The sequence below is a fragment of the Chlamydotis macqueenii genome, chromosome 17 (assembly GCF_036417535.1).
Source record: "Chlamydotis macqueenii isolate bChlMac1 chromosome 17, bChlMac1.mat, whole genome shotgun sequence".
NCBI classification, from domain to species: domain Eukaryota; kingdom Metazoa; phylum Chordata; class Aves; order Otidiformes; family Otididae; genus Chlamydotis; species Chlamydotis macqueenii.
Genome location: NC_141572.1, coordinates 9,754,248 through 9,881,997, shown reverse-complemented (window position 1 = coordinate 9,881,997; position 127,750 = coordinate 9,754,248). Strand labels below are relative to the sequence as shown.

General features: G+C 44.2%; 1 protein-coding gene across 13 annotated transcripts; it reads right to left on the bottom strand.

Moving 5' to 3' along the window:
* Window positions 1-8,459: 8,459 nt before the first annotated feature.
* HIC2 (HIC ZBTB transcriptional repressor 2) lies at window positions 8,460-82,828 on the bottom strand. 13 transcript variants are annotated; one of them, XM_086761617.1, is made up of 7 exons: window positions 82,422-82,828; window positions 57,400-57,509; window positions 52,995-53,208; window positions 41,519-41,588; window positions 32,698-32,798; window positions 17,233-17,397; window positions 8,460-11,164 (listed from the first exon to the last, which is right to left on the bottom strand). In XM_086761617.1, exon 7 carries the CDS (start codon window positions 11,126-11,128, stop codon window positions 9,416-9,418), a length of 1,713 nt encoding a protein of 570 aa, XP_086617743.1. In that variant the 5' UTR covers window positions 11,129-11,164; window positions 17,233-17,397; window positions 32,698-32,798; window positions 41,519-41,588; window positions 52,995-53,208; window positions 57,400-57,509; window positions 82,422-82,828; the 3' UTR covers window positions 8,460-9,415. The 13 variants fall into 13 exon arrangements, with proteins under 13 accessions (XP_086617743.1, XP_086617746.1, XP_086617745.1 ...); XM_086761620.1 differs by lacking the exon at window positions 52,995-53,208; XM_086761619.1 differs by lacking the exon at window positions 57,400-57,509.
* Window positions 82,829-127,750: the final 44,922 nt, after the last annotated feature.

The following is a 127,750-nucleotide window of genomic DNA, read 5'->3' as shown; positions in this document are numbered from 1 at the left end:
ACGGCTTCAGTATTCTTCGAGCTGATGAAATATTGGCATTACTGGCAGATGAAACATCCAGTGCTTCACAGTTTATTTTCAACACAAAAAAGGATGAAAGCATATTTTAGAAATAATTCGCAAAGTGAGGTGCTAGTCTTTTGGCTTTTACTGACCTGAAATTATTCTTTTTAAAAAAACCTGACCTTCCCTTTTAACTTCTTAATGGCTATCAGTCATCAGAGTTCTCAGGAAACAAACAAACACTCTGCATCTGTATCTACTCAGCAGGGCCCACATGGGACCTCAACAGCGGCCGAAACAAAATTTCATTTAAAAGAAAATTGTAAGTTTTGTTCCAATTTTGACGAAATTATGTTTCCTGCAGAAAAGCAAAAACCAAACCCATCATTCAAAGGCTTGACCCGGTATCTGTTTGCTCTTCGAGAGGGAGAAGGGTAGTGAAGAGAAAGGAAGTGTGGGTTTGGGAGAAAAGAAGTCCTACCAATAAATGGGTTCAATGAAAGCAGAGGGAAGAAAGTACAAATTCCCAGGCATTCCAGACATATCTGGTATCCTTTACATCCTGCGCTCTGCACTTCGGTTGTACATATTTCAGTGTTCCAGCGCAGAGGCAGCTGCATTTCAGTTGTGAGTTATTATACGAAGAGTTGGGTATAGTTGTCACAGGATCTTATGAGATGAAAAGGAGTTGACCGCGGCAAAGAAAGCAAAATAGAACATGCAATCTATTAACTATGATGGAAACCACTTATGCCACAGAGAAATGGGTGCCAGGAAGCAAAAACTTCCATAAGAAATTAGAAATAAAGGCAAAAAAAAAAAAGAAAAGCCAAGTCACTGGTAGCTGCGAGAAGAGTACAGGCTCATTACCACATCTGAGCTGTTGAAAAACAGCCTCTGGTTTTCTGTAGCTCTTCATCTGTTTTTCTTTTCACTTTTGTCCTTCTCTTTAACCTTGCTGGGTAAAACACATCTCCAAGGACAAATAAAAATGATTTTCTTACCAGTGCTGCTGACTTTGCAACCTGTCAGAAAACTGACTAAACTTGAAGCTCCTTTAGTCAGTCACTTTAAAATATAGTCAGCATTGTGTTAAAAAAAAAAAACAAAGGAGGAAGAAGAAAAAAAAGAAATGTATGAATTCAGCACCAGCACTATTCAGCTGCAATCCAACAGGCTCTGGGAGAAACAGCAAAATTGTGGTAATGAGTAGTGTGGCAAAGCAAAATGTTGCAGAATACTTGGTTCTTGCACTGTGATGAAGATGCTTAATTTGTCTCCATTAAACAGCTATTTTATTGAAGGCTCCTTAGATCCAAAAAGCTGTCCTGGGAACCAGAAAACACTGTTAAGAACCCAGGCCAAGGAAACGTTAATTAATTTTGCTAGGGTCACACTTAACCTGCCCAGGGAAAAATGTCTGGATCTTAACATGAGAGGCTGAAACCTGCAGTGGGTACTTTTGTCTGTAACGCCATCGTCCCTGGAAGCAGTTCCCCTTTTTACCTGCACCGCAGGTAGATGGATAATTTCCTTCAGGAAACTTTTCTGCCTCAGCTACTTCTCAGCTCCTCAGAGATGTGCCCAGGGAGTTAGCCTTACAGCCCAAAGAGACTGAAGGGATTTATGGACTGGCAGGTCCACCTACCATCTGCTGTCTGTGACAAACACTGCTTTCAAACTGCGAATAGGACAAAGCAGGGGTGGCTTTTCAAAAACAGCCTCAACTTGCTCAGGGTCACAACAAAAAAGGTGAAATTATGATTCCTCCGTTATCCATTGCCTGCACATTTACCATACACCAGCCTAGCCCAGGCAATTCATCCTTTCTTATGTTTTAAAGAGCATGGGATTTTGGCGTATAAGCAAAGTGCACAGATGGATAGAACGAGAAGTTGTGTGTCTATGTATGTGGAGGGCGGTTCTGCTTTGTGCAGTAGCTGGTTCGGATCCCTGGGCAAGAATAAATAAGAGAAAACATGGAAAGAGTCAACTATAGGAACAAGGTGAACTCTAGAGCAAAAGAGGTAATTTTTCAATCAAGCTTTTAATGAAAAGATCATAAAATAACAGTTTCTCATCACTGTACATTAAGACTGCAATTTCTGAATGCTGAGATCATATTATAATTTCTGTATCTTTTTATATGACACTTGAGTTGAAGCCACAACTATGTGTGGCTCTGACCTGAATTCAAGCTCTTGAAGGAAATGAACAGAACATTGCAGCAGGAATGTCGGCCTTTCCCTTGCCCTCCCCTACTCTCCCCTCCCCAGGAAACATCCAGGGCTCTTAGACTGACTGATAGTTAAGGCTTAAAATTAAAAAAAAAGAGAGAGAGATGCAACATCCCGTGTTCTGTTGTATTTAAAATAAAATAGGGAAAAATATTCAGCCAGCCAGAGCAAGATCCTCTCCTCATAGCAAAGTTATCCCCAGACAGTCAAAACTCCTCCAGAAGTCAGGACAACAGTTGTGCTAGGTGCTTCGATTGATAACCTGTGAATGGGAGGGAAAGCCCACTCCTCAGGGAAAGCAAGCACTATGAAGTATGTCCCCTAACTGCCAATAAATGTAGCATGGTCTGCTCTGCTCAAAAACACTGATCCATTGATCCCCGTGTTCCACGCTGGGCTGCAAAATGCTTAGGAAATTTGGGGAAGGAGTGGAAGAAGAGGATGGTGATAGGGGATAACTGAACAAAAAATGCATTTCTAGCTCTAAACTTATGGTTTAGTATTTTTGAGTCAAGTTGTTTGGTTTTTTTAAATAAAAAAAAAAAGAAAAACAGAATAGCAATTCTGTTGTGGCCCAGAGTTGAACTAGGGCTAAACCAAGGCTCCAGCCAGGAGCCTTACAGCAGAGCTGGAACTGCCCCACAGGAGATCCCAAATCTTTTCCTTTTACAAGGAAAGCAGCAAATTTAGTGAGTCTAATGGGAAATCATCAAAGGTGAAATTTCTTACCCTGCTCTGAAAAAATGCAAAATACGAGGAGCGGAAAGGGGCTGAGAATCAGCTACCGCTTGCCTGCTTGTCTCCTGCTCTAAAATCAGGACAAGAGAGTACCACGGACTTAAAACATTGCAACTTTCAGCTACTGAAAGCAACTCCCAAACTTTGTTTTTCAAGAATATGGCCAGTTCTGGAGTGCTAGAATAAGCTCATGAAAAGAAGGGGTTTTTACAATAAATGGAGAGACTTTATTGATGTTGATCAAATCATAAAGTTAGAAAAAAAATGTTATAAGTCTACTTAATTATTCCAGAATTACAGCTCAGAGCTCATTTAGATTTTAAACTCTTGCTTAAACAAATGTTTATTCAAACATGCCATCTCAATGATGCACGTTTCTGCTGTCTGGGAGAGCTAGATGTTTACCATCTAGAGCCTCTCAAACCCATTTAAAGTGTAGGGAGCTTTTGTCTCTGTTTTTTATTTCCTTTTCCCTGAACTCCCGCACAGCTGATTGGAAAAGTTTCAGAATTTGGCAAATATCCAGAAATCAGCAAACATTCTTTCTTCATGCTAATTTTTAAGGCTGTAGCATGTCCATAACTGCTAGCTCTACCGATATTGGAGCAAGAAACGGTAAAGTACAGCTTTCCCAAGAGACACTAGCCCCCTTATGCAACAGGGAATCCGATGCTTCAGTCTAGTTGGCGAGGCCCATCAGAAGAGGGCACAGAGGCTGTGGGTTTGGCATGAAGCTCCTCTAGCTATCTTAGGCATTGGCTCCCCGCTCCCGAGATCCTTATTGCTGCCACAGTGAACAGTAAGCGGGGGATGAGGGGGACTTCAGTAAAGGAGCTCTGTCCTGTCCTCCAGGCAGGACCATAGGCTTGTCCCAGTCACAGGCTGCAATCAGAAGCACACAACTGTTCCTCTGACGACTTTTACCTTCTCTGGATTTTGCCAGCAGTCAGCTCAGAATTTGTTTTGTTTCACTGAGTGCGCTGGATGTTTCCCTGGTCAAGACCCGTACTCCTGCTTTTCAGAACTGAAGCGACACGGTAAAATACTGCTAACCCAGACTTTGAACCTGCACTGCTTTAAAACAGTGCTTTCCACACACACGAGAGAGAGGAAAAAAAAAACAAAAACCAAAACAGGAATCTTAAAAGAGTGACACTGTAAATGGAAACATTTAAATACAGCAAAACATAAATTCCTCTTCTATGCAAAGCTACAAAAGTCCAGTCTTTGTATTGTCTTCACAGGTTATGGTTTATGGCTATGCTGAGAGTCTCTGAGATTCTTTTTTTTTTTTTTTTAATATAGTTTTTTCATTTTTTTGAAATCCTGTAGAGAAGACCCTGCGGACACATCTTTGTGTTTGCAACTTTCTGAATTACATTGCAAAACTGTGCATACAGAATCTGAGAAATAAATACATTCATTACTGCACATACATATTGATACAAAAACAACACTGTCAAATAGTGTTTGCACCATCTTTGTTAGATATTAAGACCAGGCAAAATTAATATTTCATTTTCCATCAGCCCCCCCTCAAATGTTTGAGGTGGCTTTGGTGTAGAAGGTAAAAGCTACAGCGGGTCAAGACTAATGATGTGGAGCTTTTTTTAAAAAAAAAAATTTTTTTTTTTTTTTTTTTTTTGGCTTCAGTGGTATTTTAGCAAACCATCTTCATTGGTCATCTTTAGACTGTTCTAACATGCAAATCAAGCTTAGGTTTCCACCAAGAAAGACTTAGGAGTTTTGGTTGGGCTCTTTGCGTGTAACTGTAAGTCTGGAGTGACTCAGTCCAGCTGTTTAATTAAAAGCTGGCTCAGATGGCCTGAACAGGAGGAGGCAGCTGGGCGCCCGTGCTCTCGCCCTCACGCCAGACCAGTAAAGCTACCCATGGCACCACAGGGAGACAGCCACCTCTGCCACAGCCCCTGCCCGGCGCAGAGGGGCGGTTTGGAGTTGTGCGTACTCTTCCACATCAGCAGCCACAAAGCCTCACAGAAGCTGCGTGTCAATAGCTCTTTGGTGTCTTCTGTGATCTTTGTGGCTCCTGCTGACTCCCCCAAATGCACAGAGCTGGGCTTTTGGTTTTTTTTCCCAGGAATTTGATTTTGGAGGTTTTGCAGTAGAACAGCTCAGCCCAGCTCCCCATAGCTGAGGTGAAGGAGATGTGCTGGGTACAGCAGCTCCCACCATCTTCTGACAGCATCCTTCTCTGTCTCTAGAGCTCCTCACGCCTCTCTCTACGGTCTTGGTACCGTCAGACTCCTCTGAAGGAGAGGGAGGCTGGAATGCCTCCACGGTAGTGCCCAGGTCTCACTCCCAGCAACATCCCTCATGGGTTGAAGACAAAAAAAATAATATCTACGTGCCGTATTTCTAATTGCCCTCCCTCTCCCCACCCTCCCCAAGCAGTGCTGGAATGCAGGCTGGGACACAGACCTCCCCTCCCAAGCTGGGGAACGCTGCGTAGCCTTCAGAGACAAACCAATGGAAAAAGTAAAGATTAATTTTGACTGGCCCCTAGATCTGTTGAGGTCTGAAACTGTAAAAGTTTATGTAAACAATGAGATAAATATATTAGTACTTTTCTGAGCCAAGTGAGGTTCCATACTCATTCAAATGTGCTTTGGTTTAAAAAATAGTTTTGTGAATTTGGGTATGAGCTTCTTTATTATTTTATACAACTTCTTTTGCTATTTTATCTTTTTTTTTTCCTGTTATTCCGAAAACATTCTGGAACTAAGTGACTAAAGCATATACTTAAGCTGCCTGGCCTCTTTTTTTTTTCTTTTTGTATTTTTTTTTGTTTGTTTTAAATTGTTTTATTCCTCTTGAGGCTCTTTGTGTATTTAAAAAAAAATTCAAATAAAATTAAAAAAAAAAAACAAACCAAAAATGCAACTCCCTCCCCCCCACCCTAAAACTCTTAAAATCTTAAATATGAAACTAGTGTTTTGCTTTCTCATTAAAATACAGAAAAATGTTTGATACAATACTATGTCGTACAAATGCAGTTGAGTGTTTAGGCCCCAAGCGGGCCTGAAACAGTCCCTGAAGTTTTGAGTATTATTAGTTATTCATTATTACTGTCACAATTTGGAAAATGTTGGTTATACTCAATCTATGGAACACAACTTTACACAGCTACTTGAAAAAAGAACAAAATTTCCTTTTGTACAATACTCTTGCTGTACACAGACTTTATGTCGTATTGTTTAAGTGCTGGGGAGGGGATAAAGTAAAAAAAAAAGAGGCTCTGAAAAAGATTTTTTAAAAAATAGCATTGGGTCCTGAAACTTCAATGTGATTCTGGAGGCTTAAGGAGCAAATAAAGAGGGGGCCGGGCGGGGGCGGGGGGGCACATGCCTGTAAAAATGGAATTGAGTCGGGGGGAGCAGGTTAGTTGCCCGCTGAGGAGCTCACTGGTTCCTCGCTGCCAGGGCTGCTCGGGGGCTTGGCTCGGTAGCCCACAGCCTGAGCTGCTGGCCCAAGGGTGGCTCCTGCATGGCCCCTCGCCTGCTGTCCCCGTCCCTGGCCACCCATCTCCACAAACGGCAGGGCCACAAGTGAACGGGGCAGGGGAACGCGCATCCAAAACCCGCAGTGAGGGACAGGGCTCGTCCCTGGCCGTGCCCTTCTTACTGAGGGAGCTAAAAATTGTTTTGAAAATCTGGACTTGGTGGGTCCTTAGCCAGCTGGCAGCAAGGGGAGCCTGCTCGGGCCGCAGCCCAAGCCTGCACGGGATTCGGCTCGGGTTTGGGGTGGCTGGAGGGAAGGGAAAGGCAGGGTGAAAGTGCCTAGGAACTGATCTTGCACCGCTGTCCCTGGGCCCTGCTGAGACTCGCTCTGAGAAAAGGTAGATGGCAAGGCCTTGGGGACATTCTCGGGGGGATTTGGCAAGGAATCAAGGAGAAAAGAATTCAATATATATTCAAAATGTGGAAGTGCTAAAGACACTAAAAACCCACCTAACGCCCCGAAAAGAAAACAGCGCATCTCAGCACAATTAGAAAAAAGCAAAAGTCCGTGCTCCCCTCTCGCGCTCCGCAGCTCCGGGCGTCCGAGAGCAAGCAGACAATGGCACTGGGAGAGGCACCCTGGGGCGCAGCGGAGAGGGGCAAGCGTGTTCCCTGTAAGGTGACACCAGGCCAAGGCTCAGCGCCTTTGGGTTCTCTATTGCTTGGAGCCTGGATTCCAGTTTCCTCAGTTCATTCTATTGACCCAAAAACTTCTTATGGACTAGTCTACCTTAACAAAAAACAAAACAAAACAAAACAAAAAAACCAAACAAAACAAAAAAATCCCAATAGAAAAATGAAGCTTATAATTCTTTGTTTTACTCAAACATGCTCGCTTTTTTCTTTTTTTTTCTTTTTTGGTCAAAACTGTAAAAAAATGCTTTTGTTTTTTTAAAAAAGACAAAACGTGAGGTTTGGTAAACCTTACGCGTAGAGACTATACTGGTTTGAGTGGAAAAAAAAAAAAACAAAAACCAAAAACAAATGAAAAAACACAAGTGTAAACCTTACTCAATGCAGAAGGGATGATTCTACTGGCTGTGAATTTTTACCACCACAGTCACGGGAGGCTTGAAATAAGCCATAGCTTTCCACAAGGTCACGCCAACAAAGTCAAGGGGGCCAAGAATTGGTGGGCTAAGTTCTCTGTCTTCTCTCCTAAACCAATAGCAGCTGTTGGCTGTGATGTCTTATGCAGATGTTGCAAGAACATTTTGTTTCTTTTTCTTTTCATTTTTCTTTTTTTTTTTTTTTGTGTGCGTGTGTTAAATTGTCTAAAAGGGAGGATATGAAACACTTTGGTTTGCTTTTTCCTCCTCTCCCCCACCTTATTGCACTCTGGATTCTAGTAAATTATAGGCTGCTATGCCCTCACCCTCTGTCCTGCCAGGTGTTTACAGACTGACTCAGATGTGCTGGGGGAGTGGAAGATGAGGGGGACATTTTCCCCTCCCCATAGTATCCAGATTCACTAAACAAAGCTGGAAAGGGCCCAGAAAGCTCAGAGAAGTTTTCTTCTTTTATCTAAAAGTGACTACAAACAGCCAAGAGACTGCAAATGAGCCAGTCCAAGCAGCCAGCACAGCTCCTGGCTCAGCGTATTTTTTGCTTTGTCTTTGGCCAAGCTTTGCTTTAACATTTCTCTAGCTGACTTTCGATGGAAGGACGGGGTGGTAAAAATCCCTTAACTTTAATTTAGCTTCTACTTTTATACATTTAATTACTTACAATAAGAGAAAAAAAAAAAGCCTAATCTTTCACTAACCATCTTATTGTTCTCATGAATTCAAGAGGTAGCAAAGGTAACAAGTCTGTCCACGCAGACTTGCTCTTTAGTGAGGGAGGAAAGCTAAAAACATACACACACACAAAAAATAAAATAAAAAATAATAAAAAAGTACCTAAGGAACTTGTAGCAAGTCCAGCCTACATCAAACCCCCTCCCCGCCCACCCACCCTAGAATTAACCTTAGATCTTCCAGTTCAAACATTCACATAAATGTTACAATGGTTTTTCCTTTAATAAAACAAGTACCTCTAAGCAAAGAATATTCATACGAAACTACTAGAAAAGTAAAGACGACCCCCTGCTCACTGAAAGAAATTCCCAGGGCATCCAGTCCCTGTTCAGTCATGGGTAAGGCAGAAGAGGTTTGTCTGTTTTGTGGGAAGAGGTGGCACGTGGTTGCAGGTGCCAAGGATAAAGATCGAAACCAGAAGAGGGACGGATGGTGAGGCAGGCATCGCCATTTCTTTAAGTGAAGTTCTCAGGCTGGTGCACACCTAGGTAGACCGCTCTGCCCACCATCGCCAGCCCAGGGGAAGGGTGGTGGGTCCCACCACTGCTATGTCTTTCCCACAGTATATGAAGGGGCTGCCAACCCTGTGAGATGGTCCACAGACACAGCTTCCGCGCTTGTGAATGCAATGCTATGTTATTTCACAGCTACGTAGGCCACTGAAAAGGTGTACTTTATTTTCTTTTGAATGGCAAGAAATGCCAGGATTGAGTTTGGTTTTAAGAGAGGAGGAAACACGAAGGAAAGAGGCAGGGAGTGGGGGGCCAGCAGAGGCTGAAAGTTCCCGTGGTCCCCCTACCTGTTCCAGCTAATCAATATGGCAATGAAGTCGATGTGCGTAAAACAAAGTGGCATTTCTTGCCAGATTTCGAGGGAGAGTTGGACTAAATGCATCAGCTTGGCTGTGGACCTTTCTTTTTTTAAAAAAAGGGAAAAAAGGAACTTTTTTTTTTAAATGTTAAAGCTACATTTGTTTAGGCCTCCCATGACTGAACAGAGTATGGGGAGTTGCCCCCTTTTTTGTTTGTTTTTTTTTCTTTTTTCTTTTTTTTTAAGCAGCAAGTCTACAGAAAGGTAAATCACTGCGGATGGGCTCGAAGCTCATTCTGGAGTCTTTGGCTTATGTGGGAGAGGTATGCATTCGCAGGTGGCTGATCAGATTGCGCTGCTGGGTGAATTTCCCACCACACAGTTGACATTCGTAAGGTTTTTCTCCTGAGTGGACACGCATATGCTCTGTCAGTCGGTACTGCCGGGTAAAGCGCATCCCGCATTCCTCGCAAGCAAAGGGCTTGAGCCCTAAGTGGCTGCGCATGTGCCGTGTCATGGTGCCCCGCTGCGTGAACATCTTTCCGCAGATGTTGCAAGGGAAGGGCCGCGTCAGCCAGTGAGTCTTCTCATGCTGCCGCAGCGTGGCCGGATCCTTGTAGCTCTTCTCACACACTGAACACTTGAAGGGTCGGGACTCCGCGGCGTAGGACTGGTTGGGGTTGGACAGATCCTCAGCTTCATCCTTGCCGCCGTATGTGCCTTCCTCCTTGATGTAAAGGTCTTCCTCGGTGTGCGTCTCCACATGGGCATTGAGCTGCTCGGAGCTGGGGAAGCCTTTGCCACAGGGGATACAGACGTACAGGTTGTCGCCATAGGCCACTGGCTCAAACCCCTCCTGCCGGTAGACGTAGTTGGCACTCGTATGCCCGCCGCTCTCGCTCTCGCTCTGGCCGCTGTCGTCACTGTTCTCCTTACCGTTTTCCACCTCCTCCTTACACGGGTAGGGTAGGTCTGCGCCGTAGGCCCCAGCCAGACTCCGCTCCACGGACTTGGACAAGGACCCCAGCAGGATACCGTTGGGCAGCCCTTCGCCCTCGTCCCTGTCTTTGCACCCCTCCTTCCGGTCAAAGGCGTTGTCTTTCTTGATCCACTCCTTCTTGCGGGACGAGTGCCGGAGGCCCTTGCGGTGGCTGCTCTCCGTCAGTGAGTGGTGGCACTCTTCGCTCAGATCCATCTCCATGGGGTCGCTGCTGTCCGCCATGCTGTGAGGGGCTCCAACTCCAGACTCGTCGAATGATGAGGCACTGTTGGCTGCAGGGGCTGAGGCAGATTGGGGAGAGCCGTGCTGGCTTTCACTGTGCTGCGTGTCATCGTGGGAGGCTGCAACAGGGAGCGACGGGCTTTTTTTGGACAAGTCGAGGCCTAGCTCCTGGTCGCCAGTGCTCCCATTCGCGCTGCTGCCCCCACCGCCGTTGTTACTGGCTCCCCTGCTTAAGGAGTGACAGTTCTCTTGGTTGGAGCTGCTGATGAAGACCTCGTCATCAGAGAGCTTTCCCTTTGACAGCTCCTTTGAGTGTGAGCCCTTCAACCCCTCGTTTGACCCTGAATAGCGAGCTTGGATGACTGAAGCAGTGGAAAGTCTCTGACTCCTGGCAGATCTCCCGACACCAAGGCCACCGGCCTTGCCAGCAAAGGACTTGCCGTTCCGCTTCAGCTTCTTTCTGCAGAGAGCTGCCAGGTCGTGCAGTTGGAGGTAGCTTGCTGCGGTGAGGAGAGCATTAAAGTTCTGTTCACCGGGCTGGTCAGTCGTTAAGAGCTTACCAGTATAAATAAAGTCCAAGATCTGCCGGAACACGGTGGGGTTCACCATGTCCGTATCTAAGTTAATCAGGTTGTCATGCAGGACAAGGGATTTGAAATACATGCTACTGGCGGCCAGGATGTTCTTATGGGCACGAAACAGGGCATTTTCTACCACAATGATCACATCACAGAGGAAACCTTTGGCTCGTTGCTGGTTCAGCTGCAGTAGCAGTTGTTTGGCATGATTTGGCAGTTCCATCTCCACCTTCTCTTCCTTTCGCCTTCACCTTACCACCTGCAAAACAGGAGGATAAGAGGTGTGAACCTGCTGCTTCCACTCGAAAAAGTCTACGTTTTAAACACGGGCTTAACACTGACCAAGGAGCCCTGGGTGCACTCGGCCCTGCATGCTGTGATCCTGCTTGGAATACAGAGAGAGCTATTTCTCATGCCAAGATTTGATTCGAGTCTTTCAAAAATCAGATTTGTAAATATCTTTTTTTACAAAAGCAATTGTCGTTGGCTGGGATTATTGTTCAAAAGGTACCAGCAGGAAAACAATTGTTAGGTACAGGGGAAAGCTGTTTCCCTTTCCTGACAAAAATCTGATGGGAGGATGAGGAGCAAGGAAAAAAAAGGAAGAAAAAAACAGCATCTACTTCACTGCCATTTACATATCTGAGCATGTAAAATAATTAGCATAAGCTGCAGCTTCCCTGCTTTAACATGTAGTTTGTTTCTTGGCTCTTACATGTTGAAACCTTACAACACCCAGCTGCTCTGGGGCTGAGAAAATGACATGTAGCAACTAAATCCATTGAAGATGGAATTAATCACACCGAGGTGTGAATGGGAAATCGCCTCACCGGTATGAAAGGTTGCTTTAAAAACCACCCCCTGGCAATGTCCATAGCCCAGTCCATTGACATGAAGGGCTGGAATCAACCCCTGGGCTAGCTAAATGCCACCAAATGTCTTCAGCAATCTGAAACTGTTTTCTTAAGTGAATTCTGCCCTGCCTTTAGTTTTGAAGGAATTTTATTTAAACTGATAAGAGTCAAGTAACCTATCTCAAGTCCCAGTCTCTCTGCCCTGAAGTACTGGGAAGAGAGGAAAGCTCTGAGCAGTCCGTGAGTAGTCCATGTATCTCACAAACAGGATTCACCGTGTATTTTAGTTTGGATTTAGTTTATACTGGCTTTCCCAGTAGTGTGGACGGTATGGAATCTCTAGTCTGCGGCGTATCAGAACTAACTGCAGTTGCACGTTTGGTAGATACTGCAAAAAGAAAATTTTTTAAACTTTTTTCTTGTGTTTTAGTTTGAAAGTGCCAACTACAGCTTGTAATGGGCATGTATGTGTTAAAGTTGATTTAAAATAGTTTGAGGTTCAAATGTAGGAATTAAATCCCAAACGTGCAGCAGTCATCTTTGGCCTTCCACTTCCTTCCTTTCACAGTTCGCCTTATGATTGAAACAGATTGCTCTTACTGAAGGAGGAGCAGGCTGTAAGTCTGTAGAAATGAAGAGCTTAAATTTCCTCTTAAAATCATTATCAGTTAATGTTTTTATTGCCTGTGAGTCCCATTACCACATTCTGTCCCATCAGATTTCAAATGATGAAGGATTAGACTGTGTTGTCTCCCCTTTGTGTCAAGTATGTGTACACAAGAAAAAGGAGTGATCCTGTCAATATTAAAAATAACCTCCCTTAAACCTGATTCTCACTAACTGGTGTTAAATAGAAAGATTTAATGTGGCAGAAAGGTGGTAAATTTCCCTCATCCATTTCTGCATAACAAAAATATTTTGCTTTAAGAAAAAAGCTACAAAACAGTAAACAAATGCAATTTTTTCCTCTAATTTTGCTGCCTGACTACTCTGGTACTTGTACTTTTACCAACAGATCTGCAAGCAGGTGCCTCCCTTCTTCCCCAGGACACAATTCTTCACTGGGTCAACTGGTCAGCCTGGTACTTGGTTACACGTTTGGGAGAATTGTGTGCCCCCGCTCTGTGCTCCAGCACCTAATGCAGCATCCACACCCATCTCTGGCTCCTCACCTTCACCCACAGCTCAAATGGCTGCTCTGCTTTTTTGTTCTATTTTGTTTCAGCAATGGATGGGAACCCAAGAAGATGGTGGATTCCCTGCTCTGCCTTTGTGCACATTAGTGTTGTTCCCAGAGGTGGCTTGTTTTGGAGAGGGTGGCAGCCAAACGGAGGAAATACAGGCTTGCCATGACGCTAGCCAGTTGCCTCGCCATCTATAGTGTTTCTGTCACAGGAACTCGCCCTGCAGCATCACAAAAACGTGACAGAGACAGGGATTACCACCACTGACCAGTGTTGAGCACTTTAAAAACAAGTTTTGCTGTAATTAGTGACATCAGAGTTGCAGCACGCAGGCAATGTGTCTGGGTCTAGTGGCTTGCTTCCAGAATTGCTGATTAAGAGGAAGAAGCAGCAGCAGAGAGGCACCAAACACCCACTTTTATCTAGCCAGGCCAGCAAAAGCACTTACAGCTGGGTCACCGCTGCGTATTGATAGGGAAGGACAAAAACATGGCTCGCAGTGTAACACAGCCTCTCTCTGTGTAAAGGCATCCTGCTCAAGAATAGCAAGAGAAAGCCTGCTGCCACGCTGGTTTCCCTACAAACATAATGTTGCTTTTCCATGCAAGTAACAAATAAAATCCCTGGATACAATTTTTAAGCATTCCATAAAGGACAAATACAGGAAAGGAAAGGAAAGAAAACAGCATAGCCAATATTTTTTGGCTAAACAGTCTAATATATAAAAAAAAGAATATGTTACTGAAGTAAAAGGGAGCTTGTTTCCCATTCATGTGGCACTTGAGGCAGAGGTCTAGTATTTTCCATATAAGTGTTTGTCTACAACTTTGCAAAGAGCCAAGGCTTGCTGCAGCTACTAATGGGAAATATTTGTAGATTTTTACTTGTTTGTTTTTTTTTTTTCTCTCTGCCTTAAATGATATTGAAACCAGGTAATGAGCCGGCAGGGAAATCCCTGGAAACAAGGGTAGAATTATAGTTCTGCTATTTACTGACGTTCATGAAGAAGATAATGTTATTATTAAACCTCAGTATGTTCTGCAGCATAAAAATTAGCATAGTACAGGTTGTTTAAATAACCTCGATTTATCTGACGTGTCATATTTTACAGAAGTATTCATGTTCAGTAGGACATAAGTATGAGGTAGGTTATTACCTTGTGTAGATTTTAAAAGCAGTGGTCACGTTTAAGCACTATCAAATTTGAATTTGTTAGCTGAAGTCTAACATGGATTTAGCAACTCCAACAAAATGAATGTAATGGAACAAAGCAGCAAAACCTTCGGCCAAGTTTAAAGCCCCATGTTTAAAATTTTGCCAGAATTACCCACCGAAGGGCTCTTACCAGGGCAGCAGCAGGGGTCAGAGAACACACCTTTGTTGTCAAAAGCTTTATAGCATCAACCTCGATTGTGTATCTTGTGCAGTCCTGAACAAAAATAAATCCATTCCAGATATTTCCCAGAGCTGACCAGTTACAAACCTTTCTCTAGCAATGATGCATTTCAGAGGTGAGGGAAGAGGGGTTTGTTGGAAAACTTGTTAGCCAAAGAGAAGGAGGCATTATTCCTTAATCTGTGGCATTCCTAAAATCTCACTTCTAGCATGGGACCAAAGAAAACTACGAGGCTAAGTCCAGTATAAAAGTTAGGAGATCTTCCCAAACAAATGGCAGGTGCAGCCTTGCTGTCCATTAGTTGGCAGGAACTGGCTCTTAACAAATCCTGAACTCTTGGGTAACATCACCACCACCAACAACAACAATAAAAGCCCCCCAAAGCCCTGAAAAATCACAGTGGTTTATATTTCTTGTATCTCAGTATCATTTTTAAGAACCCTTCCTTTTCTGTTTTCTGCACAAAGACAGAAAAAACATACTCGCAGTTCAGAGGAGCCTTGGCTCAGAAAAGGCTCCGATACGTTTCCAGTAAGAACACCAAACCCCAGACCTCAGGAATATGTAGATGTCTCACTGGGGCCACAGTCTTTTATCATTTAATTTGGTGTGCAAAATTTCACTCCTTTGCATTTAAAACAGGATCACAGAAGGCTCTGGACAAATAGCATTAGAGAGGGTCTTTTTTTTTCAGATTCAGGTTGCTTCCTAGTCATTAAAGAAAGACACATAATTTTCAGAGCAATGAACCTGCTCAAATATTCTTGTGCAAGTAGGGAATGAAGGGAGACTAAGCCTCTCCACTACCTCCACCATATCCATGACACTGAGACACAGCACATGCAAAGACATGAAAAATACAGGGCACAAATCACAGAATACAGTAATGCTGCAAAGCAGATGCCACACATCAAACAAAGCTTCACAAGCCAAGAGCCGATAGCATCTTTATAAGCAATATTGCCCAAGGAGCTGGGTGACTGCAAGCTGCTGTGATCCCGTGGGCACGAAGATCGCGCAGAACTCACAGACTGCTCCAGGAGCTGTGCTGCTCTCACTACAAAGCAGGAAAAACTTAATTTTCTCTCAATTTCCACAAAGACTGTGGACATCGGAGAACATTAGACTGCCAAAGTACAGGAGAAGAGGAATCCCTTCACCCCTTTAGATAGTATAAAATCTACATGTTCACTACAGATTTGATTCTCCTTAATATCACTAAATCTCTTCCTAAAAGTAACTGCTGAATGAATGCTAAATGTGTTATCTTAGCAACCTCTGGCAGGAGATGCTATTTGATTTCATCTCTGAGTTATAGATTGCAGCATAGGAATATTGTTTACCTTTTAAGAAGCAACACCAGTGAAGCAAAGAATCAATCAAAAACAGATCTAAGGAATCCCTCATTTCACGTGGAGGATTTGTGGATGGATGACAAGGCTAGACACCGAGCACCTGAACAGTGAGCTAACAGTACTGCAGATAAAAACCAACAAACAGATTAGATGTGATGTATCAAATTAGATGCTGTTAAAGCGTTAACCTACTATGCACGTTATAATATACCTAGGAAAATACACTGGCCTGCTTACTTATTTCTCCACCTTCCCAAGCAGCTGTGCTGCACTGAGCAGACACTGCAGCAGCGAGCATGGGGAAGAACAAGACAAAATTAAATGACTTGTTTCCTACATTGCTCTTTCCCACCAATTTATTTCTGACATCAAAAATGATCTGGGAGAAACTGAAATAGATGACTTCTGCACCCTTCAGTTTCAGATGAACTAACTTTTTTAGAGCACTTGAAGACCTTACTGGGAAGAGAGCTTTCCTGTTGCTCACTGGCTCATCTGATCTTCCTCTCCCCACATCCCAACAGAATCTATTTCCAGGACTGTCCCGAGGAATGGGTGAAGTGGGCTTTCATGGCCGCTAGCCATCACCCAGGAGCTGCAGTTGGCAGGTCATTAGCCCGTGCCTTGTAAAGGTGTTCACATTCCAGAGCAGCAGAGGCACAGGGAGGAATGCAGGAACTGGGTTAGCCCAAATGGTTCCCTATCCCCAGCCCCTGTGAGCAGGCAGACAGCAGAACTCAGAAGCAGAGGCAGGAACATGCATTTCCATCATTGGCAGTGGAGCAGCAAAAGCTCTGTGAGGTGTGCTCAAGCAGAAAACTGGATGTAACATGTTGTTTTTCTCACAGGAGTATCTCTCACTTCAATATAGGTCAGACCAACATGTCAGGTTACTCGGGGAGAGCTCTGCAAAGCTGGGCAAGGGAGAGAAAGCAACATGCAGGACAGAGCGGGATGTGCAGCTGATGTTGCAGGTGTGGACATGGAAAGAAGGAGAATGGAGTATCATTTTGCAGAGGATGCCACATCAGCAAACTTAAAGTGGCTCTTGTTTAGTTTGTTACATTCCAATCAGTGCCAGGCAGAACTGCCCTCCCGGCTCCTGAAGCAGCTCTTGCAGGACTCCCGCAGAAACCGTACAGCTTTGCTTATGGACACAAGCACCTGCTCAGTACCTCTGTGCAGCAACGTTTGAACATTAGGTATGTGGGCTATACATGCTCAACTGCTACCAGCTCCTGGCCCAAAAAGGAGAGAAGAAAGAGTCAGATTATTTCCTAGTTCCTTCTCTTTCCTGTTGTAGAAACAAGGAGAGCCCGACATGGTTAAGCCCTTCTCTACTGCATGGCAGACTGCCCAGGGACGGGGATTCTCCGTGGCTGAAAATGGTAGGGGCCCTGTGTGCGTGAAAGCACTAACATCAGGAGAGCAAAGTGATTTCCAGTCAGTGCAAGGCTGCAGCAAAGCAGGAACACCTTGCTACACAAGCTGAGACTATGAGCAGTAGAATGCAGATTAACCACTTGGTTGCCGCTTACCATGCCAGGTACATTGGGCTAAAGGCACCTCCATCCAGTGCTGCCCGGCGTGCCAGGTACATCCCATGATGTTCCATTGAAATCACAACAGGCCATCAATAGAACGTGGCTGCACGGATGCAGAATGGAGAACCAGCAGGGACGCTGTTAAATGCAATTAAAAAACTGCAATCAAAATTGAAACGTACATTTTAAAACGGCCACCTGCCTTAAATATGTAACTACTAGAACAACCTCCCCTCCACCCAGCTCCCCAGAACTGCTGAACTGCGGCGGAAACGGAGCGGAAGGCTTCTGCAAGTTTCTTGATGACTCTCTCTGGCCACCTCCATTCAGACTCCCAAGAGCACTGAGCTTCAGGGGGACCAGTCCATATATATCCAAGAACAGCGGATCCCAGGATGTCTGCACCAGCTGCCTTCTGCCCAGAAGTTCAGGCAACTAAATATCACCATTTAGAAACGCCTCTACGAGGAGAAAAGCTTGGCGCCAGAGCTTCATGGCCTCATTCCCCACCCAGTACAGGCAATGGAAGAAACACTTCAATGCTTATCCTCTGTGTTGTCCCCATTTCCCTGTCCCCCGTCCCAAGCCTTTGACATCCTGCTCTTTTAGAGATGTTATGGCATTGAGCCAGGCCGGGTCCTTTGGCTTTTGGCTTTACATCTGTGGATCAAGGCTGGAAAATAAAATACTGTGTACCCTCTCCTGTTTATCTTGATGCCGCACTGATAATTCAATCTACGTTCTGAGACACTGGAGATCAAGCTGATTCATGGTGAACTGCAGCTGGTACAAGAGTCGCAAAACTTCAGATCTGTAATTCCACCCTTCCCTGCCCAAAGGAAAAAGCAACACCGCCTCTTCCATGGGCAAATCCCACAGATGATACTCTCAGCCTGTCAAGCCCAGGGTATCCTCTGCAGTGCGCATCCTCCTTCCCCCAGAACTCCTGTAATCTTCTCTGGTAGGATTATCAAGGAGAATAGTCTTGGGGTAGATGCTAAGCACAGGTCTCCCTCTACAAGTGCGATGCTCCCTCAGTGAAAAAAAAAACAACAACAACAAAAAAAACCCTCCCAAACCAAACCAGAAATAAGCCTGCAGCCTCGTAGGGATTTAAAACAGGTTTTTAGATCTCATGGTGACGTGAAACTTCTGCATAGCTCTTGTCATATTGATGGCTGCATGTCTCCAGCTGTGCTGGTGGAGATAGAAATCTTACATTTTAAAAAGTTAGATTATTGATTATCATGTCAACCTGAAAAAAATAAAAGGCCAAATGAAAAAGACTGACAATAATTAATGTAGCTGGATGAGAGAGAACGTAAAGGAGGACCCTGGCCTGGGAAACTGGAAGTATCTCCGTGGAGAGGACACCGAATGTAAGGCGATAGGTCTTCATTCGTCCTGGGCATCCACTGCGCCCAGGCCGGTGTTCCCATCGTTCCCACCTGCATTCTGATCCCCACAGTTCTGCAAGTAAATCCCTTTCACAGTGAACTAACAGGTCTTTTGTATTCAGATTGCCCTGTTTTGACTGCTGTAGACTGAAGATTTTTAAATCTTGTCAATACAATGAAGAAGTGAAATGTAAGCAGGTGTTTGCTGACTGACCCGGCTATGCTGAGCCAGGAGTGTTTGCTGAACTGGTCTGAATGGCCCACTGCCAGCGTGAACAGGCCAACCCACACTCACATCGTGTGCGGCTTGCAAGCATAACGGGCTGGAGCCCCAGGGATTTGGAGCTCGCCCCTCTCCAAGGGATCGTGCGCTCTGGACTGCATACGAGCAATATGCTGCTGGCTGCATCTGCCCGCATCGGGCCTCTGCACAGCACTGGGCAGTACCAGCCATGCCCAGCTGAGAAAGGCTGAATGCTGCATAAAGGTAGTTCTTGGACAGCAGCTCAAATGTAGAATAACACCCAGGTTACAGCTATTTGCTTCTTGCTACTGTGAAGCAAGAAGCTCTTTCCCAGAGTTGTATTTCCCCTCTAGGGCAGAGATTAGCCTAGAACTGCTTAAAACAAAGGTGTTTCCTCCCGCTGGAACATCACGCTGCAGTCAGAAACGAAGCTTCCTGCCAATTCCTAAACAGAGCCTGCGTATATTATAAATGTATTTTCACTGCTGACATGAAGGAGCCCAAGACTACCCAAACCCTCTAGTGGGAGGAGGAGAACAGAGGCATGGACATTGCAGATCTTGTCAAGCAGAGCCAGGCACTAAAAATTCCTGCATATCTGCAGAGCACAGCTGATCTCAGGAACACAGCGGTGGCACAAAACAAACAGAGCCTCAGAAGCTACTGAGCAGCAACAGATCTTGGGCTTTTCTGCAGCCCCGCCACAACTGGGCAAGCCCAGTTCCAACTGTACCTGTACTGGAAGTAGTAAAGGGAGCTCTGATGTCCCATGCCAATCTAACGACTCCTTATTGCACTGAAATACCCACATATTCAGGGGAGCAGCTCAGCCGCACAAGAGGAAGGATACCCTCTACCCATCCACCAGTTAAGGCCTCTTTGGTATGTAAAATTCCTCTGTTACCCAGCTACCTTTGAGCCTTGATGTACAGCATTCTCCCTTTGCAATGCAAGAATTTAGGACATGACTAAAGGATTGTGGCTACCTCCCAGCTAATCCTAGAGAGTGTTAGGCGGAATCAACCGCCCTGTGAATTACATGGAGTGAGAAGATGCTTCTGCTCCTGAAAGCCTGGGCCCTGTCCTTCAGTGTGGCGGGCCGCAGCTGGCAGGGGGTGCACAGGGTGGCAGCTTCATGCCGAGCATTGCTCCGGGGGCAGGAGCACAGAGCATGGTGGAGAAGGAATGTGGTGATCCTTCTCCAACCAGGGCTCTTCCAGCACGCTCCCAGTTGCAGCACTGCTTTAGGGCTCTGAGTCACCACAGATACAAGCTGATGGCCGGGTTGTGAAACGCAGCAATACTGGAGCAAATGCTTGGCCCTTCCAACTGTCCCTGCAGCTGGGGAAGGATCTCCAGGACAGGGATGCGGCAGGGAGCTGGGAGCGTTAAATCCACTAGTGACTGACTCAGACCCCTTAGTTACAGGGTTTGTTAGAGCAAACAAGGCCTCAGAGTACTGGGGGAAATGGGAGAGGGTTTTATAAAGATCCTTCCGATTTGCCTGCTTATTTTTATTTCTTGTATGGACCCAGCAAACTTTTCTGCAGAGAGGAGCAATCTGCACAGGAGCATCTGCATACGGAATACTGCTGATAGCATGAACTTGTTGCAATAGTTAAAACCGAGCTCCGTGCTGAGGGGTGCAGGAAGGACACGGGTAGTAACAGCTTTGGACCGAAATGTCATCTTTCTCACCACATGCCAGACACCAGTGAGCACAGAAACAAACTTTGCTGTCTCATTTTCTTCAAGACCAAATCTCATTATTCCCTTATCTCATCCGTACTTACAGATGCAGCAGCAACAGTTCTCATTGACATAAATAAACAATGCCTTAAATACAGCATCTTTTGCACTTTATCCACCATTTTTTTCTTTTTTTTTTTTCCCAAGAACTGACCATGTACTCAGCCCTGTACTTTCCAGAAAAACCTTTGTGTCTAAGCTTCACTTCGGTGAAGTCTTTCAAGCAAATCACTGTTTAAGAGTTAGTCCTGGCAGTACCAAGGCTGTACTGCCTGCCAAACATCTCTCCAAATTGGATGCTTAACTGATCACCCTGAAGCCTCATATATTTGGCTCTCTGCAACCACCAAAAAGTGTTTCTGCAACTCAGAGCCTGGCAAATCAGAGGATGCCAGAGAAGCCACTACGACTTGTAAAAGCAGAAGGCCTAACAGACTCAAAAGTTTTGCAGACTGCCTGCATTGCATCCAAATCTATCCAAGCTGAAGATAACCTAAAGGGAAAGCAGGGTTTACTCATTTTCAAAATTCTTAATTTCCTTGGCTGCATCTCCTCAACTACTACTTCTTATTTTGACTTTTATTCCCCTGTCTTCTTCACTTCAGATCTTCTTTAAACTCAGCTCACAGGCTGCAAGGAGGTCACTCTACACATGCTTCCAAAATCCACCTCTTCCCAGCAAGGCTCCCGTCCTGCCATCCTTGTCCTGCAGCACTGCACAGCAGTGGCCCAGGGCTGCAGGTATCTCATGCTTATTTGGCCAGTGTTTTCTGTCAGCTTTGGGGATTACAGCCCCAGGCGTGTTACGAAAGGCAGCCCAATAAGGTCATGGGGTGTTGAAAACTTTGCTACAATCCAAAGCACAGGATCTTCCTCCTCTCCTTCCCTATACAATATTCTTGTCAAGGTCAAGGATTTTCTGGCAGTCCTCAGAACACACAAATTATAGGCTCTTGTCATGAATCAAGACTTGACTTAAAACATCTCTCCATTTAAAAACGTGGAAGGGGAAGAGCAAGGAAAGGGGGAGGTGCTTTTGCCCAAGATTTGGTTTTGAAAAGGGGATTGGCAGCCTATGCATGTGCTTTACCCTGTGATCTGAAAGCTCCTCAGGACAGGACCCCTAGAAGCATTTTATCCTGAATGATATACGCGCCCCAGAGCCAAAGAACCAGAGGCTCACACATCCGTCCCAGCCTGCTCCGCTCCTCCTAAACCAACACTGCCAGAAGGCAAGGCAGCACTGTAACAAATTAGCACCACTCACAATTTGTTGAAGTTGCTGTTCCATTGTTTGTTTATTTAAAACACACACGCGTGCGCATGCACACACACACCCCTCCCAAGCTTGCTCTCTGCTGCCATCACCCAAACTCCAGATTTGTAGCCTCAGAGAGGCAAGCAAAGGCGGTGGATTAAACTCGTGCGGAGCAACAGTCACTGCGCTGGGACTCTGCTTGGGTTTTGCTCTTTCGCTACAAGCAGAACAAAAGAATGCCCACACTGTTCCAGCCCTGAAGATCAAGGTGTCGAAATCCTTATTTTGGCACTTGACTAGGAAAGTGGTGTTAAGAAAAAGGAAGAGCCACAGGCTTGAAAGGACCCAGCCCTAATAAAACCCTTAGTGTTAATGCTATTTATGAACATCCAAGGGATAATCTGCACCCCTTATCAGCCCACAGGATTACAAGATCTTTAAAACAGGAAACATGTCTTACAGCATAAAGCACTGTATGAATTTACAAAGCGTAATATTAGTGCTAATAAATAATCGTCGAAGTAGAGCAAAGAAGTGGCTGTAAAACCCGCAAAAGTACCGCCGTTCCCATTTCGTTCTGCCCTCTGGGTAGTAATACTGTAGGTTAACTAGTTGTTCCGACTTCGTTTACTCTTACACACCAATTTGGTTTTACTTTTAAGGGATTATTTGGGAAATGTGCTATGGTTTATTTACGCTGGAGAAATTAATGTTTTATCATGACAAATGTGATTTTCAAGAGCCTTAGTAGATTCTTATCCTTCCACCAAGCACAGTCTGACTTGCCAGCAGGTATCAGCCTGCCAGCAGTGCCTCCTTTCCGTAGCATTTCTATCCGTAGGCGCTTACTGCACACAGAGCACCCTGCTATCTGAGCAGCTGCTCACCGGTTGCAGCATGGAGCCCATAGAGATAGCTTCTCTTCCATTTCCACTGGTTTATACAGCATTAAGCTCTGGGCTGCAGCAGGCATAGTTTAAAGGACAGTAAAGTCAGCTTCATCACCTCAAACCCTTACATGCTTTCATTTACTTACTTTTTTCATTTTAGAGAATTTTTCCTGGTTTATACATGCTCTAAATGTTTGCGTCCCTGGCTGCTGTATCATGTGCTGACAGATAGCTGCATCATCCAAAGCATCGCTGCTAGCCTGGGTTGAGCAGGGTTTTGGTAGCTGGACAGGAGAACACCAGTACCATCGTTACCTCCACCAGTCTGACAACAATGACGGAAATTACTGGACTTTATACTCAGATTGAGACTTTTGTGTGGAATTCTGTTGGTGCCAAAACAATTACAATTTTATTCTTCAGATAATCCATGTTTAATCAAATGTTTAAATACTCAAGCTTAAGTATTTCAAAAGCTACTCACTTTACATTTGTCACCTAAGGAAACTGCTAAGCAATTTGTGCATTTATTTCCTGTCAGAAAAAAAAAGCCTCAAAGAGCACAGCAGAATGGATCGCCCTCCTTTTTCAGCACAATTAAAACCATCTCATTGGTAATTATTCTCCTCAAGATGGGTGTGGGGGAGTGAAAAGCTGGAGCAGATTCTATTTATAGAAGATAACCTTGGGAAAAGCAAGAGGTACCAGAGAAACAGGCATGAGGGGTGAAGTTGTGACAGCGCTGAAACTAGCAGGAGACACAGGTGTACCAGGTGTCTGTGCCAGAGAGCTCCGAGAACAGAAATGTGGCCGCACCTCCTGCAAGATTTAGGCTTGGCTGGCAGGTTTCATAGGCACTCAGATGAGAATTCACAGAGATAATTCACATATTTAAAAGCTTGAGCAAGAGTTAGAAAAAAACACACTAAAAGGCTATTTTAAAAGTTTGCTGGATCACTTCCCATAGAGCTCTCCCCTCTCAGCAAGGAAAGCAGTTAAAGAAAAAAACAAAAAGCCAAACAGAACCAAAACAGAAAAACCAAAATAGCCAGAAAGACTGAAACCTCTGTTACACAGATGAAACAACTCAGCAGTTTTATAGCTACATAAATAGGATCAGGATCTGGCCAAAGGAGTAATATAAGTACAAACGACTGCTAACAGCCACAGCAAACACTGACAGTACACCTTGGACTGGAAGGAAAAAAAAATAATTCTTACATCCTTACCACTTCCAGCTGAGTCCGCTAATATAATAGCATCAAGAGACTCCCAGAGGATGCACAAAGTATGTTTAGTTGAGGATCTGTTTGGACTAAAACCTCTCTCTTGGCATTGTGCATTCCCAAACACCTGTATCTCGTATCTAGCTGCTTTCCATCCCTGGCCCTTGGCTGCACATCATTCAACCACATGCAGTTCTGTCACAGAGAAGAGTGAATAAATTGTAGCATCGTTGTGCCACAGTGCAGGTGCTCCAAAGCACGCACATCCTGAGGCTTGTGAGCTTGCGAAGAGATAAGCCTCATCAGCCATAGGATGTTCTGATGCCACTCAGCTTTCTCTGACCCATCAAGTCAGTCCGTCTAGGGTTAATCTATTCCCTTCTCCAGGCATTTTCTTGGCAGGCACTTCACTCAAAGAATATATTTTAACAGCAGGAAAACCACCCCAAAATCCAAAACCAAACAACAGTCAACTCCTGTAAAGCACTTCAGTAAGTGGCATAGGTAGCATCCTTATCATACAGTGTCCTCCCTCATGGATGCTAACACGGCTTTCACACACTTTCTGTCTCTGCTGCCTCAGTGTAACAAGCCCAGCAGTAATCCCAAATCCTCACACCCTTCCAGGACCAGTCACTGCACACACAGACCCATTCCAGACAATTAAAGTCTTGTAACAGGGTATGTAATGTAAAAGCCCGTCGAATCTTGTGCAGGCAAGAAATAGCAAGGACCTGCCTGTCGAAAAATTAAAAAGTATATAAGTAATTCATCAAATTGATTTAATACAGCCAGCTGCATGTGAGAATGCTGGCCCAGGCAGAAATAGCCCCACTAGTGTGCATTTGCTTACAGATAGGCAAGGTGCTCTGGCACAGCTACTGCATCCTTTGAAAAAGTTGGTTTTGACATGTTGGGAAAGGACTCGGATTTTCCAGCTGCTCTCTGAAGAGGAGGCAGTTCAGCAAACACACCCAAGACCTGCAGCAGACACCACTCTAAAATTTGTCTTCATTATGTTCTAATTTTCACACAACCTTCCATTATTTGCAACAGCCAGAAAAACGTGCTGATAAAATTCTTCATCTTTTTAAAAACAGAGGGAAGGTCAGGAAAGCACTGTTACACGTAATTTTTCCTTTCTCTTGCAGTAGCCAACAAGAGTGCTGGGCCGGAGCGTGCGGCTCACATTTTCGCTGTTATTCTTGAGCCAGCAAATCAAATCTGGGTGTCAGGTTTGGTAGGTTTCAAAACAAAAGGTGTATTGCACAGGAGGTTGGTGTAGGGGTTTTTAAAGACAATTATTCAAAACAAATAGTGAAACTGATGAGAAAATAAATTCTGCTTTGCCATCTTGTAAACATTACTTCTTCACCCCAGAGGAGAGTGCGTCACTGAGGGATACGCAGTGCTTCAGACAAGACTCACAGCTGTGCTGAAATTTACTGAGGTGCCCAAAAAAGACCGATGAGTTTGGGTCTTTCAATGGGATGAATGGCACAGTAGAAATTCTTAGCCATGCTACCTTTCTTCATATGTATTTTTTATTATTATTTGTGTATAAAAGACAGAAGTATGGTTATTAGAAGATATGTAAAGCACACCAGAACTTCAGAAAGGAGCCCTAACTCTGACCATCTCTCATGTGAAATAATAGATTTTCTTTAACTTAATTGTTATTTCCTAGGAAGTGTGAAAAGGGTTTTTTCTTAATTTGGTTTTTAAATGGATCATATTATTTACAGGATTTAGTGAGGAATCTAAAAATCTGCAGAAAGGTTTGTCAGGAGGGGATTAGAAAGATAATAGCCACATGAAAACAACCCCACCCCTCCATACCCAGGGTTTATTGCTCTGCTGCACATGCACACTGACGCCCTTTTGCCTCCCCACGAGAGAAACAAATCCAGAAGATCTGGTGTAAAAGGCCTGGAGGACACTGCACTCACTTGGACACACAGTGGGGTGGTGTTGGGAAGCAAAGAAGCACCTGAAATTCTATGGGAATAACAACAGCAATCGCAGAAGTTCCCCCTGGATACATGTCAGCTTGTGGGAATGACGGATTAAGATTGAGTATTTGCGTTTCCCGGTCAGATGCCAAGATATCAGAGCTGGCACACGATGGTGTTCTGGCGTTCCTTGAAAGGAGCCTCCAGCCGCCAACACCGCATGTGTACAGAGCTCTTCTGCTTGCACGTATCTCTCTCTCTCATAGCGCATGCATTTTTAATTTTAAATGTGTGATCTAGGTTAGTGCTCAGAAGAGTGAGGGATTAACAGCTACAGCGTAGCACAGGCAGCTGGGCAAGCTCTGCTGACAGATCTCTGCCAACACAATCAACGCCAAATTAATCCTGCACGGTGCTCCCACCCACACACAGCAAGCAGGTAGTGCCACGGTGCCAGCTTCTTCAGTCAACATGGAGGAGCAAAGAAGTGCCATGTTACACCTCTCCTTCCACGGGCCACGGTAGAGCCTTTGGATGTTTGCATACAATAGGCCCACAGACACCCGCGTACAGGACTGAATCCTCTGCCAGACACGGTTCTTAAAATAAGATGTAGCACTTCTGCATCATTGCCCTCTAAAATGGATTTGAGTGCTTCTATGTTTTTCTTTTTCTCTTTTTTTTTTTTAAGCTAGCATTAGCATTGCCAGTGGTACATTATTTCCCATTATTTTCCCATCTGGAAAAACAAAACCAAAAAAAACCCCAAACAAACCACAGAGAAATAGATCCATCATTACAGATGATGAGGCATCATGATCCGAGTTAGCCCATCCAAATCATGGCCACCACTGAAAAGCCCAGGTCTTGCCCTCTTCCTGCATCCACCCTGGCCTGGTGCAGCCTTACGGCCTCGTGGTCTTCAGGGGCCGTGCAACAGAGCAGGCAGGAAAGCACAGCCAAGGACCAGGAATGCTCACCAGCAAAGCTGGCTGTACAGCCAAACACGGTGTGTCAGAGGTCACAGGAGTAATTGAGGATTGTGCTTCAAACGCCAAAACATCCTCCGGTACCCAGGAAGGCTGCTGGCAGTGGGTGAAAGATGGCGGTGAGACAGAGGAACACTGAAGAAAAGAAAGTTCTTGTGAATTATTGCTGGCACTGCGTGGTGCTTGTGCAGTGAGAAGATGGAGCAGAGCAGCACTCAAAGCAGGAGGAGCTTCTCTGCCATTGAGGAAGGGACAGCAGGGAATATTCTTGCCTGCCTTTGGGCCTGAAACCCTCCTCTTGGACATCCCAGTTTGCAGTCAGAAGTCAGAGCAATGCCTAACTACACGAGATGCTTCCACTTCGTAATGATCCTTCGTTTCTAGATCCTTAATAGTTGCTGACTTCCTCCCTTGGAATTTTATAACAGCCCAGCAAGAATGAAAGTTTAGAGGTTCTCCCAAAAGTCCCCAAAATGCATTAGGAACTGGAATCTGTTGCAGGGCTGCAGTACGTTGCCTCAGCCGATGCAGAGGGTAGGGAGGTCTTCTGAAACACAGTGTAATAAGTGTTTCTGCCTGGGCTTGCCAAAAGACCTTAATGCAAATGCAGCTCCAGGAAAATTAGGGTGGACTCCAGTGACTGCCTCCCCCTCAGGGTTTTTCTTTTTTTTCCTTCAATCCTGATGAAATTCATTACAGTTGCATTTCAGCCGAGGTTGTGATTTAAATTTTCCAAAGCAGGCAGGGCAGGTTTGAAAGCCTGATAGATCAGGGTTTGTGTGCTTCCTGAAGAACCGGGGTAGCTGCAGAGCCTTCCCCAAGGGGTCCTGCTTGGTCCTCTCCCCCCTTGCCAGGTTTGCTGTCACACAGGCCACTGGATTCCTGGCAGGTCAGCAGGCTTGCTCCTTACGGCCAAGCAGCCCCACATTCAAGCATGCCAGTACTCTCCTTGAAGGTATTTACAGTTTACTTTTTAGTGCTACTTTAAGTTCAAAGGGGCTAGTAAAGCCCCATTAAGCCATTTACATCAAACTGGTTAGTTAATTATCCTGTTGCAGGCTTTAAATTAGCAATTTATAACCCCTTCCCTAGAGATGCCAGTATGGGGAAACGACTCAGCTGGGACATTCTGCAGGGTGCAGTTAAGGAACAAAAAACCCCATTAAAAGCAACCACCGCCCCCCCCCCAAAAAACCCAGAATAAATCTCTTAGATTTTTGGTTGGAAATCAGTTAACTCCGGGAGAATGCCGTAGGGACAGGGATGGGAGAAAGCCCACTATTACCAGCCAGCAAGGACAGTGAGGCCGTGTCTACCTCGGGCTGCGTCTGTGCAGGAAAATACGGTGATGTGCAGGGATACAAAGGTAGCCCGGGAGGCACCACAGCCAGATGAGGGGGATGCTTCCTTACCATGAGATATTCTGCTTCTTAATATCTTAACAAAGAGATTTTCACATTCAGATGTACAAAAATGTGCCTGCCCCCAAGGAAGGAAAATGAGTTGAGGCTTTGGGGCTGGTCAAACCGTGAGTGTCAGCACACAGGTACTAAAGGGGACCCCCGGGTTCTGTCAGCACCTCTGCTCACCCACCCAGGTGAGGAGGCTCTTGCCACACTGCAGCCATCTCTCAGGTTAGGATGAACAAGATTCAGATTTCTATCCCTTTGCCATAAGGTCAGTGACCAGCTCACAGTGAGCCCACCCCATGGGCCAGGTGAGGCCAGAGCAGAGCAGTCTCCATGCCCAGAATCTTCTCCCCTGCCGACATTTTATTTCTGAGAAGGAGAATCTGCTTTCCCCTCAGGGTCTGGTTATTCCAGTCCATCCCACTCGGAATTCAGAGCTGTTACAGAAGGGAATAATAACCACCTTCCCCCTAAATACCCAACTGCTCAAACTAACCAGGTCCTAGAGTAAACCATGCCTCTCGCCCCCTCTTCCTTATTTCCACCAGCCATTAATTAGTTCTACAAACAATTAGCATACTGGATGTTTATTGGCAAATTCTATTTAAAATAAAGATGGGAGGGAATGACTGTCCAGTTGCTGCTATTTTCACACAACAATCCATCAGGTACAGGAGAGGTCTTGGCCCCAGTCCTGGTAGCGTTCTCAAACTGACACGCACTTAAAACCTCACCAAGAGCAGGAATCCATGGAAAGAAGGGGCATGTGGAGTGACACCAGGGCAAACTAGGAGATTAACATTAAAAAAAAAAGGCACATAAAGAAGTTTGACAGAAAATTTCCATTCTACTTGAAAGACAAGACAGACAGATGGAATCAAGTTGTATGACAGACCCTGTGATTTTTTTTCCTCCATCTTAATATATCCCCTTTCCAATGGCAAAAAAAAATATTATCTTCTGCCAAAGAAATGTTAGATTACCTTAAAAAGAGAGATTAAAATCTAAGCAAGTTAATTTCTTTATACTACATAGTCACGAGACTTATTTTGCATTTGCTTGCTTTTTCTTCTGCATGGAAAGCAGCCATTTCACAACAATTTTTGGATGTGGGGGGCAGATGGGAAGAGAGGGAAAGACTCAGATTTCAAACCAAAGGGACAAAACTTCTCAATACAAAATTTGGTTAGATGATATCACTTCTATGTGATTTACTGCTCCAAATTGCAAGGCAGAGGCCTTAGAATAAAAACACAGGTAAACACAACATAAAATCTAAATTATCTAAAGGACTGAAAAACCCAACCCCGCACATAGATGACATTCTCCAAATTCTCTGCCCTTTCGTGGGAGCAGTTACACCCAAACCATCACTCAGCCCAGAAGCTGTTCTCTCCTGCTAATCACTCTAGAATCACACACTTAGGTAAAAAAAGTTGAAATGCAAACACTAACCCAGCCTTTGAAACAGCCTGGTGCTAAAAGACCACAGGATTGCAAAATACGAGGGAAGTATAAAATAACGTGAAACTGGGGAGCAAGGCGAAAGCAAAGCCCTCCTGCAGATGAAATGGGAGTCCAAACTGCTCCACCAAACCCCTCCATTTCCAAGGCACGCAATGCCCGGCCCTGTGCCTAGAACAGGTGTGTCTCCCTAAATACCTCACATGTCACATTTGTGTCTCGTGGATACAGCCCTGCGGATTATATTAGTACCAGTGCGGACCAGCTGTAGCTACCCCCAGCGGTATCCTGTAACTCCTCGGACGGGGGGAGCTGCTCGCCATAGCGTGCGGAGCCCCTGCCACATGACTTTCTGGAGACAGACAGCGACCCTGCGACTGCAGCTTCGGAGCACTTGTGCTCTGGGGGCTGAATCAATCCGGGGACGAGCGAAAGACCTCCAAAAGCAGGACCGAGGCACTGCCAAGAGAAAGTGAACAGAGGGCTCCAAGTATTCTTTTTTTGTCCTCCTCTACACTTATTACCAGCAAATTCTCAACTGATTTACGCCAAATAGACACTCTGAAGATCTGCTTTAAATAAAAAAAAAAGATGCGCAGCTAAAAGAGCGCAGTCCACTCAGCCATTCCCAAGCAGAAAACGCTGACAGGGCACAAGGCAGGTAGGGCTGGTGCAGGATGAAAGGAGGACAAAGGAGGGAGAGCCCGATACATTCCTAAGTCAGTGCAGGAAGAGACACCCCTTGGCAATTTCAGCCTAATTCTTGACTAAGAGCTTCCCAGCCTAGCTGCTGGCCTAAGCAGCTGAAAGAGCCAACAAGAAAATTTTTAGGGCAGCAAATGCATTAAAGGCATTTTCTGTGTCACATCTTTATGACTGGCTCAGATCATAAAAAGAGAAGAGCTACTTGGTTGAGCTATAGCTCTGCATCACAATACAAAGGTATTCTTCTGCATGAATAAGAACTGACCCCATGCCACCCATCTCATGAAAAGTACTTAACGGGGAGCTGGAGCACCGGTGGGTGTGCGAAGCTGCTGACCAGCATGCATGAGCTCTGAGGTGCAGGACCATAGGGCCCTGTAGGATCCTCCTTTCTAATTCCTCCTTAACAGCCAAGTGCCTTCATTTTCCAGCAAGCGATTCTTGCACTCAGGCAACAGCTTTTAGGAGTGAGAATGCATGAGCAAGAATGCACGCACCAATCTTGATGAAAAGTCTAATTTATGAGGAATCTACCACATCCATAAGTTATTCCACTGGTTAATTAATTCAGATTTCCTTGTTTGAGCACACATCAGGTTTGTCCGCTCATCTCTACGGTAGGTGGCCTCAGGCATCATGAGCAGCTGTCAGGGATGAAGGCAGTGCCAAGCTAAACGTTCTTCTGAAGTGGCATAGGTAGAACTTCTTCAGTCCACCTCTGCGTTGTAACCCCACAAGGGCGGGGTGATACAGTGAGTTCAATAAACCCAACTCATCAGTCCAGCACATGTGGAAATTCTCACATACCCTACATCCCAGTCATCTGTTCGTCTCACAAGCCACCTCTGTTGAAATGAGTCCAGAATAAGGCCATTCCATGATACTTCATTCTCAAACAAATAAGCAGGACCCAAAAATCTGTCTACCTCTAGAAACACATACAGTTTTTACTACTGAAATTTCTCATTTTCAAGAGATCTCAAGTCCATAGCCATAAAAGTCAGCATTAACCACCAGGTGAACTCTTACTCTTTAACTAACTATTCATTACACTGGGTCTTTAATTACCAAACATCTGTTGCAAATGCCACCCCATGTTCTCAGACACCAGGAGTTTAAATGGTGAGCAGTTTCCCATAACCAAGATTTAGCATCTTTACTTTTTCTTTATGCTTTGCCAGCCGCAGCGTTAGTGACTTCCCGGCCAGTTAGCAGTCAGCCTGGTAAGAGCACTTAACTTCTACACATTTGTCATGAGATCTTAGAATACACACTGTCACATCGTTCTCAAGCAACTTGAAACCAAATCACAAGAGCAGATCTGTGTCCCCAACAAACAACTGGAGGCCCAGCTGTATTTCATAACTGTGAATGTGCTCTTCCAGAAACCTTCATAATTAGTGACGCATCTAATGTGGAAACAATTGTTTAAGAAGCCATTAAGGAAAATCCTCACATTTAATATAGGAGTGCAATAATTCATTTCATTTTTCCAGAAAGTTTTCAGACTTTGGGAAAACCGGGTCTTCTTATGAGCAAACTCTACATCTAGCCAGGTGGAGCTGTGGGTTCCCATAGGGAGACAGCAGCACACGCGTTGTCTTTGAAGACTCAGTCTGAATTTCTTGGTGAGAACAAAACAAAAGAACTGATTTCAAGTAGGAGCAGCTGAGAACAGAGCTGTCCATGAGCTTCTGTACAGGCCTCCATCCAAACGCTCAACTCCCACTCTTGTCAGTACTTGCAGGCATTTAACCCAACAGAGGTTCTTCACCAACCTACAGCCATTGCGCGACATGCCTGTCTTGGGGCATAAAATCCTAGACAGCGTTCCCTTAAACCAAAGGGATTCATTATATAATTGAAGTAGTTTTATGAGGGAAAGTTGCAAAAATCCTACTGTCATTAACAAGAAAATTAGTGATCTAGTGCATAGCTATGACTAACCAGATCGCTCTCCTTTTTTATTGAGGAACCAGACTCATAATTAAGGTGGGGTTTTTTTTCTTAAAATATTATATAAACAGATTATTGTAAAGTTTTACACAATTTTAACCAGTGGAGTTTGAGAGTTCAAATAAATTACAAGCTATTTCACTGTTGGACTGTCTGCCTGTAAGGTCATAATTAATTTTAATTTTCAGAAGTGACAGTACCTAACGTAAATAAGGAAAACCTTTCTAGGGCTCTCTTCCAGTCTGTATCATACAGAAGGCAGGAAAATAGGAGGCCAGGTGCACTCATCTTCAGAGGCAGCTCACATACCTTGAGAAGTACCTAAAACATGACAAATTCAACGTTCACTTGCCCATTTAAGTTTTGAGGGAGGGTAACAGTGATGAGAGACAGAGGAAGGGGAGGAAAAAAAAAAAAGGACCAAGTGTTACATTAGATCTTAATACATGAACACACAGAGGGAGTTTCCTGTGTCAGTGTATCACGTCGTAGCAAATACAGGAAAAGCCATGGCAGTGCCATGCCAGCAGCTAAATATGCTTTTACTTATTTATTTATTCAGATAGCATCCAATGGTAGAAGGGTGGATTTAAAACAAAGTAATTTAAAGCTACCAATTTTAATCTTGTTTTACATTTATACTCCAGTTATTTTCGTAAAAGATGATCAGTGGCTGGTAACTACCAAGTCATATTGATTTGCAACTAAATATAGTCTCCTCTCAATTTGGTAGTATTTTTTCTAACCAGTGTTGCACTATCTCCAGTTGAAACATTTATTCTATTTTATAGGTATTTATTCAGCTGACATTTTTCCTCATTATTCCAATAAACAGCCAATGACTTTTATTAGACATTTTATTTTTCTTATTTGAATCATTCTGCCTGAAAAATCAAAAAGTAACCATCCATTGAGAATTCTCTGACTTCATTCTCTTATCAAGCATACTAAACATTTAAGTCCAAACATATTTAACATTTAAAACAAACTCTTTATTAAAGAGAAGTGAGCTATAGCTGATGGTTTAAAACTGAATTCTCATTGCCTTGTCCTTCAAAATCTAGAGCTATCAGGTATTTGCCTCCCATTATATCTAGTTCTTATTCACCAGCTTAGAAAAGGAAAACAAGCATCCTAAGTTTCTTAAGCTTTCATTTTTTTCTTCTGAAATCCTTCACTGCATTAAATAAACTCAAATTTAAAAAAAAATTGCAAAAATGGCCTCAAGATCTTCTTGCAAAGGCAGCTCCATCTATCGAAAGCCCAGTACTTTCTTACAAACTCTTGTTCCTCATGCTTTAGGGACAGACTTTCTGCAGTCGAGCACTCTGTCTTTCCTGAAACTTTTGGCAGAAGACAAGTAGTGCCTGAATAAAGACAGCCCTAAACTCACCAAGATCTATGAAAATTGTTTAAGCTGTTGTAGTTTCAAGCAACTATTTTTTCCTAGGTAGCTTTTAGCCACTACCTCTACGATGCACTTGACTTTTGCTCAATATCCCACAAATTTCTAACATAGAGACTATTAAAACACAAATTGAAATAAACAATAGGGAAAGAGAAACACTTGCACACCATGAAAGCAAGAGGTACACATCGATTTCCTACAGTGTGCATTCTGCTTCCCTTTCTGTGGCACACGTACGGAGAGGCTGTGATTACGTCTGTCCACATTTTGTTCAGCAATTTGTATTAGAGATAATTTATTTTTAAAAAAAAAGACTTAATACACATGCCAAATGTAAAAATATAAAGCTTAATTAGCTATCAGGAAGATAGTAGAGGAACAGAAGACAGACCTTCACCTGATCAGACAGAAAAGTGCAGAAGAAACAGGTATTCATGAAACCCTCCCATGCTACTTCCAAAGTCGTGTTTGTCTTCACAATCCATGACATTTCTCAAACCATTTCTGCACTCAGTTTCTTATTTGTTTATTCCTTCCCAAGGTAGCACCTCTATTTATAAAATTCACACCTTAATTTCTAGCACAGGCCTGCCTGCCTGTCAAGCTTAGGAAACGTAAAATGAAGTTTTTCCTTTTGCCTGCTGAGACTCAGACCAGAGCAGCCTAGCTACTGCTTCTCCAGCCTCCACAGAAGGTCCTGGCATTTCCTTAAAGCAGACACTTCATTAAGATATGAGGCACAGCTATGAGCTTACCTGCTGCTTTCTTGCAATGATGTGTATACACTTACATGAAAGAGTAGAAAGGAATAAGAAGTCAATACATTTACTGTGTCCCTGTGGCTCCATGAATGTCAGAGCAAAATGAACCATTTGTTCTTAAAGTCAGGAGACACTCATCCTGTGAGGAGGACTGTCTAACATTTGCAGTTTGTAAAATAAATGCAGATGTCACCTGATTATCCAGTGGTTGCCTGTAGGCTAACGGTGACTCATTGCCACTGACAGAACACACCTCCGTCACTCTTTGAGCAAGAGCAAGACCTGCTGTGCTTCAGCCAATCTCACAACAGTCTTAACCTGGAGAGGTGCACCGTGCGTGTAGCTACTGGTTTCTGGATGGCGGAGGATCCTGTGCAAGCTCATCCATGACTGCAGGTTAACCATCCAGTAATCAGACTGATGGGATTACAACAGGAAAACCAGTAGTGTGGCAGACACAGTGCCCTGGTCCTGCATCACGCTGGACAACCTTCGTGTGTGTAGCCTGGCTGCTGAGAGAATCTCCCTGGATAATTTACCAGTACTGATGGATTTCAAGTTGTGGCTAGATAGCAAAAAGGCAGAGTGAGTTGTTGCATTCTTGAAGGTTTTTGAAAAAAATAGTATCTGGATGCGCTGAAGGAATAAAGCTAAGAAAACCTCTTTGCTCCTTGCTATAAACATTAGTTCACATCCCTTCTTTAAAAGGAAGATGACATGGTACCTCAGAAATAGTCCAGTAAGAACACTATTTCCCTTACCTAATAAAGTTCCTTGCCCAGTATTAAAGGAGAGGAATCTATCTACTGGTATCTCAGCCACCTCAAAGGGCAATTCAAAAAATAATGTAAAGTTTTTACGTTTCAACAAGCTTTTCCAGCAATTACTTGTTAATAGCATCCAGAGGCTCCAAGTAAGAAGTACGACCCATCATCCCAAGCAATTCATAGTAACACTATGTAGAGCGAGGGAGAGGGTTTGAAGGGAAGGAAAACGCTGGAGGCAGGGAGAGGGAGGAGGCTTTAAAACCACAATACTGCTACATATATCCAACATCTGAAAACTGGAATGAAAGCCAATGCCATGCACCAAAGCCCTCTGGAAACACAAACTGTTAAAAAAAAAAAAAAAAAAAAAAAGTCAATACTTGTTTGCCCAATCAGATCAGATGCATCAGCTTTCCCGCAGCCTGTGCTTTACAGAGCTCCAGCCTTCTGCCAGCCCTTTGGCAGCCTCGTGCCCTGAAGTCCTCAGGTGTGCCAGGCCATGACAGCTGGCAGGTACAAACCCATTCTCCCCCGGGCTTCCTGCTGCGTGAACTCAAAAGGGCTCTGTGAGCTGGGAGAGAAATCTCCCAGAAGACAGAAACTCTCACTCTTTTCCCTAGAAAAGCCTCCTGTAGCTCTTCTCCAGAGAGCAGAGCTGCACTGTGTGCGAGGAGCGTTATCCGCGCTCGTGCTGCAGTCCGTGCTCCTCCTCAGGGCAGGGGAATGCCACGCTGCAGCAAGCTTGCTTGCTCCCAGGTTCACGTGGAAGCATTCCAAGCTACTCAGCTTCTGACAGCTCTCCAACTGCTCTTCCACGCCGTATTGCTTTACATTACATTGCTTTCCCTGCCAGGAGGCACTGCTGTATTACAGTACAATCATCTAGCAAAACGTAAAACTGATTTTTTCACCTCCCAAATACCAACTGACTGTTGCCACTGCAGTCACAACTGTAAGCCCTGCTCTGTATTAGACTTTCCTACTTTTACGCACATACAAGAGATTTCAGCATCTTGCCTCCTCTTCAGCCTCCTTCCCAACTTGCCGCTGCTTCCCTCCCCGTCGTGCTCCCCAGTCCCTTCTGCAGAGCACCGCCATCCTCAGCTTCCAGCCCAAGGTGTCACTGCTACATGAGTTAAAGTGCCTAAGCCAGCTCATCAGGTGCATTATCAGGCAACCCGAACACAAAAAGTGAGAAAAATAACTAGAAACATTGGAGTGACTCACAGCTTCGTTAACAAGCTCAGCGTTTTGTTAAGTCAGAATTTTAATGAAGAAAGCAGGCTACAGAGCCATTCTCCAACACACACATTTTTAAGGTATTAGGAGGCATTTGGCTCCTGATTCTCTTCATTTCAGTGAGCTTTACGTTACTTGTGTGCTGCAAGGCAAAACGAGTTCCCTGCACTGCAGTGTAGCTAGTTTCCTTTCTAGTTTTGAGCTATAAAAATAGCCATGTTATAAGAGCAAAGGTCTAGTTCTCTGTTCTTCAGAAGTAGCTAGAATAGGGGGGAAGAAAAAAATAAACGTGCAGGGGGCAAGGAGGGAAGGAAAAGCACTGAAATGGAGTACAGGCAGATTTTTCCCTTCTTATACCCTGTGCAATTGTTAAAGATCTCCTGATCTGGATATTGCATCCAGGCTATCACTTTTAATAAGAACTTATCTGTCCTGTATCGATTTTTCAATCTGTTTAGACTTCTGCTATCCATAACACCCTTTGGCAATGAGTTTCACGTGGTAACTGCTGCTTGACAGAGCAGCCTACTCTTCGCCTGCTTTGAATCAATTTAGTTAACACAAGAACCGTGAAGAGTCACTCCCTGCTTCCCGTCCCCATCCCATTCATGACAGTATAAAACATCTGCAATTTCTGTAATAAGTCATCTCTTCTCTATGGCCAAGAGAGAAATCACGTTGACTGACCTGAGACTCATCTTTAATTATCTTCTCTGGAGCTTCCCTAGCCCTCCAGTACCTTCGAGAGACCGTAACCAGAACTGCACAGTGTGTAAGACACTGGCACACTGTGAATGTACACAGGAGCATACTGATGGCTTCTGTCTGGTTTACCAGCTTGGGTAAACAGCCAGAGAGTTTGTTGATTCTTCAGGGAGTGTAGCATTTCCTCCCAGTTGGCCATGGGTCTCTCTGCAAGAGCTTTTTGGGGACTCACTTCAGATAGTGCTCTTAAGTAGTCTGCTGAGGTGACACATGAAATTTTTTCATCTCCCAACAACTGCTGCCACAAGTCTTTCCATTTTTTTAGCCAGTTCAAGCCAGTGAAACTCACAGCATTCCCATCCCTGACATTTCACCCCCCTCCAAGTCTTCCCAGAAGCATGGCAGTTTGCAGCTGCTCAAAGCTCACAGCTACCTTCTCTCACCTGCACGCCCAGTGAGAAGTCCCGCAAGCCAGAGAAGCAGAAGGAACAGGGTTTTCCCCAACAAGCCGGGAGAAGCATTATTGCATTAAAATCTATACTGACTAACCAAGGAAACTTTCTTAAGCTTACCCCAGCGAATATCCCAGTCTTAAGAAATTTCCCACCTATCCCCGTACAATGCGTGACTGCCCCGAAGGATCAGTCAGGCCTGGCACTGTGATGCACAATTCACTGCTCTGCCTCCCGAGCCCCTGCTAATCCCAAGAGACGTGCTTCACCCAATATAGCTGCTCTGTGTAATTGCTTGGCTTATCTCCCCTCTCTTGGCTGAACTACCACGGTTCCAAAAGCCCTTAAAATTAATTACAGAGATGCTTGCAGATTAAAATCCATCTACCTGTGTAATGCTCTGTGCATCACTTGTTCATAACAGCACTGTCAGGCAGTGCTCAGCTGTGTAACGCTCTGTGCTTCCTAGCAGCAGCGCAAATACTGCCACATTAGCAAACGCTGGGAGAAACATCACAGCGGTTTGTCTGACCCCAGTTTCAGAATTTCTGGGAAGCAGTTTTAACGCACCATGAGAAAGAGAACACAAAACAAAGTTATGAGCTGAAACACTGCATCTCAGCATACCTGACTAGAAAACTGAGCGGGTAGTTTGAGCAGACTCCTCTGAACATGCGGTTACCAAAAGTAGCTCAAGACAGCTTAACAAAATAATATCACAGACACATTTTACTTCCATAGTTACAAACCTCTGAATTTGAATGAGCAAACTGTAGAAATAACAACCTTTGTACATCAACAAAACTGCACTACTGCCTGTGAGCATAAGATAGCACACAAAAGCTAGGCGAATAATGTGAGGCACTTCAGCACACTAAATCAAAACCTTCCTGATCTCATTTTCTGAACATTTTGCAGGCAGTACCTGCAAAAATAACACAGGATGTGTTAAATGCTGAGGAGGAGAGTCTCTTTCCTTCAGTTTCCTAAGGAAACTAATGTGGGATAGAACATCACTTTTACTCAATAGGATGAGAAATTCCACCAAATCTCTTGCTGGAGCTTTGACATGAAGGCAGTTCAGAAAGTCAGCCAGAGACTTGCCCACACCCACCACCATTACTTTCCAAGACTGGAATGAGAAAAAGTTGCATTTAAGTTTTACACTCAGCTTCAAATGTTAGTCACTTCAATTTTCTCCTTTGAAATACACACACAATATATAGACAATAGATACGCACACACAGAGTGTATTTAAACACACACCTATATAAGTAACTTCTGGTATTCTGAAATCCCAACTCTGACTGTTCTTGAAGTGTTGAACCTAATAGATGGCCTCCCCACTTAATTCACCCCCTGGATTATGGAGTGCTGCCATCCAACAAGGGATCAGAACCAGCCAGGAGCTCGAATACAGAGAACACAACCATCTGCCGACAATGAGCAGAAAAACTATCACTGTAAAGCACTTCACAAACAGTGTTCCCAGAAAGCAGCAGTCTGTTCAGAGCTACAGCAGGCAGGAAAAAAGGTTTGAGTCACAGGGCTGGTTACTTGCTGCTGTCCAGGAAGGTGTAACAAATGGGTAAGGAAGCAGTTAGGATCTCCCGCCTCACACTGCACTCTTGTCCAGGCCTCCAGCTGCAAAAAGTCAGCATGTACTGATTGCTCACATCCCCTTTGTTTGGTAACCAAGAGAGAACATGTTACTTAGCTTTATCACAAGCCAAGAAAATTAATTTCTTTTTCATCTAAAAACATCTGTTCCTGGCTCAACTGGTTCCAGAGAAGAGTTAGCTGAGAAGAATTAGGATGCCCTCCTTGTTCGGGCCTCTTGTGGGCATAACTCTCCCAGCAGGACTTGACTATTGATAATGTTATTGCAGAAAATCCACTTAAGCTCAGTTCTGTTAATACGGCCCTCTCCCAGTTGAGACTAGAGGATCTCTGTTCACCTGGTATCTTCTGCATTTATCCTGACATTGTTCCAGAAGCAGAACTATTACTGGTGAGGAAGAGTTACCCATAGTAAAGGAATGGGCTCTTCTTTTAAGCCACATAAAGGGGACAATGGGTGAATTTACTTTGCAATTTGAGAAGAGTACTTCTTATCATCCAGACAATTTGCATAAAACAGCTTCCTCAGCTCTTGGTTTAATGAATAAAGGAAACAAATCTTTCAATGCATATTGCAAATAACCACAAAGATTTGCCATCTGAAACGGCTCTCTCTCCATACCCACCGTCTACAAGTAAACATTTCTCAAGTGATCATCTGGGAGAGCCAAGAGTGGGCAAAGCTCAATGGCTAGCCAAAATGACTCTTCAAGGAAAAATTTGGACAACACAACGCTGAAAGTCTTGGAGATACTTTGCAGTGGCTTTGGTATGTTATGTTTTTCCTCAAACAAATGTTCTTAAGATTTTCTAGCAAGCTGGTAATTTTCCTGTTATATCAAATTTCTTTATGTCTACTTGGGAGAAAATTTAGTTGATATTTTAATAGGTGTTGGTACTGTGAAAAAAATCAAATGAAGAGGTGAAGAAACCTGAGGACGTCCATCCTCAGTCCCTTAACTCCTTGTCATTTTGCAACTACAGAAAAGCATAGCCAACAGGCAGTGAGATGAATGACAAACCTGCACAGGGATCTGGCTTCAACCGCTTGAGCCAGAGCTGCTCCGTACAGTCAGTAGCAGAATCACATCCATCTCTCAGGGGCAAGCCCGAGAGCCGCCTAGCAGGCACAGGCTGGTGATGCACTACGCCCCATGATCTATCCGTGGGGTTAGGCAGAAAGTAGTATCCAAGGTACCTATCATAGCAACATCTAAATCCAAGTATCAGAGCACTTTACAGACAAAAAGGTCTTTCCCCCAGGCTGCTTAAAATTTGCATGTTCCTGTGTAGCACTGAAGATAGTAGCAATGGTGATTCATTAAGATAATGATTTAAGTAGGAGGCTTAAGAAAGTCAGGGCGGATTAACATCCAAAGGGCTGCAGTTGGAGCTTCTCCACTCCAGCCTGCCACCTTCCCTTTTAAGGGAAGGGATGAATTCCAAAAGTCGGGAGAACTATGAATTAACAGCCACCGCATCACAACTATAGTGCATTGAAGCACAAGAGCACCGTGTCTACTCCAGCCCAGCCTCCTTCACAAGGTCAAGCACAAAATTTTATGCTGCAGGAAAATTTTCATGGCACTATAAATTATTGGCTTTTCCTTTATTTGCTTAGTTGGTTAGTGTAGGTACTCCTACAAAAAAAAAAAGATTGTACAAATTTATTTTAAACTAACTTTCTGCCCACCTTAGAAACAATGTAAGTTTTCCTCCAACCAGTTGTCTTTCCTCACTATTGAATAATCAGATGGGTTTGATAAATTCATTGCTCCCCACATAATAAAGTAAATATACACATTGAAAAAAAGCACACAAGTCCTTTCCACACCCCAACTTTTAATCAAATTGTAATCAGTTACGAGTTGAAACATGCATTCTGGCCGTAACACGGGGTTAATGCTCAGACAGTAGGAACAGGCAGCTCGTACTTCACCCCTGCTAAGAGAGAGGCCTTTGAACAGTGATTTTGCTAGAATACTTTCAGTTGCCTTGTAGAGAGATGGACAGGCAACCAATTTTGCTATTCTGCTGCTCGCTCATAACAGTTGCAATAGGGCATCCCGGTGTACATTGCCCCACTCACCGCTAGCTGTGCTTGGTCTGAACGTCTTCTAGGCACTCTATCCCATGCTGATTCAGTACAGAATAGCTTCCTAGAATGCAATTATAGAAAGAGTAAGGGTTTGTCTTAAAAAGGGATTATTCCAGAACAGCTATTCCTTATTAACTATTCCCAGTCGCCTTTTCATTAGGATGATGAAGTTAATTGGGAATAGCTCTTCCGCTAAGATTTGTAACTTACCTTGGTCTGAATCAATGACCCTGTTTAGACGAGCCCCTTAGTACAGCGTCACACAATCACAGCAATGGCTTCATCAGTAAAAACAGACTCATAGTTGCAATGAAAGTAGAGCTGCTGCATGGACACATCTCAGCTGAGTTTCTTGTAAGTTTGGCACATAACAGGATCAAGAAATATGTAAAAATAATAGTTGTTCCTATAACTCTAGATCTCATCAGAACTGCATGTGACATTTTGTACTTTACAAGTCTCTGGGTCTGCTTTGTTCTAACTTGGTTTATTCTTTAGATATATGGAGACCTTAACAGCAGGGAAATTTTGAGTTCTGTAGCTTCTTTGTTTATTAAGTTCTTAGCTTGCAAGATTTCTCATACAAAAAGGGCTGAGAAAGTACCTGGCACATCTTGGATGCTTATTGAATACATTAAATAAATCAAACGTTTTATGATAAAATTCCACTCCCCCACACCAAACAGATGTAGGTGCAAGTCAAAGAGGCTTGAAAAATTGCACTAAAATTGATTTTGCTCCAGTTTTCCCCAAAGGACAAAAAATATTTGTGTGGGTTGAGAGAAAAACATGGAAAATTTCAGCTATCATGAACTGAAAAGAGAAATGGAGGAAAGACAGAAGCCAAAACTGAACTTCACATTCAGAGTGCATAATTTATATTCTCTACAGTGTTCTGTACTACAGGCATTCCTGGACTTAAATGTAAAGTGAAAGTCTTTTCCTTGGGCTCATCACACTTATTGAGAAAAACGCCAGAGAGCTTAATGCTGCTCCTAGCCTAGCTCAGGTGAAGTCACAGACGAGAGAGAAGGTTCTTTGGTTGATCTCAGATTCTGAGGGGCTAGAAAAGGTAGGACAGCTGAGGATGTCTGTCACAACACCGGAGGGAGAGTTACTTATAGATACTTGTCCAGTCCTGCAACACAAAAATCTGAGAAAAATCTTGGACACCTACAACTTAAAATATATACAAAGTGATCTCATGTTGCATGTGTTATAGGAAGGGAACAGAAACAAAACATATCCTGTTAAGGTTGCTCTACCCTGTTAGAGTATGACTTGATCTGGCGTACCTGACTGTTAACCACCACCATCTGCGTGATTTTCCATGCCTGAGGTGTGTGCCCTAGGTGAGGGGCACAGGGTAGAAAGTTTCAGCGGACATAGCTCAGTCATTCCCACGGACGATACTGGCATCCCAAAGGAGCTCTCTGGCGCAGACCCAGATCTCGGTATTTCAGGGCAGCATTCAGCTGCCAGACCCGCAAAACCATTTCTTGTGTCCCTGCAACTCCTTGTTCACACCACGCCTCCCACGTTCACACTGACAAAACTGGTCCATCCCGTACACAGAGCGAAGCAGGGATCCTGTGTCCAAAAACCAGCAGGTGATCCAGCCTGCCATTACCTGATTGCAGTGTGTGTGTAACTATCAGTCTCCCTTTGCATACAGGCAATCTTAGTCCCTGTATGTCATATTTTATAAGCAACTTTTTACAGGTTCTTTTCCCCGTAGGAGAGAAAGTTAAGAGAGACATGATAGAAAGGGCAGTTATAAATATATGCAAGTCAAATCGGAAAAAAAAGAAAAAGAAAAAAAGAAACCACTTCCAGTCTCTCTTTCCAACAAATTCCACACTCTCATGGTCTCTGGCACCACTTCATAGCAACCCCAAAAGATGTTCACCTGCTCCCACAGCACTAAAAAACAAACAGAGAAACAGGAACAAAGAAGCTCCCACCTAGGATGACCAACTTAATCCCCTGACAGCGCGTCACGGAGGGAAAACCTTATCATTAAAGCAGAAGAAAAACAAACACATGCACGCACACACAGCTCTACTGCTGCGTGCTATTTGCATCCTCCCCGTTTTCTATACGCATCTAATATCAGGAGATTTATATTCAGGCCAAAAGCTCACGCTGGCAGGAGAGGAAAGTACTTTGGAGAAGAGAGGGGAAGGAGAATAAAAAAAAAAAGCCTCCAGTTTCTTGGCTTGTGATCAGCAGGCTGGATGCATTCTGTGGAACTAGGCCAAAGCGTTAGTTATTATATTCCAGAGAACATCTGAATCCCAGCTCAAGGGAGCCGAGTTTGCGGCTCTCATTTATGCTGTATATCAATTGAATATCAAACCACATTTTCCGCCTTCTGAATAATAAAGCTTAATAGTTTGGGACTCCCATATGGTCTATTGTTAAAATATTTCCAAACACTGGCTGCTGGTTTATTTCTGAAGGAAAGATTTCTCTTTCCTCTTCAAGCTTTACTTGTTTAAAAGATGCTTGTAGCAAAAGCTAAATATATTAATCTTTTAAATATTTCCAGAGTTTTAAGAAGGGCCAAAAAAAATGAGGGGATAAGGAAAAGCAAATACATTTTGAAATTGGCTTTTTTTTTTTTTAATGTCACATGCAAATGTTTGTTCCAGGCAGAAGCAGCTGGTGCCACCAGGCTCTGCTGTTCAGAACAGGGGGTGCAGGAGCTTTCAGAAGCCATGAGCTGCTCTAACAAAGGAGGACCACACAGACTCAAACCATTCACAAAAGGATCCAGGCTGATTATTTGACTATTACTTACAAGGAAGCTTGGCCAGTAACGTAGGCAATAAATACTGGAGAAACCTGTTCTGTGCATAACCCGGGTTTGTCTTTTCACAAGTCCTGCTCTCTAATTAGCTACTCATTCCTGGAGGGCATTGCTGATGGATGGAGTGTATCAATTTGGTATATTTAGAAAAAAAAAGTTAAGAAACTTGTTAAATAATAAAAGCAGCAGCATAATAAACACTCAGCAGTGTGTTAAGAACAGTCACTACTGCTCCTTCCCAGTCACACCAGGAAAGAGTATTCCTGGTCTTTCTACTTTGCAGAAGACGACTTAGTGGCAGGGATGCTCTGACTTGCAAGGGCTGCAGTGCCTGTTTGGAGCCTAGATGGGAACTGAGAGATGCTCATCTTTTGGTCCTGCGTTCACCCGCGCTCGATTAGCACGGAAGGACTCAACTGCACAGTGAGCAGAAGTGAAACCACGCAGCACTGCCTAGTTGCGCACTGGTGTGAACTTCCAGCCCCACCTCACCCAGCTCCGGCCCTCTCTACGAAGGGCTTCAGGCTCTGACTGGGGCTCTGCATGCGGCACCAGCTTGCAGGTCTGCTGGTCACTCAGCAAAGCAGAAGGTGCTGAGCTAGGCACAGCCAACAGCACAACACAGCACAAAAATGTAACAGTTCCCACAGCCCAGGGAGCCAAGCAGAAACTTCTCTCTCGTCCCCACTCTTCTGTTCTAGCCCTCACTGCTGCTTCCCATTCCTGTCTCCCCTCCATCACCTATCTGCCCACCATCACCTGCTCTGCTCCCGTGTACTGGTCTTCAGAGTCAGCTGTCCTGACCCTGAAACTGGTTGCTCATACTCATCAGCTGCCTCCTCCCCAGGAAGGAAGAAATTCCAGTATTTCAACATTCACTCCCATCCCAATTCGGGGAGAAAAACTGAAATTAGAGACTTTTTGTGAAACGGAAGTTCACAAGTTTAAAAGAAAAAAAAATAAATCTATTTGTGAACATTAGTGCATTTTGTGTCATTTGAAATGGAATCATTTTTACATTACTGAAACCAAAGTTAGTTCATTTTGGTTTGGTGACCTGACCCGAGAAATTTTGTTCTGAGTCAGTACACTATTGAACTGCTTTTATTCCCACAGTGGTGCGCTGCCTCAGACACTGCAGTTTGGCAGCCTGATAACCCCGGTCTCACGTCGGGGTCAGACTCCCTGGCTGGAAGGCAGTTCCCATAGCACACATCGATGTGTCCCGTGGCACAGCTCGGTCTTCAGGAGAGCTGTAATGCCATATGGGAAGGCCAAGGCCCTTGGAGTCCAGCAGAAGAGGACAGGTACCTCAGATAACAGCTCTCTGAGCAGCCGAGGACTAGCTGGAATCCAACACAATGTTTTGAACCAATTCTGAGTGGAGCCTTTCAGACCAGTTAAAGAAAAGTAAAGCAAGGAGGCATTCCCAGTCAGATAGTATAGACAGGTCAATGTAATATTTCTGGTTAAAAGCTAGTTTATTAATTTTACAGGTGATCAGAAATCTAGAATAGGGCTTTTCTAGGAACAAAAAAAAAAAAAGAAAAAAAGCTTCTATTTTAAAGAAACTGTGTTTTTCCCTGAAAAAGCCACTCCAAAGAAAAACTCAGATCAGGCTTGTACTGACCACAGCAGCATTCCTACAAACTGTCTTAAAAATAATCCAGTGAATGAAGCTCACTTACAGAAATTTCCCCAGCAAGGAACTTAAATTACAGTAATGTAAGCACCCTCTGCCTCCTCTTAGCTCCTGTTGTGACCCAAGGACTGCAGGACTGAGTTCATCCACTGAACAGAGTGGCTAGTTTAGGGAGAGCCTGACAAAGACTGAACTAGAGGTTTTGCAACAGATGCCTGAATGGTCAGTCCCTTGCTGGTTCTGGCCAAGGCACGGACACGGCTTCCACCTTAGCTGGGTAGAAACAGGTGCTGGTGGAGCTGCTGAAGGCTCCAAGTTCTGCCCCGGATGTTACGGGTGCCACCAACTCATATGCTCAACAAACAGCTCTTAAAACAAGCGGGGAGGACTCGGTGGGGGGATTAATATGTATTCACAGAAAGCTACTTTAATAGTTTTCCTGTAGACTCTGTAGCTCTTCTCGTGTGATGTGTGTTCTTACTCCTAGGGCTGTGTATCTGAGGGAAGGCAGAGTGCATGTGCGCGTACGGTTTTGATTTACTTCAGAAAAAAAGAAAAAGGAGAGACACTTAGCCTGTAGTTTCAGTGTTGGAAACTGCAATAAACCTCTCTTTTTAAACCCCATAACCTTGTGACTGTTTTATAGTTATAAGGAATCATAACCAGAGAAAGATTTAGCCTAACAGTGATCTGCCCTCAAAGACATTAATCTGTCAGATCCAATAGAAGGGGAAGAAGGAGACGAACCTTTCCTCTAAGTAATTCAAACAGATGGCGTATGGCTTCGGTGGGAACTTACTGTAAGTTGCCCCCGTAACAAGGGTAAATTTGGCAATGCTGCACACCCAAAGGATGCTGTTTACGAGCCAGTGTGAAAAATATCTCTGCACAATTTCCTTGTGCTTTAAAACCTGAATTCTCTATGATCATATCTCACTGCTTTTGTGGTCGACATATCCAGCCAGCCTTCCACTCACTTTTTTACCCCCTTTATGCCAGTAAGATTGAGTTTTTATTTTGTTTGCTTTTTTTTTTCCTCTTTTCAAAGTAGTTGTTTACTTTTGGGGGATCAGCAGAAGATAATCAAGTGCATCATGCCAACACGTTAAAGCAGTTTTCTATCAATATTTCAAATATAACTTTCTTTGTCTGGGCTTCTAGTAGTTTCTTTCTCACCCCGTAAAGCACACCAAAGTATCAGGTTAGTTTCTCTTTTCTTTCCTTCTCCATACCTTATATGGGAAATAAAGGGTTTATTTCCTCTTCTTCTCTCTTCTTCCCCCAAACCTCAGTCCCCAACTTCTCTTTTCTCGTTTTATCATACGAGTTCTCTCCCTCCTCCTCTTAGCCACCGTGTTTGTCCAGACTCACAGCCAAAAGCCCTTCTGGATCGCCTTGCTCTGGGTTCCTTCCTCTCCTCCAGAGAAGCAACAAATGGCTCCTGGGACACTTTGCTCCGTTTCCTCTCTTGGAAGAAAGCCAAGGCTTACTCAACTCCCTTTTCCTCAGGTCTGTCACTCAGCCCACTAACCTATCCCCATTTTCCACCCACACTGAACAAGCTGTAAGGTTTCCAAACTTGTCTGTAGAGCTTAATCCTAAATTCAGATCGTTGTCCTATAAGAGATCAGACGTGAAACCAATACCAATGCTTAACAGGTCTCATGATATCTCAAAGCAGGTGAAGACCATTATTGTCAAATTCCTAGCATGCAGCAAGGCTGATAGGGAGCACTGAAAGGTACAGGGCAGCAAGAGACCAAATTCACATGCGGTGGCAGTGCAGGAGAGTACACTGAATTCAGAGGGGCGGTAAACTTAGATGCTGGTTTTCCAGACCGGTCGGGGGAGGATCGGTATTGGAGGACCTGAGGGTAATCCCCAGATTACCCTTCAACACGCTCACAGGGAGCAAACATCACTTTGCATGGTGAAGCACGCCAGCCAGGCAGCATGCTTTATGTTTCATGTTAATGAGTATTAGCATGGAACCCAGCTTCCTTCCCCTCCCTATTTTTGATACAATTAAGGACCAGAATGAGCATTTCATTTCAGTCTACAACAGCAACAGACCACAGCACTGCAGAATAACAGGAAAGGGAGAGAACGAAGGAAAAAAAATAAAAATCCAGGTGGTAGACACTTACTGCTCTGGCCACTGCACAAAATAAAGGCTTGAGTGCACATTTTTGCCTGATTGCATAGCTGTCTCTGCTACCCATCTAATCTGCTTAGAAAACTGGTTTTGAAGGATATGGTTCAGACATACCACTTGCATCGGGGGGGTGGTGATGAGGGGGGAAAAAAGTGCTGCAGCTGCAAAAGATAAAATAGAGACAACTAATTTTCTCAGAGGTTGCAACACAACCTCTCCCCCTCCTCCACATGCAGTTACTGCACTGGCAGGATAAGCTGGAGATTCTCCAGCGTAAGCAAGAAGGCACAATAAGGTGTGCAGGCCCTTCTCCACCCCAGTACCCACAGCCCTTGGGGGTACCACAGAAAGCGAAGGCTGACAGCCCAGCCGCTCAAAAGGAGGTGGTGACATTCCTCCGCCTGCTCGTTTCAATTGCGTTACCATTTTTCAGAGGGGGACGCGAGAGGCGCACATCGCTAGATGTTACGCTGAGACAGTAACGAGCATCAGGGAGCTGCAGGCTCCTGTTATACCAATTGGTGGCTGGGTTCTGAACTCTCATTGTGTGATCCGATTTCTCCTGTTATCCAAGCCGTTTTGCAAACTCCGAGCATACGTTCATCTAAGCCATGTGTCCCGAAATCCAAACAGCTGAAAGGGACGGGAGGGGCGGAGAGAGAGGAGCACCACTGGATTTCTGGTGACAGTGTCTAAAATACACATTTGCACAAGGAAGTCTCACTTTAGATAGTCACTTAGCAAAACAAGTACAGCTGCTGACAGGCAAGAGGTACAGTTTCAAGTGACCATCAGACATAAAATAGGCCAAATAAATTACAGCAGTCTAAAGAGAGTGGGAGTGTGTGCTCCCACAAATACACCCAAGATAACACATGGATTACCAGTGGGTGACCCTATGTCAAGATTAGCAGACCCAGTTCTCATTTCAGTTGTGCTGTAGCAATGACATTACCCAAGATCTAGCAGAAGCGAAACTGAAATCAGAGTCCGACTCAGGATGCCAGGGAGGCAGCTGCTTTAGTTTTTTAATGCCTAGAATTTCAACCCAGTTTGCTTTGTTTCAGGAGCCTAAGCTGTCTTCGGCAGAAGGGCTAGCAGCCTTTGCCAGCTGCCACGTGATCTGCAGGGATGCTTTCTAAATGGAATTGTTTGTTTGTTTGTTTGAGGTGGGGATGGAGTAGAGGAGGTGGGGTTTGTTTCTAATGAAGGTAGACAGGATGAGAAGTATATTGGCATTTTTTTGTCCCTTTCCTTGAGGGTATTTTTTCCTTTATCTCCATTCCCTGCCCATATATACACTTGCTCTCTCCTCTGTGCTCTCCTACATGTAGACCCACCTTTCTCTGAAAGTTTCAAGAATGCCAGTTCTAGTCTTTGTGAGGTCTTTGAGGAGACAACGTGTGAGTGGTTACTCCTGACTGAAGTAAAATATAAGGGTTTTTTACATCTATATAAATAATTTTAAGCTTTCCAAATATTAATTGCTTATGGAAGTTAAACATCTGCTAACAATAAACTCCTCGTACAAATGAGAAAATAGTTTCAGCCTGATTAAAATGCTTTCCCTTGCTAATTGCTAAGAATACAATTTTCTTGTCTTTTACAATGGCTATTTCATTAGTTATCCAATTATAAAAATATTTCAGTCCTTTCTCTTTCATGACAGAAAGGAAAAGGTCCAATTCCCATCTCCAACTCAGCTTTCAGAGTCCTGGAAAACCAAGTGAGAAACTGGCAATTATGACTAGCCATAAAAAGTCCTCAGGGCAGAGACCGACTACATGGGTTGCAGAGTCCACCTGTACACCTTCTCTCCCCACATCTCCCTCAACAGTCTGCCAAATTTTCACCAGTATTATACTACAGACTACATCTGACTGTGGCAACTAGGTACTGCAAGTGCAAAGAGGAGCTGAAATGCCGATAACGCGAGAATGCTTAGAATAGCTGATGCCAGAGGGAGAGAAGGGGGCCACCAGCTGAATTTGCATCACACAAGGAAAGAAGTCAGTTGGGTAAAAGCCCCCATATGGCTGCTTGGGAACATTTCAGCTAAAAGGGCTTTCACTGCTTGGAGAACTGCAGATCTCCTCCAGCTTCTCATCTCAGTCTGTACAAGCTGGTGCAGAAACATAAAGAATAAAATTCCAAAACCCCACAGTATTTTATTATACTGGAAAAGCAACTAGTCCTTCGCTTATGTTTTCTGCATTCAAGAATCTCAGAGCAGGTAGCTACAGTACTTGCCCTCTATCCACTTAAGGGATGAAAGGCCAGGCCTAGCTCGCTCAAGGTCAAATAGCAAGTTCAGCAGCAAAAGATGGGTAGGACTCGGTTACATCCAAATCCCGTTCAACCGTTCTACCCATTAGATCGAAGAGATGTTGAACACCCTGATGGCGTCAAGAATGACTAATGCCCTCCTAGGTGATAGAGAACTGGGAACTTGCACATCTCCTTCCTCTGCCTCCCACTCCTCTATTCTCACTTCAATATTGTTCCAAAGCCCATGTGACGAGATTTTCCTAATCAGCAATTAAATAGTTAATGCTTACATTACAGCAGATGGAACAGGAGTTGCTGCAGGGAAGGTATGCAGAGGGAAGGAGGAGAGAAGAAGCAGCAAGGAGGAAAACTCAGGCGGAGAAACAATCCTGAAGGAAAGCAGTTTTCCCACTAAAAGTAGTGATTAGTTGACTAGACAACATAACCCGTAAGACTTTGTCTAGACTAGGATCAAATGCTGTATTGTTGAAGGCGTTTGAGAGGCATAGTGTAGGTACGGCTCACAGCCTTTGAGCATGCGGTAGCCAAGGCAGGGACTAATTAGGACGTGTTCGCTAACACATCTTTATGTTCCACTTTTAAATCCTTGCCCAAGAACTCAAGGCTATGCAAAGCAAAGGTCTCTGATGTTGTCCGGATGATTATAAAAGCAAAGCTATGACACAGTGCAAAGAAATCAGAATGTCAAGAAATCACTGCAGTCTCACATCCAGCATTTTTCATACGCCTGTTGAATGCCTCTTTAAAATATTCACCAGCACACCAGCATTTCACTGGACAACCTGCTATGACATTTTTCCTCTAAAAAGTTAATCAAAGCTACAAGTGCCAATAGGAAAAGAGACCACAGTCTAACAGCCTACGCTCTTGTGAAACTTCTCCTTTTGCTCCAGTGTTTGCTTAGGCAGATTTGGGAAGGGGGGTGGGGAGAAAGAAGAGAGGACTAAGAGAAGTGTGCCCAGGGCCTTAGCAATACCATAATTTTGATAATCCATTGCCAGATTTGTAATTAAAATCAAGTCCCACCTGACTAGAGCGGACAGATGCCTCCACAGAGAACTTGTTCAGAGAGCTGTTACAATAAATACCAGGAGAATTACGAATGTTATAGCTTCTTCTTAACCCTTCCAGCAGTTTTTCAGGAACCGCCTGTCAGTTTGAAAGACTGATCATTTTCTTCTCGGCTTGTTCCAGGCTCTAGGTGGGCCCCTAACCAAATAGGCTTACCACTTAAAAGCTTAATTGCACCTGTGGCTTAAACCTTATCCCAGACAGCACTCGGGAGCATTTGGATTTGGGCGTTTCAGGTGTGGGACTGGGGCCTGCACTCACAGAGCTAGGCAAGTCGGAATAGGAGCCCCTGGTAAAAGCAGATTCTGCACACCAGGGAGCGAGGGATGGGGATAAAAGAAGTACTTTTCCCATTTTGATCACATTTATCTGTATTTACATTTCCACAGTTGAGTTTGAGTAATGTCCACCTCCTTGTTTGTGACTGAGGGCAGGTTTCACAGTCTCAGATTTCTTCTCCACAACAAAAAGATCAAAGTTTGAGCCACTTGTGCAACTTAGGTGTTTACAGTGAACTGGTCTAATCGCATGGCGAGCCCTCCCTCCTGTTATCAGTCTCACACTGAGCCAAGCTCCTTCATTCCAAGTGCACCAGGAAGGACCAAGAGCAGAGAGCCCACGTCTGGCGTGGATTATAACCCACCATCCCTTCTGTCTGCTCTTACATGGGAACTAAAATACAGCTCGCTGGGGAAAGGTTTAACGTGTTCAAGTGAAGGTTCACTCAGCGTCTTTTCTGCAGGGCTGACAGGCTGTTTCCAGGTTGTATTTTTAAAAGAGGCTTTCTAAAAAGCATCCAAAATGAAAGAGTATGTTCCCTTCACGCACCTTCTCAGTATCGCCTAGGTAGTACAGGCTCATAGTGCATCTTATTACCAAAGGAAATGTGTGCTGCCTTTTCAAAAGTTACTGGAGAAGAAAAGATAAAGAAATACGGCATAATAGAAGTCCATGCTTGCAAGCTTCCGTATTCCTAATCTCATTCTGTCTCATGCAAGGACACACAAACTGTCTAGGTGTCAGTTTTGTAAGCTATAAAATGGAGCTAAATTTTAGGGTTTTGTGAAATTGTTTTAATTAATAATTGCAAAGCACACATCTTCAGATGGAAGGTATCATATAAATATTAATGAGCTCTGACTACTGGCAGTATGCGCGTCTCTCAGGAATCGTAAGCACCATGGATGGATCAAAGAGGGCATGTAGCTCTAAGAGACAGAGTGGTGGGAGTTGGCTCTGTGTTTAACTCTATTTTAAAGCAGATCCTCAAGACTGTTGTGGATATTCCCTATCAAGTTACAGCAGCTTTCAATTAAAATTACATTTTATCCTTAGGCAAAATTCCACAGTGTACCTTTTAATATTAGCAGGGCACATTTGCACTCATGTAGATCTTTCTTCTACATACATGCATTACTAGATCTTTGTAAATAGGGGTCAAACCAACTGGGAAATAGGGATTTTTACCTTCATTTTCATCTAAATAAACACCTCTTACCTAGTTACATTACCAAACAACTTCCTGCTTTGCTGGTGATGCCGTGACCAGAAGTGGGATGGGGATGTGGCAGCTGTTTGCTGGCAGCTGTTTGCTCGCAGCCTTCACGGATCAGTCGGGCAGCGCTGCAGACATGCAGCCGTCCTTTCAATGACCGCAGCAGAAAATGCTGCACGGTAAAGATGCTGCTTCTGTTTTCCTGAGCAGTCATCTCCTGAGCACAAAAGGTGGCTACAGACAGGGCTGAGAGAGGCCCGAGCCCCTGCCTGGGCTCCCAGTGGGTGTGCTGGTGCTGGGAGAGGGGCAGCATCGCAGCTCGGCCTGCGGAGCCGCTGCCCTCCTGGGCCGGCAGCTGGGGAGCAGGCCCTGGCAGCCACCTCAGGAATGCGGGATGGCCGCAGGCCTCAGGAGTGCTTTCCAAAGAGGTGCTTACATTTGTTTCTCTTAGGGTCCAGCAAACCGGTGCTTTTTTGTTGTGGGGGGTGGTGGTGAGGAATGAGGAAGAGTTGCTTTGTTGAGGTTTTTTAAAAAACATTGCAAGACAACAGGGAGCAGGGACCAAACATTTTTCTTTCCCTGAGGAAAATTCAGTCTCCTCAGCTGCCTTCTTACCTCTCCCAAGCTGCAAGACCCCATGGCCAGCTTTTTGCCCACTTCTTGGCAGCCAGGGCTTCCTAAATACTTTGTCCCGACATGCGGCCTGCCAGAGGGTCTTCAGTGACTTGCCCGCCTTGCAGGGGCTGCATTTAATTTCCTGAGCAGAGTCAGGCCGATGGCCTGCTGGCGCGCTCACCTCAGGCACATCTCCATAAGCTCTGCTTTCTGCAGTGGCTGCTAAGGCAATGCTGTAGCCGCCTCCAGTTTTGTCTACACTGGGGCAGCTGGGACTGATAGCTTAGGCACGCTCAGGGTGGTTGTATTGTGTCCCTGAGCTGCTTGGAGGGATTACAGCAAAGAGATGGCATTAGGAATCCTTGCCACTTATTTGGCAAAAGAGGGAGAAATTTGGAAGATGCTCAGGACAGACAACATCCTGATAGCTAGAAAATAAAAAATGCCCCCAAAATTAATTTCCTCCTGGAGTGCCAATACAAGACGGGATGTTCACAGCATACAGTGAGTGGTTGCCAAAACAATGGTCTAATAACTTGGTTCTACTTGTGTTCAGTGCTAAAAGATAAGTCAGAAAATATAACTGTGTTTTGGTACTAAATAACATAGATCTGGCCACAGTGCCAACAATTTTTAGGCAAGGAACTATGAACCAGAGGGATGGGAGATCAATTTCTTTCCCTGGCCACACCACGAAATTTTACACCTCTCTAGGAATAATGTTTTCATAGCAAACCCAGGCATCAGTCCTAGCAACTACCTCTCTGTAAACTCTAGCCCAAAAGAATCACTTTGGAAAAGGTCATACCACCTCCTGTTCTCAGAATTAAGTTAATTAGCACTTGTCCCTCTCTGTATAAGGTCAGGGATCCTCCCACAAAGGAGGTACACAACCAGATTGTTAAAAGATGTACATATGCCCTCTTAAGCAAACAGGCTTCTTTGTAGCATCAGTAAGATTCCCTCTGGTCTCCCTGCAGAAGAACTCTCAACCGAAAGGGAAGCAGACTGGGAGATCAGCGTAACCAGTGCTTTGCCAGGTACAGGGAGCACAGTACAGGTCAATAGGCATGCTGGTATTTTAGTACTAGGCTGCAATCTCTCTCCATCTGGACTACTTTTATCAGGTTCAGCATCACCCTTTTTTGCAGAATGAAATATTTGAACTATGGAAATATTTTCTTGTTGAATTTGAAAGATTTGCAGTGCATTTTCCCCTCTGACACACTTTGTTTCTTCTTATTCCATTCAGGCATATGCTATATATATTATTGAAGTATTTCACTTCCCCTCCATGTGACCAGCTACGTGCATTGAGAGAAAGTAAATCCAGGTAAGACCTGCTATCAGTTATATCTGGGTGCAACTGAAGTTTGATCAGCAATGAAGGTCAACACGCTGTTCTGTATTTTCTGTCCACAAAAAAAAAGTTACACAGTTCACTTACTGAAAGAAGGAAAAAATAGCCTAGCCCATACAGTTCTTGGGCACAGAAACACTGTCACAGGTTGCCTGCCACAGTACTTACTCAAAAACAGAAATCCAAACCCAAGTGTTTAATTACAGACATGTCCATCCTAATCTCACTCTGACACAGTATAAACTGTGTGGGATGTAAACCCTACTTCTGAAGCTAGGAGCCTTTCAGACAGCCATGCTTGCTTTGAGCACAGCCTCGAACCTGCTAAGCAAGAAAGGATTTCACCAAGGAGGACCAGCTCCAGTTCCACGGGCAGAACACTGCTTTGCAGGCCCATAAAAAAGGGTCCAGAGACTACTTGTGTCAACTCCCTAAACCACAAACCACAGCTAGCCCTCCCTGCGAAGCACTTGCACGCTGCTCCTTGCAAAGCTGGAGCAAGATATTTTGGCATCCAGAGCGCCCTGTTTGGGGGCCCACCCATCCCTTTTGGTTTCTTTCCACTCCTTATCGTAGCCTTGCAGAGCCTCTTCCTGGGCAGCAGCAGAAACTGGGGAATATTTGCCTCCCCATTTGGCACCCTTCTGTTTCACCATCACCCTGCTCTTCTGAGCGAGGGTGCAGCTTACCCACCCTGCTGGATTCTCCGATCCCAAGAGTGGGGTAATATGTAGAGAATCACAGGGAAGAAATGTGAAATTGGCAACTCTGGCATTTGAAACAGAATGGGAATTCAGGATGCACTTGGCATTTCAGCTTTACACTTTAAAGTAAACAAGGCAAAACTGAACTGTAGCAAAGGAATGGCTTATGGGCAGCTCAGACTTGTCCTAGACTTAAGGCAGTCATTTCTCATAAGTACTTATAATTTTAAACATAAGAAAGGGGGAGAGGAGACAAAACAAACTGAGTCAACTGCTTACTGCATTTCTGATTCACAGTCCGCAGCAGATGTAAAACAGAAAATTATTCTATGAAAAAGTTCCTTTTTATGTATCTGGGACAGCCCCCAAAATTTTTACCAGAGAGGAAGAAGAGGACAAGAACTAAACTGCGAACTTGTCCGCACCCTAGCAGGAATTCACCCATTTTTCACCTCCCACAGGTATCATTAGCATGCTACTGAGAGCAGAAAAAAAAAGCAGCTAAGATCAAACACAAGCTAGTAACAAAGCTCTTCCTCTTGTCATCCTGCGATGGGCCAGAATTTCTGGCTGCAGCTAGTCTTTTCCTGAAAGGCTGGGTTAGTTCAGAGTCCCTTTTAAAAGAAGTGCCACACTATGAACGTGCTACAGCTGCGACACAGAAAGTGCAGAAGGCAGGAAGTCTGACGTTCACACCAACCTCAGCCCCTTCACTCACACCTCTTTTCAAATAGCTTTAGCACATGGAGCCCACATTTTCACATTCTCAGAACGAGCTTTATCTATCACATTGCAAGTTTAAGAGAATTTTTTGAAATTGTACAAGTCCCTCTTTCCACATTCAAAGACTGACTCCACTGAGAGAAACTTTTAAATTGTTTTTATAAACTCTTCTCCTCTCTGATTTTTGCAATAAGTTGCTACACTCCCTTTTAAAATAATCTTTATGATTTTAAAAAACTAAAATACGGATTGAAACACCATACCAACTGTTGTCACAGTCCAAAAATGTCCGGATTTTCAAACTTAAGTCCACCCCTGTATAAAAGGGCCACACACATGTAGACGTCAATCAGACTCGGTGGCAAAACAGAGGAACTCAGGCTGAGATTTCAGAATGGCACAGACTTTCCTGGACAGAAAGAAAGTGCCAGTCCTTACCCATCTGGAACAATTTCTGCATTTTTGAATGCAGACTTCTAAAGTTTGACCTCAAGAAGCCAAGTGCTTGATTTCTGCATCTCCTGCTTTGCAGTGTTTAGGGATACAAGCATAAAGAGAGGGAAATAAAGAAAAATGTATTATGTATAAGGCTACACCATAATTATACCTAATATTACAATTGTGACTGTTTTTGCAGGCAACTCAAGAGGTCTGTTCTGTGCCCAGAAATTCTGTAGCTGATCATGTGCATTTTTATTCCATTCTTTTAAGGAAACATTATCTCCATTCCCCTCCTCTCACCACTAGGATTAAAATAAAATAACATTCAAGGTATTTGTGGGAAATGGCAAACAAATGGGTAGTAAAGCCTGGAGACTGCTTGGCAGCAGAAAGGCACATGCAGAAATTAGCTATGGCAAGTAACAAAGTGAGGACAAAACCCAGCATTGTCCAGCGGTTGGACACTCAGCAACAGGCTAATGATTGAGTGGAAGGAGCCAACCCCACATGATACTGCAACGTCTCAAGTACTATTTTGAATCAGGTAAACTAATATCTCCTGTACCTGTTCCAAACCACACAGGAATATATGGTCTCTGTTTCTACAAAGTCTGCTGGCTGTGCTCTTCGAAGTAGCATCTATCTTGGAGAAGATCTTGTATTTTCTCTTGGTCTCTGAAAAAGAATCCCAAACAAGTGGCAGAGACACAGGGTTTTGGGAGCCCTTGCATGTTTATCTTTACTGATAAGCCTGCAATCTTTGCTGCAAGCACATCGGTGTGTGTCTGCAGCAAAACCTTATTCCAGTCAATGCCTTCCTTGGAACAGGCTTCCTCAGAACTGGTCAATGTGTTTAACCCCTTAGCAACCAATCTAAAGAGGCCTTGGTGTAGAAGACTTATTTTTCCTGCTCGAATATGCATCATGTTTTCATACATCTTTAAAAACTAAGCAAGCAAGTAAGCCAGCCCTGCTTTGAGACAGCAGCAGTGCAGAGTATGTACCTACAGAGATACTACAGTTAGGGTAATCTACCCTAAGAGAGCTCCGCCTCCCCAAACAGCCTCTGGTTCTGTGCAGATCAAAATTATTGTCCATTTAAAAGAAAGGGATGCAGCTATCTAAATTGTAGGTTGAACATATGAAACTTCATTAAGAGAACTTGTTGAAATTATTCTGTCTAATTGATTGGAGACTGTCAACAGGAGCTATTTGGGTTCCTAGAACTGGAGAATCAACCATAATTCCAAGACATCTGATCCTTTTCTAGTAGGTTGAGAAAACCTGCTCATGCAGCTTTGTTAATACTTGAATTCTCAGTTCACGCACACACACATGCCAAGGGCAAACATCCAGAAAGTCAACAGAGATCTCCCAAAGCTGACAGGCCAAGAGCTTGGACAGCCTGAAAATTACAAACAAGTGGCTTTTTTTCTGACAGCAGGTTCCATTTATTTCCTCCCACTTGCTCTTTCCCCATCTCCTTCCTACACCCCTGAGTCAACCTTCACCAGGCGAGTTTCAGTTAAGCATGTGCTTTGCCAGAGGTGTTTTTAAATTATGTTTTTAGAAGTTTATTTATAGTACACACGCACAGAGCATGATGCTTTTGGGGCTTCTGGAGACTTCAGCATGTCAGGCATGACTTTGCCAGGTAGAACGTGAATTCATCAGCTGATCCACAGAAAACCACCTCCCCTGTGTTTGTCTGCCTTTGTACTCCAGCTCAAAGTTGGAGTGAAAGAAAATAATTTTTGTTCTGTTATCTCCTACCCATTATTCATAACTTCCATGATCAACGTACTGGAAATCCCAACTGAAAAATTTTAGATGATGCCAACTGAACCTCCCCAGCTGATCTTTTGGCAAAAACAGCAGCCCATTAGACAACACAATGATTCTGTGAACACCTTCCCATTAGGGCAAGAGTCGGAATACAGTCCAATAAACAGAACTGGGTGAAACTTACAGTCAGAGTTCACATGCTCCAGCACTCCTTGCATCTGGCAAGCAGCAAGTTTCATTAAGCTTCATTAAGTTTCATTAATTCATAAATGGTTATACTTGACCCATGTGACCAGTTTCTCCTTTCATAAGAAGAGTGTAACGTGACCACAAGACCATTTCCAAGCAGAAAAGCATGTATTTCCAGAAGGAAATCTCTGAGCTCAAGTTCTGACCCAGAAAGATAGTTGTGCTAATGGTTTGGCTTTCCAAATGCAGTACAAGATGGGTTTTATTGCATAAAACTTTGCTGCTACAGAGAGATCCCACATTCTGTTTCCTGCTCCATATCTGGCCTGGACAGGGAACAGCCACTGGTCAGCCTTCCAATCAACCAGTGCGTTCAGGGCTGGATTTAGGATGAGTTTTACTTCCTTGTTCTGAAATGATGCACGTTGCTGAAACGTTGTTTCCTCAGCTGCGCAGCAAATAAAACCAGAGCAAGTTACTCAGAGTAATGGCTCGGAAACCTCAATATTAGGAGGTGGCACAGAGGCGTTCTGGAAGGAGAAGAAAAGGATGTGGTAGACAATTTGCTAAATGCCCAGCAACTCTCTCTCTGAAAAAGCTAGCTGTATGCCAGAATGCCTCAGGACAGGGCTGAGTCCACTGCTCTTTCCACAAGAGCAGCTTTTTCTAAATAAAGAGGTCTTTACACGCAGGACTTGGGAAACCTAATTCAGATTAACTAAAGTTGTGAATTTAAAGTGAATTAGCTAAACCACATTATATCTCTATACAGACACACTCGTTCAGTATTAAAAGAAACTTTAATTTGGTTTATCTCATTTTACTGAATTAAGAGCATTTTAATTCTAAGAGCGCCCATGCGGGGTTTAGTGAGTTGAACAAAGGATGAAAGGATGCTACGCTGGAGTTGAATGTGGCATAGGAAGTATCCGCAGTTCCATGCTGAAGAATGTTCATTCCTCCCCCACTTAAAAATAAGCTAACTAAAATTATAAATTCAATTTTTCTAATTATCCATGCCTATAAATCTCAAGCTGCATTTAAAAAAAGCCCTACCTCTGGCTCTGCATTTGCCTTTTGTTTCAACCTACCACAAAATATATGTGGTTTAAAAATGAAAATATCAGAAGGAAAAAGGACATTGGATTTGGCCTCCACCATTTCCATGAGCTACTAACCTGACCACCTAACAGAGAGTATAGTTCTCAAGTTTTAGAAGCGAGACTGTTGCGCTGTTTGTAAGCAGCTGAGTATGTTTCCAGCTTACCTAAGCAGTACACACCTCTTACAGCTCCTTCACGGGCCATACAACACCACAACTCAGCTAGTTGCACAGACACAACGTTTTTTCATCACAAGGGCCCAGGAAAAAAAAACATTTCACACAGGAGAAATGGCAAGTAATGGCAAATTTCTAGCTGCCGTTTAGGAAAAGACACTTAACCTCTCTGCTTCAATTTCCCTAGGATTGCTGGGAGAACTTGCGGCAAATCATAGACTGTAGAAGTCCAGCTAGCAGAAGGGAGACCAACCAACTGCTTGAAGTGAGAGTGGTCTGGCAACTGTGGTTACTAAATAGGCTGAACCCAAAAGATCTTCCCCCACAGAATACGTGCTACTTTCCATGCTACCCCTTTTTGAGTAGGAGAGAAAGGAAAAAAGGGATAAAGAATTTTTATTATAAAGTAAACACCACTCTGGCTCCAATGCAGTCTTTCACAAGAAGGAAAACCAACTTCTCAAGCAAGTCAAGATTGTTAAATAGGAGACAGATGAAAGCATTGCCTCAGAATGCAAGGAAATCCCAGGCTGGCTGGTTGGGAAAGAATTAGCAATACATAATTAAAAAAGCACTCTCCCCTTCCTCGTCCCTGAGGTGAACACAGGTCCTGCATAATATTGACTTCTACATCAGCACCAGAGAACGAAGCTATCACTTGAGGTCTTTCTCATTTCTAGCCAGGCCTCTCTCCCTCTGGCTTTTGGTTGCTGGAGGCTATTTCACACCAGTTACCAGCACTGTTCCTATGCAGCAGGACACGCTGTTCGTATGTGCAGCTTGTGATGAAAGATTTAGCCACTGGAGAACACCAGGAGGGAAGGAACTAGATAGTAGTTCTTATCTTGACTCGCAATAGAGGTTCAGTGGTCCCTTACTGGTGGCCTTGAATGAGCACCAATGGAGCCAACCCTCCTGCTTTTGCGTTTAGAATGGAGGAGTAGGGGAGAGCTGAGATCACACTTCACTGAACAGAGGAAATCCTGTCATTTGGTAATACCACCTGGAACACAGCCTGTCAGGATCCTCTCCAGGAAGAGCAACTGAAAGACCAGGAACATCTAGTGTATTCATCACTCCTGACACTCAGGGCAGACACATGCCACAGCACGGAGCCATGTACAGCACAGAAAGACTTCTCTACAGGCAGAGGCAGAAGGGACAGAGACCAGTGGACAGAGGTATGCAGAATGGAGCACTACAGAAAAAGCACACAGGGAAACACAGTTTATGCCTTTAGCACGAGAGACAGAGGCTGCTGACAACAAGCAATTGAGAAAAGCCAGCAGACAATCAAAACTAGCAAAGAAAATAAACAGGAGGTGTGAATGACAGCTGCCCCCAGTGATCGATAGTCTACAGGCAACTATACCAGTGACACACTGTGGAGCAATGTCACACCTTGCTATCCCTGTCCCTCCAAAAGTTCGAGACTGAGGACCGCTCAAAATACAGTGTGCAGTGGTGCAGCTGACCTGTGGAGTTCCTTGGTCCCCAATTCAAGAGGCAGGGAGTCAGCAAGAACGGCGTAAGTGCAAGTATGTTGTATATGATGGAGAATGCCCAGCTACACAGAACACCCATGTGAAGGCCAGAAACTCTCTTGCCTTGGGGCATAAGCCAACCACTGACTTCCTCTATGGGCAAGCTATTCCATAGTTGTTTGTTTTAGGAGTTCTTGTACCTTTCCCTCGAGCATCTGGTGTTTGCCTCTCTTGGAGAAAGGATGCCAGACTAGACAGACAGATCATGGCTTCTTTCTGGTATGGCAATTACTGCATTCCACCCTGGAAGGGGGAGAACACACTGGGGAAAGCGAGGAATGTTAGATGGCAAGTTCCAATAACACACGGACCCGTTAAATACCCTTCCCTCTCCATCTGGCCCTGCGCACTCGTGCCAGCAGCACGCCAGGAGCACACAGCAGCACAACTTGGCCCTTTGCATTCTCAAAGAGTCCTGTGTTCCACTATATAATTTGAGAACAAAGCTGAGCAGGGCTTGGCTCTCACCCTGAAGTCTTCATGCATGCAAGGAGGATGTCCCCATGAAAGTAAATGTGTTACAAAACCCGGAGACAGAGCAGAATTGTGGTGTGCAGCCCAAGTTAATACAAAATGCAATATTTAAAAAAAAACCAGATCTCACTAGAAACAATGGTCCCTCAGCATCAGGCTAAATCAGTCATTGTCCTATAGGATCTGTGCCTCTAGAACTAAAAAAAAAAGAAAACACATGAACGTTTACCTACAAAACCAGTTCCCTGCAACCCTTGAGTAAGTCAACCCACTTCCAGCAGAATAATAAATACTTGTGTCAGCCTATGAACTAGGGGCTTGGCATAGCGTTTGTACTTGAAATGGGCATTTGGCAAGGCCTCTCTCTTTCTCCTCTGAGCCTGAAGGCTCCCAAGCTCCCCAAGACAACTGCAATCTGGGGAAACTTAGACCTACCTTTCTACCTAAAAATCCTTCTCTCTGCTGACTTTGGCTCTGTGACAGTTTAGCCTTCAATTCCAGGTCTCTCAATCTGTGTGTCAGCAGAAATTGCTAGCAGATATCTGTCCAGATTAGCTGCCCAGACACTACCTTGCTTGTGACCTGCCTGGTTCATGGATACTCTTCTTGAAAGCAGCTGCTGCCGCTGCCGCTGCATTTATCCACCGGAGCCCTCATTTCCTTACTGCCCATCTGCTGCTGGGGAGGCAGAGCCACACAGACAAGACACAAACAGCCGACAGGGAAGACCTTGCCACACCAAACAATAAAAGCCAGGAAATCCGTAGCCTACACCTACCTAGTGAGTTTGTGCTGGTTTTTTAAAGCAGCAGCAGAATGTTAGTAAGCAAACACACATACAGTTGAATGACTCATCTGAGTTTAGACAAGTGGTATCTAAATAATGCTATTCTAACTTATTACTGTAACAAATACAAGAATTGATTTAATAACCTAATGTTGGTTTTGGATAGTAGAGTTCTGCATCAATGGGCCAAGACACTAATTATATTATCTTATTAAATCAGTGTATAATAATAGAACTTCTCCATGCATTGAAGGAACTAGGCTTAGCTCTGCATCAGAAAATAATCCCTTAAAGACAGAGAACGAGATAGTATTTAGCAGGAACTCCTTGTGACTGGGTACATAGTCCTTATTTCTTTCCTTTTCAAAATATTAATAAGTATTACCTTTAAGATATTGCATGACAAGAAATTTCCTCTGATAATCTTTTATTGCTTGTTTTTTAACCTCCCTCTATCTTTCTGAGAGGTAGTCAATATAATTCTCCAAAAGACTTAGGTAAAAGGGAAAGAACTACTGGTGCATATGCAGATCCATTCATTGTAAGCCTACAATAAAGCTTCTTCCATCAAGGTACAAGCAAAATGACTTGCTGACATTAACTGGCAAGTACTTTGCATTCATATGGTATCTTTCATCTACAGACTTCAAAGCATCTGACAGGAGGCAGGCAGGCGTTGTTTCTTCATCCGTCCAAGGAAGAAGCTGAAGCACAAAGTGGCAAGGTCTCTCAGAGAAGGTAAAACCATTAGCAGAAATCTAAATTAACTGATTCTCAGTTCTTAAAAATGAAATACTTTGCTCCCAGTACAAATTACACATGCACCAGAGAGCAAAACCACCACTCACCCACATTCCTCTAAGAATTGCTAGGGATTCTTTAAGAATTTAAATTTCATTCATTAGAAACTAAACAAACACGGAACACAAGAATACTCCTCTTCACACAGAGAAATGATGGGGATCTGAAACCAATCCAAATTTTAAGCTGTGTGTTGCTCCAAGGAGGGGCGCTCCTTGAATGAACCTGCAGAAGCACAGGTCTTCATTCATGAGGCAAGGAAGGGAAATCCTGCTACGTAACCTAGCAAGTGTTTAAATAAACCTGTTCAGAAGAAGACCTCTCCTCTCCAGAGAAAAACTAGAACTGTAAGAAAGGTTATAGAAATAATTTTTAAAATGCCATCTTAAAGAGTGTAAGCCTTGTTTCAGCACTTCACCTTATTCTTATAACTGAAGAAATGCTGACTGCCTAAAGCACTCAAAATTGTCAGCAGAAACTCCTTTTAAACATAAATAAGGAAAAAATGTCTGTACAGTACTGTTTTAAAAGAAGTGTATGGATTCCTGTAAGTTAGAAAATGACAAACAAAAAATAATGCTGAGGTGATCTCTGGAGCAAGCAGTCATTTAGCATTGGTTGAAGAGACTGCAATAGAAACTTTTAAAAATGCACTCTCTAGTTATGAGATCTCTCATGGCCTGTGGAGGTGGATAATATTAGAGGCTACTAAATCCTAAAGTTTATTTTTCTTAAAGTTTTCACTTCAAATAAAGCTTTGTTTTAAAATGTATGGGGCCAACTGTTAGAGCATTGAGGTCCTCGTTATTAGCCAGCTAGAGCCCATGAATTATGTTTAGTGAGAAGTTTATTGGCTCAGTAAACACCATTCCAGTTCCCCTCACCCCTGAACTGTGGAAGCCAAACCAAGAGATATTCAATGCCATGTTACTGCTAGCACCAGAGCAACCATTATCTGATTACAGGCATTTTATTTTTTGTAAGGAATTTGCTATTGCATCATTTAATACACGGAAGTCTTTAAATTTACCAAGGCAACACACAAAGAGTAAGTAACTGTTTGGTCCTGTTTACCATCTTCAGTGCAGGAATATTTGTTTCCATCTCGTAGCTTTCCAGAGTCCAAGTACTACAGAAATGCAATCCCTCAAACTCCTAGTAAGGCAGGAGTCTGGCAAGGCATTTAGAACACTAGCAAGATTAGACTGGGCAACCACAGGAGCCTTCTGGTAAAACCATCCAACGGAGGCAGGGCAGAGTGCAGGGCAGGAAGAAATTGCATTTGTTTCCTCTTACTGCCACTTTGTCTCAAGGAGACTCATAAAAAGGGGGTCCATTCTCTGTCCTGGGAGTAGGTGGCCAGAGCTCAGACTTAGTCTGGTCAGACTTAGACGGTGCTCTTTTTAAGTTACACAGTCAAGAACAACTTACACCACTATGACTTAATGGGAGAGCTGGCTGTGGCTCAGACACAATCCAGGTAAGATGCACGCGCATGGCCGAAACAGAGCTAGGGCAGACTGATGTGGCATTAGCACTGCCTAGCCTTGCGATGACTTGTGCACAGTGCCAGGAACCCAGAGAAGGAAACAGAAGGTAGGTACCTCCAGAACTAGCAAGACTGATGTGTAACTGTGCAAATCTAGAAGCAACTTCTCCTTGTGTGGCTGGCTTTGTCCTGGGCACAAAGCTGTTTTATTTGGTTACCTTTCACTGCCGTGAGCTAAAGCCCCACATACAGAAAGTAAGAAATGATCAGTCAGTGCAGTAACTTGTTTGCGTGCTTGTTGTTCCAGTTCTCTGGAATAGCTAAAATACACCAGAAGACTGTACAAAGACTGTGTCAGTCCTTGAGGCAAGGAAAGTTAATTTATTTGGACGAGTAAGGATGCAAGAAAGAGTGCTATAATAACAGTAGTCTGTTCTGGTAGCAGAGTAAACTGAAACTGAAGGAATTTAGGTTCTCCTCCTAGTTCTCTCCATCTGTCACTCCACTTCGGCTGAATAAGTCATCTTTTCATGTCTCTGCTTCCTTTCTCACCTTTTGCCTATACTGTCCATTTAGACTGTGACATTCTTCAGGGAAGAAGTTGTGCTTGAACAGCACCCAGTGACAGCTTTAGGGGTCTGCAGTGCCTAAGCCAAACAGCGCTTTTATATAAAGACTTTGCTATAGACCAGTTTACGTAACAAAAACTATGAAATCTCATATTCTCATGTAAATGCTTTTTCTGATGTCCTGAGAATCATGATGCCAGAATCTGTCCATATGGCACGGAAGAACCTTAGCAGTACAGATCCTTAATGTCCAACCAATCCCACAAGGACATGCCAAGGCTGTATTATCACACCCATAATGAAGCACCTCCAGGGAGCAGGCACAGTTAAAATCTTTCCACCCCAGTAGTGGTGAAAGACAAGATACCCTTCTCTTTAAACTTAACCCTCTCCCTTCCAAAGAATGCCTGGAATTTCTACTATTTCCCAGCAGAGACTGGAAGGCAGAGACTTGGCATGGGGCAAGACAGATAAGAGCAGTTGCCTTCTCTAGGTTTTGTTAACTCTGCATAATTGCTTAGGGCATGTGATGGTTAGAGACACACACACATCTGTCAGAGACAGGCTACAAATCACTAGGATAATTCCAAGCAAACAAAATCTAGTTTACAATGTGGCTGTGGTATATAAAACACCTCTGTAAAACTACAGTATAATTCAACTGCTGCAGGTTTAATTTACAAAATAATTATATAGTTTTCCCTCTCAACGACTGCCATTTAGGATCACTAAGATGTTGAATAAAGTCTTCGCTGTCTTCTAGGGCACATGGTGAAGGTTGATTGTTGCTGAAAGCCTCTCTAAGCAAGCCACATTTAAATATCATGTTTTGCAAAAGGGCCCATATTGTCTTCCATGTGAATTCAAGTTCCTTTACCAGTTTAAAATCTGGGTCAGAGCAATTTGCTTACATTTGGAATCCTTTTCCAGAATTAATGGTATGTGGGATTTAGACTTGTAGATATAAGACAACTGGATAAACTGCTATTATCTGCTCTGCATCATGCACGTACCATCTACAGTTTTCCTGCTAAGCTTTGTTCACATGTACAACCCACTTCTTCAGCAGTTGCACATTCAGCATACTAATGATATTATTCTTGGCCATCCTGTTAAACTCACAATATAAGTTAAAAGCACAGTAGGGGGGCCTGCTGGATTCTCAACAGTTTTTAGATGGCTACAGATTATAGCTGGCCAAGGGTGGAAGTTTTGATAAGCAGTCATGAAGCTGAGAGAGCTTTTCTGTTCAAATAGGATGTTGACTGGTGCTGACTCCCTCTCTATCACTTCTCTGGTGATAACTAGATTACCCAAATGTACTCTGCTTAGGGCTACATCAGACTACCACTTGGAAGCTCCAGTTAGTACTACGTACAGCTGCCAAATCGCTCAGCTGAATTTCAGACAGGGATCACACAGGACAACTGTGATGGGTGATGCCCTGCTTGTTTCACATTGCAGTTCAAGGAGGTACTTCTGGATTACTAATACCTCGTATGACTTGGGTGCTGGCTGTTTCAGAGATTATTTATTTCACTGTATCCTGACGGGCAGCTGTTAGCAGCACACATCTTTAAGTCTCTCTGATCTGGAAATTTGGGTGGCATAACATCTGTGCAGGAGTCCCACCCAAAGCTTTATTTTGGTGCTTCTTGAAAGACAGAAAGAAAAGAAAAAAGAAAGAAGCCCAAAACCACAAAACAGATTTGCAAGTTAAACTTACTGACAGAACTGACCTAAGTGCAAAACAATAACAGAATTATGATATTCACAGTTTCTCATAGTATTCCTCCAGGTACCGAATATCGTATTTTCTTAATGCAAGCCGCTTTGGAGTGACAATCAATGAAAGACATTAAGTACAATAAAAATATTGATTTTAGGTTAAAAATGTGGTTTCTACCTATGGGCTTGTAAAGGAAAACTCGGCGGTCTTACACTTCTCGTAGGTAAATTCTGAATTTTCAGCCCCTTGTTCATGCGCCAGGCAGAATAAAAATATCCACCTACACTAAACCAAAGGGAGCCACTCATAACCCAGACACAACCACAACAGACTTTCTTAACAGTCCTTGGCTTAATAGAACACTGCTTTGTGGTTATACCCACCACCAGGATTTCATCTTGCAAGTTCTAGCACATTTAATTTATTCCAGGTCATACATCAAATATAATATTAAAATTTAAGATGGCATTTGAGATCGAGACTTTCTTTTGCAGTGCGAGTAGAAAGAACACAGTTGGGACTGCGGGTACGTGAGTGTATTAATACATAAACACAGACTTGTAGCCATCACTCAAGAAAAACAATTGGTCTTAAGAGGGGAAAAAAGTTGTAAAGAGAATCAATTTCATTAAATAGCTCTATAAATCAATTCCACCAAAAATCAATGGGAAACTACATCCACAAGGTGCCAAGTAACTCCCACACATCAGGTGCAACTGTCCGTGACGGTGGCCGTGCAGCAGCTCTGCCTGCCGGCATTCAGACAGCCAAGGGCTGGAGCAAGAACCCTGCGTTGCCCACACTGTCCTCCAGCTCCCTCCTGCACCGCTGTCTGCCCCGCTGGCGCAGCCTGAGCTGTGTGCTGAGGCCTCTGGGCAAAGCAACATCACCACTCGCTTCCAAGGCTTGTGTGTCTGTATGATGGAGCCCAAAACAGGAGCAGAGTCGTGCTGCTCCTCACACAGGCCATGCAGGCCCTTGCCTCCAGAGACAGAGGTGGGCAGTCCCTCTGAAGAGACAGCAGAGGAAAACTCAGTACTTATTAGAGCCAGGCATCCCACATGCCCAGGTCTGAAATGAAGCACGACTTTGGGATTTTCCAGATGGCTTTGTGCCACAGCAAGTGTCCTTCTCTCCCAAAGGGGAGCTGACATGCACCAACACCGGGAAGGTGGTACAGAAACATTCGGGATGTGGGGCCCAACAGCCGCCAGCATGTAGTAAGTCACATACTGGTTAAACAAGTGACTTGTTAAAGCACAAGTTCATGAGTTCCACATTGTGTCAGTCTTGACTGTTCGGTGAGTCCCCAGTGACTGTGCCAGGCCACTGCCCTCTCACTTTCAAGTGCAGCTCAGTTGCATTTTCACATTTATAGGCTGTGGATACCCCTTCAATGACTGGAGAAACCCTCGGGGCTTTCATTTTGCGTGGCAGCTCTCAGATGACTTTAGAAACAAACCCCCTGGGGCTTTTGTTCTGTGTGGCAGAGCAGAGAGGGCACAGAAGATTCTGGCTTTGTTAAAACCTGCAGAAAAATTAATGTCCTATGTCCTCCCCTTCGTGTGCTCCACGTGTGCTGTCATGTCTCTGGGCCTGTTACAGACACACACTATTTAAGAAATTCAGACATAGCATTTTTGCAATTGAAAAACTTGATGAGTTCGCCCCTGCTATTCAGGACTAAGTACCAAATCCCATTTTTTCCTGTTGTAACTGAACGCCAAGCATAACTAAGTTCAATTATTCCACACAGGGACACTAATGTCTGGTATAATTCACATATATTTAACTTAGAGAAAGAGTGCGTGTGTGTGTGTGTGTATAATAAATAATGATCAATTTAATGAGAAGACTGAAGACTGTCCATGGCAGGGAATGAGACTATCTACTGCTTCTCTCCAAGGCTCTGCGACCCAACTGCAGGACGGATCTGATCTGCAAATTGTGTCTTAGCTGTTGGGTCTGATCTTAGCAATGAGCACCCTCAACCTACTGATTTCAACAGGATTTGAGAGCATTTGATATCAAACCTTCCATCAGTCACAAGTTTCCCCTAGACACAAGGGCATGCAGTTCTGGAAAGCAAGACTTTGACACAGGCTGGAGGTCAGGAACAAGTGGGAATTGTACAACCAGAGGCTTCAGTCTAACCACGGGTTCCTACCAAGACAAAGCAGCAACACATTCAACCTTGTCTCTTTGGAGTACTCCTTAGAACTTCATCATACGACTCTTCTGCTCCAGAAGAATTAATTGAACATTAAGTATACTAAGGGAAGCAGGACATCGTCAGTAGAACAGCCTGAAGATTTTCCTGCAACTCACAGTAGATGTTCCTCATTTTCCCTGTCCCTAAAAGCATCTGCAATGATACTTTCTTACCTACCGGCATATCAGTTTCGTACGAGTCAGAAAAGAAAATATTTTTGCTCAGTGGCATTCAAGTATTATAATAGGAAGGATGTTTGCAGAGTTTTGAAACACAGATCTTACTCTAAAGAGTCTTCATGCCCAAACAGATGCTACACCAACACTTGCATGGATGTAACCCTAGAGTATTTGGTGACTCTCTGAAGTTCTGGAGTCGCTAACAGTGAAGAAATTACTGTTACGTTTATGAACAACAACCCAAAACGTGGTGCAAAGTTTGTGTGGAAAGAAACAGAGAAAACAGATAGGAAGAGGCACAGCCCAGAGAATCAAGAGATTACAGTCATACAGCAAATACATAGAAATGGTTGGGAAAAGCAACTATGTGCACAACTGAGGATTCTGGAGCAAGCAAAGAATCCAACAGGTTAGACTAACAAAGGATAAATCAAACTAAGCAGACACTATGAACTAAGAGTTGAAGCCAGCACAGGGATCTGAAGTGTCAGCTTGCATTTAAAGACTACCGTGGTTAAAATCATGCACCAAATTGTATAATAGACAAATGAGATGAATTGAAAGATTAGTCTGCGAAAGTAGACTCAGGGAGAGGATTGTAAGGATTTTTTTTTTTTTTAAATCTTGCTCCTAAATTCTTCTGTACTCAATGAAAAAAAAAATCCTAAATCTCATTTCCTGCTACTACAGGGCTAAAAACTTAACACCATATTTCATAGCAGTTAACGTGAAACAGGATTACTGCGCTGACTTGCTCTAAAAAAGCAAATATATTCAAAAAACTAGATTGGGAAGGAGGTAAGATTTCCTTCTGCCAAATCCTCTCACAAGAAGCAGGAAGGAGAAAACATATTTTTCTCTAAGACTTCTGGGGATGAACAGAATTAAAAAGTCTGTTGCCCTCAGTAGAACTGATGTACTCTTCCAGTTGGACTTTTTTTGTTCAGTCATTCACTGTAGAGACTGACTTCATATGAATAATCACGCATTTCTTTCCTACTCAGATGAAGTGATGACACTCTTTTCAATGAAAGCAAAAGAAATTCTTTGTTTACCCCTTAAAAATTATTTTTTTTTTAAATAAGCCAGAAAGGTCTTATGAAGAAGATCCAATGACCCATCGGAAGGAATAACTTTGTAATGCCAGCCACTGAACTGCCTCCTGAGAAAGAGAAAGATTAAAACCCCTGCCCAAGCAGCCATCCCAGCCAGAGCCTCCTTCAACACGGCAGTACGGCAATCTCCCCGAGACCTCACTTTGTCAGAGCACCTGGGCAGCAAGCGTGTGACACACAGCCAGTGAGACTCGTAATGTCTTGCCTGTTTTCTCTTGAGCCTCTGAACTGTGACCTCAAAGCAAATGAATCTGAGAAGAAAATACATTAATCAGGCATTCACTCAGCCAGGCTGAGGATTTTTTAAACCAGGGATCTGAATCAGCTCTATCGCCTCCCACTTCTTTCCTGATACAATTAGTCAGCATCTGCCCTGGCAGCCAACTCGCTGCCTCGCAGAGGGGGGGACAAGCAGCTGCAACTCCCCTGCCCACCGCCTGCTTCCCAACAGGCTGCGGAGAAGCGGCAAACAGCTTACTGAGCTCCGCCTGGCAAAGGTTAGCATCTCTTCCCTGCGCTCAGGAGAACGAGAGGAGCTGAGAACAGCTACCACTCACAGCCTCTTTGATTCCCTGCTCCAGCCCAAGTGCAGGTCCAGACGCGTCCCAGCCACACCTTTCCCCACCTTGGGCCAAAGCCATGCCAGCTCCACACACCTGTTGGAGGCTTCCCCACATTTTAAGGGAATCCCCAGAAGGGGATCTGCAGGTGCTCCGCTCCCTTCAGAGAGTTCAGGCAGCAAATCAGCCTGGGAAATTGGACCCATAGCATTCGATGTGGCCCTCTGACCTTTTCCAAAATGTTCTCAGCCCACCAAGCTGGCAGGACTGAACTTTAGAGCTAAGCATTATGAAAGAAGCATGTACTTTGAAAATCCAGTTGAATTTTTGCTAGGGAAACTTTGCAAAGGCATCACTAACGTATCCACAGGAGTTTTGCAATTCTAGGTTACAGGCGATTACAGCAAATAAACAGGCATCTAAGTCAGGGTCGGAAGCAGGCTTTTATTTAAAACTTGCCTCACCAGGCACCTGAAAAATAAATAAAACCCCCAAGCAGTTCTGTTTTACCCAAGAGCTATAAGGCTCCAGCCCGAGTCCTGGGGCTGGATTGTGCAAGCCCTTCCTCCTGCAGTCACACCGAGTTCAAGCAAAGTGCCTGAGTAAGCATTTGCAGAATCTGAGCCCCCCCGTCAGTTATCTATACTGCACCTATTTGTGCCTCGCATTGCAAGCTCTTTAGCCAGGGGCATGGTCTGCAAGTATATTGTCAGCTGCAGTGTGCTTTAGCTCCATTTATGGCATTAAATCTAATTTTTGGTGCCAAGTGCAGCATTACCCTTACAATGACATCTATTAGAGACAGTTTCCCCTGAAGACTGTGATCTGACCAACAACCGGTTTCCACTGTTCATTTTTTATTTTCTTGCAAAACCACCATTCTCATACTACCTCTCTTCTTCTTTAGTTTCTAGCGTTTTGTTATAAAATAGTAAAACAGGCACTGAATTATGGAAATCCCACACCCTGGCATTACACTGGTTTCACTCAAGATGCTGCCGTCCTTTCTTCCCTGAAGATTTAAAAAACTGGGAAGCGAAAACAAAATTAGAGCAAGAAACTTGACTGATTAGTCTCCAGTAACGTGTAAGTTCAGTAGAGGCAGACCGGCTCTCCCCGTGCCAGTGCACGCATTCCTGATGGGCACCCAGCCCCTTCACCCTCCCAGGGCCCAGAGGTGGGAGGGGTGGGACAGCAGCATGGCACAGCATGGAGCAGAAAAAAAAAAATAAATCTACAAGTTCCCCTGAAATGCTGCGTCCTGCATGCCACAAAGGACAGCTGCTACCTTCTCACTTACAAAAACGTGACCCCAGCCAGTCAATCTACAGAGCCAACGCTGTCAGACACCCTCCTCCTCCCCACGTTTGATGGTCAAAGCCATTGTAATGAAGCAGCTTCCCTCCACCTCAGAAGGGGCATGCTTTGGGACTTTTTTTCCTGCTTTTTGGTGAGGGTACAACCCAAGCTGTTTTAGACAAACACAGAGGTAGCATGAGTCCATGTGTAACCACGGAGGAAGCGAGCACAAATAGGCAAATATCCTGAATAATGGCAGAGTAGATGCAAATGGAAACTTGCTTGGACTCACCTGGACTCCTTTCCCCTTTTCTTGTCCAACCAGTTCACGGATGGGGAACATCCCAAGCTTCTGGCATATGGTATTAGATGCTCTGGGTATTAGGTAGAAAACTACTGTAAATCTTTTGAAACAGTACAGCTGGCGTCATGTAGCCCAGGTTCCATTTCATATGAACCTCTCAAAATTTGGAAGGGAGAGGGAGATTCTGTTTACCTATTACAAGTGAAAGAGAGAAACTGAGGTGCCTAATCAGTCATTTGCCTCTACTGGGAGTGGAAGCTGGTTTGTCTGGCTATGACCATGGCTTCTGGTTAGGCCATGATTATTCCACGGTTATGGCCATGGTTAGGGAAGAACCCTTGTGCAGCTTTCAGAAAGTCATATAAACGTCTCAGAAAAGGTTCTATGGAGATGCCAGAGACACAGCTGTAAGTCACAGATTACTAATTATGAAAGCATTTTGAGATCCCTGGGTGGAAAGGATCCCTTTGCTGGACAGGCAAATATTTTAATTCCATACTCCAGTGATCACGGTTCCAGCAGGACCCTTAAAATATATTTTCCTTCCATGACTGTCCTCTGTTGTTAGTTACACCTTCACGCAGCTTTTAAATAACCGGATGATTTCCAGTACTACAACACTATCGAATGTACTAGTTTTTTCTGCATTTGGTTCCACTTACGGGACAATGAATTATTAGTACAGCATTCTGCTTGAAATCCTCTTGCACAACTAACAGGGTGAAATACTAGACAATAGCGGCTACTACTGTTATTTACTGTCCATTAAATGCAAATGGAAATTCAGCCCATCTGCAAAATATCACGCCCTTACACAGGTAGAGATAGAGAGGTACAGACAGATTAAATTATTTTTCCAGAATCAAACAACAAATCCATGGCAAACAAATTCTCATACTCTTTGTTTTAGCCACCAAAGCAGAGATTGTCACAATGAAGCTAACGGCTTAGAGCCCTCTCTCCCCGCTCACTTTTTCCCCTCACTCTCAGGAGCTAAGGAATATCACTACAGCAATTAAACCCATCACCTACAAGTAGCAACCAGAAACTGGGAGACCTAGCACAACTGGGATAAGCCAGCCAACTACAACTACTAAAAAGAGGTCCACACTTGGGGAAATATCCAAGACATTCCTTCTCCGGAGGCACCACCCCTAATAACAGGCCAACAGTCTCAAACACCTCTGCATCTTGGATGGATATGCAGAACCACATTCATTAAACTACTTTTCTTGGAGTTCATTTACGAATGCTGCCAGCTTGTAAACAGCAGAGGCAGTTTTGCTGCCAACACAATTTTTACCTAGAGCAAACGGAAGTGCTTTTCCAAGAATTTCCAAGACTGTTGCGTCATGCGGTACGCTGGCCCTGCACCATGCAACCCAGGGAGGAAAGACAAAAAAATAGAAGCTGCTGCTCTGCGCATCCTGAAAGGAATTATTTAGAGGCATTTATTCATTCCCAGGAAGAGACTGGCAGTGCAAAACAGACCTTCCAAAAAAAAAAAAAAACTAGTGTTCACTGCAGGGCAATACAGTCTTGTTAATATTTTCAATGCTGTAGCAAAAGTGAGTAATTTTTATAGCTGGTGTGTTTCAATTTTCATTACAATTTTGAAAGCCTTGTTTGATAAAGTACAGTGGAGGCTAAGAAATGTAGCACTTCTGAAGGACTGGAGAGCAAGCTTCTCTGTTCTTCCCCACCGTGGGTTTTGCATAATCCTATAGCATCAGTCCTTTGGCAGCTTTACCATTTTGACGCTTTATTAGAATTATGTGTATGATGGCAGCATTTACAGGCCCCTGCTAAGGTCAGGGTCCCATTGCGCAAACGTTTAAATATTATGAGCATTTATAAGATAAATATACAAGACAAACCAAGGACATTGTATTCTCCATACTTTAAAGATTAAGAAAACGCAAGTTGCTTAACTTCCTTAATGACCATAGCAGGGAAAATTTAAATCAGTGATAGAAACTGAACCCAGAGTTCCCTACACCACAAGCTCACCCAGAAGAATTGAGTGTGTGCATACATTCAACCACTGCACCGATTCATAACAGTACGCACTCCTAACCATGTTTTCTGGGTAAAACTTGTTGAGTTTTAAGTTACGTTACTTTTAAAACACGCTCAGCCAAACATCAGTCTGCTGACATCTGAAGAACTACAAGAGAACTCTCACTCTCATGCCACAATTCCTTTTATTGAGCATATTGGTACTACAGTTCTGGCTACGTACACTTCGTAGATGTGCACACGCATTTTTTTTTTTAGTGGATTCCCTGCCATCTACAACTTTGGTAGATATTATTCCTGCCTAGAACATCCACATTTTTTTTTCTTTGAAGACTGGGCATAATTGTGTCACTAATATCACATTATCAAAGAGCATTTGAACTGCCTAGAAAATGAACAAAGAGCCTTTTTCAAGGACTTGAGAAGTTTGATGCAAAAAGTTCCACATGAGGACCATTCTGAATAGTTTGTAAGGGTAAACAGAAACTAGGAATAACAAAGCACCTCACCCTTCCGGGGGCAGGGGAAACAACGCTAAATAAAACCAGCACAAGTTCAGGTCTCACTATACACTGGCATAATTTCAAACTTTCTTTTAAATCTGGTTTTAAAAAAAAGTCGATCTTCAATTTTATGTGTTTGCTAGTGAAGTTTTGTGGAAAATCAATCCCTAAACACAGAAAGCCACTGTTTTATTGTTTCATCCAGTCCTGGGCAGTTAACTGACCTTTTGCACCAGGAGCCTCTTGTAACGGGACAGAGAGGATGGATTTTCAGTTTTGATGCAATAACTAGTTCTTTAGGACTGGAGAAAGCAATTGAGATGTGAGGAGGGGCAGAAGGGCAGGAAAGCCTATTTCCTTCCAAATCAAAAATAGGTGTTCGAGACTAATATCTGCTAGTTCTAAACTCAGAAAAGAGCAGCATAACTAGAAAATAATCAGTTCTCTTTGGCTCAAAGAATATTTCCCTTGCTTTGCATTTTAAAGGGAGCTGAATACGAATCACAGAATAAGTCACATAGAAAAGGACCTCAGGAGGTCATCAGAAAGTAGTTTGATAAGAAAATATGTTCCAAATATTTTTATTTAACACTTCAAGAAAACACTCAGGTTTAGCATTTCATTGAATTTAATGCTATATAAGAAGTTGCTTGATACACTTCTCAGAAACAATAACATAGTAAACTAATTTTGTTTCTGATTTGCATGTTAAATCATAGCGTGAACGTGTTAAACTCTGTCCTCCTGCTGAACAGAAAATAATAGCAAATCTACTTTAAAGTTATTTTTAGTTGCACATCAACGTGTTTTAATAGGCACGAACCAGTGAGATCTAGTCTTTCCACTGGAGAGTAACTACCACATAGACAAACAAGCAAGCTTTAAAATAAGGTTTCTCGTCGGCTGATTTCAATTCTCTGTTAAAATTGGCAATGCAAATTACTCTATTCTGTTCTTTATCGGACAAGAGAAAAGATTTCCAAACTGTCAAACTGGCTGGTGGCATCTTGACAGCAGATGGAAATGCAGTAAGTGGAGTCCTACACGGCAGTGTCTTTATGTGACTCCTGGAAAACTGAATCCACACACTGAATGGTTCTTTATGCAACGGGAAATGAGCACGCATTTAGGGGAAGGAATCTGCTGTACACCCCTGTCATCTTAAACCAGTCCAGGAATGAATGGGACTAGCCCAGCATGAAGAGCAGAGGAAGGTTGTTTACCATACGAGACCTCTTCCCAAGTCAGTCAGTCGTGTATCTCTTTTAAAACTCATGGCAAAAGAGTGATTTGAAGACAATTTTATCTTGCATAGTGTTGGGTTCGGTGGGGGAAGGGAGTGGATAGAGCAAACTGATATATTATTGAAAGCTATCCCCTCTTCCTTTACCCAAGAGACTGAAGGACAGCGAGTGCCTCAGGCCAGCACACTGACGTGGATGCTTTCTACCTCTCATCCAGAATCGGGGCGAGGACAACGTTGGCAAGTTTTTCCATCCAGTATCTAAAGCTGGAAGAACAAGAGGGAATTGTTCCTAGTTCCTGCATAGATCTCTCTCAGAACGTTCACCAACAGAAGCAAGAGGTGCACCCTGTTTCCAGGGCTGTTTTTATGGGGACAGCAGCCCCTGATGACAGTTTTGAGCAGGAAATTCCCTGCACTTCTCTAAACTTTTCTTATTGCCAGCTGAAGACCAGGACCCTTCCTCTCCCAGCTTCGCTCTCAGTGCATGTGTCTCCTGACACTTTCTGCAGGAGAGCTCAGCCGTTTGTCTCTTCCACATTAGGAAGACAGCCACTGCTGAAGGCGGTTTCCCACAACAGATCCGTTTCCGAACGCCTGCTTGAGGTTTCCAGTTGAGAAGATCACTCTGTAGCCCCTTCAAATCCACAGTGCGCACATCAGAAAATGTGATATTGTACATATGTAATCCCGGATAAACTAGGTTCCCCACCCCTTTCCATTAAATAAAATCAGTAACTAGACTGCCTGTTTAGGATTTGTGATTACAAGGATCACCTTCTGCCCTGCCCTGGTTAAACAATACGGGCTCTAGGAAAGCATGAGAGCCGTCATTTCTATAATGCAAAACCCTGTTGCTTCCACTCCAGAACAGCTGACTTGAAGTGCATACTAGGCTGTGCTTATTAACAAAATGAGAAATCTGATATATAGAAAGAAAACACTATGTGAGGATTAATCCTGGATTGCAGTTTGTGGCCAGCACTGGGCTGTCATCCAAACGCAGATGAAAAGGAACAAAATTTCTCCCACCTGTCACTTACAGCAGGTACAGCTATTGCAGCGTTGTAGTCTCCTCCTTACAGCTATTGTAACAACCCGTTTTATATCAGCTTAAAATTCAGGATTGACCTCACTGTTTCGTTTCTTCCTTGTTTTGTGGGAGCCAGCACTGGAGGGTGAATTTTCTTTCCAGGAATTACAAATAAGAAGCATGAGGAACTTACAAGTTTGGACAGCTAGCTTGTAATACGCATACACTTCAAGGAAAAAAAACCCGGCTTAAATTTGGCATCCTGTTTGAACCTGGAGATGCTAACTGAACAAGAAAATACAACTCTCAGGAACACTTCTTTTTTTTTTTACATTGTTTCTGCTGCTTTTGAGAGCAGTAAGCACACTGTCACCGCTGATTAAAACCGACCTAAACAAACCAATGCAGCTGCTTTGCCGATGAGCTACTGCACAGCAGAGGGAAATCTCTATTGCAAAGCATTGTCCTTCCTCCTGATACTACAGCAAGATAAAAACCAATTTAAGCAGCCCGGGTGGTTTAATCACTGGTGTTCAATCCATACCAGACCAAAGGAGAAGTCATCTTTATTTTTTAAAAGATACCCTCCTGCTTATGGTTGGGTCGACGCTCGGTTGTTGCAATCCCACAGCTGAGCCCTGTTAATTTTTCTCCCAGCCCAGCAGGGTAGGCATCTCCACCAGTGCTGAAATGGTCCCCCTTCCCACTGAGCCTGGCCTGTCACAACACAGCCAATATAACGGCTAGGTCACAAACATGATTCTGCTTTCTCCCATTTCAAGACCACAACTGCTGCTGCACTGAAATGCTGCTTTGTGGCTAGGTTCTTCCCCGGATGTTGTCAGAAACTGCACTTTCGTTTGTACACTTTACCAGTTAGATTTGGTTAGGGAATGGGAAACGTGGGTTTTTTCTGTAGAGAAAACATGACAACCTTGTCATACCAATACCTTCTACCTATCAAGCTGCGATATTTTCACCAGACTGGATGAGAGGGTTAAGCGCTGCAGTCAGCACAAACACTTGTTCTGATATGACGGCAAATTCACCTCAGTTCTCAAACATTATCCCATTTCCCTGCATCTGTCATCAAAGAAGCTAGCAGGAGCTCAAAGAATAGCCACGTACTATTTTCTACACAAGGTCAAAGGAATGCACAACATACAGTTTATGTTTGACAGTTCCTAATTCCTGTGAGCTGTGAAGATGCTCAAATCTGGAAAATGAGAACTCTCATAGCAAGATCTGCTGTTCACAACTTCACATTTCATGCTGTGACCACCAATTTGGGCTGCGGTGGCTGTTTTAGGGAGTTTCAATCCACTACATGGCCAAACTGATTAGCATTAGGTTGCATTCTAGTTGTTTTAAATGACTAAACAAAATTAATTGAACATGTACCCTCCCGGAATAAGGCCTCTAACCTTCTCTTTCTCTCCTCCTCTCTCCCCCCACCCCTTGTCACACATTGGCTTCTGCCAAACAATTCAGCACTGACACTACCGCGTATCACGTGATCCCAAGTGCTTCAAGCATCTTGCGATACTTATTACTATCTACACATCCATAAGTCATTCCGCCCAGCAGCGTACGTGAATTCTAACGTGAGCTTTAGGCATTAAAGATTTAGAGCTCTCCAAGATCCTTGGAAGCAGCTTCTTCTCCAAACACTGGAATATCATCCCTTTTCTGTACGCGCATCTCGTCTGCATTTCACGTGGATGGGGAAGCACGACGTAAGAAAAACCTGCTCTATCACTGGATTCTCCCATTCCTCCAGCTTACACCCCTCTGGCCACGCAAGTCTCTCGTGATTAAGCAATGGATTTCCGACGCAAAAGAGCTAGGCGCTTCTGCGGGGTTTCCTTACCCGTGATAGAATGGAAAGTAACAAATGTAAGAGGTTGCTTATTCTTAATGCAGATCTCCTCCAGAGCCAAAATGATATGTCAGTAGCAGGTGGCAAGTTTGAAGACCCCCCTCCCCTGCTTTTTTTTTTTATAAATAAATATAACAAAGGGCACACAGATTTGACCTAATGGGTCAACCATCAGAAGTTAAACTGATTTAAATAATTAGACCTAGAATGTCAGGCACCACTGCAAATAATTGCTCCTAATGCTTTTAGGATTAGATTGCTAATGAAAAGGCGCAAAAAGGAGGCCACTTGCAGTTGTGGAAATAAGTCAATTTTCTTTCCATATGTCATTTTCTCCATGTAGATTTGCTGTGAAATCCTAAGGGGTCATTTACAGCTTTCTCTCCAGAGCTGCTGTAGTATATACAATAGTTCTGAGTCATTAAAAAATAGTAATAAGTCATCTTGAAATACTAGTTGTTTAGACACTGTATTTATCAAGCACTGCAAACATCTGCTCATAGTTCTGACATTTTCCAATGAAAGTGACTATTGCATATTGTTTCCCCCTTTAATTTGTGGAAAAACATGGGAGCCATTCAAATATAAACAGCATTCCGCAATAAATTTAAACCAGTTTTGGTCAAAGGACAGCCTATTAGCAGAACGTAATTTTGATGCTCTTCTTAACTGGCTTCTGGCTGCTCTCTCAGATTTATTCTAACGGCCAAGCAGCATGCGGGGTGATTCCGGCAGCCGTCTGCTAAGACACTTGGTTTCACATATTTAGTAATTCGTGCGATGCAGAGGTGCGCCGCCGCCCCCCTCGCAGAGACTGAGCGCGAAGTTACCCGCCCGTGGCAGCCCGAGTTTTCACAGGCTGCGGATTTCGCAGCAGAAAAGTTGGGAGTCACCACATCCCCGTGGGTAAACACGCCTTCGGCCGGCCGGCCGGGAGCGGCGGGGCGGCTCGGGAGGAGCGCGGCTGGCGGCCGCGATAACGGGGAGCGCGGGGGGCGCGCCGAGAGCCGCCCGCCGCCGTGCCCGCTGCCGCTCCGCGCACAGTCAGTAACTGACCGCACAAAGGGGGCCGGGGGCAGGGAGCGGGGCAGGGCGCTGCGGGCAGCGCGGGGCTCCGCGCACCGCCTCCCCCCACTCCCCTCCGCCGGCTTTGCTTTGCTTTTAAATGCAACCAGATAAACAAAACAAAACAAAAAAAAAAAAACAAAAAACTCCCCGCCGCCGAGCTGGCACCGGCACCGGCGCGCCTGGGGATGCAGAGCCCGGCCCGGCTCCGCGGCGCCGTCCGCCCGGCACCGGGCAGCGAGCAGCCCTCCCGGCTCCCTGCACTACCGCGCTACGCGACCCGCCACAGTATCGCCAGCCTTACAGTTTTTTTGTTTGTTTGTTTGTTTGTTTTTTTTCAATTTTTAAAACTGGGTGGACAGCTCGGGGCCGGGGCAGCGCGCATTTCCTCCGCGGGCACAAAGCCGAGCGGGCAGGGTCCTGCGAGCCCCCGGCCGCGGGAGGGTGCGCGATCCTGCGCTCCCGTCCATTGCATCCCAGCCGGTGCCGTAACAAAAGCCGGAGGACCCGCAGCGACGGACAGAGCGAGCGGGGTCGGCGGGTCCTTCCCTCCGCGATGCCGAACGGCCGAGGGGGGCGGCCGGGGAAAGGGGGGAGCCAGGGCAAAAGTTCACGGCGGTCCCGGTAGGGCAGGGGGTGCCCGGTGGGGCGGGGGCCGGCGGTAGGAGATGCCGGCCTGGCTCGTCGCCTTGCAGCCCCGCGGGCGGACGGCGGAGGGGAAGGAGGCGATGCGAGTCCCGAGAGCCCCTTCCCTGCCCTCCCCTCCACAATGCGGCCGGATCCCCGGCACAAACACGCCCCCTCCCCCGGCACCCCTGGGCTCCGCTCCCTCCTTTCAGGGAAAAAAAAAAAAAAATTTAAAAAAAAAATTTAAAAAATAAACCACGGCTCACTCGCAGGGGGCGAGCGGGGATGGGGAGAAGGCTGCTGCTCCGGGGCCGCCCGCCCGCCCCGCCGCTCACCCCCGCGCCGCCGGCCCCGGCGGGCAGCAGCTGCGGCCCCCGCCCCGACCCCACCGCCGCGGGGAAGGGGCAGCGTACGCACACGCACACGCACACACACACACACACACACAAATGGCACGGGAGGAGGGGGAAACTTTCCAGCCGCTCCTACCAAAGAGCCAACATTGGCGATCCCCAGGCGGGCACGGCGGCCAGCGCACCGTGTGCGCGCCCCGGCCCCGGCAGCCACGGGGCAGCGCGCCGGGCGGGCGAGGGGAGGGGGCCCGGGGCACGGGGAGAGCGGGGCAAGAGGGGAAAGAAAACCATCTGCGGGTTTTTCTTTTCAATGGAACTACCGCCGGTGCCAGGCAGGGCTGCTGCGGGGCAGGGAACGGGGAGGGACACCCCCGCCACCCCCGCCACCCTCCCGAGCGGACCCGTGCGGATGGGCAAATCCCCGGGGCTGCAAATAAAGAGCGGGGGGAGCGGGGCTGGGCTGCACCGCGGAGCCCGGCAGCGCCCGGCCGCCCGAGCGGGACGCGCGGCTCCGCGCCCCCGCCCGCGCCCGCGCTCCGCTCCGCGTTACCTTCTTATTGCATCTGGAGCGGCAGCTTTTCTTCCCTTTCCCCTCTCCTCCTCCTCTCCCTCTCCTGTCCTCTCGGTTTATACCAGCCTGTTCCTCATCTCACAGCCTTCCTCCCAGCGCCATCTTGCAAGCTTGTGACGTTGGGAGCTGCTCACCCCTGACCCACATTTGAATAGAAGCCAAAATGAAAAAAAGAAGAGGAGAGAGAGAGGGAGAGAGGAGAGAAAGAGGGGGAAGAAGAAGCAGAAAGAGCGGAACAAGGAGAGGCAGGGAAAGCAGCAGCTAAGCCAGTGCTGTGCCAGTGTGGAACAGCATCGCCTCCCGCTCCCTTGCCAGCCAGTTCAGTAATAAGCAATTTCCTGCTTTTGCAATAAATGTTGCCGCGGCGGGGCTGGGAGAGGGACGGGAGCTGGGTCATTCCCACCGAGGGACCTGGGCTCCCCCCCACACACCCCGAGCCGCCCCCCCCCCCCCCCCGCCCTGCCACCCGCACCCCCAAACCCAGCCCGGAGCCCGACCCGCAACCTAAATATTGCCGCTCCCTCCCAGGTTCTGGGCAATGAAAAAGGCGTTTGTTGAGATTATTTCTCCCATCACTGATGAGGTCTCAAGTGTGCGTTAAGGGAAATTACTCAGATTATAGCTTGTACATGTACTGGAATCTGAAATGAGCTTTATACACAAATTAAGAAAACATCCTCATATATAACGCAATTTGCATATTAGCTTTTTTTTGCTCCTGTCTATTTGTTAGGGACTGACAGTGCATTTTGCACCATCCAAGACACAGATGAAGACATGGTCTTTGCACCCATAGACTGTAGAAATTTGAAGTTTTGGTTTGTCCGTTTTTTTTAAGTTATTTACCAATGAGAAGTACATCGAGGGGAAAAGTTATTTGTGTTTTGCGTCCTGGTCCTGCAAAGACTTTCATGCGTGCTTAACTTTAAGCACATCAGTAATCACACTGAGGAAGCAGGGGCTATTCAGATGCTTACGCTAAGCATGTGCACAGCCTGCAAGCTCAAGCTATTATTTTTTGAAAATGTTAAGTGAACTGATATAATCTTAATTTTACTGACCATTGCCACAAAGTGCAACTGTGCAGAAATTTGAATTATAGCTTTGTAGCACTTTCTCCCTTCAGTAGCTAATTAATCTGTAATAAGAGGAGCAATGCATATAAACATTTGTATTGGAATTGTATTGGAATCGTATTGGAATCATGCTCAGGAGTTCTTCCACTGTGCCGAGTAGGAATCGCTGTATTAGCTGCAAGTGTGACGTGCCATTTTCTTCCGTGCCCTTGGAGCCACCCAAAACCAAAACTCACTGTAGCCTGAGCAAGGTGATTCATTAGTGAGGCTGAGCCTACCATTTAACGCATCTCTACCAATTCCCTAATAGCCTCAACGCCAGCAGCTCTCCCAGCCACTTCCTGTGCAGATCCCTGCCGTTTGCGTGCACTTCAGCTGGATCCCAGCTGCAGCCTGAGCTCTCCTTCCCTGATAATAAAGATATTTTCTTGTTGCTCATCCAAAGTTCAAAGTTTTTTGCAGGAGATGGTTTCTTCAGCCCTACCAAAGTGGCTTGAGGAGCAAATAAAGATAAGACAAATCACAACAGCCGTATCAGAAAGGTCTGGACTGGTGGTTTGTTCACAGTACACCCAATAAAGAGCAGAACACTTTAACAGTGGTGAGAACAGCAAACCTGACTGTCAGCACAAGACCCAGTGAAGTAGATAAGGATCAATTCAAGACTCTTCCCCCACCGAGAAAGTTAATTTAAGATTGGTGGTGCTGCTTTTAGCTGTATTTTAAAGCTAAGTGGCCTTGCAAATAGCCAGGGAAGCGTAGGTAGCCATTTGCTTCATGCTGTGCCAGAGGAATTGGTAGGCAAATACACAGAAGTCCTTGTGCTATGTTAGCCAAACAGGGGGAAAATGCATCCTGGAGTTATTTCAGGCAGGTTTAGACATTTGGCTTTAGAAAGACCTGCTTTTGTGAATCTCTGTGTGGCATCTCAAGACCTCAACAATGCCACTGTCTGCCCTCAATCTTCCTTCCTTCCGCTGAAGCTTACTGCCCCAGAAACAGCCAGCAGAACAGCCTGAGTGCCCCTGCCCGTTCAGAGACCAACATCTTAGTTCAAACCCGCTTCTGTCAGGCATTTGAACAAAGGTGCCGGGCTTTGCACAGGAATGGCTTGATGCACGAGCATTTCAGTCTACCTGCCAACTTTGCTAAGCAGGTGATAACTTTTGAGAGTGAAGGGAATTAAGAAGGTTGGGAAGAAGGGCAGAAACATCCTAAAATGCCACCACAAGATCTGGTCTGCAAAGAGCTTTACTTGTATTTGAATCTTCTCTAGGTTTGGGGGGAATCAGTTCCGAGCATCCCTAAGGAAACTGAGAGATAGACACATTCTCAGTGGAGAGGAGACCAAAAAAAAAACCCCTAGAAATTAGGTGTCTGGCACCTAGAAATGATACAGTAGGATGGAACACTGCATTCAGCTTCATATATACATAATTATAAGGTTGAAAAGGAATTAATGAGAAAGCTAGACCTGGTGCTGTCACTAGAACCATGGACATCTGTGGAGAATCTGATGAGCCAAGTAGAAGTATGGCCACACCTACCTGGGAAACATCTACGGGCATGCAAGGCAGATGCCATGATACCTGTAATGTCTCCAAGCAACCACAGCCAGGGAACTTGCCATCCAAACAGAGGGTGCACCCACAAGTTCCAAGAAATCACACCCACTGTGGGTACGGCTGGCACTGGGTGAAACATGTGCCCGTGTACATTAAAAACCAGCGCGTTACTCAGGTGCCTTCTCAGGTGAAAGAAGAAGTAGTAGAACTAGTAGTACACTAGAAGGGTAGTGGTGGCACTCTGGTTGCAGATGCTGCAGCACAATGAGCATATTCTGAGGGATGGTTTGGGCTAGTGGATACTTTGGAGAAAGAGATGCTTCTATATCCAGCCAGATGCTCGTTGTTAACTTTGATTCCTAATTTTGTTTAACTGGGTTTTTTAACATTTATTTTGAAAAGAACACAGTGAGGATGGCGGCAGGGAATTGTGCTGGGTGCTCTGCAGACACAAATGAAAGCTTCAACTTCCTTCTCAATGTGTTGATGAATATGTTGAACACAACACCTCCAAGGGTAGGTTGAAAAAAGATTATGAACAGATTTCTGTCCTGACAGTATACAAAGAATTCAGAACAGAATCCAAAGAACAAGCAGATTTCACATCATGCTTGTATATCAGCCCTCACCACCTATTCACAAATAGCTCTCTAATGCTGCTTTGAGGCAGAAAAGTTTAATTAATTGTATCCCCCCAAAATATGTCATTGTTTGCAAAATACTTAGACTCAAGTCAAGTCAGTGGCTGAAACCCAGAGGAATTTCAGGGCTCGGTTTGTTTTCACTTGTTTTTGACCAACTAATGGGTTCAGAAGCCGCTCCAGTCCTTCGTAGCTGTGCTAATAGCAAGTTTAAACCCATCATCAATCAGGAAGAGGACATGGGTAGAATAGTTACAGTGGCAAGCCAGTGCTGCGGGTGAGGAATTAAGTAATCTGAGCAAAGAAAATGCCATTGCAGAAGGTAAATAGAATAACGACCAAAGGGTGGCCATGTGCCCTTACAGCTCTTCAGTGCCACCTGCCTTCAGTCCCAACGCTAGTGGATGTCCAGTGCCATCTAGCAGGCAAACCAGTTGTTTACAGTAGTAAACTGATGGGTAAAGCTGGGCAGAAAAGTTGAAGCGAAAAGGGAAAAATGCTAATTCAAGGAACTAAGGAGAACATACAGGGCAGAGAATGCCAGCGTAGCGTGTATGCCTGAAAGCAAAGTTAGGGCTTTACTAGCCAGCCTGCTCCTCAGGAATAAAAAAGGATCTAGCCCTAAAAATAAAGAAGATTTCTCAGCAGAGGTTTTCAACTTTTGCCTCTCCGGTAGGCAGTGCCAGTGCCACTGCCAGTGCCACTGAAAATGCTGAGGAGCAGAACACCAGGCTGGAGCTGAAACAGGCACCCTCCAAGCACTGCAGTGACCCAGGGAAATTGTGCTTGAATGGTAACACAACGGCTGGCGATAGCTCACGAAATGAAGTTATGTCACTGTCCCCTCAGTAGAAATCTGCCTCTACAGTCAGACGTGTGTCTGGAAGGTCTTTTCCAACAGGTGCCAAACTGTCCAAGGATGAGACTACAATTTTATACGGGTTTTGGAAATCTTTTGTCTCTTGGCTGCAGATTCTTTATGTATGAATATACTGGCTCGGTAAAGCCCCTTTGTAATTCACTGGATTAGTTGGTTCCCCCACTGCTACCTGTGCCCTTTTGACTGTGGTTGGTGGTTGGGCACAAAACCCACTACATTTTGATACGTAACAATACCTTAATTTCTTGTATCTGCTCCTGGTTTTAGTAATTCAAAACTTGATAGTGCATAAATTCTACAAATATTTTTTCCACAATGAAAAGCAAAATACAATCTTTTATGAAAATTGTATGTAATCAAAGAAAATCAGAAACTGTAAATCTGAATCATTAGTATCAAAACTGGCCACAAAGGTCCCCAGTTCAGAGCTAGTTTTATGCTGCAACTGGTCACCGATTCACTCAGCTCTGTATTCATTTGTGTTTTAAGGATTCTGTTCAAAATCATGGAGTTAGAAACCCAATTAGGAAAAAATAATCAGAAGGTAACAGTTTAAGAACTTAGGCTAGTCGTTTAGTGCTTCTACAAGGTACTATTTCGTACACTTGCTTCCATTGTATTCGTAGTGATAGAAAGTTTTAATTTCCTTGGAAGAGAAGAACCATACAATATTTTTATTGCTACAAGCTGAAGCTTTTTGCTAGGTATTCTGGCATACGCAGGGCTGATGCAAGGGGTTTTACGACTCCTAATCAGATAAAAACATTGCTTCCATTATAACAAGATCTTTGATTTCTGTTGGCTTGTGAATTTCATTGCTGATCCGTTCACTCTGTACCTATCTACGAAACATCTGTATCTAACTATGCCTGCCCGTTAGTTAATACAGTCTGTGCAATGGCATAATTTCACTGGGCTATGAGAGAGCAATAAAAAGCAAGGAAAACAACTGATGAACAAAACCACTACCTATGTGTGTTGAGAATAAAGTAGGAAAAGAACTCTGCAGTGGATGTCAGAAGGAAATTAAAACAAAAAGCAAACATTTCTTCAGCCATGTAAATAAACGGGGAACAAGAAAAGAACTGGTGTTACTATAAAGTGAGCAGAAAAGGAAAAGATTAAAAGCAAGAGCTTTTAGGTGGAAGAATGGAGTTGAAGAAGGGAGCAAAACCTGCATAGTTATTTGGAATGAGGGGATGAAATTGGAAGCTGTCACAGTCAAGGTGAAGGAAAATCTAAAAGAGGCCAACATTTTCAAGCAAGAGAAAGCAGATAATTTCCATCTCAGAATTCCAAAGGAGCAAGTACCAGATTGATAGCAAAAATTTGAAATACAGTTTTAAGTTGGAAATTGTTCTTGCATTATTTGAAAATAGTAGATATAATACTTTTGGTTTTTAAATTATTAGAAAGTTACCCAAGTAGCCACTGAGCTCACTGATTTTTGAGACCGTTTCAGGCTTTTAGAAGAGTTTTGAAGAAAAAAAATAATTAACCAGAAAAAAAAAAGAGAGTGCAAAAGAGAAAATAAACAGGATAAAATGCAACAACAACGCTTGTTTTGCTGAAGATCCTGAACTATTCCTTCGCTGAGATAACTGATTTTCTAAGCAAGGGGAAATGTGGTAGATCTAATCTATATGGATTTTAGTCAAGCATTTGATATGGTGCCACATGGGAAGTTATTAATTAAGATGGAGAAGATGAGGATTAGTACAGAACAGCAAAAGGCATAAGGAATTGTCTGAAGGAGAGGTGCCAATAGATTACTACTGGGATAGAGAGATTACTGGTGATTCGAGACTGAGCTGGTTTAATATTCACTGTAATGATCTATTGCCATTGAAGCTGCTGTGTACTAAAGAAATTTTCTGATGAGACAGTCAAGAGGCACTGTTGTTAACAGGATCAGAGTATCACAGCTGGTGAGCTGCAAGACAATGAAAGCAAGGAGCAATGGAAATGGGATGCAATTCCATACAAAACTAACAAACATTTGGGTTGCACTTCACCATTAGCCATCGAAAATTAAACGTCTTCTTCAAGCAGGTCATCAGGGCTTCTTCTGCAGGCAATTAAAACAGGAAGATAGCTCAAGAACGGAGGTCGGTCCTGTCTCTTTTGGGTTCTTAATTTAAGATAAGAGGAACTGTTCTGTGGATGTGTCTGTCTGTCTATTAGCTATACAGAACCCTGTGCAGAACCATGAAGAAAAATAGATTCTCTTGAAAAAAAAAAAAAACTGACTGCAACAAAAAAAATTTTAAAAAAAGGATGCATTCATTTGTCAGTGGATGACTGTGACCCAGCAGTACATGAAGCAGTAATAGAAATGACAAATGTGGTCCTAGATAAGGTTCTTCCAGTAGCAGTAGGGAGTCACTGCTGCTGTTACACGAGGTGTTGTTGGACCGTCACTTCGGTTGTTGTGTAGGGCCTCACCACAAGGATCGGACAGGTATTAGTCTATCAGGGTGCCTGGTGTAATCATAGGAGACTCTAGCTTTCCAACAAGAGCAGAGAGCTGAAAACTACAACTACTTTACAGACAAATGCTGATCCATGAATATGAGAGATGTATGATATGTTGCTGGTAGTGGCTGGGAATTTCTGAGGTACCAGAATCTTTTCCAGTCTTGTTTCTAATGTTACAGATAGGAAGGTGTTAATCTTCAAAAGCATGTGTATATTTTTACTAGCTTTTTTTGGTCCTGTTTTTTTGTTTTGTTTTTCTGTTTACGTGTAAGTACATATATGTATGGGTACACTGTCCCCCATCCATCGATAAATATGTATTTAGGTGAAGTTCTGCCTCTGTTGCTTACCGGGTAGCATAGAGATATTGAGCTCTATTTTGTATCGTCTGTAATAACCCACAGAGCCAGCCAGTGTTTGTTAATTTGCTACATCTCTGAGTATTTCTGGTGTTGACTTTCAAGTTACAGGCAACCTAAAAATCTTTTCCTGTCCTCACAGTAGATAAAAATAATAGGGGAAAACGCCACCAAATTCAACTGTACATAAAACCTTTTTTCTTTCTTTGTGTATATGTACTTTGAGTGGCAGTGTGTAGTGTATGCATAAGTAATTAATGTTGCAAGCTGAAAGGATTAATTATTGTCAGATGGAGGTAAAGCGTGCAATATGGTCAAGTAAGCAATTCCAATAATAGCTGTGCTTGTAGAAGCAAAATGCGATGGAGGGCAAACCCTACAGGTTGCCAGATTGGTGTCGATGTGGAGCTTTGTTGCCAGTTGGTGACCAGGGGACAGCAGAAGGATTGGTTTTACCTGAATGCTTTTAAGCTTACACGTTTACCACACGTAATGGGATTGCTTCTCAAGCAGTGGCACTTAAGCAAAGGGCATAGGTAATTTTAGCTTGATTTACTTGGTGGAGGTCTAACTAAAGCCGCCTTTTCCTTCCTCCCTACCTTGGCGTTTTCTCGGTGAGTTACATCTAGGTGAGCATAAGCCGTACGCTGTCATTGCTGGGACAGCTAGCTCAGGGCGACGCGTGCCTCTCTGGCTGGGAACTCAGCTGAAAAAAAATTGAACCATCAGAGAGCAACTGGGCTATGCAGACTCCCCAAAGCTGGCACTGCCCAGGGTGAAGTACAAACCCAGGGAGTACACGCGTGCTGTACCCCAGCTCGGACTGCCCTTTAAAGCCACTGGCCATGCAAATACCACTTTTTATATTGTATAAGAGAAAGAAACTACAGTTCCCTTGATTGTATGCCCACATACATAGGTGTATTAACTGAGTATCTAACTGGCCTTAGAATCAGTGTCGCACACACAGGCACATACATAAAATACACGCTCAGGGCAGAGTCCCTACAGGGTTTCGACCTGTCCTACCCACCTCTTCACAAACAGGCAGAGTTCATGTTCCAGCTGCCTAGGATACAAAGCAGATAAAGACTGGCATGGAAGAGCCCATGGGCAGCTTGGCAGCCCTCTGTAGTGAGTTACTGGTATCAAAGGTCACCGAATGCTAAAAAAATAAATATGTTCCAGTGCCAGCAGGGCACTGGTGATCCAAGATAAGTTTCTCTGCCACCAGAAAGACATTTTCTTGTTTGGTAACCGTGTGGACTGTATTTACTGTGATTTTTCAAGCGCTAGTGAAAATACATGGGTGTGAAATATGTTTTGTTTTATACTGGCAGGGGATCTGCTTCAGAGGCCAGCCTGCCTTCCTCCAGCATAGGCTATGCTGTTTGCATGGGAAGTGGCTTTTGTGTGCACCTGAGCTGCAAAGCAAAGAAATTTACTGGGATCTGATAGCTTTCATTCTCTTTTTCAAAAGTGCTGTTGGATTTTTCCATCCTAAAAGTGCCTTTCTGTTTGAGTCTGACTTCACTGGTACTGGTGTAAACCTGAAATAACTACACTGGAGCCACTGGAACGATATGGGTGAAAGAGAGAGGAGACTCCAGCCCAGTGCCTGACGTTGTTAACCAAGTTTATAAACACCATTGGTCAGTTCATATTCATCTTCTGTGATTAACGCCCATGGCAATGGGAAGCCTGACTTCATTTCGGACCGTGTAATGCAAGGTGACTATGGTTCAGGGGACAAAGAACTAGAGATTGGGGTTTTTTTCCAGCAGCAGACAGAGGACTGGTTATGAATGTTTGGGGTGATTTAATTTCATTGTTTTCTGTATCAGCACCAAGGGCTGAGTGGAGCTTTCTTGCAGGTTTCTAGATGTAGTGCCAGTTTAGGGGTTGTGCATGGGAGCGTGGACCCTCTGCTTCTCCTTCCTCCTTTTAATACTTGCATTGGTTTTTTCCTTCTCTGGAGGTACAAAATATCTGGCACTGTTCTCACGCTATTTTAGCTTAATGACAATGCATATAAAAAGCAACATAACTAAAAACCCGGATAAAGATGGAATTCCCAATGCTCTTCTATTGCCTCCGGGCCAGAGTGACATTTACAGGAGCTTTTAGCCTGCTCTAAGCAGTGATGGGTGACAGGGTGGTGCAGGGACAGGGAACTACAAGTATCATTGACTGGGGACACTGAAGACACCACAGGGGCCACCCAGTAGCACCCATTGTAGCATTACCAGGCTGAGGAGGTCCCTAGCAGGACTCTGGGCTCAATCAGAGCAAAATATTTTCAACTTTTGCTTACTTTCTGGTAACAAATTCAATGTTCTAAATTGTGATGCTGGCCCCACTCTGTTGTGTAATGTTTGCAAACTGTGTGACATGTTGCCAGGTAATAGTCTACTTATCCAAAATGTGCTCTAAAGATAGGACTTGATGGAGAGAGCAAAATAATGTATATTATGAACAATATTTGCAGAAAAATATCTTTAGCTTGCCAGCAAAAATGCAGCATTTAGGGCATTACATTTTTCAGTGGCTTTACAAACACTAGAGAAGGATACAGAGCAGTAAATGTCACACTCATAATTGTACAAATAGAGAAACAAAGGGGCAAATCTGTCTCCCAAGTGCTCAGGCAAGCAAAGGCCAAAGGAAAATTCTGGAGTAGTGAAGGACCGGGAGTATGGGGTTATGAAACAGATGAACAACAACGCTGCCCTTTTCATCCGGCACGACAGACACACTGCGTTTGCTCTCCCAGAGACAGGAGGCTCCTGAAGAAAAGGATGGCTCCTGAAGAATATCATTGTACCTGCTTGCGTATCGAGCAGCTCAGCAGCACTCGCTCTTGGGGGCTGGATGAGAGGAGAGCTGGATACACAGGAGAAGGGGAGCTGAAGTGGAACAGCTGGGCTTTCTGCAAGCTCTCGTCATTCTCCTGGAACCTTTAACAGCACAAGTGCTCGGGGTTTGCTTTAGGAATTGAGAACTTGCCCAGAGGCTGAAAAGCAACATGACGTGCCTTCGGCTGCAGGAGTCCATGGCAGAAACTGGTTAGAGCACAAGCATTTCTGCATCCCACTCCTCTGCTTAGATGAGCAACCCACGCCTCTATAAATCATACAGGAGGCACGCACGTTACTCAGGCTTTATGTGCACGCAGTAAATCACGGTGGCTGCAGTGAGGGAAGACCCATCTGCCTGCTGGGGGCATGGGGCAGTGCTGATGCTGACAGTGGTGATTAAATTGCCACCGTGCCCTTACTTCATTTTTAAATAGGGCATGGAGTCTGCTGGTGCATAAAAGAGTTGCTTCTTCCTTGTCTGTTCTTAAATGTGCCTTCTAGCTATCATTCAATCTGTTATGAAACACTTGTCTTAGGATAAGATCACTGAGGAAGCTGTGGTAAGACAACCCTGGATGCTGCAGATCTTCTTGGCACTTATCTCTTTGATTACAGTCCTGAATATGCAACAGAAACTGCATTTTCCCACTCCTCTGTAGTTACATCAGTTTTCTTGGTGAGTGTTCCCAGCCCCTGAAACTCCTGTCTCCTCCATTATCAAACTTATCCAAAGTGCTGCTGACAGCTCTGTTCTTTATCCTCTCCGTCCCGGTCTCTTTGCAGGGCCACAGCAGTAGACTGGATCAAGAAACAGCTTGTCATTGCTGTATAAGACACTGCAGAACTTTTTGATCCCCTTGGTTCTCTGCAGGGCAGGCAGGTGAGACTTGCGGTGCCTTCAGCAAGGGGTGAGCCCCTGTTTGTGATGGTAATGCTGGTCGTGCCAGTCGCATGAGTCTGTTCCTGGAGTGAAGCATCTCACAAGAAATGGATCCCACTAAGTGTCTTCCACTTGCACTGGAACAGAGAATATTGGTTTTGTTCTCTGTAACCACAAATGCTCTGAGACTTGCCTAATTGAGGCGGTGTATCTCCTCTTCTGCAGGGATTTCAGCAACAGAAATCCACAGAGGCAATCTTGCCTTAAAGCAGGCATATTGTTTTCTCTCCGCTTCGGAAATTACTTTGTCCAAAAGGGTTGAGATTTGTTGGCTCTGGAAGGTGAAACCCTGAGCAGTGGGCGAGATCTCGGTGACAGAGCGAGGCATTGGCTTGGTTTGTTACTGTGATTGCGTGGCTGGCTTTTCATGAGTTGCAATGGCTTTCCTGGCTCTGCATAGAACACAGTGTGAGTAGTATGGGACAAGAATGCTTCCAGGGGCACTGGAGAGGCACTTTTGTGGCCATCTTATAATAAAGACAAATAGTTAATCTATTACTTTTATTTTTCTGCTGAAATAGCAAGAATGGGATAAAATATTAAAGCAGAAAAAGTTTTGTGTTTTTTTTTTCAAGATGGGCTGATAACCTGTTAAAAATGCATCTATGTATAGTGTTGTTGCTGCTTTTGTGGCTTTAAAGAAGTGGCTATATTGTGTTTTTAATTAAGAATTCAAGGGTTTGTATGCACATGTCTACAGCGGAGACCCTCAGGTGATTCCGAGATCAGGGTAAACTGTGGGGTTTTTTCAGCCAGTTGGATTGAAATTACTTACCACTTGAATAGCATCTGCAACAGCGTAAGGCACGGAAGCAATTTTTCTTTTGTAAGAAGATGAAAAAGAAATAAAAAAGGAGTCAAAGAGTAAGCAGGCTGAATGGGCCATTAGCACCAAACTCTAAAGATGTAGAAGTCAAATAGGATAGAAAGGCCCCATAAATTTTTACAACTCCTCAGAGAAAAACACTGTGATTATTAAAACATGAAACCTTGCTTTTCTAAAATGCTTAAAAGATTAATATAGAAATGTCATACTGTGGCTGCTGGAGGGATTATCCTTAATGGGAATGTTAGAAGTTATTTTAATGTAAAGCAAACATAGCCACCGAAGAAAGATCAAAAGTGGAACAAATTCAAGGCTCTTAGTTTCAGGAAAATGAAGTTTGTCAAGAAACTGTTTCTACTCTGTTAATTAGAATGAGCAAATTCTCCATAAATACTGAATATATATGACATAGAAAGTGATGACCTCATCTAATTAGTCATTACCTAATCCAATCACTAGCACAAGAGCAAGGCTTAGGTCTCCTGTATGAAAAATTTTGTTCCTTTTGGCTTGAGAAAAAGTGTATTTTTGCTAGTGCACATTTTTGTGAGGTCATGTGTGTGTGTCCAAATAGTTCTGACGATAATCCACCGTCCACGGGCAGGGGAAGGTCGGTCACATGGCGCAGCGGCAAATGCTCCCAGAGTTTGTGGTCTTTTCCATGCGAGAGCAAGTTCAGTGACTTTTTGTTTTCTTTTCAATCTCGCATTGTTACTTTTTTAAAATGTAAACTGACCACAGAGCAGCATACTGCTTTGGTCTCTATGTAAGCCTTTGAAGTCTAAATAAAAACTTCAGTGTTGCTAATTTAGGGCAAGAAATGTAATATTTTCTGTGCTGTTCAGGATGGCACTTAATTTGCTGCCTGTCCTTGTTTGGCCGCTGCTGCAGTCAAACACCTGATTCCGTTCGACCCTCGGTTAGCAGCACGAGACTATCAATTCCAGAAGCAGTAATTGGTTTACAAATTGTGCTGCCGTCGACTTGTTTTTTTCCGCCAACGTGAGGCACAAAACCACACTACACCACGCAGCGGTCCTCACACATTGCTGTCCTTGTTTCCCCGGGAAAGGGCCGGACTTGCGGAACACAGGTTCTTTTAACATTTATTTCTAAAAAGATCCATCATGCCAGTCCTCAGCCTCAGTCTGCTGGTTTTGCTAAAAACCTTTCCCAGAAAGTAAGAAAGTGCTGAATGATTCTACCTAGTGCAAAAATTCACTTATTCAAACGTTTAGTGTTATATATGACAGCAAGATATTACTGGATAATAAGAATATTTTTCTTGAAAATAGTTGCAAATATTTATAGGGAAGTTTTGTTCAGCTGCCCAAATCTGCTGTCTCTTTCCCTTGCCTTATCCTGGATGTAGAAATAAACTTAACTGAAATTAATGTCTTTTTTTAACTGCTTGCAGCCCTGCAAGTAGTCAACTCAGTTTTCAGTTCAGACGAGATACCATCACCGTACAGTTCCTAGTCACCAGAAATTTTGCTTCAAGCCAGAATCCATTTTTAAGAGCCTTGCAAGCCCAAGACACTCGTGGTGAGCAGGTACTGCAGTGCCCGGGATGTGCAGCGCTGTGTGCTGAGGGCTCGGCTCAGGGGAAGGAGGGTCTTAGTTGAAACAGAGGAATTTAGTTAATTGTCAGGATTATTAAGACTTAATCTTTCTTCCTTGACTCTATAAAAAGCTATAAATTTACCAAACTCCAAACAGTTTTTGTTGGAAGAAGCTGAAATGTATCCCAGAATATAAACTGTAGACCTGGTGAAAGGGGGTCAGTATTTACAGGATCAAATACTTCATTTCTCACAGAAAACAAATTCACATTAGATTATGCTCCAGAATTGTACCTAGCAATTCTTGTTAGCATTATTTTTACTCTCTTACATTTTTTTTTAAATACAAGAGTGTCAGTTGGTATCTGGGAGCTTTTCTCCATATAGTTTTGGGAAGTGCGCTGCTAAGATAAAATGAAAGTGCCGTAATTTCCCGATGTACGCTCACTCTGAAATGCCAAACACATTAGGATTTTCCTCACCAGTCTGGTGTCACAGTGACGAAACCCACTCTATGTGGTTTTTTTTTGTTATGAGCCATGGGCTACAAAGCAAATCATACAAATGAAGTGGCGCTGACAAAACAGTCAAGCTGTTTATTAAGGAAGAGCGCACCGTCCCTAAACCAGAGGGCTGTAATTCTTCCTTCCCTGGTGTTCCTTTAATTTGCAGCAGTATAGAATAGCACAAGGAAAAGAATCTGCATGCTCTGTTCCCTCATTAAAATATGATTATTTGGTTATGATATCAAATGCAGGGTAAGAGCCATTGCACAGAAGCTCAGAATTTGCAGCCTCGTGCTGCGGCGCTGTGCTCACACTTTCACACCAGTGCTCAACCCGAATTCACAGTTACAGTAGCAAGTTGAACGGAGAACTTGATGTACAGGGTTGTAGGAATACCTGTAAACATCCTCCTTTCCCACTTGCATTCAGGGCTCATCACTCATTAATTTCCTGCCTTCTCTCGTCCCCACACCGTGTTTCCAGAAGCACTCCTTTTCCTAACTGCCTTGCTAGCTGGTTGCTCGGCTGACAGAGCTGAAAAAAGACATTTTCTAGTTACAAGGTGCCAAATACAGAGTGACAATGCAAGCATCCCGTGCTGCTCCACTAATGAGCTTCAGGCCTGACAGAGGTGGGCATACAGGGGACAGGACAGCACTGCTGCTTCTTCAGAAAGAATCAGAATTCTGTTGAAATCAGTTCTAGCAGGGGAGCTCTACGAGTGGCAGCCATGGAGCCTCTTTCACTCTTCTTACCTGCTTAATCCTTGTTCAACCTGCTGACACTGCCAGAAAGACAAGGGACCATCTGTGCTTCTATTTTTTTTTATGTGAACATGAACTTGGTGGTTTTCATATCATTTCACATAGCGACTCAAAATCTGCGGAATGAAAATTTCCAGTCACTACCAAACTGAACATTTCAATGTTCAATGAGTTAAAATGCCCTGTATGCCAGTATCTGTGCTTTGCATTCGAGGTATCCAACATCCCTTTCTGCACACCGCCTCGACATCCATGGCAGTGACTCTTCTTGAAACTAGAGCAAGACTCATTGGCGTACGTGCTGTATTTCTTGATGTTGCTGTGGCAAATGAGCTATCACCCTAACAGTGTTAACAGTCTTCATTTTCTCTAGTGTCTTCTGATTTTCTTAGATCCTAGCATGACATCCAAGACCTAGGTGTGCAGATGCCAGTTAATGTCAAAAGAGAGGCTTCACTGCATCCATTTATTGTCCAGAAGCTCAGGAATCTGGATACAGAATCAAGATAAGATTGTGAACAGGACAGGGTACCTGCTGGACTAGAGCAGCCAGGAGACTCAGAAAACTGTTTTTCATATTTTAATAATAGAGGCAGATAATTGCAGTGTTTTCCAAATGTTATTTTCACAACACCTTGGAAAAGTAACCCAAAAAGAAGTAGTTGTGTGACACAGGCTATGCAGTGCTGAAGAAACAGTACATCTCTTGCTGCGCAGATTCCTGCGTAGAACACCGGGTTTCATGAAGGACGGCAATACACAGCGCGTCTGGCTTCACAGCAGAGTTCCCAGGCACTTGGTGGCCCCGATTCGTCCTTTCATGGCACCAAAGGTGCTGTCATGTAATGTAGGCTAGCAGATCTCACCAAAGTCACTAGATATACTGGTGTGAAGTGGTGTAACCATCTGGGAGATCAGATAGACATATACTATAAAGTACCTTAAGCTGGAAGTTGTCTAAAGCAATTGAGCTTTTGCAGCACTTGCCATATAGGCAGATACACTTTCCAGTGTGGAAAAATTAAGGGACTGACTGTTCCCTGAAGGTAAGTGGCTTGTGTTTCTGTTTACACCTGCACGCAGAGAGGGGTCAGAGTTACTGATTCAGGTGAGCGATAGCAAAGGTGTGAATATAACGTTAAATAACTAGGCCCTGAAATTCCCGGTTTGGTTTGTGCACTGTGCGGATACTGGCCACACAAATCCTCTGCTTAGGCCAGCTTTGCACTTGGAAAAAATTACTTCTCCATTAAAAAGTTCATTTTGCAAGTATAGGCAAGTAAGTGGCAGTGTGTCGGTGTGAGAAGGAGAGGGATGCAGCAGGTTTTCTTGGGACACCATTTTGAGTTTGGTCTGACAGCAGCAACAAAATGGGAGTCACTGGGACAGCGCTCCATCAGTCCATCAGATGGGTACTGGCTATGGACCAGACTGGATCTGAAGGAATGTTTTAAAGAAGTGCAGTTAGGTGTGGCTTCCCAGCAGTGATGTACACCTTGAATACCACCACTGGAACCGAACCACATGGAATGGCTGTTGCTGCTTCAGAAACTTGCACAGTTGTGCTCTGGCTGCTTGAAGTGCAAAAACAGGAGTGTACTTCAAGTGTGGGAAGAGGATTTATTCCAGCAGCAGGTTCCTGCAGGATTTGTGCGTAGCACACAGTGTCTGGTGATCAGAGCATTCCCTAGCAGAGTGCATGGAGCGAGAATGAAATGCACCTTACAAACATCCCTGTGTATTGCAGATGTAACAATGTGTTTGGATGCCAGCCCGCACGGTTCTGGGTAAGATCTTGTTTACCCTTTTATCGCAAGCATTTTACAAACTGCTGTTTTCTCACATAGGATTAGTTTTCAGTTTTACATGGGGGGACTGTAAGGCGGGTTTCTGAGAACACGGAGGTGAATCAGTGACCTCGTAATGTGCTGTAACTGCCAAGAGCCCTGCGGAGAATACAAACACACTGAGCTACATAAAGAGAGATATAACAGAAAAACTGCGTGTAGATGTACGGCAGGGGAGTTAGCAAGCTATAAAATAGAGACTTGGAAAAAAACATCAAAAGGGAGAGAAGGCAAGGTAGCGCAGGGGAGAAGCAAGCTGGCCTGGAAAATGATGGCAGGAGCTTCCAGGTTGCTCCCAGGCCCTAACGCTGAGTGTCCTGCCAGCACACCAGTGCAGCAGCAGCACAGCACAGCAGTACAGAGGTAGCACAGCCACAGCACAGCACAGCACAGCACAGCACAGCACAGCACAGCAGTAGAGAGGTAGCACAGCACAGCACAGCACAGCACAGCACAGCAGCACAGAGGTAGCACAGCACAGCACAGCACAGCAGTACAGAGGTAGCACAGCCACAGCACAGCACAGCACAGCACAGCAGTACAGAGGTAGCACAGCCACAGCACAGCACAGCACAGCACAGCACAGCACAGCACAGCAGTAGAGAGGTAGCACAGCACAGCACAGCACAGCACAGCAGTAGAGAGGTAGCACAGCACAGCCCAGCACAGCACAGCACAGCAGTACAGAGGTAGCACAGCACAGCACAGCACAGCACAGCACAGCAGTACAGAGGTAGCACAGCACAGCCCAGCACAGCACAGCACAGCACAGCACAGCAGTACAGAGGTAGCACAGCCCAGCACAGCACAGCACAGCCCAGCCCAGCACAGCACAGCACAGCAGTACAGAGGTAGCACAGCACAGCAGCACAGCACAGCACAGCACAGCACAGCACAGCACAGCACAGCACAGCAGTACAGAGGTAGCACAGCACAGCCCAGCACAGCACAGCACAGCCCAGCACAGCACAGCACAGCCCAGCACAGCACAGCACAGCACAGCAGTACAGAGGTAGCACAGCACAGCAGCACAGCACAGCACAGCACAGCACAGCACAGCACAGCACAGCACAGCAGTACAGAGGTAGCACAGCACAGCAGCACAGCCCAGCACAGCAGTACAGAGGTAGCACAGCACAGCAGCACAGCCCAGCACAGCAGTACAGAGGTAGCACAGCACAGCACAGCACAGCACAGCAGTACAGAGGTAGCACAGCACAGCAGCACAGCACAGCACAGCACAGCACAGCAGTACAGAGGTAGCACAGCACAGCCCAGCCCAGCACAGCACAGCAGTACAGAGGTAGCACAGCACAGCCCAGCACAGCACAGCACAGCAGCACAGAGGTAGCACAGCACAGCACAGCACAGCACAGCACAGCAGTACAGAGGTAGCACAGCACAGCACAGCACAGCACAGCCCAGCACAGCACAGCAGTACAGAGGTAGCACAGCACAGCACAGCACAGCACAGCCCAGCACAGCACAGCAGTACAGAGGTAGCACAGCACAGCACAGCACAGCACAGCACAGCACAGCACAGCCCAGCACAGCACAGCAGTACAGAGGTAGCACAGCACAGCACAGCACAGCACAGCACAGCACAGCACAGCCCAGCACAGCACAGCAGTACAGAGGTAGCACAGCACAGCACAGCACAGCACAGCACAGCACAGCACAGCAGTACAGAGGTAGCACAGCACAGCACAGCACAGCCCAGCACAGCACAGCACAGCACAGCACAGCAGTACAGAGGTAGCACAGCACAGCACAGCACAGCCCAGCACAGCACAGCACAGCACAGCACAGCAGTACAGAGGTAGCACAGCACAGCAGCACAGAGGTAGCACAGCACAGCAGCACAGAGGTAGCACAGCACAGCACAGCACAGCACAGCCCAGCCGTAGAGAGGCAGCAGAGCAGCGCAGGGGTCTCCTGACATCTTGTGGCCTCTCAGCAGAGTACAGCCATCCCTTCCCCCACGGCGCAGGCACGGGTGTCGGCTGGAGCTGGCCTTGGCATTAACCGCACAGCTACATTCCTCTCGCAAATGCAGGGCCACTGCTTTTTCCCTCCTGTCCGAAAATGAATGTGTTTGCGTGAATCTGTGTTTTCCCAGGTGCTTGTGTATGAGGATTATCCTGATTAGCACCTAAATTTACATTGAATACAGATGAACTCTACATAAACTGGATCCCAGATTCTGCATCTGTCATCCTCCTTTAACAGGGGGAACAAAACCCAGGTCCAGACATCCCAAGTTTGCTCTAATCTCCCGCAGCCCCACCAGCTCCCCGATGATCACATCGTGGTCTGCTGATCAGAATCAGCAATTTCTTTTGGTTGCAAAGACCCAGCTTCAATGCTAGTCATGCATGATCTCTGGGGGAAAGGACAGGAATTTTAAGTATTTAATAAGATGTATTTAAACACTGATTTCATTAAAAAAAAAATAAACCACCATAGCTGTTAAGATTGTTACATTTACACACATACAGAAATCCATGCAAGGCAGTCCAAACCTCTGTCATCTAAAAGTACTGCTTAGTTCTTGAAAAGTTAATGGAAGTCTTCTGTCTCCTCTAAGTAGCTGAGACTGACTCTGGTATTTGCCTCAATTACTCAGTTTCAGAACTGGGAAAATTATGAACAACACTGAATTTTGTAAGCAGAGCAATCAAGTTGTTTTCCTGGTGTTGGTCCCATTGAATCTCCTCTTGGTTCCTCATTAGATCAGGCTCTTGCTCTGGGCTCAGTTTGTGGTTGGAGGGCAGAGGACGGTCAAGACCTGGAGCTTTCAAACAGCGTGGCTGGGACTGGTGGGAGCTCAGCCTGGAGTTTTAGAGGTGCTGAGAGATGAGGAAGGAGGAGGAAATGAGCTTCTTCTCGGCTATTTTTTGCAAGTTTATTTCACACATTATGTTCCACAGATTGGCAAAATATGGTGCCAAGGAAAAGGCACACAGCCAGCAGTGACCGTTCATTCTCCAGCAGCCTGCATGGAGGGGTAACTTCCACACTGCGCTCCTTTCCCTCCTTCAGGAAGCGTGGCTCAAAGGGGGAAGGAAACGAAAGGGAAAAGGAGGAGACAGGGCTCACTTACTGATGTGGAGCAGTTCCCTGAGGGGAAAACTGTGGCCAGCATTAGGGCTAGAGAAAGATGATCACCATTTACCAAGAAGCTTAGTGGGAAAAACGTGGAGAAAGTCCTATGGTCCATTTGTAAGAATTCATCCACGTTCCCATTCTTTTCCCATTCTTTCACAGTCTGGAAGTTACTCTCTGAGGAGACCATGCTGCAGGGATGGCAGCGGGAGGAGACAGACCAGAGTGGCTGGAAGCCCGCCGGGGAGCTGAACTGTCATTTTCCTTTGTGTCCGTGGGAATCCAGCAGATCTGCATCATAGGGAGGTAGGCATACCGCTTTGGGTGCCGCTGTGCCCTTCTGCTTCACCGTTCGGATACACATATCTCCAACAAGGGCTGTTATGAGAAATTCAAGGTATTAAAAAAAAATCCAGCTGGCCAGTTTCAGTTTGAAAAAGTATGGAATGGGTAAAGTGGCACTGACACGTGAGAGGTTTCTCCCAGTCCTCACTATTTTCAATGCTCTTAAAGCTTGTCACTTAAGAAACATGTAAAAGAACAAACTTTCACACGCTTCATACAATGTCTTTGAATTTGTCATAGTCTTGGCTGAAAACAGAAATAGATCTCATGGACAGAAACTATATTCTGTGATGAAATTTGCACCAAGGTTTTGTAAGATAAATTGCCCCTGACTTTGTGTTACCAAAATTACGGCTGTGGTTACGGTGGCAGTGGCTGCAGTGCAGACATACCATTTCCAGTTCAGCTCTATCAGTCCCTTTGTTAAAGTCTGCTGCAAGTAGACAATTGACTATTTGTGGCTTGTGGCTACTCTCTCAAGAGAAGTTATAAACTGAAAGCGATACCAAGTGTTATACAAGGGGGCAGCAAGGCACAAGATGGAAGGCACTAAAAAACTCAAAAATCCCCTTTTAAATATATGTAATTATATATAATGTGTGTGTATACACACAGCCACATGCATATGTGCAAACGTGTTTCATTTAACAAAAGAAATTACGGTTTTGAAAATATATGTGCAATATTTTGTTGCTGCAAACCAAAGTCATCTGTTTATATTGAATGCTGAAGAGGGTGAAGGCAGCTGCAATTTGAGCTTCTCTGCACTGGCCAGCTGGTAGCTTAAAACCAGCAAAAAGGGAGGGGGAGGTGAATTACCCCCACTGGTTGGTCTCAGAAGTGGTCGCTGTACAGGACAGCTTGAAATGACAAGGGTTATGATTCACATAGGAACTACAGGGCTAATATTGTTAGGTATTTTTTTAAGACGGAATGGTGGCTGGAAACTCAGCATCGAATAACCTCCAGCACCACACACTGATTCAGGGCCACCTGTACAGAAACAAATGCATCACTTACTTTTTCCACACCCTCCATTTGTTTCTCTCGGTTGTCTTTGAATCACTGTAACTGTCAACATGCTGTAAGTGGTATTCAATTACAAACACCAGGCGTATGGGATCGTCATTCGAAACTGGAAGCATCAAGCAGGTCAGGTCCAACTCCTTATAGCTCCAGAGTGTTTTTAGAGGATGCCCTACGCTTGATGTGTTTATGGGAGAGAGAAAAGTTACCTTGCTTCGGCAGCAGCATGTGCAGAACTGGCACAATGACATGTATAGGGGGCTCGTTTGAATGGGTATCAAGAAGAAAGAGAAGGGAGGGGGGAATGTGATTTATATCCATTTCATTATTTTCAGTGACAAAATGCTGCATATAAGCCAGCTACAGCTGGATTTCCTGAGTGAACCCAAGGCCCGGTGCGTATGAGCTCCCCGATTACCGCGTGCAATACCTGCGTGCATGAGCCCTCGCGTATTGCCGCGCTTCAATAGCAACGTGCACCCTGTTTGTCGCCACTCTGAACTGGCTGTAGTGGTTTCCGTATTTGTCCTTTTTCTGCACCCTGATTTTATGATTTCCAAACCACAAGGCAAAAGCCATACAGCTCTCAACCAGCCATGTGGAAAAGCAATGTTGAGTATATATGCATGCAGCGTGTCTGGAAGCATTGCCATATTTTTGCCGAAGAATTTGCTTAGGTTGAATAAAAGAAACAGGCAGGAACCCGTGGGTTTTCATTTGGTGGTTCTCCCTCTGTTCTGCTTGGCTTCTCAGCTTTCAATAGATCCCAAGGTCAGGCTGTTATTTGTTGCTAGGCCAAAGTGGCAACCTCCCACCCTAACAATGCTACTATCTTCATATCATCTGAGCTGTAGGGGCCACATTGTGATGCCTTGGCAGTGTTGCTAGGGAGGTTGCTAGGTTAGATTGATGTCACTATGTGGGTTATAAATTGCCTTTACCCTGCTGGCCCTAACTTGGCCCCTAACACAATGATCTAGTAGATGGCATCGACGTGTTCAAATGATACATTGGAGCAACGTCTTCGGACCCTGAACTTGGCAGCAAATACGTGTTATAGCTATTCAGCAAAGGAACCCACTTGTAATCTAGAGAACAAAATAAACAATTGCATGAAATGCATTCATTCATTCCCAGAAATTAATAAAACTGATGAAAAATGCCTGCCTTCTGATCCAGATGCATGCACTAAAACCAAGACTTCCCCTTAACGCAGACTGTGTGCCCTCTGCGTGCCCCGCTGTTAAGAGAAGGAAGGAAGTTTTATAAAGACGAAAGTGAGAGCTGAGGAAACGAGGTAGGTGAACTGAGAATTTCCCAGCTTTAAGTACTGCGTGTCACAATCTCAACTGTACTAACATGTACCACCAATGCCTTTATTATCACATCTGTTTATTCTAGCCCAAAGTGCCATTCCACATAGTCAAATTATTTGCATGTTTCTGGTTTGAGATCTCAAGGGACTTTTTAATCTCGCCTGTTGCAAAAAATAATAATAGCTGAAGAATCATTTTAATTGCTTTTTCACTATATTGATATATCAACATTTAAAAATTCTCTGTTCTAGAGCATATAGATGCATGTGTGCACACGCGTGCCTGCGCGCATGTGTGCATCATTTCTTTTGAAAAAGAATAATAAAAATAGACAAACATGCATGCCCTTCAGAGCTGTTCTGGTTTAATAGGTAAATACATCATTAGACAGGCTTTTCTTTATGCATGATGTGTTGAGATGCAGGGCTTTAGCTGCACACCTCTGATTAGCGCTAATGAAATGTATGTGGCTAAATCCCCATGCATTGTGTTGAACATACACCTTAGTATATTTGTAATTATTTTTTAAAGACTGCCTGCTTTTCAAGGCAGACCAGAACACAGCTCACAGTGCCGTGTGAATCCATAGGGTGTATACATATTTATAAATGTTTTAAAAATGCATATTATATTTCACCCACAGAGCGTAACATCTCTGCTGGCTGGAAACATGTATTAAAGAAGGTAACAAAAATCCAGAGGAAATGTCTTTGAAAAAATAGTTAATACACATGGGTTACAGCTGCCTTTTAAAGATTAATTTCTTGGCCATTTACAATGTGGTTTTTATTATCAAAAGCCAATGGACCATATTACAGAAAATCTTGCTTTGTAAATTCCTTTTGCGCTTCTTGGGCCTGATTCTGTACACAGAATTCAGTGCTTTTCTTCACAGAATTACACTGTTGTTTGCTCAAAACTAGACCTGGATTGTCACAGGGTGACTACTTGTCCTCCCTAGCTGTCACTGGAGCAAGCAGCGTTCCTTGTGCGTGTACTGGTGTGGTTAAAAGAAGATAAAAGATAGAGATCCGAGTCTTGGTTTCAAATGTGGCTTGCAATGCTGCAAACATGAGCATAACTTTGCCAAGGGAAGTCGTACGCATGGGTGTAGATATTTGCATGCATTGAATGTGTGGAAGAGTTTAGAGAGCTGGAATCATACTTTAAAAATGTGGTCGTATTGAAGCTGCACTAGTTCTGACTGGATTATTTATAATTTATTTCAGTTGTTGATTTCATGTAGCATTTGAAAATGAACTAAAGACTGTTCTGGCAGCACTTACGCCTGTTCTGTATCCTGTGTTCCTTCTCCTGGCCTTCCCTTTTTTTTTGCTCAAGACATACAGAGTTTAGCTCAGTGCCATGCACCCCTCAGTTTCAATATGGGACTGGACAAAATACAAAAGCACACCCCTCTGCCTACACAGCAAACCCTGGCCTGTCTCTGTTTCAATCTGTCAGCAGCAAAACTGGTGATACACAAAGGAGCAGGAGCTCTCTAGACTTCCCCAGGGCCAAATCCAGACTTTTTCATGCTCCTCTTAAAGCCATAAAAAGCAAGCGTGGAAGTGGAGGGGGAGACTGAAGCTGCTGGCTGTTAAATCCTGCCAAGTAGTAGCCAGGGAAGACAAGAAACTGCAGGCTCAGAGCTGTTACTCCTCAGTAAGCCAGAAGAGGATGGAGAATCCGCTGGGGTAGGTCCCGGCATGGCCGTGAGTGCCTTTCCCAGAGCGGAGGCTTGTCCTCTGCGACCTTGGGCGAGTCATTTAACCTCTCTCCGTATCACTGTTCTGTTTCTGAAATGAAAATAAACGGCAGTAATGCACCAGAAAAGCTAAATGTGCTGGTGATTATGAGGGGCTCAGATGAAGACGAAGGTGAGATAAATATTTTAGACAGATAAAAATAATCTTTCCTCAACTCCTGTGAAACCTTCGTACATTAAACTCAGCTTCTTGATACGAGAAACAGGATGTATCCCTCAATAAACGGGATGGCTTGCATTTTAATTATTGCAGGATAAGTAGTTGAAGTTTTTTCAGGGGACTTTTGTTCTTATTCCTGTGGTAGCACTCAGAGTGACGTTTCCATGTTTGCAACACTGGAGTGCAGGGCACTCCACGGTGACTTACTTCGGTAGAGGATTCACATGCTGACTGGAGCCATTGGTTTAGGTCTTTGTGTAATGATACAATGTCTGCATTGACATTAAAATTTTCATTTCTTGGAAAGTGTTAAAATCTAACATGTAAATGTTTGGGTTTTTTTTAATGTGCTCCTGGGGCTTTTTCATCTATGCCAGAATTAAGTGCAAAGGGAATTTTTACAGCCGACTTGTAAATTCCTGACAAGAGGAGTTTATAATAGAAGTGTTGACATAACCTTAACTACAGTGACAACTGAAGCTGGTTTGTTAGGAAAGCAGCAAATAATTTTCTTGCAAGAAGGCAGGAGTTGGGCATAGAAGGTGAGGCAGCTAAACTTTTTTTCCCTGAGAATCCCCGGAGGCTATTGCGTGAGACAGCACGTGAAATGAAGCTGAAGCAAATCGCATAGCAGGCAGAAGAAGAAACGCTCTGGAATTTGCTCATTTTCATGAAGGAGAAGGTGCAGTTTTCCTCTTACAATTTTTTTTACAAGTTGCATTTCTCCCCTCAGAGCTAATCACAAGGGTCTGATAGCAAGTCAGTACTTGCTTCTGGCCTTACAGCTGGCTTGTACTTCGTTCTTTGTCTCTGAAAACCTAAAGCAGTCAGGAATGAGCTCTGGTACCTCAACTCCTTGCCTTCAGCAGGAGCAGGAACGAGCCCTTTGTTTGCAGTCTGTCTGTGTGCCCTATAACACTCAGCAGTACTGAGTACCGTGGTGCTCAGGCCGGGTTCAGAAGTAAATGTCTCCCACTCACTTTCCCACACCCTTCTGCCCACTCTGACCCTCTCCGAATCTTCGGGATTAATTTCTAAATGGCACCCTATTTCCCAAAATGTTTAACAAAGTCTTTCTGACATTTTTTTTGTGATGTTTGCATGTGGAGAGGCAGTTAGCTCATCGGCAAGCAGCAGGAAGATTTATTGTGAACTGGCACCATTCAGAGCCACGGTGCTGGGAAGAAGGGTCAACGCCTGGCTTCCTCCCTGCCCAGCCTCTGCCCTACCCCAGCATGTTTGGCAAAATCCTAAAGTAACTTTCCTGGAATGGTGGAAGGTCCAGGGACAGAATATTCATCATAGAGCAAATAAAATAAGATGTTGAAAGAGTAGAAAAGGACAGCTCTGCAATGGGAAAGCCAGAACTAAATGCCCTCGGTACTTACTCATTATTTAGAGGCAGCTCTGGCCCGTGGAGCTTGCAAGTAAAGTGCACAAGCTATTGATGAGGGACAGCCAGTCTGAGCAGAAAGTGACTGGGCAGCACTGCTGAATGCTTTCTGTGCATGCTGACAGATTTTTAAACCTCTTTGTGCTGTTGTAGTGTGGGTGGAAGGGCAGTATGAGCTGGTCTGCCAGGATGGCAGAGGGTGGGGAAGATCAACCAGTAGGTGTCCAGTTTGCAGAGAAACGTAAAGGAAAGCAAAACCTGCAGATTCCTCATTTGCCTTCTCATTTGCCCGTTAAAACAGGAGTTTTTACCCTTCCCTATATTCTTTATTTTTAATAAATATTGAAATACAATCTCTAGCTCTCAGGCACTGCCAGCAAACCTGGTGGAAATACTTCTCTTGCAGCCACAGCCGTGAGCTGCAGGACGTGGAAAACGATCACTTTTTCCCCTGGCAAACCAAACACACATCAGGGGAGAAACGTGCCAGTGAATGTCCCTGCTTTTTTCCCAGAAAGCTCATTTTCTGTCAGGATTTCCTCTCTCACTGAATTTCCCCGCATGAGTGGAAAGCGAGCAAGCAGACCAGGCTTTGAACCACAAACCACCACAGCGAGATCCCAGCGCGGCTTGGCCCCGGCCGCCTGAGACATCTTCTCCTGGTGCTTGTTTAGGAGTGTCCTCTGCCAGCTTCCCAAACGGAGCCCGGGGCCGGCCTGGGGTGGGAGCCATGGTACAGGTTAGCAACACGCTGAACCGCTGTAGAGCTTTGGTCTCCTGTACTGCAAGAGCGCGGGAGGTTGCTGCACTGCATCCTCAAGTGCCTTTGTGCTCTGTGCACCATTATGCTTTTTGCAGGGCTGTTAATGGAGACGGCATTTGGCTGTGCGCTCTTATCTCACTGCACTTCAGAATGGAGTAATACTTCCTCACTCAGCTTCAAGGCCAAGAGATGCATCTCGATGGTATTTATATACATTCAGCCCCAGGTCCCTGCCTCTCACAAAAGGATGTGGCACATAGAGCAGATTTATACCAAAAATGAAATGACACGAGGAGCAGCAGCTACCGGAGATAAGTAGGTATTAGGACTGTGTTTTCCATCTCGTGTTCCTGAATGAGGGTAGTGACACAAAGCATTGTCAGCAACAAATTGGCAACATCCAGCGCTGCTGTGTTGTGATCTGTGCTTATGGGACTACTGGGACTTGTTTCTCCAAATAGTCTTTTAAATTTTGAAGGGCCTTGCCTGTGTAGACAGCTGCTGTGTTTTGAAGCAGTTATCTCAGGATCTGGAGCTGGTATCTGGCATTTTCCTCAAATTTAGTTACGCAAAAGTATTTTCCTCCTTCTTCTGTTTCCTTTTAAGCGTTGTTATTTACGTTTCTCTGTGTTCCACACTAAGCTGATGCAGCAGCAGCAGGGTGTGGAGGAAGGCAAAGCCTTGGGTGGCAGCTCTGGGTTTGTCAGAGGGTGCTTAGGCATCCCCTTGCTAGAGGTTTTCAAGAACAGATTCAGACTCAAAAAACATTCACCGAGGAAAATGTAGATATATTTGAGTCTAACTCAGAGCAGGATGGGCAACCACACGTCCTCTTCCAGATCTTTATTATGAGGCGTAGGAACTTTTTACGGCAAAAGCTTTCATGTTCTGTCCAGACGCTCACTTTTATGAAACATGTGGGAACTTAATAGCTTTGAAACAGTTTTCCTTGAAACTGGCCATCCAGTTGAAACATAACTGGGACAAGGAACTTACAGACAATGTGGCTTCACAATTCTCATTTTCTTCGGAAGCCAAATACCAAGGGGTCATTGCAGGTTTGATTTAAATAAGGACAGGAACTCTGCAGTCTTGTGGCTGTGAGTGTGTCGTACGCACTGGCATGTTATACCTGCTGATGGCAGGGAGGAGGGAGTCTGAAACATTCCTGGCATTTCCTGGTAATTCTGTGTTAAATTCTCCCATGAGAGTTTTCACAAACTTCAGTTTATGTTCTGGTTTATGGTAGAGCCAGCACAGCCTGGGTCCCCTTCTTCACTTTGTTCTCCCTTCCCATGAGTCAAATCTGTCTCCAGTTCTTCTCCCCACCTCTGCACATGTGTTCACTCCTTCTGCGGCCCCAAAAGCCGTTGGGAAGGAAGCGATGGGAACGCTGACCTGGAGAACAGAGCAGCAGCGGGGGCCTGGGCAGGCGTGCAGGTGATGTCAGAGATGGAAGTAAGACAGAGACCGGAAGGAGGAAGAAGGAGTGTTAAAGAAATTCATGAAAACAATTGTTTGTGGATTTAACATTTGGCTGAAAGGATCAGGCACCAAGGTCTGTAGAGAATGTAGCTCAGTGGGGCAGATCTGACAGCTGAGCAGCTCCGTCGAGGCCATGCTCTTTCGCTATGCTGTGGAAAACAAGAAGTCTGATTTCTGCACAGGCTTGATCACTGATCCCTTTTTTGATTCTTGGCAAGCTACTCCAGCTTCTCTGCAACACCACTCCTTTGTGTAAAACGAAGACAGTGCAACTGCATGGACAGGAATGAGAGCAGAGACTTTTCCAGACCGATGACAAATCGTAGAACCATAAGGCTGGGCTGGCAGAGACCTTGAGAGATTGTCTAGTCTGGCAGTCATCACTTTTTTTAATCAAAGGATTGCCCTGGAATTTTTTTTTTAAATTGTTCCATTGCACAGTGCCAGCACAATGGTTTGGATCGAAAAGTAACCCAAAATTGTATTTTATTCTTTAAGTTGGAGAAAGGCCCGTGTTGAGCAAAAGTTTTCAAAAAAATTAAAGCCAGATCTACTTATACTTTAAAATAGGCATAAGTACTTTTGTTCTATTTAGTTTTATCCTAGCATCACTTCTTTTTCCTAGGTGCTTATAAACATTTTCTTCACTAGTTAGTCCAACTTTGTTGAAATGTAGTGGAATCAATGTGTGAACTAGAAGCGTCACACGCAGTGCAGCTCTCAGGCTGCAGGCACCATACTTGAGCAGGGTTACTCAGAGATCTTCCAGCAACACTACCAACTCCATCATGATTCCAGACATTGCTTCCCTTATTCATCGCCCAAAATATCATGATGTTGGCATTATTTTTTTCTCTGTTTATTTGGAAGGTCATACAGAGTTCCTCCATCTGACCAAACCTGCAGTGCAAATAACAATTATTGCTCTGTATTTAAAAGCATACTGTTATTGGGAGGAACGGAGTGAGAGAAGCCCAGTTAAGTGAGGGATATAATTACAGAAGAAAATCCCCATCAAAGATCACACCTTTTCATCATTGACTCCTGTGTGCCTGAGCAGAGAATTGCATTCACCTACCTCTCTTTGGCTCATCAGTTGAAATGTGCAGAGCAACACAGCACCACAGCTGCTCCGCTGGCAGCAGAATGCTAATGCAGTTTTGTAATGACGCTGCTATGTGGTCGTCTTCTTCACATTAACTGATTCATATCCTGTACAGCCAGGAAGCACTGAGCATTTTATTAGAGCTGATGGATGTACTTTGACCACTCGAACACGGTGTATTCGCAAATGCATGCCTTACTGAGGTTTTATTGCTTAAGAGAACTGAGAAAGGTAAAGGGGTAAACAGACAATATCTGTTGCACATAGGCAGTTTGTGCCATCCTAGATTCTGGTAAAACATCTGTCTTTAAACAAGAAATAACTACAGTTTTCTTTTTATTAGAAAAAGACTGTGTCCTCCTGTGGAAAAAAAAAAAAAGTTCTGTGAGTATCAGCTTGTCAAGTAAGCAAGTAGTCAATCAAGTTACCAAGTAGTGACAATGTTCGGGATTCTAATCTATATTTGAGTTCCACTGAAACTTTAACTTGGTAGTCTGGGCATGACCAAGAGAAGACTGAAAAAAGTGTCAGATAGTTTCTGAGTTATAGCGCATAAAAATAAACCTGAGTTGGTACTTCATTTTTATCCTGAGCTTCACTGATGTATCTCTGTTTTTCATAGCTGGAAGAGCCATACTTCTTCCAAAATGTGACTCCTAAGTATGTTCAATTTATGACTCAAAGGGAGAGTATTCTCTATAGCTATTTATGTTACAAATATTGTAAGATACTCTGTCTCTGGAAACAAATAGAGCTTGTGCTTTCAGCTTTGCCAGATTGAGTCTTATTGACAAGTGGGATACCGCAGTACCTGGAATAACTCCAGTGATTCCAGTTTGCTATAGCAAAACGGGAGGATGGGTCTTAAGTGGTAGATGAGTTCCTGTAATCAGAAAATGTCATTTTATCAAGGAGTAATAGAAACTGAGAGAAGTTACTGAAATCGTGTCACACATGAATGTATATGCTCTATCTGCACATTTCCCCCGTTCCCCCGTGAGAGCAGTGGAGGCACATCTTCTCTGTGGAAACCACACATTCATTTACCTGGGCTCATCCCCATGTAAAGTGCAATATCCAAAACCCTGAAGAAGGTTGTGAAGTGTCTCCCATTTCTATGCTGTACATGAAAGCTGGGGTGAGTTTTCTTCCCCACAAGCCAGCTGCCAGGAGGGGAGCTGGCTGGACGTAGGAATCCTGAGTTACTGGGAAGCTGAGCGATCCTTATGTCCCACGTGCCGAATTCTGAACCTCATCAGGTTACACAGAAAAGTCAGTTTCTGACTGTATTTTCATGATTACTATGGTTTTCTGTTTGAAATGTACACTTGATCCCTCACTTTCCCTTCTAATCATATATCACAGAGAGGGGAAAGCAATAATGTCGTGTCCATACAGACCAGCAACCAATTCCTTCTTGAAAGCTCCAATTAAAGATGAAGTGGCCTGAGTGCTTCTTAAATCCAGTGCCCTAGCTCCCAAAAGATTCACACCAAAATTCATGGATGTGATTTATCTAGAAAAAAATATTAAAAGCCTAAACACATCAAACGTGCATGTAAGCAAAGCGTCCCTTTGTGTGCTCTCAGAGGGTTTGTCCCCCCCAACACGTGCACACGCACACACCCCCCGCCGTAAGAGATCCATTTTATAGATTCAAGGACAGCTCTCTCCAAGAGAAGAAGAGACGTTGCCAAGACACCAGATGCGGTTCCATTCAAGACCACTCATAGGAGCAATTCAAGATGAAATCAAATTAGATGTGTTGGTTATACACAGCGCAGCCTGCTCGGGATACTAAATGACAGAGTTTGCCAATAATTAAGTGAAATCTCAGAGATGATGAGTCCCCAGAGCTCTCTAGGTTATGTCGGTCTAATTCTAAGTGTCATCATTATAGCAGCAGAGCAAAATACTCTGCATAGGCCACAGAGCTGGAATTTTTACTGTGGGTATTAGCTTTTCATAGCCAGTGCTACAGGGCAGTACTGAGCTTCATTGCATGTCTTCCGCTATTACACTTGCTTAACCTTTCTCTGTTATAAAGCTCCTGAAACCTGACTCCCACTTAATAATTGATAGTTAGCACTTACTATCCAGAGCAGTATTCATATTCAAAGAACTTTACGAAGAGCTCGTTAATCTCTCTGAACCCCCTCTCCCTTGAGGTGTCCAGCACAATTACCCTAATTTTGCAGAAAGGGAAACTGAGGCAGAAAGGATGTGAGTTAGCCTGGGGCTGGAGGACGATGTTACAGCTGGCACTGATGCTCAGGTGCTTCCTTATGGGAGAGCTGGCTGAACTTCTGAGGTGAGGAAGCAGCTTGTTCTCAAATTTGATGTGGGGACGAAGGTGCAAGGAACCTTCCTCCAGCCCTGGAGAACCTGTGCAGGGAGCTGCTGAGCATTCCCGTTCCCTGCAGGCAGCGAGGGGCCGAAGCAGCCTGCTGCAGGGTGCTGCAGCCCGTGTGAGTCCTACCTCCTAGTATATTCTCCTGCAACTTGAGCTTCCCTGGCAGCCTTACTGGAGACCATCAGGATGGACCCACTGAACACTGCTCGTATCTTTGCCTAGCTCCATCCTTACAGTCAGTGGTGAGCAGCTCTGCACAGGCAGCACAGTGGACCCACTTTGCACAAGGATTCAAAGCATGAAGGCCAGGGTCAGACCCAAATGTTCCCAAAACATGCTCCCAAGGAGGCCATCCTCCACAGCCCTCTCACAGCAGGACTGAGCCCTGATGGAATCAGGTTACCAGGAGTTTTAGTGTTTCGCTGGTGCCCATTTCATTATTACCCCTTGCTCTGCTCCCAGAAAACTGAATGCCACAGCTGTGTTCAGAGGGGTAATGACTATCTCCAGCTTTGCAAGCATTCACTTCAGATCACTTGGAGTTGAAAATGTTGCGCTAGATTTGTGATTCTGGGGGATCACAGGCTGAACAGAAACCCTCCTGAAAAACAGGAGCTGATTTGAAAAGAAATAACCTAAATATTTAAATAAAGAAGTTAACGGAGGGCAGATATAAAAAGTCACTCTGAAGCTAAGATTTCCAGGAAGGGCTTGCTCAAAATTTAGCACTTGGTATGTACAAAGAGGGAAAAAAGTCTTGGGGACTGTGGTCGACGTTGCTATAACCACAAGCAGCACACAGGAAGGCAAAATCCGCGCTCTGTTAGCCGCAGGCTATAGTATTAACGGTGCCAAGGGTAGGACCAAATCCTGATTCAACAGTGCTGCAGTGCCTCTGTTGGCCCCATTTGGCCCTGGTTGCAGACACTTCTTCGATCTCCCTGCCGAGTGACATCTGCAGCCCTGGCCGCCCTCCCGCTGGCACGCCACCGGTGCTTGAGAAGGTCTGCAGAGCTCAGCTTGCCATCAGCTCCACGCCGTGCTCCTGACAGATCGACCACGCAAAGGGAGCCGTGTTTATTCACAATGGAAAACAGCATCCTCAAGATGATGAGGAGGAAGTTATAAAATTTATAGAAGGTTCTGATAAAGACCTTGGATAGATGTGTTCATATTGCTAAAAGATTCAAACCTAAGAGGCTTTTAATTAAAGACCAGGGCACTCAGAGCTATCTTACCAAAGAGGTAATAAAATTATTGACTAAATCACTAACAAAGGCAACTGAAGCAAGGAGTTTAAATGATTTCCAGAGACTGTTCTCCAAGTGAAGGTTATAGTGAGAGAGCCAGCAGTGCAATTAAACCAAATGAGGTCAGGCATGTTGGGCCTTAAGGCCTCTGCCTGCTCCTCAGGTTTCTTTTGTTCTTATAATTCAATTATAAAGACCCCCCCTCAAGAACCATTTAACTGTCTCGTAAACCAGTTTGTAAACTTTTTTATTTTTCTGTAAATTGTCTCCTAAAAGTGGTGTTTGGCATTTCAGGCAGTGTGGAGGATATACGGGCTTCACAGCGTCTTTTGTTCTCATTTGTGCATCGCATGCACATGGGTGTTCACCCAGGCCAGAGCTCTGCCGAAGCATCCTCCCCTCGTGCAAAACGTCCATGGCTGGAGGTGGCAGCTGGTAAAAACTGTGTGATGGAGAGCTGGAACAACTCTGGCTGTTCTGTCTCTCACTCCCCTTGCTCCCTCCCCTTTCCCCCTCAAGTTTTCTTTATCTCCTTTCTGTGTGAGGCAGAAAGAGGGAAACTTGTGTGTGTGTGCCTAATTTCCTGCCCACGAGGTCATGTATCTCAACCCTTAACATCATAAATGAGCAAGGAAGTCTGATGGCCAGCAGATGCCTATGTAGATCCCTTCACATATAATTGAACACTTTTAAGGTATAGGGATTTTTTTTTAATAGATCCCCTCCCTCTTTTTTGAGGGGTAGAAATATGTCTGTAAAACAGGATTAGGTGGAACTTAGGTACCTTCCAAACAGCAAACTTTTGCAGACTGTAGTCCTGCTCTTTGCAGTGTACACTGACCATAAGGGAAGCTCTCATAATTTGGAGAGGCTGTAAGGCTGGATCGCTTGGTGCAATTTGTCCTGTGTAAAGAGGCAAAACCCAGTTATTTACTCCTTTCAAGAAAGAGAGCGTTTGAAGAATGAAGCCATTCCTGATCCACAATGGCATTTAAGTACCTATGGGAAGAGGATAGAAGTCCAGAAGGGATTAAAAAAATGTCTAAGCAGTTTAAGCACAAAACTCCTGTTCAGATCATGGCTTTAGAGGCTTAAATTACTCAAGGGTCTTGGATTCCTGTCTGCATCATGAGGGGCCTTGATACCTTTGTAAATCAGGCCCAGGGTGGCTGTCTTCAAATAAGCCAGAAGTCAGAGTCTAAACCTCCTACCTAGAAATGTTCCTTTTTAAAAACTCAGACCCCAAGTTCCTTTTTAAAAACTCAGACCCCAAGTGGCAGAATCCTTTCTGTCCCGTGAAGTTCCAAGTGTCAGATCTCTGCTCGGAGATGAATCGAATGCTAGCGGTGAATGTTGTAGCAGGAAGATAAATTTTTATTCTTCCTCTCTATTTTTATTTAATTACAGCTAAGACAATTTGGTTGAGATATTGGAAGTAAGATTGACAGCTCTACTTTCTCAGGAAGAAAAGAGAAAGCAAATGTCTCTGAGGTCCTGCAGAGACTGTGCGATCTGTTCCCTCACTGCGTCTCAACAGGAGCTGGGCAGCAAAACCGTCTGAAATCTGCCAGCCTCAGCTCTACGAGTCCTCACATATTCGCCAGCCTCTGTTCCCCTAACTGTACAAGAGCGGGGTTTAACGGGGTGCCTCCTCGTCTCCTGGAGAGAGGAGTACTCACCCTGTTAGCAGCAATACTGAAACGACCGTGGGTGTTAGAGATGAGCTCAGAACTCACTCTGCGACTGATCCCTCTTACAAGGTTAGCAACATCTTTCTCAGTTCGTTAAAATCTTGTGCCCCCTTTCCCAAAGGAAAGAAATGTCAGTACATGAAAGAGGAAGATAAGTTAATGCAACATTCAGGTTGCAGAGCTGGAGATTTTGGAAATGCTGAGGTAAGGTGCCTGTACCAGTGCTAACTCAGCCACATTGCACACAGACAGTACAGCAGCCTTGTTTCACTGGGCACATGCACAGATTAATGCAATTACCTTTATTAAAATATGTCCCAAAGTATTCCTTGTTGCTAATCTGTCAGATTCTAGATGTGGTCGATGGTTGTACCGTGGTGGCATCTGTAAGTGCTCATGTAGCACAGTGCCCAGGACTACTGTTCTCCCCAGTGATGGGACCTATAGATTTACTCGTATGCGTCTAAACCAGCTGCAAGCGCAGTGGCACTTGCTGGATGGCAAAGGAGATTTTAGCTAAGAAAGTGCTTTTATTACTGTAAAAAATTAATGCAAAATGTCAAATATTTCACACCCAAGCCGATACTGGCAAAAAGCCAGAAATATTCTGGTTTCACTTGGGGCGTGAAGATATTTGATCATCTGTAATTCAAAAGCTTTTATTTCAAAGGAAAGAGACAGTGTGTTGCAATAGACTTTGTAGTGATAAATATCAACTGTGCCACTTCTCTCCCAAAAGGAGTTTCCCACAGTTCTGTAGTAATATACAGTTCAAAAGGCCATACTGAGATTTATAGAGCTGTATATTCAAAAAATGGCATACGAGTCGCTTTGCTCAGCGAAAGTGGGTTTGACTTGCAGCCTTCACAGTTCTGCGTGACTGAAACGGCAGCCACAGCTCCGGGGTGCCAGCAGGCCCGAGTGATTAGTGAACGTGTGGCAGCTGGGTCACTCAAGTTTGTACAAGCAGTTAATCTAGCAAGCCCTCAGTTGTGTGACTAGATATTCTGGAAGCTTTCAAAAATATTTGGCCAGGAAATCTGGTCAGGCTGGAGTAAAAGGATAGAAATTCATTTAAATCAAGAGTCAGAATAGCTGGTGACAGCAATGAATTTGGCCCTCTCCGTGCATTTATTATTATTATAAACTGCTCTTGCCTTGTCCAAAGAGCATCTCTGTTTCTTCTTACTCCATTTAAAACCTCACTCAAGCTCTAACCCACTTGTATAGCAAAAGCTCTCTGAAGACAACAGGAAATTTTCCACTGAATTTATTAGGACTGTTGGGTCCTTAATGAAGAGAATTCATACCGAAAAACTCATTCAATAATAACCTTAACAAGTGTGGTTGAGTTTGAAGCCTCTGGATGAAGCACTGTCTGGATGAAGTCTGTAAACCATGTTCTGAAGTCGTTGCCCAGTTTACACTCATTCAGAGATCAGTGGGAGCTTTGACCAAGTAAGAACCGAGCAAGGACGGCTGGAGTTGGTCTTATGTCACATTATTCTAACCTAATATACCTGCTCTCTGTTGCAAACCTCTCATTTTATTGCAAATTTAAAAAAAAAAAAAGTTTCTACAACTTTAAAAGCACGTGGATATTTTTTAAATATTGCATTAAAATCCATTACTGAACTGGAAGTTATTCTTGCTCCTGCACTGTTTAAATCTTTGGTAATGGGATTTTCACCTATCAGCAACCACTGTTTACAATGTTGCTTTTTACAGGGTTCTGCAAAAATGAAGACAATTACAAGAAAATGAACATTGTAGACTTGCCCGCCTTCTCAGCTTCATATAAGTAATATAAATCGATCCATTACTGTGCTGCGTATCTTCTATTGTTTAAAGATTTAGCCTTACAGATAAGTGCAGCATCTGTCCGCATCATTTACAGTCTTCCCATACAATTTTTATTGTGTGCCCTGAAGGACCTAGAGGTGCAGGAATTTGGGAGCCATGTGGAAATGTTAGATTTGTTAAATGGATTTCAATTACTGGCAGTAAGTTTCAATAGCAAAGGTGTGAATTCAAGCATCTGTAAACAAAAGCATGCACCTAGATTTTCAGTCTGAAGATTTTCGAACATTGGAACAACATGTAGAAAAGCAACAGATTTTTTGCTATTGCAGAACTTCCCAAGAATTTCATACATAAAAGACAAGACATAAAACAGGACTGCATAACATCTGACCCATGAGCTCATGTAGCCTGCCAAGAACTTTCTTTGACCCATCGTAATACTCCAGTAAACAGACTTCTCTGGACTGCCTTCTTACACTTCCTGTGGTACACAGCTGGAATGATGCTGAGCCTGCTCAGGGTTGAGGCACTTGCTAATTCTCAGCCATTTAATTAAATTTAAAATAAAGAATTATTTTCCTCATGGTTACTTGTGGCAGTAGTTCAGTTCTCCATGAGATAAATGCACAGGAATGTAACGGCTAAGTAGCTGGATGGCATGAAGAGTTGTCATCTATCACGGACTGAACGTGTCTGCAAGAAGCAGGCAGAGAGCGATTGCTCTGCTCAGCTCAGCACTTGTGAGACTTGAGCCAGATTGTTCTACCTAGTTCTGGACTCTGCAGTCTGAAAAGAGCAAAACTGGGGAGAGAGGTGGGGGGGGAGAGAAAGAGAGGAAGAGCTAAAGCGGTGAGAGGTTTAGTTGGCTAATTTACAGCGAGGGGGGCTTCGTTTCTGAGCGTGTGGGTCGCACACGGAGCAGTGGACCAGGTTATCAGGGAGGATGTGGAATCACAGAGAGGGAACATTTTTAGACTGAATCAGTCATTTTCCAGGTCTGAGCTAACTATTGTTTTTAATACCAGTTTCCCCCACCCTCTTTCTCTGTCTGTTTGTCCAGGTAGGTGGGACAGAGAAAACCCCTCTTTGTGTCTCAAGAATCGCCACTGGCCATAGCTTATGGAGAGCTCAGGTCATTGATACGTCCTGAGCATCTGCCCAGCCCCGCGTTTTCAGAAGTGTTTGAAAAATGCCCAGAGGTACTTGTGATTCACAGGATGGAGTACGTGGAAGAATCAACAGAGGCCTGCAGAAAATTTGTTGATTGTTTAGTATTAAAAAACTTATTTAAGTCATACTGTTGGGAAGACTGAAGTTTCATGACCAAATCTAGCCCCTCCGAAATTAAAGGAAAAACTTGCTGAGACTAAGATTTGAATACGTAAACACAGTCTCCTATTTCTGTACATATCTTTGCCTCCTGAAACTGAGGAGGTCTTGGGGGCTTATTAGTAGGTTTCCTGAAAGTGGCCTCAGCCTGCATGGACTACCCCAAAATACCTAGAAATAAGTGAATCAAATATCCCCAGCTGATCTGGAATGAGAACAAATGGCATCAGATGCACCAAATGTAATTGCTACTCAAAGTTTCAATATTAAGAATACTTGGAAATTCAGAGGTTCTGAAAGTAGGTGTCATCCACCACAAATCTTTATTTCAGTATTTTATCTTGAGAAATAACCATTTAATTGTGGGGGATTTTAAAGCTGTTTGCTCTTTCACATCCATTATAGAATTCCTGTGACAAGATGTGAGGGAGAACAGGTAAATCAGCACAGCAAGAAACAATTCCAAAGCATCCAGATTCCAGTGAGAAATGTTTCAGGTTAGTTTCTCTTTGGTAAACAAGTAGTAATACTCTGAATCTACCATGAATAACATGGTTAAACTAATTTTTATTTTTTGCCTCTCAGGTTTGTTAATTTGGTTCTCTGGATTATTTTCAGTTTAGATGTGTACAGTTTGATATCCAGAAAGGCTGAGTGTCACCAGCAGAAAGTAGGATGTGAAGCACTTCACAGTTTTCATCTTTGTTTATTTTTGGATGTCACCATCTTTCCATTTCACTTAAGATGGCACCCAGCAGAATTCCTATTCTTTTAGGAGTTTTGAAAAGTTTGCTGATGCTCCAACGTCCTGTTTTCTAACATTATGACCGTTGAAGGTCCCTTCCAACTCTAACTATTCTATGATTCTATGATTATAAATGAAACCTGTTCTGAAAACTCGAAAAGCAATGAGACAGTTGATGTTCACAACTGTGCTTAGAAAAAGACATTTTAGAGACATGTGTCACTCTCAAAACCACAGCGAGCAATGCTTTATCTGCAGTTGGCGGAAAAATGAGATTATTTTATATGACTGCCAGTGTTATGCCATTCCACCCCTAGATGCAGTCTATTGGCTTGGCTTATCTAGTCTGATTATGCCCTATCACAATCATAAAGATATCACATTTACAACACGTGCATGCCACCACTTGAAAGCATACACACTGATGTCAGGAATCATCTATGGAATGGTTATTGCCATAAAACTGAGCTTATTCCCACTCCTCAATTACAAAGATTGTTGTAGAAAGTACTTTCAAAAAGTAGTCTATGAGTCAGCTCTACTTTCACAGTGACTCTGAATATCTGAAGCCAGTAATTGAAGAAAAAATTAAATTTCTGACGAAATTTACTTTACATGTGAAGTTTAGTGTTTTTATTCAGCGTATCTTTGATTTCCAGAGCTATCTTTATTAAAAGCTGCTCAGACAAATACCAAAACCTAGCATTGCAGGATAAATCATATTGGGCACAGATGAGTAATGCACAAGGATTAAAACAAATTTGCCACTGTTCCAAGCACTGAGGATGAATCCTGGTCTGACTGAACTTGCAAGTAACAGGCCCCTGGATTTCAATGAGATAATAATTTGATCCATGCGATTACTTCTGTCTCTTTCTTTGATATTGCTGTAATTGCCTCTTCTTCTTTAATCCAAAACAACTGAGATAGAAAGGAAAAGCCACATATGTTTTTGTAAGAAAAGGGCAATGCATAATGTTAAAAAAATGTTGCATCAAAGGTGCAACCATTTAAAATGCAAAACAGATACTAGAGAGGTGACAAATTCAAGTTCTTAGTGGTTTTATTTAAGATCTTTCAAGTATTCATTTGCCAGGAATACTTGTTTAATTTTTTTTATGTATTCAGTTAGTCATATTCAGTTCTCTTTTATGTCCACTTCTCATGAATCATTTGACAGATGGACTTCTACAAGCACATCCCTTTGGGGAAAGTAAATTTTAAGTCATAATAAGAACATAAGACCTGCCATACTGGATCAGAGCAAAGGTCTATCCAGTCCATAGCCTGATTCTGGCAGTAGCCAAGAGCAGTATATTAGATTTTAATGGTAATGGCTTTGATCTTTCCGTGAGTATTAAGTTGGTGACTAAAGCAGAAAACAAAAAGAGATCCCAAGAGCAGAGTACTCCAAAACTCAGAAGAAACAGCAAGTGAAACCATTTCTCCCAGTGCCTGAAATGCAGCTCAAGGTCCCTGTCTCACAAGGAGCAGGTATCAGGCTGATCGGCCGCAGAGTCGCTACCCTCGCTGGGAGCGCTGGAGTCCATGAAACTTAGACATAGCATTGTGTACCAGCGGCGTTTATTTGTTTTGTTCTCTTGCCCAGCTAGATACAACCGCTTTGGGGTACTGTGGCCGGTTTTTCTGTTGCAAAGTGGAAGTATGTAATTAAACTCTAGCAACATGAATGAAACACAGAGGGAAGAGAAATGTCTGGAGGAGGGAAGAATGCAGAGCAGGCACCAGAATGTCAGCGCGGGTACGGTTTGAATGCTAACAGTAGTTCTACCAAAGGGATAGTTTGGGTTTAGAAATTTGAGCTTGCACATAGGACATTGGCAATATCTAAAACCTGCTCTGCTCTCATTTACAGGCTAAGAGGCCCGTTTGTTCCAGGGAGATTGTAGTTAAAAGCTCTCAGGGTTTAGCTCATCTTTTTAATTGCTGCTGTCTCAATTAAATTGCATCTGTGTTAACAACAGCCCTCCTGGAGACCCAACAGGAACTTGGAAACATTGTGAGTAAATTAAATAGTTGTGTAAATTATAAAGTTTACATCTACTGGTTTTTGCATTAAAAACTACATACAGAGCACATACTTTTTGTAACCTTCCTGCTTTAGGAAATCTTAGAAAAAAGGTTTTCAACCTGCCAAAAATCTACAAGGATCACTGATAATTTGTTGATCAGCATCAGGTTCATTAAATCTATGCACTTCATTATCTGGTTAATTCAGAAGCAGGTTTGTAATCAGTGATGAAATGTTTAAGATTCTTATGCTCTGGCCTCCACAACCTCCTGCAGCTCATTAGAAAAGCTAATCAGATTGAATTTTCCACCGTGCTGTTTATTGTAGCCCTAATGAAAGACAATCACTTTAAAATTACACATTGGCAGGTAATTTTTAAAAGCCAGAAGTCATGGAAGCTTTGTTCTCCCTGGGCTCGTTGTCTCTCTTTAGTACAGGGAGGTAAGTAACAGTGATCTCTGTGAGAATTTGGAGGGCTATTTTGCAACATTGAATGCAATGTAAAAGCTCAAAAATATTTTTGTTTCTACCATGTTTATTGTCACCTGGGAGGCCTTTCAGAGATCATCAGTAATGTGTGGTGAGCTTGTTTTAAAACACTAGGACAACTTTTTAGTCCTTGTGTTTCACAGAGCAGTTATAAACTCTGCTGTGCTGGAACTTTCTGAACTAAGTTACTAGTAAAGTCTGAAGGAAAACTATGACACTGTTTAGTGAAGAAGAACCAGAAATGAAGGTGATCTAAAATATAGAGTATTCTCACATTTTTAATAGCTGAATTTCTGTGAATTATAAGAATAAGTGACAGCAGAAGTTGATAATTATCTCTTGTACTAGCAATACTCCCGCCACTTTGTTTTTCTGAAGGGTAGCTGAATTAGGGAATGTGGCAGGGACAGCCAACGTGAGTGTGAAACACTGTTATTCCTCCTATTTTAGAAAAGATCCTTTCAGTAGAATGTCAAGAACTATGGACCGGGAGCCAGATCCAAGGTGGTAAAACAATTCCTCTGGCCCACTCGCTGCTGCTCTCTCCATCGCGTGGACAGAAGTCCGCTTGTGGTTCAATTGTCGTGTCTGTTAATCTCTTCTCTTAGTACATGAAAGGATGGGCTGTCCTGTGGCTGGACAGGCACTCATGCTGAAGGCATTTGTCCCCTGTCACGTAACCAGAAGCGAACCCATTATATAATGGAGGATGCTAGCGTTTTGGCTGGGGCCACGCTTTTGGTCATATGGTGGGGGAATAAGTGATATAAGGAATGACTTTCTTTAGTGATTTATCGTAAGAAGAGCCCAGTCTAAACCTTCCCTTCCAAACGACGTTCATCGTGTCTTTGCCTACAGGCCGTAAGGGGTGAAGACATATCCATAGCACACCATGAAGAAGGTGCATGCCTAATACAGATTAATCTTTTTGTCAGCCAGCATGCTCTAAATGTGCCTGCCTTGGGCTGGATCTTACTTTTTGGGTCTGTTTTCTTGTCACAGGCCTAACTCTGAATATGGAGCAGGTTGCTAATACAGCCCTGCTTCCTCCTTCTGTGTGGATGTGACGGCTTGAATAGCAAGCACCAGTTGGGCTTGGGTCATAAGAACTAAATGTACTGTGCAGGGAAGGTCAGGGGTAAAAGTCACGGCAAAATATGTCCCCTTCCAGCGGATGACACTCCTGCTTTTCATTGGTTAGAAAAATGTTAGAGGGTTTGAAAACCTGAAATCTAATAAAACTAGACTTGGCTTAACGTGCTATTTAAACAAGATTTTCCAGACTGGAAGCCGATATTAGATGTGCGTAAATTAAAGGGGGGTATGAAGACAACTCGTAATCAGCGGTCCGGTCCCGGCGCGGGGTTACCGCAGAGCGGGGGGTTACCGCAGAGCGGGGGGTTACCGCAGAGCGGGGGTTACCGCAGAGTGGGGGTGCCGCAGAGCCCGCAGAGCGGGGGTTACCGCAGAGCGGGGGTTACCGCAGAGCGGGGGTTACCGCAGAGCCCGCAGAGCGGGGGGTTACCGCAGAGCGGGGGTTACCGCAGAGCGGGGGTGCCGCAGAGCACACAGAGCGGGGTGTTACCGCAGAGCGGGGGGTTACCGCAGAGCCCGCAGAGCGGGGGGTTACCGCAGAGCGGGGGGTTACCGCAGAGCGGGGGTTACCGCAGAGCGGGGGTGCCGCAGAGCCCGCAGAGCGGGGGTTACCGCAGAGCGGGGGTTACCGCAGAGCGGGGGTTACCGCAGAGCGGGGGTGCCGCAGAGCGGGGGTGCCGCAGAGCGGGGGTGCCGCAGAGCGAGGTTACCCCTGCGCGCCGCTCGGCGCCCGTTCCCTGGGCTCTGCCGCCCCCTGCCGGGCGCAGCGGCGGGCCCGCGCTCCGGCCCGGGCGGGTGTGCTGCCGCCGCTCAGGTTTCCTTTTCTTTTCTTTTGTTCTCGCTACAGAAGGCTAGCAAATGAGCGAATGGAGGAGATGCGGTGTCTTCTAAGCGCAGAGCGGATCGGCTACCTCGGAGCAGGGGGTGCTGGCCCACTCCCAAGACATCTAGCAGGGAGAAAGCGAGGCAGCGCTGTGCCAGCGGTAAGGTTGACGTTCCTGTACCTCCCCGTGGAATTAGCCAGGGCTCACAAATAAAAAAAAAGATTTTAAAAAACATATTCTAAGTTACCGATGGCTCTTTAGGTACTTGCACAGGCAGGCCAGAAGTCAGAGCAGTTCCTGGACACTGGTAATGTGTACAATGTCATCTACCCACAGCTGGCCCAGCATCTGGGAGGTACAAATCGGTTTATCCACAGAAACTGGTAGTACCTGTCGCCTTACATCTGCAAAATCCCCTTCTCACCAAAGAGATTCGTTTTTGAGTTAGCCACGGAACTGAATACAATGCAAGGGCAAAATAACTTCAGTAAGGTTTTACAAGTTTGTGGCTAAACAGTGGTTTTAAAAGCAAACACTGAAAAATACAAAAAATAGCTTGTTTTAAGTAAGTCTTTATTGCAATTAAGCAATCATCTCCACCATCCATATTTTCAAAAACCAGAAACTAAACAAATTTGTATCTTAAGACAAAAAATTAAATATGTACAGAAACCAGCAATGCTATGAAAACCAATAAACCTTCCACTGGTCTAAAGAAATAATCATCTTAAGATTCTGTAAGTATTTGAATATTCACTTCTGTTACAACATATATAATTCAGCTGTGAGCCCCCCTTTACAGCATTTATTATAGTCAGAACCAATCATAAACTAGAAATAACGCAAGTATGTATGTGGGGGGGGAATTAAGTTATCAAGTAAAATAGTATAACCTTTCAAGCAAACAAATCTATACGGGGAAAATGTTTTAATTGGTTACAGAAGACAACATTTTTATCATAAAGTGCATAAAAGGTGACTCATTCTGGATGTAACTTGGTGTACAGGGACTTAAGCATATGGGTGGAGTTGCTGCAAAATTGGATACCTGCTAGCTGAACAGAAATCTTCCTTTTAAAATATGTATTAAGGAAAACTTTTTCTTTGTTATATAATAATCCTTATAGGGTACAAAGATATTTAATTCATGTCTTAGCAGAAAAAAATATTTCAGGCAGTCACTCCTCTGTGCAGTATCAATTAAGACATACATATTTATGGTACAAATGTCTGTATTTAGATCTAGAGATAGAAAAGAATTGGTGCATTAATCCTACACTGTAGAATTCAAAGAAAAAAACTACTTAGTTTAACTGGAAGAGGATATCATTCACTTTTTTTGTTTTCTAAATACAAGTATGCACTATAGACATATAGTACACATTTGTGTGAGGACAATTGAAGTAAATGGAAGTTTTGTTTATTTTGGTTTTGTTGTTTGTTTTTTGTTTTTTTTTTTAATTCAAGAATACAGACTTCCTAGTTTCTTCCAGATAAAATTAAATTTAGTTAGAACAACTGCATGAGGTTTTGTTTTGTTTTGTTTTTTCATCTTGGTTGAAAATACTCCTATCTTCCATAATACTAAACTCTCAGATAATCTGTCAGGGTACTTCCAGTGTTGGAGATGCCAGGAGTCTCCCTCTTTCTCCACTGATATACACAGCAGTTGTATCCCTTTGGAAGATCCTCCAGCGTGGACTCGCACTGATGGTCAGCTGATAAGCAAAACATCCACTGATGGGCTCCACTTGAACATCAAATGGAGCACGAGGTGGTTCTGCAGGTGGGGTAACAAATCTCACTGTTGCTGAATTTTGTGCCTGCTTTTCTTGGTTAATGTGCCATTTCACATCCTCCAAGCCGTGCTTTCACTTCCCGTGCTAAGCATTGGGTTGCAAGCTTTGGAAAGTAGACCAGTAAACTGCTGCCTTGGCTGCATCACAGTCTCTTTCATTAAGGTACACAACATGCAAATAATTGCTGCTTGACATCCAAGTGACCTCTGATGCTCCTAAGTTTCAAACATTTTGGGGCTATTTGGAAGTCTTTCCCTACTAGGATAGTACGCTGTCTCTTACCTGAATTTGCTTTTTCTGTTACACTTCAAACTAAAATTCAGTCAGACTTATTCTTTTTTAAATCCAAGTCTTCAATCAGTGCTTGAGTGTCTGGGCTGAATCGCACATCCTAGCAATATAAACTACATTTGATATCTACATAAGCGTTAGATCTGTGCCTCCTCCCACACAGCTAGCAGAAGTGAAGGCTCCTGGCCAATAACAACACTTCTTACAAATTGTTTGCTTAGAGTGAGATTTCTTGGGTGAGGTCCTGCTGCATGATTAAGGGGACTCTCTGAGTCTCCTAGTCTGTCAGCCAACATAATGACAGATTCCTTTGTCAAGACCATCTCTCCTCCATTGCTAACACTCTGCTGCAAAAATTCACTTTGTGATCTGCATTCTGCAGAAAATCACTTGGCGCTGAAGACACAGCTGTCATCGTGTCATCCCTTGAAACTTGTGTCACACTAGAGAGGACCTGTCCTCCCTTGCCATCAGTCAGCTCTCCCTCAGAGAAACCATCCCCATCCAGGTCTCAAAAGATGTAAGCCCTAATCTCCAGTAGTCAGAGGAAGCTCTACTTCAGGGTGCTTACTACGACCATCAAAAGGGTTATAGCTATGTCAAGCTAAGAATACTCTAAATTTTGGAGGTTGTTGTCTTAGAGACTCTAGGATTGAGGAACACTTGTCTGTTACTGATTTCTCTCTCTCATTTAGTGTCCTCATCGGAAAAGCTTTTAAAAAAAAAAAAAAAAAAAGCTCATCTGAAAGCTTTAAAATGCTTGTCATTAAAAGATCTAAGAAACTGAAGAAACAAGAAAATCTGTATAAAAACTTAAATTTGTTGGCAATTTTACAGGA

Coding starts and splice junctions, on each gene's coding strand:
- HIC2 (XM_086761617.1), bottom strand. CDS start 11,128: ATGGAACTGCCAAATCATGCCAAACAACTGCTACTGCAGCTGAACCAG.